Source organism: Nansenia antarctica (genome assembly GCF_963989245.1).
Source record: "Nansenia antarctica genome assembly, chromosome: 4".
Lineage (NCBI taxonomy): Eukaryota > Metazoa > Chordata > Actinopteri > Argentiniformes > Microstomatidae > Nansenia > Nansenia antarctica.
In genome coordinates, this window is record NC_137689.1 from 44,078,008 (window position 1) to 44,222,186 (window position 144,179).

The following is a 144,179-nucleotide window of genomic DNA, read 5'->3' on the forward strand; positions in this document are numbered from 1 at the left end:
AGCCAACCCCCTCGCACCAGGGGTCATAACAGCATACCGACCATGGACTGTCACAGACTGCAAGGCAGCTTGTGAGAGTGTACCACACTTCAGAGAAAACATAGACGACCATTGCGAAGGGTTAAACCAACTCAGAGATTCGTACGGGCTAAATGGACAAGAGATGGTGCAGGCCTGTCAGACTATATATAAATACGAGTGGGCCAGGGTAAGAGGCGACTTTACAGGCAGGGCCATGCGGTCCTAGTAACTCGCAGCGCAGCTTTGAACGCTGCAATGGATGCGTTAATAATCAGGGTTCGTCAAGTATTCGCACCCATAACAGACTACACTAAAATAACATCGTGTCAGCAAAAGGCCGGCGAGTCACTCCAGGAGTACCAAGGCCGCTGTGAACAAGTGTTCAGACGTCACGGGGGACTACCACATAACCCCGCTGACGTTTCACCTTACCAACAACAACTGAAGGCCGCCATTATGGGAGGTTTTTCAGCGGGCATAGCAGACTTCATTAGGAAGCATAATATAAACCACAAGACTGGTGGAGTGACAGAATGCATGAACTATGCAGAACATGCAGTTGAGGATCTCAGACGAAAGAAAGAGAAAAAGAGCAGTCAGCTGATGCTAGAGACAGAGGACGGGACAGAAATATGTTGTTATGTGGGAGGGAACTCAGGGGGAAATAAGAACAATAAAGGGAATCAAAATAAAGGGAATCACAACCAGGGTGGGGGAGGAAACAATCAGTACAAAGGACACAAGGGGCAAAACAGAGAGGGGGGGGGGAATCAAAAAAGAACGGGCTTAAATAAAGATGGGAAATTCCTCTGTTATAATTGTGGACAAGAAGGCCACATGGCCAGAGAGTGCCAAAACCACAGACAAGACAGACGGGGGGGTAACCAAGGGGGATATCAACAACAGAACCAACAGGGGGGCAACCAGGGGGGACAGGGATACAACAACAATGAGGGACATTTTGTCCACCAACAACAACACTGACTAGACGGTCAGGGATCAGACTCAGACTCAGACTGGTCAGACACAGGCTTACAACCTGAAAAGACAGGCGACACACCCCTATTGGACATTTCAGAAGTAATGACAAATTGGTCGCTCTCATATAACAAAATTAAACCAATGAGAAGAATAAAAATAGAAGGTAAAAGCATCGTATTCTTATGTGACACAGGGGCAGACTCCTCTGTGGTTACAGTAGAATTGGCAAATATGTGGCCAGCAATAACAGAACACTGCGTTAAATCAGCAAATGGTCAAATTAGCAGACATCAAGTATCACAACCCTTAGACATAATCGACCCTCTCTCCGGTATAGAGGGTAAATTATCATTCTCACTAATTCCAGACTGTCCAGTAAATCTCCTAGGGAAAGATGGCATATGCCTACTAAAACTTAGACTTATACCTAGGGATGTCCCGATCCCACGTTTTCACTACCGATACCGATACCGATACCTGGGCTTCGGGTATCGGCGATACCGATACCGATCCGATATTTGTATACATTTTTTGACCCCTGAATATTATTATTTTTTTTATTTTGTTTTTCCTAACACCAGGGGAGCCACCCCTCCTAAATTTCGTTGTTTGGTACCTGTACTGTAGCAATGACAATAAAGACCATTCATTCATTCATTCATTCAAATACCTCCCCAGTATATAGTCCACACCAACAACAGTTAAATTAAAGACTGCCAGCCTTTATTAAAGCAACAAAAATAGTACTCTGCAGTACTCAGTGACCAGTACTCAGTAACTGGTTTAAAGTTAAAACTATTTAAACAGCAGCATTCAGCATTGTAGAAAAAATAGTTATGTCTGATAAGTCTTTTTTCAAGTGTAGCCAACTAACAGTAAAAACAAAATGGCTGTAAAACACAAGTTAAATATAACTTCCCAAATAAATATGTAAAGTATTCCAAATAAATAAGAATAACAGCTGCTTTGACAATTGTAAACAAAACAACAACAAAAAACAACAACAACAACAACACGCACACACGTTTCTTATGTGCCGTTTCTTTGTAACAAAGCTCTTGAACATTGTTCACTCAAGCATGAGGGAGAGATTCTTCTTCAGGAAGATTAGCTTTTCAGCATTCTGTGCAGTCAACCTGTTCCTTCTGTCATCAATAATAATTGAGGCTGTGCTAAAGAGCCTCTCACTCTCTACACTTGTACAAGGAGCACAGAGAAATTTAGCTGCTGTGGCTGCCAGGGAGGGCAGTCGAGGTTGGTTGACTTTCCAGAAAAGCAAGGGATTGTCTGACCGTGGAATAGGTGCCTCACTGAGGTAGGTATGCACTTGAACTTGTACGCTTGTGGTTATCCCAGGATCAGGTAGGCCTACTGTGCGTTCCTCCAGGATTTCATCAAAGATGTTGGCAAGGCTGCTGCTGCTGGTACTGGTGCCTGTCGCCTCCAACCGTGGAGTCTTGTCTGCTGGCTCAGAGGCTGTAGTTCCCTCCTCCAACACTTCCTCCATCTTCCCTACCTCTGCCATTAGTGCTGTCTTTGCAAGCCTCACACTGTCTGCATTTGTGAAGTACCTGTATAATAAAATAGCTAATATTAGTCAAATAATTTCCGTAATCAAGTTACTTGTCACACACACACACACACACACACACACACACACAGACACAGACACACAGACACACAGACACACACACACACACACACACACAACGTTGAATCAGATTAGGCTAAATAAAGTTAACAGAAATTCCCTTACCTGTCTTTGTACCGTGGATCAAGCAGGGTTGCAACCGAGTATAACGGTTCAGACTCCAAGTTGTCAAATCGCCTGTTGAGTGCGTCGAGGAGGGTGCTTTTCATCGTTTTAATCCCCTGGTCAGTGTCGTTTTCCCGACTGAGGACACGTCTCAGGACACACACGATGGGGATGACATCAGCTAGTGATGCCGATGAGGCACTCACCTAGGGGTGGGACGATTAGAAAATGTCATGAACAATAGCGCGAGACAAGTTCTGTGAGGATATTCGCGCGCGCTCATGTGAGGAATTGCAATTATATTACAGTAACAGTCGCTAACTTGACTGCAAAAGTAATGTAGACTAGGCTGAAAAAATAGCGCCAGACATTTGTTAAACACAGTTTATTCATAACATACGATTATGACGATTATTCAAATAATTAAAATTCTCCACGATAAAGTTATCGCGGCTGTTTTTATCGCGATTAACGATAAAAACGATAATCGTCCCATCCCTACACTCACCTCTCTTGTCATCTCCTCGAAAGGGGCCAACACCGTGACAGTCCGCTCCAACAGCCCCCACTGGTTTGCTGTTAGCGTCGCTGGCAGGTCATGTTCAGCCACATACGCCGAGAGTGACCGTTTCTGCGCGATGAGGCTTTCAATCATGTAGTGGGTGCTGTTCCACCGAGTCTGAACGTCCTGCTGCAGACGCTTAGGCGGCATATGAAGTTCTAGTTGTATGTCCTGCAGCCGTGAATATGCCAAAGGCGAGTGCTTGAAATAGCCTACCATTTTCCGCCCGTTAGCCAGTGCGTCACTCACGCTGCGCTGCGACAACAGTCCCTCATGCACAATAAGCTGCATAGTGTGCGCAAAGCATCCCAGACTCGCCACTCCAAGTTGGTCCATGCCCTTCTTCATATTTTTAGCATTGTCTCTTAAAACGACATGGACTTTGCTTTTGTTAATTTTCCATTCGAGCAGCATCTCCTCCATGGCTGCCTTAATGGAATCCCCAGTGTGTGAGCCACGGAACTCACGGGCATGCAGCACCGCTTTCTTGAAAGTAAAATCAGAGTCTATCCAGTGTGCTGTGAGACTCAACAACGACATTGGACACACGTCTGAGCTCCAAATGTCCGTTGTGAAGCTAATAGCATCGACATTCTCCAATAGTTTGGCGAGGAACTCACACACTTCATTGTGCATTTTCGGGATGGCATTTTCGGTTATATAATGCCGACTGGGCAAAGTATAACGCGGCTCTAGGTGTTCAATTAAACTCCGAAACCCCACATTCTCTACCACCGAAAGTGGTTGGTCGTCGAGCACAATAAACCGAACCAATTTCTCCGTTATTGCTTTTGCAATTTTGCTGTCTGGGGGGAGTTTCTCTCGCCTCTGCATTGACTGTAGCAATGTCTGCTGTTTCAGGGGCTTTTTCTTTGTAGCAGACGCTTGCAGGTAGGCCTGGTGCTGTTCCACATGGTATTTTTTTAAATGTTTAATTACATTAGTGGTGTTATACCGATTAGCATCGCTGCCGCCCCTCGAAACTGTTATTTTGCAAATCTTGCATTCCGCTGATGGACTTTTTTCGTCTTTAAGACTGAAGTATTCCCACACTGCTGACATGACTCTCACAAAGCTACTAGCCAACTGTCATGCACGTGACCACTGGCGACTACTGTTGTCGTCACTTGAGCGACACGCCGGAACGGGCACGCGGATCGGGCACGCGGATCGAAGCCTTTTTTTTTTCTGGTCCGATCTCCGATCCAGCATTCAGGACCAATATCGGGTCGATATCCGATCTCAGTATCGGATCGGGACATCCCTACTTATACCAGTAGCTGGAGGAGTACGTGCAGTAGGACCAACTGAAAGAGCAGAAGACCAGTTAATGGTGCGACATGGGTTAGGACAACCGCACTATTTCTGGTCCCTCAAACTACCACATCCAGCCCCAACTGAAACGGCCAAAACGTTGATTAGTTATGTATCCCCACGAGAGGGACAGACCAGAATGAAACCAACAGAACTGCATATCACCCTTAGATATGCTAAAAAGCCAGGGCCTGACCCGCCCTATCAAGCCCTATTCGATAGAATGGGGCCACAGAAAACAGTTCTTAGCTACCTCTACCAAGACGAGCTAGGAAACGCAGCAGTTTCAACCTCGCTAACCCCAGAGGCAACGAAACTGCTGGGCTCGACTCAGTATCCCCACCTCTCACTTGCTATTGGTCCAGGTACCGAGTGGAAGCAGCTGGGTAGTTTCACTCGGCAGGTAGCGAGCATATGTCAGGGGTGGGAAGACATGAGTGAGAAACCGGGCTGGCAGCGATACCAAAATATAGAACGAAAAAGCCTAGCATGGGTTACAACAATGACACCACACACGAATTTGGACGAATGACAAATAATACTATTAAGTGCAGAGGCTGAGAATGCACTTAAAGTGATTCCAGATAGCCTCTGGTCCAAAGGAAAGACCGATGTGGGATTAATTTTTAAAGTAAAACCAGTACGGGTCAAAGCCAAATCAACTTATCGACCCAATGTCAGACAATACCCATTAAAAGACGACGCCCGCATAGGTATCAAACCAGTTATACAGGACATGATAAAAGCAGGCATTCTTAGGGAATGCCCCGACGCAGAATGCAATACACCAATATTTCCTGTAAAAAAGGCAGACCAAACGTCATGGAGAATGGTGCAGGATCTCCGAGCTGTAAACCAAGCCACACAGGGCGCGGCTGCAGTCGTAGCAGATCCTCACATTCTACTAAACAGTTTATTTGCAGGACAAACATACTTCTCTGTTATAGACCTTAGCAATGCGTTCTTCTCCATCCCAGTGGATAAAGATTCACAGGGGTGGTTCGCATTTACATACGAACACAAAAAATACACATACACACGCATGCCACAAGGGTGGTCTGAAAGTCCAATGATTTTCCAATGACCTTCCTATTCCAGAGTCCTCACAGATTCTGCAATATGTAGACGACCTGCTGGTGGCCGCCCCCACCAAACAGGAATGTATGGCCGTCACAATCCAGTTGCTACAGCATCTGGAAAAAACAGGAAGTAAAGTATCGAAATCGAAACTGCAAATATGTCAAGAAGCAGTTGTGTTCTTAGGACACACATTAAACAAAGAAGGGCGTCGCATTAACCCAGACAGAAAAACATCAATGACGGCAACACCACAACCACAGACTAAGAAACAAATGATGCAGTTCTTAGGAATGACAAACTACTGCAGGGCTTGGGTGGCGGAATATGCTGCCATCACCCAACTCCTGCTGAATCTGATATACACAGACACATTAAAAATGAGCGATAAACTCGATTGGAACACGGAAGCATTAGACGCATTTAATACACTAAAACAAAGTCTAGTAAGCTCCTCCGTACTCGCATTACCAGACTATGGGAAACCATTTACTCAGATGGTAGATTGCAAACAAGGATTTATGACCTCAGTATTGACTCAAAAACATGGAGAAAAACAGCAACCCATTGGGTTCTACTCTAAACGATTAGACCCAGTATCATTGGCACTTCCACCGTGTGTTCAGGCTGTCTGCGCGGCAGCAATGGCAGTACAGTGCACGGCAGAAATAGTCCTGTTCCACCCGTTGAGGTTATTAGTACCGCACGCTGTCTCCATGTTGCTGAATGAAACAAAAATGGCGTTCCTCTCACCAGCTCGTTTCCTCGCTCTGACAGCCACGCTACTGTCACAACCTCACATCAGCATAGAACGGTGCACAGTGTTAAACCCCGCTACACTGATGCCCACCCCAGATGATGGAAACCCCCATTCGTGTAAAGAGCAAACAGAACAAACTTGCAAACCACGGCGAGACCTAAAAGATACTGCACTAGGGAAAGGAGAAGTGTGGTATGTGGATGGGTCTTGCTCAAAGTCACTGACAGGACAGAACATGACAGGATACGCTGTAGTATCAGACACATCAATCATCAAAGCTGGCAAACTACCACACTCACATTCAGCTCAAGCAGCTGAATTAGTAGCATTAACAAAAGCATGTGTAGCAGCCAAAGGAATAGACATCACATTATACACCGATAGCCAATATGCATATTCAGCGACACACACCTTCGCTGCACAATGGGCTAGGAGAGGAATGAAAACCTCTACAGGAAAATCCATAACACACTCAGAACTGCTGACCAAATTACTGGAAGCAGTTCTGCTACCTCGCTCCCTAGCTATATGCAAATGCGCGGCACACACCAAAGGAACAGACAGAACATCGAAAGGAAATGATTTTGCAGACAGAACAGCAAAAGAAGCGGCTGCGGGTAAATACGGAACTGAGATTCTCGTCAGCACAAAACCACTTCCGCAGCCAATACCATTTGAAGCTATTATAGACATGCAGAACAATGCATCAGACAAAGAAAAAACTAAATGGGCTAGAGACAACGCAGTCCTAGGGACTGACAAAGTTTATAGAATAAATGGGAAAATTGTTTTACCACAGAGTCTCTACAAAACAGCGGCTCATTTGATACATGGGGTTTGCCACGTATCAACAGCAGGGATGGTTAACAGGATTAATGAACATTTTCACACATATAATTACACACAATTTTCAAAAAACTTTTGTAGATCGTGTATGACCTGCTGCAAACATAATTCACAAGGAAATGAAAGACCAAAGAGGGGCAAGTTCCCCTCTGCAGAACATCCATTTCAACACATGCATATGGATTTTATCGAACTCCACAGCTCTGGGCCAAACAAGTACAGATACTGTTTGACCCTCATCTGTCCAATGTCAAAATGGGTTGAAATAGTACCCTCAAAAACGAATGATGCACTTACAGTGGCCAAAGCCATATGTAACCGCATCATTCCAAACCACGGCATCCCAGAAAAAATATATAGTGATAATGGCTCACATTTCGTGAACGAATTGATCAAACACGTGTCCAAACACCTGGACATTGAACTAAAGAATCACTGTTCCTATCACCCTCAAAGTGCAGGATTGATAGAAAGAACAAAAGGCACAATCAAACTAAGACTTAAGAAAGCAATGGAAGAAACGGGGCGAAGGTGGGAAGAGTGTGTTTCTCTAGTGGAAACATACATGAGAATAACACCGACACCTATGGGTCTGTCCCCATTTGAAATAGTAAATGGGAGAAGGTTTAGACTACCCATAGTAGACGACATTAGGGAAGTAGATTTGGCAGAAACGGAAAACACACTGGCCACGTGGATGACCCAGCTATTTAGGAAACAGGAAATAGCCAGAACAAATAATCTGCCAGACCTTTCTGTTTCCCTACAGGATTCAAGACTACAACCTGGTGACCAGATCCTCATCAAAGAAATAAAAAGAAAACATTGGCACAGCCCGCGGTGGGTTGGGCCATTTGAGGTGCTGTTGAGCACCCCAACTGCTGTCAAGATCGCAGAACGAGATACGTGGATACACCAAAGCCATTGTAAGAAAGTGACATTGTTTCCCTCGAACGACGGGTAGTGGTGGAAGCCCGGCTACAAAGGGGTCTGTTCTTATAGTGAGTGGTACGTCTCAAACCCGGTGAAGAATTCTCCAGATCCACTACCTCTTAGAATGAGGGGACCACATCTTTTTTGGACAATGGTGCTCCTGGCCTTAGGCCTCACTCTGTTAGTCATAGGACAGACTCCAGAGCAAGATACTGATATTGATACACGAACACGACGATATCTGGCTGACCTAACACAAGACAAAGACACCAATACACACCCTTTTCTGACTAACACATGGTACAAATATGTTCACAGACAGGCGCAGAATAGGAATATGACTGACTGTTATGTTTGCTCTCATTTGCCTGTCTCAGCCAGCCACCCCACTCTGTGGGTGGTTCCGCTCTCAAGACGACAAACAGAGTGCCTCATAAGCAAAATAACTGGAAATGACAAACCCCCATATTTCTGGAACATTATGCCCCCATGCGCAGAAACGCTCCCCTTGCATCTCCATTTGCCCAAACCACTCTTGACCCCTCTAGTCAGATTCGAACCTGGGGTCGAGCTCTCTAACTGCTTTACTACAAAGAAAGGAACAATTCCTCTAGGGGAACTCCCTAAAATAAGATGCCAAATTACTTGGACAATACCAGAGTACATTACAGGAAAGGGCAGAGCACAGCTCGATCCGTATCCCGATAAGAACTTAAAAGGTTGGTCAAGAATGAACGATTTCCCTAGAAATGGCACTCAGCCAGTACAGGGGATATATTGGGTCTGTGGGAACAAGGCATACACTCATCTCCCAGGTAACTGGGCCGGGGTGTGTGCCCCCGTTGCCCTATCAGAACACACTTACATCATGACCCATGACATCTCCTCCCGACGACCCAAACGAGACGCCCAAGTCCAGGCACACGACCCAGTCTGGGGCAGTGATGTCCCAGATGACAAGAAACTTTGGACTACTAGTCAAAAGATTGTACTTGCATTATTCCCCTGGATAGGGATAGGGAAGCATTCCCTGCGCCTAGAAACCCTGAACTATCAATTAGAGACATTTGTAAATGCATCCCTTACGATAAACGAAGCACAGAACCGTGAAATCGATCAGATCAGACTGATGGTACTCCAGAACCGAATGGCTCTTGACCTATTGACTGCAGTGGCAGGAGGAACATGTGTGATGCTTAACACCACATGCTGCACTTACATCACCGACAACTTACATTTGCCCAATATGACTGACGCTATGAACCGACTCCGTGACTTGCAACACATCCTGACAACATCCCACACTGATCAGAATGCGTGGGGATGGTTGGATTGGCTGAACCTGGGAGGCATGAAACAACTATTAGTAAAAGGACTAATGATTTTCTTTGTTGTAATGATATTTCTGGCTGTGCTCGTTTGTTGTGTCTTCCCCTGCTTCAAAGCTATGACTAACAAACTGATTTCAGGAATATTTGTGCAACAAATGTTGACTCATGAGATTATGATGGAACCGAAGTACCAGCCTCTAACCCAAGTTGAGAAAGATGAATATTCATGTCTGTGATCTGTACGGCGACGTTGAATGACGGTTGAACTAGAAAATGTGAAAGCAAGATAGCTCTACCTGAATAAAGAGACGAATGTTTGTATCGTGATAAAATATGAAAAACAGCAGGGAAATGTTAAGGTTGGACGATGTTTTCATAATGTTAAATGTTAGAGTTGGACGATGTTTTCATAAATGTTATAGATGTTGTAAAGAGAATACTCTTGAGTGTACAGTGTGAACTTTGTACACCCTGTACGCTGGGCTGTGTATAAACTCTTTCTCACCCCCTGTCCACTCCTTATCTTCTGTCCCAGCTGGGCCTCCACTTCCTGTCACTTCCTGACATTGTGTTGTCCGAGGGGCCCAGCAAAGAAACTGCTTATGTTAACTTTCCCATGAAACTGTTTATACTAACGCTGCACTTCCTCATGAAAACTGCCTCCTCCTATCCATTTGTGTTACAATAAAGGCTGACTTAGAGAGTGAAAGATTCAGATCGACTTTGACTGGCCCTTAACACGGTCTCTCTGAATCGCTCTCCTTGCGCAAGAAAACTGAGCTTATTTGACTGTGTGCCTCTTTGTGTCTGAAGTCTACTACGGTCTGTTGAACTAGCGCTGGGTTAGCATTACCTGCCTTACAACCAGGCTAAATCAGAATATAGCATTTAACCCTAGCTAACAATCACACTCTATATGTGCATGGATCAAGGACTTCCTGTCCAACTGCCCCCAGAGGTGCGGGTGGGCTCCCACACCTCCACAGCCCTCAGACTCAGCACTGGGTCCCCCCTGGGCTGCGTGCTAAGCCCCATCCTCTACAACCTCTACACCTACGACTTCACCCCCGTCCACCCCAGCAACTCCATCGTAAAGTTTGCAGACGACACCACCGTGGTGGGCTGCATCTCGGGGGGGGACGAGGCGGCGTACAGGGATGAGGTAGAGCAGCTGAGCAAGCTGTGCAAGGTTAACAACCTGCTGCTGAACCAGTCAAAGACCCAGGAAATCATTGTGGACTTCAGGAGGAAAAAATCTGAGGTCCAGCCCCTGCTCATCGACGGAGAGAGCGTGGAGAGAGTCTCAACCCTCCGATTCCTGGGGGTGCACATACAGGATGACCTGTCCTGGAAGAACAACACAGCAGCCACCATCAAGAAGGCACAACAGCGGCTCTACTTCCTGAGAGTCCTCAGGAAGGAACACAACAAGCAGGAGATACTGGTGGCCTTCTACCGCGGCGCAGTGGAGAGCATCCTCACCTACGGCATCTGCAACTGGTTCTCCAGCTGCACAACCGCGGAGAGAAATGCGCTACAGAGAGTCGTGAGAACAGCCCAGAAGATCACCGGCGCCCCCCTCCCCTCTCTGGAAGAGCTGTACAACACACGCTGCCTCAGGAAGGCCTCCAAGATCTCCAGAGACCCAACCCACCCTGGGTACGAACACTTTGCCCGGCTGCCCTCGAAAAGGCGGTACAGGACCATGGCCGCAAGGACAAACAGACTGAAGCTCAGCTTCTACCCCAGGGCCATCCAGGCCCTGAACACAGCAAAGACCTAGGTTCTGGGCCCTGGACAGTCTGGACGGATTGATGGCAGCTGCTGGATTGAAAAAATCAGGTGTAGTGCTGAGGCACAAATGTGTACATTTCAAGCCTGCAAACTGCGACACTTTAAATGAATGTGCAATAACACTATGTGCAATATGACAACCCTAGTCGTCTTATCTGTACAGTATAGTATAGTGGATAGTGTACATAGCCTTTATTTATGTAAACCAGCTCCTTTCCCTTCTTGTTTTTTTAGTTTTTTTTTCTTTCCTAGCACCAGGGGAGCCACCCCTCCCAAATTTCGTTGTTTGGTACCTGTACTATAGCAATGACAATAAAGACCATTCATTCATTCATTCATTACAAAATCCCATTGCGGTCTCAACCATGTTTCCTGTATACATATTACATTAGGTTTCTTTTGTAAGTCTACAACACATTTTTTAAATTCCTGTCCATTAGCAATGAGACTTCTTGCATTCCACTGTAATATACTTAAGCACATCATGAAGGACCAGCATCACCAGGTGATGAGTGTAGTTGTGCATTTAGTTTTAGAATCTTCTCAACTCCATCACATTCCAGACCCTTTATTCCCAGATATCTCTTCGCTGCTTTCACTATTATTTTTATCTTCTCTGTCTTACTGTTCGCTTGTGAGGAACAATTAATTACATCAACCATAAAGAGTACAAAATCATGTTTCCCCACCACCAATGTATCTTCCTTTACTTTACTACATCCCTCACATGATTTAGTTATGCTGCTCTCCTCTCCTTGTTCTGCCCTGACGATCTTAGCACTAGCAGTGAATCCACCTGACTTCATCACTCTTTTAGCTGCTACAGCATATGTGATCCCATGAGAGACTTTTACACGCTGTACTTCCGCTGCTTTCTTACTGACCTCACAACCCCCGTAAGCAGAGCTATGTTCCCCCCCGCAGTTACAACACTTTAGTTTGGCATCCTCTTCGCATCTCCCATACTCATGGTCACCAGCACACCTTCCACATCTCTGCTTGCCTTTGCACACAGCCGCCACATGCCCAAACTTTTGGCACTTGAAGCACCTCAGTGGCGGGGGAATATAGCCTAACCTCGTAGCACATATATCCAATGAATACTTTAGAAGGTAAGCTTTCCTCGTCAAATATCAGAAGAACTGACAAACTATCACACTTCTCTCCATTGCGAGTGGTTCTCAGGCGCTTTACCTCGCTGATTTTAGCTCCCTTCAAGTTATCCTTAATATGTTCTATGGACACATTTGAAGGAATGGCCGATATCACACCTCGAACCATCTTTTTATCACTGGTCAATGTTGCTAGCACTTTTTTACCCTCAAGCATAGTAAGCTTTGTAGCCTTGCCTCGCTGCAAACCATCTCTGCAAAACACCAGAAGTGATCCATTCCGTAGAATTCTTGCACTACTCACATCACCTATCGCTCTCTAGATGTGGTTACCGTTAGACGAATCGGATTCCATTCACCAAACGAAGCACCTTCATCAAGCAGTTTCAAAATTACTTTACTCTCTTCCTTTCGATCAATTATCTCTTCAACAATTACATCATAATCGGATTCAGTACGCGAACTGTATTCATCATGCTGTTTCTTCTTTTTACGTTTAGCTTTCCTACGGACTCTCAAATTCCCCGCCATCTACAACCATTCCTGCCTCCTCCTCACTTCCTGGTTTGTTCCTACCACCTGTCATCTCACGTCCATTCACAGTCCGGTCCCACCCTCTTCCTCCGCCATTCGCTCGAAAGGCGCTGTCTCCTCTCAAATGAACGTTAATTCATCTAATCGTATTTACGAACACACCCTTGGTGAGAGTGAAAGAAAGACGTCACTTCCCCGCTTCTCTTGGATAAATAGAGGAAACGAGGTTGTGAGTTGGCTAGTCTGAGCGTGGAAGTAGCAGGGACTGTTTTAGGTGGAAGCAGACGGCATACTTGACAGAAATGTAGTTCCATTTATTCATCGGAACGTATTTGTTCACAACAACGACCGGTACCAAGTTTGGATTAAGTCCTCTTGAAATGGACAAGACTGAAACGGTGAGCTTGAGGTTAGCTGGGTAGCTAACGTCTTTGGGTTTTTTGTTATGATAAAATAAATGTTTCGCGGGACTGACAACTGGTACTAGTAGTACAACATGGCTAACTATGCTAGCTATTTCACACAACTTGCAAGCTTTGCTGTCGCCCCACTGGAATGATACGTCTATGCACCTAGTTAGTCGGCTAGCTATCTAATGTCGGATCTAATACAATTTCCTGAATAGCTAGGTAAGTTTCATTTCTCGGTTTGATGCTGTTTTCCCTCCAGACCATGGGGACGTCGTTACACGTGTCTGCATGCTTGCAGGTCGTTAGCCCTACCAGCTAATGAGCTAATAGTAGGGTGTTAGGTCACCTGACAGAATGTCGACGCTAGGAAGAATTCGACAAAAATAACATGAACTACAAATATCAAATGCACTTTTGTGGCAATTATATGACAATATATTGTTACATTTCAACATTAAAATATACCTCTATATGTTTTTTTAAGTGTTGTATTATTTCGTCAACATCCGTTTTAATAATCACAAGTTATGAGATTATGTTTACAGCGACAGACCCGTCGAACGCTCGGTTTCGTGAGATTTCACTTTTTAGTGATCGCCGCAAAACCTAGTGTGGTCAGACATCTTTATTTCGCAAAAAGCAGTAATAAAAACTAGACTGGAGTCAAGTGAGTTTTCCTTGGCAAGACTCATCCCGACCTCCACAAGTGTGTTGTGAAAGCAGACAACGAATATTGACTGAAATACAAGGTAAGTACCATTTCACTTCGATGTTATGACAGGATTTTTTACAGATATGTATTCACAACATAGCTTGTTAGAAACTGCAAGTTCTAAGCTACATTTTGATATACAGGTTGTTAGTGGTTGACCCAGATCCGTTATGCAATCCGGGTTTTCTATGTGATAGCAAGCGCTGAAACAAACGAGCTGTCAGTGGATCAAAGCGGCAGAAGCTAGCGGCCGGCAGAGATAACGTTCGCTTGCTTCAATTTGATGATAATAATACTACTACTACTACTACTAATAATAATAATAATAATAACAACAACTTCTATTTGTAGTCTCTCTCTCTCTCTCTCTCTCTCTCTCTCTCTCTCTCTGTCTCTGTCTCTCCCTTTCTCTCTCTGTCTCTCTCTCTCCCTCTCCCTTTCTCTCTCTCCCTCTCTCTCTCTCTCTCTCTCTCTCTCTCTCTCTCTCTCTCTCTCCCTCTCCCTCTCCCTTTCTCTCCCTCCCTCTCTCTCTCTCTCTCTCCCTCTCTCTCTCCCTCTCCCTTTCTCTCTCTCCCTCCCTCTCCCTTTCTCTCTCTCCCTCTCTCTCCCTCTCCCTCTCCCTTTCTCTCTCTCCCTCCCTCTCCCTTTCTCTCTCTCCCTCCCTCCCTCTCTCTCTCTTTTCCTGCAAACGTTTCAGCTCAAAGTGCTTTAATCATTATATAAATCATCATTGAATTATTTAGTAATTTAAAGAGGGTTTTTTAGTCTTGACTTGAAAATATTTAATGTTTAGTTTAGCTAAACTAATCACTGTCATACAAAGCTGTAGCTAGCTAGATATATTAGTTACTGGAGCTTCTGCAGAGAGAGAGAGAGAGAGAGAGAGAGAGAGAGAGAGAGAGAGAGAGAGAGAGAGAGAGAGAGAGAGAGAGAGAGAGAGAGAGAGAGAGAGAGAGAGAGAGAGAGAGAGAGAGAGAGAGAGAGAGAGAGAGAGAGAGAGAGAGAGAGAGAGAGAGAGAGAGAGAGAGAGAGAGAGAGAGAGAGAGAGAGAGAGAGAGAGAGAGAGAGAGAGAGAGAGAGAGAGAGAGAGAGAGAGAGAGAGAGAGAGAGAGAGAGAGAGAGAGAGAGAGAGAGAGAGAGAGAGAGAGAGAGAGAGAGAGAGAGAGAGAGAGAGAGAGATGTGCTTATTCTCTGCGATTGAGTGAGTGAGAGAGGGAGAGAGCAAGAGAGAGACGCGCTTCTGCTCTGTGAATGAGAGAGAGAGAGAGAGAGAATTGGGCTGTGAGATCTCTGGTATCTAAAATAAATGTAAAAAAACCTGATCTGACTGATTATCCAAGTATAACCTGATGCCACATTAAAGCAGTTTAATGCAATTCTGACTGTTGTTATAGTGGTGGTCAAAATGATTGGCACCCTTGTTAAAGAAAGGTTGTTGTATTAAATCATATGTATCCTCACTACACAATGCATAACAATGATGTTTGATTATTGACCTTAAATTAAAATTCTTACAAAAAATCGAAACAAAAAACTGTATGATCATGAACGTTTCCATGTCTCCTTTTTCCAGATTTGGTGGGGTACAATGGATTGTGCATCCAGTGACGCTGAGGAGTCAGGCAGCCTTACCAATGATACAGTGCTCAGTCTGCGAAATAAACATGGGATGTCAAAAGAACTGTACAATGCAGTGAGACAGCTGATACCTCAAACGGAGGTTAATGATCCTGCCTTATACATGTGTGTGAGCAGGATGCACAAAGCCGTCACTCAGTTGAAGAAAGGGAAAAATAAAGAGGAGGTGACAAGATATCTCCAACAGCCATTTAAAATCCCAGTAGCAAGGAAAGACGATGAGAAAGGCCAAGATAAAAAAAAAACAGACTCACAGTTAAACAAAGCAGGAAAACTAATGAAGAAAAGAATCACAGGGCTAGAACATGAAAACTCCAAACTAAAAGAGGAAAAGGAACATCTGGAGGTTAAGCTGGAGGGCACTGTAGAAAAGGACAAATCAGAACTGGAGAAAGCACAGTCAGTATGCAAGACATTAACAGCAACATTGGACGTGACAAATAAAGTAGCTAGAGTGAGTGCAAAGGTTGCAACAAGCAAGGTGCGCAACCTCAACAAAAAATTAAAGACAAAAGAAGAGCAGGTAAAAACACTAAAAGAAACCATTAAAGGATTATGTCAAAAGTTAAAAGATGCAGAGAAAGAAAAAGAAATTGCAGAGAAGGAACAGACAACATTTGAGGAAAGACAGAGAGAAACAGAGAGAACGCTTGATGAACTCAAACGGAAAATGAAATCCTCTGTTGACAGTTGTCGCAAAAAGAAAAGAAAAATGACAGACAAACAGACCAAGGAAATGCAGGACCAGGAAGACCTGAATAACACATTATTGGAGCTGGAGGAAAAGCAAAAACTAATTGAAAAAGAAAAAAAAGAGTTAGAGCAACTTAAATGCATAGACACAATTATCACCTTTGAAGACGGGAGATACACCAATGAAATCCGGGAGGTCGTAATGGCTCTCTTATCGATGAACGTCTCAATGAGAAAAGTTGATGCAGTGATTAAGACTGTGCTAAACAGGTTGGCTGGGCAAGATATCCAAAAGATCCCAAGCAACTGGCTGAAATCACAGCTTCTGCTTGAAGCTAGAGGTCTGGCAGACATCCAGGTACGAACTCAGAGGAATATATGTTTATGAAAACAAAGATTAGAACAAATGCAAGGATTCAGCCCCAGTGTGGTACACTGCCACTGTGCTCCAGATGACCAAAAAAAGAGCAAACACTCTGAACACATTATATAAAATAAAATATGATGTTGGTGATGAATGGGAATTCCCTCTGCTACAAGATTTACAAATTGGAGACCTTACAATTGAAAAATGAGACATGAGATTAGTAATTAGGTTTGGAGCTCATTATTGCAAGTAACTTATTTATGAAATGCATTCTTTGTTATGAATTTTGTAATGTACAGGTTTTTTTACCTTTGCCTGCTTGCGGCTCTGATATTATTTGATTGATTTGATTTGATACAATGTCTGGAATCTCATTTCTTTCATTTGACATTGGTTTAGTCATAATATTAAAAAGCTAAGCCTATTCATGTTAACCATTGAGTGTTAGCTTGAGGAATGCCTCCTGAGCAACGACTCCAGGCGGATGTGGCAGGGGGTTCAGCAGATGACAAACTTCAGAGCCAACAGGCTCACAGCCGCAGAGGACGACCCCCTGCTGGCGGGAAAGCTGAACACCTTCTACGCCCGGTTCGACGAGGGGCGAACGGAGGTAACCACAACACAAACACCACTCTCTCCAGCTCTCAGCAGCCTCACCCTCACAGAGCATGAAGTGAGACGCGTACTGAAGGCGGTGGACCCCAGGAAAGCCTCGGGGCCGGATGGCGTCCTGGGACGGGTGCTGAGGGACTGCGCCGACCAGCTGGCCGGGGTTTTCACCAACATCTTCAACCAGTCCCTGTCCCAGGCCACCATCCCACCCTGCCTGAAAACCTCAACTATCATCCCCGTCCCGAATAAAAGCACGGTGAGCTGCCTAAACGACTACCGCCCGGTGGCACTCACACCAATCATCATGAAGTGCTTCGAGAAACTAGTCCGGGCCCACATACTCACACGCCTCCCGCCCAACCTGGATCCATACCAGTTCGCCTACAGAGCCCACAGGTCCACAGAGGACGCCATCGCGACGACTCTCCACGCCACTCTATCCCACCTGGAGAGGGGAAACAGCTACGCGAGACTGCTCTTCGTGGACTTCAGCTCCGCCTTCAACACCATCCTTCCAGACAGGCTAGTGACCAAACTACTAGACCTGGGTCTATCACACTCTATATGTGCGTGGATCAAGGACTTCCTGACCGACCGCCCCCAGAGGGTGCGGGTGGGCCCCCACACCTCCACAGCCCTCAGACTCAGCACTGGGTCCCCCCAGGGCTGCGTGCTAAGCCCCATCCTCTACAACCTCTACACCTACGACTTCACCCCCGTCCACCCTAGCAACTCCATCGTTAAGTTTGCAGACGACACCACCGTGGTGGGATGCATCTCGGGGGGGGACGAGGCGGCGTACAGGGATGAGGTAGAGCAACTGAGCAAGCTGTGCAAGGTTAACAACCTGCTGCTCAACAAGTCAAAGACCCAGGAAATCATCGTAGACTTCAGGAGGAAAAAGTCCGAGATCCAGCCCCTGCTCATCGACGGAGAGTGTGGAGAGAGTCTCAACCCTCCGATTCCTGGGGATGCACATGCGGGATGACCTGACCTGGAAGGACAACACAAAAGCCACCATCAAGAGGGCACAACAGCGGCTATACACCCTGAGAGTCCTCGGGAAGGAACACAGCAAGCAGGAGATACTGGTGACCTTCTACCGCGGCGCAGTGGAGAGCATCCTCACCTACGGCATCTGCAACTGGTTCTCCAGCTGCACAACAGCGGAGAGAAATGCGCTACAGAGAGTCGTGAGAACAGCACAGAAGATCACCGGCGCCCCCCTCCCCTCTCTGGAAGAGCTGTACAACACACGCTGTCTCAGGAAGGCCTCCAAGATCCCCAGGGACCCGACCCACCCTGGGTACGAACACTTTACCAGGCTGCCCTCGAAAAGGCGGTTCAGGACCCTGGCCGCAAGGACAAACAGACTGAAGAACAGCTTCTACCACAGGGCCGTCCAGGCCCTGAACACAGCAAAGACCTAAATTCTGGGCCCTGGACAGTCTGGACGGATTGATGGCAGCTGCTGGACTGAAAAAATCAGGTGTAGTGCTGAGGCACAAACATGTACATTTCAAGCCTGCAAACTGCGACACTTTAAATAAATGTGGAATAATACTATTGTGCAATATGACAACCCTAGTCGTCTGTCTGTACAGTATAGTACAGTGGATAGTGTACATAGCTTTTATTTATGTAAACCAGCTCCTTCCCTTCTTGTGATTTCTTTTTTCTTTTTTTCTAAAAGTTTTTTTTTTTTCCTTTCCTAACACCAGGGGAGCCACCCCTCCTTAATTTCGTTGTTTGGTACCTGTACTGTAGCAATGACAATAAAGTCCATTCATCCATTAATTCATTAATTCATTCATTCATTCATAGCTGTCCTTTGATCATATATCATCTTTGATTATAACTCATTGTTTATTAAATAAATAAATAGCCTATATGAAAATGGGCTTTTCATAACTCATGCATGGTCACAATACTGATTCGCCTATTATAGAAATAGTTTTCATAATATGGATTTTAAATCACAATTATTTATGAATTAATCACATATGACTAAAAATCAACACAAAGGGAGCATTGTTAATTATACTATAATAGTATACTATAATAAGTTAACACTTTATTTTAAGTGATTGGGGTGAATGGAGCTGTTAAAACGGTTTTTAATCAAGATTTTCCCACCGATTTGCGTAAATTAACACATACATTTGCATATTATTCATTAAATTAGCATAATATTTTTATATTTATTTGTTGTAAATGTCATGCATAGTAGTTTCTATCATCCCTGAAAATGTCATTACAGTGTGACCAACCTATCTTAAGCTATGAAGTAAAGTATGTAAAATATAGTGATAAAAAGGTCCATTTGGTGCCATTCCGGAAGACAGGTGTCCATTGTTAGGTGCGCGACCTTTTTGACCTGTCTTGGTTCACAAAATGGGTTGTATCTCAGCAACCGTATGTCCTATCATCATAAAACAAAGTGCTCTGTGCTTCTGCTCTAGAACAATGTATATCAATTGTACCAGCAAAAGCAATCTTTAAAATTGGTACCTAACACCTGTCGCCCCACTGGAATGATACGTCTATGCACCTAGTTAGTCGGCTAGCTATCTAATATCGGATCTAATACACTTTCCTGAATAGCTAGGTAAGTTTCATTTCTCGGTTTGATGCTGTTTTCCCTCCAGACCATGGGGACGTCGTTACACGTATCTGCATGCTTGCAGGTCGTTAGCCCTACCAGCTAATGAGCTAATAGCTTCTAAATTAGCTGTACGCTTGCCGACTGTAATAAAAATGAAATAAGTTACTACACAGAGCTGTCAAAATGTATATGACAGTCATAACGCGTTACACAAACGGCGAGGTTCATTTACATACATGTTTACAGGCAACATTGCATCACCAGTCATCAACGTGTTTGTCTGTGTTTGTAGATGTGCCGTTGGTGCTCGTCAGTGGATGATGGAGGTGCTGCAGAGCTGCTCCAGAGTTACTCTGCTGGCTCTCTATCGGCAGAGGAAAAGCAAGCTGTCAACGACGACCTCTTGGAGTGCATGGAGTGTGTGGTGGAGTACCACAGGGTGAGGGAGGAATTCCCTAGACTGCATAAGGTAAAGGAGGAATTGGTGTATCAAAAATGTCATGATCTAAAATGAGACTGCTGCACGATTTGGGGAAAAAATCGAATTGCGATTATTTGGACAGATATCGCGATTGCGATTAATTTGCGATTATTATTTTTTTAAATAGCAAAAAAAAAAAAAAAAAAAGGGTTTTTGTAAAGTGTGGCCATATCTCCGGCTAGGAAGGTCGTATCAACGTGCAGTTTGTTTGTACGTCTTCAGGGGACTTCCTCTAGCACCCCCACAGCCCGAGCTACGAGTGAAAGAACTAAACTTACATTGGGTTGCTTTAAAGTTGGGTTGCTTTAAAATCAAGCTTCAGATTAAAACATGTGATGGAGCATTACTAACCTGACTCAGGTGGTTTGTTTCACACATTCTAGGAAAGCTTAATTGGAAGCTGTTTGGAAAAGGGCAGGTACTTTCAAAAAATACTTGGCAGGTGATTGGATGAATCTATCTATCACCTATTTTCAGAGAGCATTACCACATGATACCATCAAACTATTAACTGCTCTAATTCTAATGCAAGGATGAGAACTTAAAAGATATGAATTGGGACAACATATTTATTTATGTTTTTTTTAAACAGCAACACCATTTTGTTTCTCTCAACAAGTGTCTTTTTTTTTGACGTTCATTGACGTTGACGTTCATTGACGTTGAATCCGACGCGCTGTATGACGTATCCCATACGGGTAGTGGTGTTTCTCAACCCTCTCCTCGGGGCGCCCCAGCCGCTCCACATATTTGATCTGTTCCACCACCAGCACACCTGATTCAACTAATCAAGTCCAAAGCAATTATGATTTGGACTTGATTAGTTGAATCAGGTGTGCTGGTGGTGGAACAGATCAAATATGTGGAGCGGCTGGGGCGCCCCGAGGAGAGGGTTGAGAAACACATTGTGAGTTGGACTTGTGATCGGAAGGTTGTGAGTTCAAATCCCGCCTGAAACCACACCACTACTAGTGTGCCCTTGAGTAAGGCACTTAGCCCTCAGTTACTCCAGGGGGAATGTCCCTGTAATTCGTAATTGTAAATCGCTTTGGATTCAAAAAGCGTCTGCTAAATGGCAAAAAAAAAAAAAAAAAAAATCGCAGGCAAATCGCAGGCTTTGCGATTAGCTAATCGCGTCATTTCAAATCGCGATTTCGATTTAAAATCGATTAATCGTGCAGCCCTAATCATGATGCAGGTGTGTGGGGGAAGAAGCTTATCTTAAGTGTAGTGTCTGAATGCTTTACACCAGGGGTGCCCAACCTTTTTTTTAACCAAGATCTACTTTTCAAGTAATAATAATAATAATAATAATAATAATATCTTAGATTTAGATAGTGCCTTTCTCAAACCCAAGGACGCTTAACAGATTTCATAGACAGACAATCAGACAGACAGAACAGAAAAACAAAGCAAAGAAACAAACTAGACTAGAGGCCAAAAGGCCTTAGAGAACAGGTGGGTTTTGAGGGTAGCCAGTCTGCCAAGATCTACCAGTCCAGCTTCAACATTGCAAACGTGCACACACACACACACACACACACACACACACACACACACACAGTTCCCAGCCTGCATAGTAAACTCACAACACACTTTCTCTCTCTCTGTCACACAGCCACACAGGAGAAGACCATCACAAACCCACCCTCTTTGCTACTCTCGCTCACTCACACACACACACACACACACACACACACACACACACACACACACACACACACACACACACACACACAGTTGCCAGTCTGCATAGGGAGCCATAGCACAAACCCTCTCTTTCTCTCTCTCTCTCTCTCTCTCTCTCTCTCTCTCTCTCTCTCTCTCTCTCTCTCTCTCTCTCTCTCTCGCTCTCTCTCTCTCTCTCTCTCTCTCTCTCTCTCTCTCTCTCTCTCTCTCTCTCTCTCTCTCTCTCACACACACACACACCCACCCACTTTCTCTCACTCACACACAGACAGTTGCCAGTTTGCAGTGCCATAGCCAACTACTGATCCAACTGCACCCAACAAACAGAAAAGTAAACCAGATACAAAACAGGTAGTTCCCTAAGTTTGAAAGGAGGAAATACATGCATTTTATTTTCTATACCTTAATGGTAGACCTGGCACTGGTAGGAGGCAGCTAGTTTCTCGTAGTCAGGGCAATAGGAGCTAGTTGCATGGCATAGGAAGGCTGCAAGGTGGTCATCAGCCACTCTGGATCTGTCATCGAAAAGGCAATCTGCAGCCTCGAGATGGAAACACTTTTTTCACAATTTCCCCGTCCATGAATGACTTATTGTGTTTAACAAGAACCTTACCCTGAAAATTATACGTTTTCCCTCTTTTGCCACATTTCCCTTCTTCGAAATAGCTATCGTAGATTTGCAGATCAGACAAACTCACCCAATATGACATTGTGAGAAAAAAAACTCCCATTCTGGATGGAAGTTGTACGTTTTTGGTTTCTTACTTGGTCCAGCTTCCCCACTCATTTTTATACCCTTTCTTTAGTATATAATATGTAAAGCACCCTGTGCATTCGTGCTGAGAAGGGTGCTGTAAGAGTCTCTAGGCACAGAGGGAGGTCGACACAGAGGAACAGTTGCAGAATAGGTATTTATTGTCTACAGCACGGCTCAGCAACGTCACTGACGTTCTGAGCCCGTTGTTCAAAATAATAAAGAATAAATAATAAGTCCAGCGTGCGGCCGTCACTGCCGTCACGCCCGCTGCGTCCCCTTTCGGGACTTGGTCCGCTGGCCGACTCTCGGCGACACGCCCCCCCTCGGGACCCGTTCGCTCCCCGGCAGAGCCCTCGCTCTCTCTCCGCTGCTCTCCCTTTCGGGACTTGGTCCGCTGGCCGACTCTCGGCGACACGCCCCCCCTCGGGACCCGTTCGCTCCCCGGCAGAGCCCTCGCTCTCTCTCCGCTGCTCTCCCTTTCGGGACCCGCTCCGTCTGCCCGGCTCCCCGCACCTCACCCCCTTTCGGGATCTCGTGCGTCCTCGCCGCGGCTCTCTCTCTCTCTCTCCCAGTGCGTCTCCGTGCGGCAGGTACTTCCTGCCCTTCTCATCTCCCGAGGGAACAAACACACACAGGTTAAAAAGACCAGTGGGATAACGAGTCTGATCACTGACACCTGTCCGTAATCAGCCCATTATTCCCCCTCCAACGGCAGTCTGGCTCCCTCTGCAGGCCAGAACGCGCCATGCTCCCCACACACCCCCACCGCCAGTTCGAGGCCGGGGACACAACCGGCCGATAGCCTACCCCCCCCCCATCACGGGAGAGGAAGTCGGCCACCACCATCTGCGCCCCCGGCCTATGAACCACCGTGAAGTTGAAGGGTTGCAACGCGAGGTACCACCGGGTGATCCTCGCGTTGGTATCCTTCATGCGGTGGAGCCACTGTAGGGGAGCATGGTCGGAGTAGAGGGTGAACGAGCGCCCCAGCAGGTAGTACCGGAGGGCGCCGACCGCCCACCGAATGGCCAGACACTCCTTCTCCACCGTGCTGTACCTGCCCTCCCGCTCCGACAGCTTTCGGCTCAGGTACAGCACCGGACGGTCGAATCCCTCCACCTGCTGGGTCAGCACCGCCCCCAGCCCTCTATCCGACGCGTCTGTCTGCAGAGAAAAAGGAATGTTAAAGTTAGGAGCATACAAGACTGTCTCCCCACAGAGGGCGTTCTTAATCCCATCGAACGCTACTTGGCACAGCTCACTCCATTGGACCGGATCCGGGGCCCCCTTCCGGGTGAGGTCGGTAAGGGGGCTGCCCAGCTCCGAGAACCCCGGCACAAACTGCCGGTAGTAGCTGGCCAGTCCCAGGAACCGCCTCACGTCCTTCCGGGTCCTGGGCCGCGGGGCGGCGGTGATCGCAGTGGTTTTGTCCACCTGCGGTCGCACCTCCCCACCGCCCAGGATGTACCCCAGATACCGGATCTCCCCCCGCCCGATCACGCACTTCGCCGGGTTAGCCGTCAGCCCCGCCTGCCTCAGCGACTGTAGTACCGCAGCCACCCTCTGCATATGCTGCGGCCAGGTGTCCGCATAGATGACAATGTCATCTAAGTACGCCGCAGCATACGCAGAGTGCGACCGCAGAATACGGTCCATCAGCCGCTGAAACGTGGCCGGGGCCCCAAACAACCCGAACGGAAGCGCGGTGAACTGGAATAACCCCCGCGGGGTAGAGAATGCCGTTTTTTCCCGGGATACCGGCGATAATGGTATCTGCCAGTACCCCTTCGTGCAATCCAATGTCGTGTAATATTTTGCCGTGCCAAGCCGGTCCAGGAGCTCGTCGATCCGGGGCATAGGGTAGGCATCGAATTTAGACACCGCGTTCACCCGTCTATAGTCCACACAGAACCGTACAGACCCATCGCGCTTTGTCACCAGCACGATGGGACTGCACCAGTCGCTGTGCGACTCCTCGACCATGCCCAGTTTTAGCATAGAGTCTAATTCCCGGCTCACCACATCTCGTTTGTGAGCCGGCAGCCTGTATGGCCGCGTACGTACCGTAACACCCGGTTGCGTAACTATCTGATGCTCTATGAGGCGAGTACGACCGGGTATAGGGGAGAACACATCTGCGAACCTATGTTGCAATTGATCAACGTCCGCCCGCTGGTTCGCCGAGAGATGGTCGCCTAAGCAGGCCGGGGCGCTAGTACTAGTTTTTGGGACCTCCGGCCCGAACTCATCTTTCTCGGGAAGTAGCGTCACCAGGGAAACAGGGACCACGTCGTTCCATTTTTTAAAGAGATTAATGTGGTATATTTGCGTGCTGTCCCCTCTATCCGAGCGCACTACCTCGTAGTCTACATCCCCAATTCGCCGTGTGACCACGAACGGCCCTTACCACTTGGCGAGTAATTTAGAGCTAGACGTGGGCAGTAATACTATAATAATAATAATAATAATTGCTTTGTACTTGATTAGTTGAATCAGGTGTGCTGGTGGTGGAACAGATCAAATATGTGGAGCGGCTGGGGCGCCCCGAGGAGAGGGTTGAGAAACACTGGTCTAGTCCCTCTGTCGTACAGCCGTTTTTGGCGCTCCTGGGCCTCGAGCAAATGCTCCCGTGACATAACCCCCAGTGCATGGAGCTTTGCTCGTAGGTCCAGGACGTATTGTATTTCATTTTTACTGTCACTAGACCCTTCCTCCCAGCTTTCTTTAATCAGGTCTAGGACGCCCCGTGGCTTGCGCCCGTACAGGAGCTCAAAGGGGGAAAACCCTGTGGAAGCCTGGGGTACTTCCCGCACTGCGAACAACAGAGGGTCTAACCACTTATGCCAATTACGACTATCTTCGTGGATGAACTTACGGATCATTGACTTAAGCGTCCGATTGAACCGCTCACACAGCCCGTCAGTGGCCGGGTGATACACGCTCGTTCGGACCGCCTTAATGTCTAATAATCCGTAGAGTTCCCTAAGTGTTCGTGACATAAAGTTAGTGCCTTGGTCGGTGAGGATCTCTTTCGGGATCCCCACCCGGGAGATGACCTGGAATAACGCCTGTGCTACACTCTTTGCAGAGATAGTACGAAGCGGTATTGCCTCGGGGTATCGAGTCGCGTAGTCTACGAGGACTAGAACGAAGCGGTATTGCCTCGGGGTATCGAGTCGCGTAGTCTATGACAGTGTTTTTCAACCACTGTGCCGTGAGAGATCATCAGATGTGCCGTGGGAAATTATCAAATTCCACTTACCGTATTGACCCGAATATAAGACGGGGTTTTTTCCCCGGAAAAAAGTCTGAAAAAGTTGCATCGTCTTATATTCGCGCCCTAGACTTTTACACGTCAATATTAATTCACAACAACGTATGGCGCCAAAAGACTGTTCCCCACGCGAGCCACCGTGTTTCTGCCTCTCACACACACCCCAGTGACGGGTGCCTGGAGAGATGGAGACACACTCACTCACACACCCGCGGAGAGACACCGCAGAGACACACTCACACACACACCCGCGGAGAGACACCGCAGAGACACACTCACACACACACCCGCAGAGAGACACTCACACACACACCCGCGGAGAGACACCGCAGAGACACCGCAGAGACACACTCACACACACACCCTAGGAGAGACACCGCAGAGACACACTCGGACCAGCTCGAAAAAAGTGGCTCAACTGGTTGGTCAAGTTAACAAACAACAGAGGAGGAGTTACGATGCCAATTTTAAGACCATGGTGGTCAATGAAGCAGAGGCATCAAACAACTGTCGAGCAGCCAAGAAATATGATATTACAGAGTGTAATGTTAGAAGTTGACGAGCCCAAAAAGATCGGCTTAAGAATGGTAACAGTCAGAATGGTAACAGTCAGAGAAAAGCGTATCGCCACCCGCAAAGCGGCCTCTTCCAGGTGATTGACAGGAGGGTGTGTGAATACGTGACTGAAAAACCTAACGATTGTATGCCCATACCCCAAGATGATAAAAATAACCTACATTGTTTCATTCATTCATTAAGACGATTGCCTGACGCATTGATGACATGTCTGCAGACATTGAAAATGTTGTTTTGGAGAAGATACGTGGCAGTGGGCAGTTTGCTTTGCAACTTGAGTCTTGGCTCAACTCTTGGCCAATGCACGCTTTGTGGATGGAGACACAATCACAGAAAATTTCTTTTTTGCAAGACATTGCATAAAAAAAAAAAAAACAGGGGAGGACTTCAGTGGGACAGCTGCGTAAGTGTCTGCACTGATGGAGCAGCAGCTATGTGGCCGAGACTTTACCAGCGGAGATAGCTGTTGTTCGTATGGTAAACTTTGTAAAAACAAGACCTCTGAAAAGCCGCTTATATGCAGCATTATGTGAAGAGATGGGAGCCCAGCATAAGACGTTAATACTCCATACGCCGATGATTGTCCCGCGGAAAAGTGCCGGCCCGCGTGTTTGAGTTACGGGAGGAGCTGAAACCGTTTGAACTGATGAGAAGTGTGATTGATTGATTGAAAGCTTTATTAGAAGATTTGCAGAAGTAGGTACATGAAAGTACATATTACATACAAGGTCAACTAACAGGATAAAAACCCAAGAAAGCCACTGGCTTATTTCAATTGGGGTCCTTGATTCTCAATTCATCGTTACATGTAAGACAGACAAAAAAACTAGTACTATCTACAAGATAATACAGACAAATAACTATTACTATCTACAAGATAAACATACATCCATCATGGGAAGAACAATACAACAAAACATAAGGTATGTACAGCGGGTAGGACAGGTGGGGACATACACCACAGGTGGGGGCGGGGGACAAAACACAAAGTATGTACAGTGGGTAGTTCGGGTCTTTTAATCTGATTTTTGATTTAGAGGGTCCAGTTACGGATTGCAGCCTCCTGTAAATGTTTTTTGAGAGTGGTTTTGAAGGTGGGCAGTGTTTTGCACTCCTTTAAGATTATAGGAAGGGCGTTCCACATTTTTACTGCATAGTTTGCAAACGAGTTTAACCCCTTGTTTGTGGTGCAACGCGGTTGAACGTGGTTCGTGGAGCTTCCTCTGGTGTTGTATGTGTGGACGTTGTTCACTTTTTGGAAGTATGTTGACAGGTACTTGGGTGTCTTTGTGGTGTAGCGTATCTTGAAGACCAGGCCCAGTGCAAGCTGCTGCACTCTGTCAACTACTCGTAGCCAATCAAGGCTCAAAAAATGAGCAGCGGTTAGATGTGTCCTAGGGTTGAGGCCTAGCAGAAGCCTAACCAGTTTATTTTGGGCTGTCTGGAGTCTTGTTTTATGGGCCTTTGTGGTTCTATAGTACCATGATGTTACGGCATAGTCGAAGTGACATTGAATGAGAGCTCCTGATAGGGTCCTCAGTGTGTTTTTACTGACAAGTGAGGATATCCTGTACAAGAATCTAGTTCTATGGTTCACTTTTTTGATTACTTTTGCTGCCATTTTATCTCCGGAAAGATTTGCCTCTAAGATGGAGCCCAGGTATGTAATATCCTCTTTTCTTGTGATATTAATGTTACCCACTTTTATTTTAAAATGTTCAGCCTTTCTGAGTTTAGATGGGGATCCGTATAGGATGGTTTCAGTTTTACCTAGGTGTATTGATAGTTTATTGTCAGCTAGCCAGATGCAGATTCTACTCAGTTCAGTGCTTAGCGCTTTTTCCACCTGCAATATGTCCCTGTCAGAGACCAGCAGAGCCGAGTCATCCGCGAACAGGAACAAATTGCAATCACATGCTGATGACATGTCATTCACATATATTAGGAACAGTAAAGGTCCCAATATGCTTCCTTGTGGAACGCCGCAGGTCACTGGGAGGGGGGGGGACAGTGTTCCGTTCACACTAACCACCTGTTCCCTCCCCTCTAAGTAGGATTGCATCCAGCTCACCGATGTTCTATCGAACCCAATTGCTTTCAGTTTATCTAACAATATGTGGTGATCTACTGTGTCGAAGGCCTTCTGGAGGTCCAGCATGACCATGCCGCAGTACTTGCCCGAGTCCACCTCATGGTTGATGTGGTCGTTCAAATAGAGAAGGCATGTGTCAGTGGAATGGGATGTTCTGAATCCTGATTGAAATTCATACATCAGATTTTTTTCGGTAAGGTACCTATCAACCTGTTCATAAACTATTTTTTCCATAAGTTTCGAGATGGAATTAAGAATAGAAACAGGTCGGTAGTTGCCTGGGTCTAATTTGCTTCCTTTTTTATACAGTGGGGTTACCGTTGCTATTTTAAAGTCAAGGGGGACGTGTCCCTGTTTGATGGAGAGGTTTATTATGTGGGTGATGATTGGGGTAATGGAGGCAGCTGAATCTTTTAGAAATCTGGCTGGAATATTGTCATGGCCCGTGGCCTTTTCTGAGTGTAGAGCGCCCAGCTTTTTAAACACCTCATCGTTTGACACCATGGAGAGTTTAAAATCATCTTTGCGTACACCCAGTTTATTGTAGAACGCACGCATGTGCTCTACACCATAACGCCCTGAGTGGGGTGGTAGATTGTTAACTAATTTAGTGGCTATGGTTGTAAAGAAAGTGTTTAAGCACTTAGCCACATCCAGCTTGTCTGTAAGGAGAGAATCTCCAGATTTTATGCTGATGTTTGTAGACCTGGTTTTGAGTTTTTGACTGCAACCTAGTTGGCTATTAAGTAGCTTCCAAAGGTCACGTGGTTTGTTTAAGTTTTCTTCGATTTTGTTATCGAGGTATTCTTTCTTAGCAGATTTGGTCATGGTAATTACCTGATTGCATAGTTTGTTGCATTGTTTTTTAATTTTCTCAAAGTGGGTTTTGAGATCTTCGTTTAAGTGTTTCACTAATTTTGATTAGCATTTTTGAACTTCAGAGCATTTTAGGTCTCTGACTTTCATAGCATTTAGAATGTCCGAATTCATCCATGGTTCCGATCGGGCTTTAACCCTGGTGGTTCTCATGGGGGCTATACTGTCAATAATATTTAGGAATTTGGTTTTGAAACCTAGCCATGCCTCTTCAACCTGTGTGCATTTTAGTTCATCTAACCAGTCTTGATTCTCCAGTTTATGGTTTAAGGCCTCACTAGAATAGGATTTAAGGGATCTAGTGGTTACAGTTTTATGACCGCCAGCCTTGGGTTTATGTTTTTTACGAGTGCAAAAGATCATGTAATGATCACTTAGCCCACATACAATAACCCCACTCTTGGAGATTTTGGACTCATCCGATGTTAGAATGAGATCTATGGTGGTTTGAGTAGAAATACACACCCTAGTGGGTTTGGTAATTTGTTGACGGAGACCGTGTAATTCAGAAAACCTAGTGAAGGATTTGAAAACGGATGCTTCATTTCTGAGCATGTCCGTGTTCCAATCCCCAATAAGAATCTTTTCCACACAGTCAACGTCATCCAAGCACCCCTCAAGAATATCATAGAAATCATTCTGATCGGGAGGTCTGTAGATAGTACCAACCAGCACCGTGTGATGACGCATGGCCAACATACAGGGCCAGGCTTCGCACTGAGTGAGTATAACGACAAGTTCATATAATGTTACGTATATGATAGGCTACTATGTATTATTTTGTAACATTTGGGATGGCGGTGTGCCGTGGGATTTTTTTCAAGGTAAGAAATGTGCCGTGGCACAAAAAAGGTTGAAAAACACTGGTCTATGAGGACTAACACGAACCGATAGCCCTGTGAGCAACGTTCAAATGGCCCGATTATATCCATCCCAATCCGATCGAATGGTGCCTCTACCAGGGGGAGGGGGCACAACGGTGCCCTGGGCACGGCCGGGGGATTGACTAATTGGCACTCGCGGCAGGATGCGCACCACCGCCGCACCTCTGCCCGAATCCCCAGCCAATAAAATCGAGCCATTATCCGGTTGAGTGTCTTGTCGTATCCTAAGTGGCCTGCCATAGGGTTATGATGCGCCGCCTGGAATATAGCTTCCCGGCGGCTCCTAGGTACCAACAACTGGGTCATTTCCTCGTCCCTGCGAGTGTCACGACTCACTCTATACAGTCTGTCCCTAATCAATACAAAATACGGGTGGGCGCGCACAGCGTCTGGCCGTACCAGCACACCATCAACACTGATCACCTGGTCATAGGCGGAGCGTAGAGTGGCGTCGCGAGACTGCTCGAGGGGGAAGTCGGCTACTGGAGGGAACGCAGGCGGCGGATCTGCGGGTGCCGGACCCACCGCCTCATCCGGCTCCTCGGCAGCGTCGGACGCCCTCGCATCAGCGCAGAGCACTGCGCACGCCTCACATTTCCCTGTCGGTCGTGCACGCACCCCCAGGGTTTCCCCTAATACCTGCGGAAACCCAGCCCAATCTAAACTCAAAATAAGGGGGTGCATGAGGCTCGGACTAACCGCCGCAATGCCCCGGGTCGAACCAGGCGCTGGTGGATCATGGTCTGTTCTTAACCAGAATCCAACAGCGCCTGGTGCGTCTCGCGCTGTACCCTTACTGGGATGTAAAACGCCTGTCCTGGACGCGGGGGAGGGGTCGGACTGCCGACGACGCGGATTACCTGACCCACCTCCCTCTCGGGGCAGTCCCGGCGGAGGTGGCCAGGCTGTCCGCATCGCCAGCATCCCTCCTCTACCGCTCGTGGGGCCGTCTGTGGGGTGGAGGTTGGCCCCCCGTGTGCGTTCCTCCCCCCGGTGGCCCGCCCCGTCCTCGGGGCAGGCGTTGGTGGCTCCCGCCGCAGCTCCACCCCAGGCCGTACCCCAGGCCGCGCACCGCCGGCGCGGAGCCGGGGTCGGGGTAGGGCGCGGGACCGGGGATGGGCCCGGGGCTGGAACCTGCGGTCGGGGCAGGTGGTTGTCGGGGAGGGGGTCGGGAACGGCCTCCGGCTTGTCCCGCACCCCCCTCCTCTGGGCCCGAACCCTCCCCCGGGTGGCTCGGTGCGGTCCAGTACACAAAAAAGGTTGAAAAACACTGGTCTATGAGGACTAGGGGTGCAACGGTTCAGTTGGCCCACGGTTCGGTACGGTTCGGTATTTTGGGTCACGGTTTTCGGTACGGTTCGGTTCAGAAACAAATGCTACTATTTATTTACAAACTGTTACTTTACTTTATTTTGCTTATACATAATATGGAACTTTAACATACACATGTATATGTTATGAATATAATGTATATATAATTGTATATAAACAAAAAACACTTTCAAATGTCCAAAAATAAATAAACACTTTCGAAAGTAAAAGTGCACTTTAGCCTTGACAGCTGGTAGCCCGTATACAAACAGGAGGAAAACAAATTCACACTACAAAAGTAACACTTTCCACATAGCGTTCCAACATGTCATGTGTTGTATTCCAACGAGTTGCGACATCGTGGATTAATTTGTGTTTTGGTAAATCTAACATATCTTGTTTAATTGTCAGAATATGGTGGGCTGTGGTGCTTTTGTGGAAGAAAGTGACTGCATGTCTGATCTTACCCAGGAGGCGGGACACCGGGGTTATTGCCACTGCCTTCTTGGCGGCGAGATTTACGACGTGCGCAAAGCAGCCGATCTGTGGCCCCAGTCCACCAGCTTCATGGATCGCATTTACGATATTTGCTGCGTTGTCTGTTGTTACGGGAATTGTTATGTTTGGCCTCTCCAACTTCCACTCAGTCACTGCATTTGTTAGTTCCTCTGCCAGGTGCGCGCTGGTATGGCTTTCGTATAGTGGACGAGTTTGCAGTACTGCGCTCTTCATCTCCCAATCTGGTGACATGTAGTGGACCGTGACAGTGAGGTAACTCTCCGTTGCCCGGGAGGTCCAACCCTCCGTAGTCAGTGCAAAGCTCTGTGTTTTTGCCAAATCGTCTTCAATGCCTCTGCGCGTTGTTTGGTAAATACCGGGGATTATTTTGGTGCTGAATGATGTACGGGAGGGGACACTGTAACGGGGCTCGAGAGTTTTTATCAGATTTCGAAAACCCAAATCTCCAACCACCGAAAAGGGCTGCAAATCCTTTGCAATGAACATCCCCACTGCATTGGTTATTTTTTTGTGTTTCTCTGAAGTGGTAGTGTACGTCTGTCCGAACGCATCAGAGAGAGACTGCTGTCTGCTCACTGACGCTACCTGACTGGCTTTCCTGCTCCCAGTCAGTGTTATCGTTGAGTGGTAGCGGCGAATATGCTGGTTCATGTTAGAGGTGCAACCATTTGCATATGGCACACGCTTTAAGCAGAGCTTGCAGACAGTAATATTTCTGTCCACTGTTCCCCCCCCCTTATTGTCGTATTCAACGGGAAAAGCGAAATGACCCCACACCGCAGACTTGTAGGAATCCGGGGCTTCCTCAAACTGTTGCGGCGCTCTCAGAGCTAATTTACGAACGCAGCCAAATCGCAGCATAAACCGAAAACCGTCACGGTTCACTAGTGAATTGAGCCGTGGAACGCAAACCGTACCGTCCGTAAAAAAAACGAGAACCGTTGCACCCCTAATGAGGACTAACACGAACCGATAGCCCTGTGAGCAACGTTCAAATGGCCCGATTATATCCATCCCAATCCGATCGAATGGTGCCTCTACCAGGGGGAGGGGGCACAACGGTGCCCTGGGCACGGCTGGGGGATTGACTAATTGGCACTCGCGGCAGGATGCGCACCACCGCCGCACCTCTGCCCGAATCCCCGGCCAATAAAATCGAGCCATTATCCGGTTGAGTGTCTTGTCGTATCCTAAGTGGCCTGCCATAGGGTTATGATGCGCCGCCTGGAATATAGCTTCCCGGCGGCTCCTAGGTACCAACAACTGGGTAATTTCCTCGTCCCTGCGAGTGTCACGACTCACTCTATACAGTCTGTCCCTAATCAATACAAAATACGGGTGGGCGCGCACAGCGTCTGGCCGTACCAGCACACCATCAACACTGATCACCTGGTCATAGGCGGAGCGTAGAGTGGCGTCGCGAGACTGCTCGAGGGGGAAGTCGGCTACTGGAGGGAACGCAGGCGGCGGATCTGCGGGTGCCGGACCCACCGCCTCATCCGGCTCCTCGGCAGCGTCGGACGCCCTCGCATCAGCGCAGAGCACTGCGCACGCCTCACATTTCCCTGTCGGTCGTGCACGCACCCCCGGGGTTTCCCCTAATACCTGCGGAAACCCAGCCCAATCTAAACTCAAAATAAGGGGGTGCATGAGGCTCGGACTAACCGCCGCAATGCCCCGGGTCGAACCAGGCGCTGGTGGATCATGGTCTGTTCTTAACCAGAATCCAACAGCGCCTGGTGCGTCTCGCGCTGTACCCTTACTGGGATGTAAAACGCCTGTCCTGGACGCGGGGGAGGGGTCGGACTGCCGACGACGCGGATTACCTGACCCACCTCCCTCTCGGGGCAGTCCCGGCGGAGGTGGCCAGGCTGTCCGCATCGCCAGTGTCATGGTTTCTTAGGTTTTCATTTTAGAGACATCTAGTGGACATTTTATGACATTACATTTGTTACTGCCTTTATTCAGTTTCGGTTTTGATTAGTCACATGACGAACATTAGTCACATGACGTGAGCACACTGTTCAGACGTGATAGCTCGTGCAACAGCTAGTTGAGAGAAAAAGCTCCGGAGAATCTCTTTGTTTACATTCTTGCCCTGGAAAAGGCTTTGCTTGTAAGTTGCCTTTTCTTTTCTTGTTTAACTACAATGTATAATGTATATGTTTATAAATACATAGCTTATATTATTTAAGTATAACTATTTGTATTGCTATATTGATATTATATGTTGGCTACATACTGTTGATGTTGAAAGTGTAACAGTATAGTTTTGAGCATTACAGTAATTGTACTCTTATGTTTATTTACAGTTTTACAAAATAACCAAACGACCACTCATGTTTCTGAGGGTTGAGTAAAGAACTAAACTTTACTCCAGCGTCTGAAGATTCATTTATGTGTCAGTGTGTGTTCGCTATCTGTGGAAGTTGCGCCCTGGTTACGCGCAGTGGGAACAGAATAGTAAAAAAGCAACCACTCAGCGGGCGGATCGACTCAAGGAGAGAGATCTTCAGCGCAAGCACTGCTCCCCATCATCCTTGCTCACGCCAAGCACACAGCAATATTCATGATGGAAGAGTTGAGCAATGCTGAGACAAGGTCAGTGGCCTCTAGCACATCTAGGTCTTTTAAATCAACAGCCAGTAGGGCAGCTGTCAATGCACGTGTCAAAGTGGAAGTAGCACGCACACGTGCTGGCTATGCGAAAATGGAATCAGAGATTATGATCGAAAAAGCCCAAATGGAAGCAAAATTAAAGAACTTGCTGCATGAGAAAGAAGTGGCAGAAGCCATCGCTGAAGCTAATGTTCTTGAAGCAGCAGCGGAGGAAGAAAACAACGGTATCGAAGCTGTCATTCATGCCACTGTTGACCGCACACGCCAGTACGTAGAACAACAGTCACAGCTACCACTATCTGCCGAAGATGTTAAGGACTCTATAGCCAATCTGGAACCGATAGTCCATAGGCTGAGATCCTCCTCACCACCCAGACAGCGTCTGACTGTTTCATACGAGAGACAGCACTCCTCCACCGTGAACCATGAGCACAGCTCTCCATCACTGCGACCTAGTAGGCCAAAGACATCAGAGCAGCTCACACCCAGCAGGTCCAAGGGTTCACCATACAAACCAACAGGAAGCGGTGACACAACCGACATCAGTGATGTGGCTCGGTACCTAGCACGCAGAGACCTCGTAACCTCCGGTCTCACCAAGTTCGGTGATCACCCAGAAAATTACTGGGCATGGAAGTCGTCCTTCAAGAACGCCATTGACGGACTACTACTCAGTGCTAATGAAGAGATGGACCTCATGATTAAGTGGTTAGGGAGTGAATCTGCAAAGCACGTGAAACGAATAAGAGCAGTACATGTAGGTCATTCATCTCAAGGTCTATGCAAAGCTTGGGAACGCTTAGAAGAGTGCTTCGGGTCTCCAGAGGTAATTGAAAAGTCCCTCTTCGACAGGCTGGAGAACTTCCCAAAGATCAGCAATAAAGATCCTGTGAAGCTGAGAGAGCTAAGTGACCTTCTCCAAGAGTTGGAAGCAGCCATGTTCGAAGGTTACCTGCCTGGTTTGAGCTATCTGGACACTTCACGCGGCATTTTGCCCATCGTAGACAAGTTTCCCTACAACATCCAAGAGAAATGGATATCACAGGGTTCCAGATACAAAGCTGAGCGACAGGTAGTTTTTCCCCCATTCACATTCTTCTGCGAGTTCATCACCAAAGAGGCACGAGCTCGCAATGACCCAAGCTTCAGGCTATCGATGAGTAACACAGCCCAGATGAAGTCAGAGCAGCCATTCAAGAGACAAAGTAAGAGCATGGTCTCTGCACATAAGACAGATGTCTCTCACGAGAAAGACACACGAGACGGTTCAGGCCGAACAGCAGTGGACATAAAAAAACTATGCCCTCTCCATAAGAAGCCACACCCCCTAACACGCTGCAGAGGTTTCAGAAGCAAGCCCCTCGAGGAGCGCAAGGCCTTCCTCAAAGACAACGGTGTCTGCTTCAGATGTTGTTCCACAACTACTCATCTAGCCAAGAACTGCACCACAGCCATCAAGTGCATGGAATGTGAGAGTAACAGCCACACCACGGCTCTTCATCCAGGACCTCCGCCTCCAGCCCCATCTGAGGATGGCGGGGAGGGAGAAGGAGGATCAGACCAATCTGCAGTCACCTCAAATTGCACAGAAGTCTGTGGAGAGGGTCAAAGCGGCAGATCCTGCTCGAAGATTTGCCTGGTGAATATATTCCCAGAAGCACACCCAGAGAGAGCAACCAGAGCATATGTTGTGCTGGATGACCAAAGCAACAGGTCGCTTGCAAGGTCTGAATTCTTTGATATGTTCCACATCAAGGGGTCAGATTCAGCATTCACACTTCGTACATGTGCAGGTACAACTCAGATGACAGGAAGGAGAGCCACAGGCTTTGTGGTGGAATCTGTGGATGGAGCTACAACAGTGACACTACCTACACTAATAGAGTGTAACAACATTCTCACCGAAAGAGCTGAGATACCTACGCCAGAAGCAGCGTTGCATCATTCCCACCTCAAGCCCATAGCATATGGTATACCACCTTTGGATTCTAAAGCACAGATCCTTCTCTTGCTAGGCCGAGACATCCTTAGAGTTCATAAAGTGCGGGAGCAACGGAACGGTCCACATGACGCCCCCTACGCACAACGACTCGACCTGGGATGGGTCATCATAGGAGAAGTCTGCCTAGAGGCAGCCCACAAGCCTTCAGACATCCAAAGCTACCGCACCAATGTGCTTGAGAACCAACGCCCTTCATTCTTCAGCCCATGTCCGAACAGGATCCAGGTGAAGGAGCAATATGTTCCGAAGCCAGCACATCAGATTGCCCCAGCGCAAGGCACCCACAGTATCCGGGAATGCAACTTAGGGAGCACCATCTTCAACACGTCCGAGGATGACAACAAGATTGGACTCTCTATTGAAGACAGACTGTTCTTAAAGGTCATGGACAAAGAAATGTATATGGATGACTGCAACAGCTGGGTGGCACCATTGCCATTCAGAACACCACGTCAGCAACTCCCTCACAGCCGAGGCCAGGCCCTCACACGACTTACCTCTCTTCAAAACACACTGGAGAAAAGGCCCGAGATGAAGAGGCACTTCATCGCGTTCATGCAGAACATCTTCGACCGTGATCATGCTGAGCTGGCTCCTACATTGGAGAACGGACAAGAATGTTGGTACTTACCTATCTTCGGGGTTTATCACCCTCAGAAGCCAGGCCAGATTCGAGTCGTCTTCGATTCCAGTGCAAAATGGAAAGGCGTGTCACTGAACGATGTTCTCCTTTCTGGTCCGGACTTAAATAACAGCCTCTTAGGAGTACTGGTGCGATTCAGACGAGAACCGATCGCTGTCACTGTGGACATAGAACAAATGTTTCACAGCTTCGTTGTGAAAGAAGACCACAGGAACTTTCTCCGCTTTCTGTGGTACGAGGACAACGATCCTAGGAACGGTATGTGAGTACCGCATGAAGGTTCACGTATTCGGGAACAGTCCCTCTCCTGCGGTGGCAATCTATGGTCTCAGACGTGCTGCAGCTCATGGTGAAGAAGAATTTGGGTCTGACGCCAAACAGTTCATCGAAAGAGAGTTCTACGTTGACGACGGACTCCTGTCAAGGCCCACAGCACGTGAAGCCATCGACCTACTGAAGCGGACACAGGAGATGCTTGCTGTGTCGAACCTGCGACTTCACAAAGTTGCTTCCAACAGCCAGGAGGTTATGGAAGCATTCTCTGCTGAGGACCGAGCAAAGGGACTCAAAGACCTAAACTTGGATGTCGATCCCACTCCTATTCAACGGAGCCTTGGAGTGAGTTGGGATCTGAAGAAAGATGTCTTCACGTTTCAAGTAGCAGAATCCACAAAGCCTTTCACACGTAGGGGTGTTCTAGCTACTGTCAACGGCCTCTTCGATCCACTTGGATTCGTTGCACCAGTTACGATACAGGGAAAGATCCTGTTACGAGAGCTCACAAACGAAGCCTCCGACTGGGACTCTCCTCTTCCTCCAGAAAGGGAAGATGAGTGGAACGCTTGGAGAAGCTCTCTTCAAGACCTCAGGCAGTTGGAGATCCCAAGAACCTATTCTGCTTCTACAATCTCAACAGCCATAAGAAAGGAGCTACACGTGTTCTCAGACGCTTCAGTGAAGGCTATTGCAGCAGTCGCCTATCTCCAAGTAATTGATGTTGAGCAAAAATGTCAAGTAGGATTTGTCCTTGGAAAAGCTAAGTTAACTCCACAGTCGGCTCACACTATCCCAAGATTGGAGTTGGGAGCTGCCGTGTTGGGTGTGGAAGTCGCTGAGCTAGTCACAAGCGAGCTAGATATAGCTCTGGATGCTGTCAAGTTCTATACAGATAGCCGAGTTGTCCTAGGATACATTAGCAACCAGACAAGAAGGTTCTATGTATATGTGAGCAACAGAGTGCAGCGTATACGGCGGTCTTCTGAACCAACCCAGTGGCACTACATCTCCACAAGCCATAACCCAGCTGACCTTGGCACACGTTCTGTGCCTGCAGCTATGCTAGGTGAGACAACCTGGCTTAGAGGACCAACGTTTCTGCTACAAGTAGAGGAACCATCATCACCTGAAGTCTTTGACCTCATCAACCCGGACTCAGACATAGAGGTGCGGGCACACATCACCAACCTGCCCAACGACAGAACACACCTTGGATCTCACAGATTCGAGCGTTTTTCCTCATGGAAGCGACTTGTGAGAGCAACAAGTTCACTCATCCACATCGTGGAATCCTGTAAGGCTACCAGCAAAGATCAGGACCAAACTTGCAGTTCATGGCATCACTGCAAGCAGCCTCGCACAGCCGAAGAACTGACAAAAGCTGAACTCATCATCATCAAATGCGTGCAAGGAGAGGCTTACAAGGACGAACTTGCGTGCATAGCAAGTGGAAAGGACATCTCAAGAAGTAGTCCTCTGAAGAAACTCAATCCCTATTGCGACGAAGAAGGCCTCCTGAGAATAGGGGGACGGCTCAGACATTCAGATCTCGCCTACAAGGAAAAACACCCTCTTGTTATTCCGGGACGGAAACACATCGCAAAGCTACTTGTGGAACACCATCATCAAAGGGTGATGCACCAAGGCCGAGTCTTTACCGAAGGCGCTGTCCGCACTGCAGGGTACTGGATCATGGGAGCAAGACGACTGATCAAAGGCATCCTTCACGACTGTGTAACCTGCAAGAAGCTCAGAGGCAGAGTGACGGAACAGATAATGGCCGACCTACCTGTTGATCGCCTGAGTACTGAACCCCCATTCACCTACGTGGGACTGGACGTCTTCGGCCCCTGGCATGTAAGCACAAGACGCACAAGAGGAGGACAGGCAAACAGTAAAAGATGGGCTGTTCTTTTCACATGTCTAAGTACGCGCGCTGTCCACATCGAATTGATTGAGTCAATGGACACATCATGCTTTATCAATGCGCTACGCAGGTTCTTTAGTCTAAGAGGACCTGCCAAACAGATTAGATCAGATTGTGGAACAAATTTCACAGGCGCATGCCGAGAGCTGAACATTCTGCTGACCGACCCCAACATGCCTAGCATTCGAAAGTACCTGGGAGAAGAGGGCTGCTCATGGGTCTTCAACCCACCTCACTCATCCCACATGGGAGGCTCCTGGGAAAGGATGATAGGGATATCAAGGCGCATACTTGACTCCATGCTGCTCAAGGCTTGCCCTTCTCGCCTGACTCATGAAGTTCTCTCCACCCTGATGGCAGAGGTTACAGCCATAATCAACGCCAGACCTCTCACCCCCATCTCAATGGATCCAGACTCTCCTTTTCTTCTAACACCAGCTATGCTTCTTACGCAGAAGATGTGCACTCCACTTCCTCCTCCGGGAAATGTCAGTGATACGGACCTCCACAGACAGCAGTGGAAACAGGTTCAGCACCTTGCAAATACTTTCTGGAGCCGATGGAGACATGAATACCTCACGACACTACAGAGTCGCAGCAAGTGGCAAGAGGAACGTCCGAACCTTAAAGTAGGGGATTTGGTCCTTCTCAAAGATGCTCAAGCTAAGCGCAACGACTGGCCCTTAGGACTAGTCAGCCAGACATTCCCTGACAAGGACGGGAAGATCAGAAGAATCGAAGTGAAGATCACCAAACATGGGACGGCTAAAACGTTCTTGAGACCAATATCTGAGACAGTGCTTCTCATGTCGCCAAAGGACTGAGTATCCCTGAGTTAGTTCATAGTGGTATTTCCTCCATACCAGACGGGGAGTGTCATGGTTTCTTAGGTTTTCATTTTAGAGACATCTAGTGGACATTTTATGACATTACATTTGTTACTGCCTTTATTCAGTTTCGGTTTTGATTAGTCACATGACGAACATTAGTCACATGACGTGAGCACACTGTTCAGACGTGATAGCTCGTGCAACAGCTAGTTGAGAGAAAAAGCTCCGGAGAATCTCTTTGTTTACATTCTTGCCCTGGAAAAGGCTTTGCTTGTAAGTTGCCTTTTCTTTTCTTGTTTAACTACAATGTATAATGTATATGTTTATAAATACATAGCTTATATTATTTAAGTATAACTATTTGTATTGCTATATTGATATTATATGTTGGCTACATACTGTTGATGTTGAAAGTGTAACAGTATAGTTTTGAGCATTACAGTAATTGTACTCTTATGTTTATTTACAGTTTTACAAAATAACCAAACGACCACTCATGTTTCTGAGGGTTGAGTAAAGAACTAAACTTTACTCCAGCGTCTGAAGATTCATTTATGTGTCAGTGTGTGTTCGCTATCTGTGGAAGTTGCGCCCTGGTTACGCGCAGTGGGAACAGAATAGCCAGCATCCCTCCTCTACCGCTCGTGGGGCCGTCTGTGGGGTGGAGGTTGGCCCCCCGTGTGCGTTCCTCCCCCCGGTGGCCCGCCCCGTCCTCGGGGCAGGCGTTGGTGGCTCCCGCCGCGGCTCCACCCCAGGCCGTACCCCAGGCCGCGCACCGCCGGCGCGGAGCCGGGGTCGGGGTAGGGCGCGGGACCGGGGATGGGCCCGGGGCTGGAACCTGCGGTCGGGGCAGGTGGTTGTCGGGGAGGGGGTCGGGAACGGCCTCCGGCTTGTCCCGCACCCCCCTCCTCTGGGCCCGAACCCTCCCCCGGGTGGCTCGGTGCGGTCCAGTAGCTCGCGGAGCATGGCCCGCTGCTCCGCCTGTCCCCGCAACATCTCCGCCGCCATCACCTCCTGCGCCAGCTGCATCCGGGCCAGGTGCGCCACCACCTGGAACGATGAGTCCATGGTCCTCTAGGTGTGTGTGCCGACCCCCTCTCTGTGCCCCACGTTGGGCGCCAGATGTAAGAGTCTCTAGGCACAGAGGGAGGTCGACACAGAGGAACAGTTGCAGAATAGGTATTTATTGTCTACAGCACGGCTCAGCAACGTCACTGACGTTCTGAGCCCGTTGTTCAAAATAATAAAGAATAAATAATAAGTCCAGCGTGCGGCCGTCACTGCCGTCACGCCCGCTGCCGTCACGCCCGCTGCGTCCCCTTTCGGGACTTGGTCCGCTGGCCGACTCTCGGCGACACGCCCCCCCTCGGGACCCGTTCGCTCCCCGGCAGAGCCCTCGCTCTCTCTCCGCTGCTCTCCCTTTCGGGACCCGCTCCGTCTGCCCGGCTCCCCGCACCTCACCCCCTTTCGGGATCTCGTGCGTCCTCGCCGCGGCTCTCTCTCTCTCTCCCAGTGCGTCTCCGTGCGGCAGGTACTTCCTGCCCTTCTCATCTCCCGAGGGAACAAACACACACAGGTTAAAAAGACCAGTGGGATAACGAGTCTGATCACTGACACCTGTCCGTAATCAGCCCATTATTCCCCCTCCAACGGCAGTCTGGCTCCCTCTGCAGGCCAGAACGCGCCATGCTCCCCACAGGTGCTATATAAATAAAGTTTTACTTACTTACTTTACTAGTATTATATAGTAGAAATTGGAAGGCTAACTAGGTAATTCGCTTGCCGGTGTTTTGCAGTTGGCGCGGTGTTAGAAAATATGAGATCTCAGACTTGCTTACCTGTACGTCAATCAAGTGGCAAATGCCATAGTGAGGATGGATTATATGGCTAACATTATTTAATTTAAAAAACATTATATCTTTTTTTTCAATGCCATGCACCCCTGCTTTACACAATGTGTCATTCTTCTGCACTTCTACTCAGCAACTGTCCCTTTTCTCTCTCTCACACACACACACACACTTGAAGAGCCTGTTGGATTTGGAGACATCCCGCCTTCTTGGCCGTTTTTCTCAAGCAACAGAGAAGGAACTGGAGGATGATGACCTCTTTGTAGTGGAGGATGACCAGGAGATCAAAGTATCAAAGATGACTGCTGCAGAGTATGCAAACTGCCTGCGTTTCCCCCTGCTAGAGATCCTCAAATACCCCTACCTGATGGGCCACCCAAGATTAAGTGAGTTTGTCCCTCTACTCTAACTGCTTCTTTGTTTGTTATTAACATGAAAGATGAATAGATTGTTTGATATGCGCATTTTTTTCCCCGCGTGCACGCGCATAAGACGCGCACTGGCGCTCAAAACAAAGACGTAGTTTCACCAAAAACTAGAGGGTGGCAACAATTATAATTTCTTAAATAGCGGTTAAGTCATTAAAGTTGAGCAGGTGATTTTATATAGAAGGTGATCAAATACCAATATATCCTACAGCTGCAGCGGAACATGCGGAACGCGCATTACACACACACACACAGAAAGATCAATACGAAGTAGGCCTACTTGACAGTACACCCACAAAACCGGCTAACGTTACTCATTAACTGTTTACACTAGGGATGTCCCGATCCGATACTGAGATCGGATATCGACCCGATATTGGTCCTGAATGCTGGATCGGAGATCGGACCAGAAAAAAAAAAGGCTCCGATCCGATCCTACTGTCATCCGCAGTCAAACTTATGTGTATAAGCGATGAGAGAATAAAAACAGTGAACAGAAACACGTGTCGCAGAAATCCTTCACGCAAGTCCTATATGCGCTTAAAATGCGCATAGCGCTTCACGCGAGTCCTATATGCGCTTAAAATGCGCATAGCGCTGCGCTGTGTGCTTCCGGTTTCATTACAAAGAGGTTAACCCTATGTGCCTGACGTCTAACAACATTCAAATTACTCTAACTTCATATTTTTTCGGATTTCAATGTATGACACATCATTTGAAAGCTTATGATCCGTAGTTCCAATCCACAACACGTCGCATTTGTTGCTTTAATAAAGGCTGGCAGTCTTTAATTTAACTGTTGTTGGTGTGGACTATATACTGGGGAGGTATTTGAATGAATGAATGAATGAATGGTCTTTATTGTCATTGCTACAGTACAGGTACCAAACAACGAAATTTAGGAGGGGTGGCTCCCCTGGTGTTAGGAAAAAAAAAAAAAATATTCAGGGGTCAAAAAATTTATACAAATATCGGATCGGTATCGGTATCGCCGATACCCGAAGCCCAGGTATCGGTATCGGTATCGGTAGTGAAAAAGTGGGATCGGGACATCCCTAGTTTACACAAGTAAAATCACAGTGTGACAGTCAGATGGAGCATTCGGTAAACAACAACAGCAAGGTAATGCTATCAGTTGAGTTAAAGAAAACCAACTCTTACCTTTGAGGACACCAACATGAGACCTGCTTACCCGTACCTCCGCCGTTCTGTTCGTGGTGATTTTAGAGGCAATAGATTATTTTTGCCCCGCGCATATTGCTATGAATAGTTCGAAGCTAGGTGCTTGCACGTTAGGTGCGAGGTTGCTCGGTTAACCCATTAGCGGGAACATTATTTGTTTCACAAAATAGGCTGATTTAGTTGACCATGAACATCAGAGACTAGACTACATTACAAATGTTCATTTAAAATACTCTATACTGAGCACTGGTATAAGAACATGAACCAGAGAACAGCAGTAAATGCAATAACCCACAGTCGTCGCTGATGATGTTGCATTTTCGATTAGGATACGCTTACAGGATTAAAGGGACCGGCGTGTGTCCCGCTAAATTCGGACCAATCACAAAACTGTTTTGAAAGCGCGTCGCCTCGCGCCGCGCGCCTGTTGAGAACGATTCAGTCTCGATTGCAGTGCGAACACAAACGACGAGGTTAATTGCAACATTGTAACATATTGTAAATAACTACGCCCTAAATCGTAACGAAATGTTGGTCTGGAAGCGGCCTAAATCTAGCTCCAATCTGCTTTTTTTCTGTTCTCCGGTCATAATAACTCGCTGCCTTTCTGCGCAGCCTGAATCAAAGTGGACTGTCTGAATCAATTAGTGGCGGAGGAAATTCATTCGTGGCAGCCCGCCACGAATAAATGCATATAGAGGAAACACTGCAGTGCTCAGTATACGAGTATTTTAAATGAACATTCGTAATGTAGTCTCTGATGTTCATGGTCAACTAAATCAGGCTATTTTGTGAAACAAATAATGTTCCCGCTAATGGGCTAACCGAGCAGCCTCGCACCTAACGCTAGCTTCGAACTACTCATTGCATAAACGTTGGTAAATGTCATAAATGACACAGTATTGGCAGGGGGAAAAGAAGGGGAGTCTAATTTTTATTGACAACGGATTTACATGATGGAAAAACATGCAGCCAAAATTCATGGAACATTTGCACAATAAGAGACACAAGGTGTGGTCGCATAGTCTAATTCTAAGCCAATATGTGCGGGGCAAAAATAATCTAAAATCACCACGAACAGAACGGCGAAGGTACGGGTAAACAGGGCTCATGTCGGTGTCATCAAAGGTAAGAGTTGGTTTTCTTTAACTCAGCTGATAGCATTACCTTGCTGGTTGTTTACCGAATGCTCCATCTGACTGTCACACTGTGATTTGACTTGTGTAAACAGTTAATGAGTAACGTTAGCCCGTTTTGTGCGTGTACTCTCATGTAGGCCTACTTCGTATTGATGAGCTGATGATCTTTCATTGTGTGTGTGTGTGTGTGTGTGTGTGTGTGTATGTATGGTGTGGGTATACTGTATGTATGTATGTATGTATGTATGTGACTGTCAATCACAAGTTTATATTCTACGGATGTTGTGCGTGTATGCGCGTTCCCGGTTCCATGTGTACACTTGTGTACTTCATATTCGATGAGCTGATTATCTCTTGTGTACTTCATATTCGATGAGATCTTTCTGTGTGTGTGTGTGTCAGTGTCTTGGGCGTATCTGTCAGTCACATGTATATTATACGGTAACCTATGTTAAGTGCTGTATGTATGCGTGTTCCGCATGTTCTGCTGCAGCTGTAGCCTCGGGATATCTTGGTATTTGATCACCTTCTATATAAAATCACCTGCTCGGCTTTAATGACTTAACCGCTATTTAAAAGAAAAAAATGTTTTTGCCACCCTCTAGTTTTTGGTGAAATTACGTCTTTGTAATTTCTAAAAAAGTTGTACAACTAAAAAGGTTAGTTGTAAAACTAGAAAATTGCGCGCGCGCTGTGCGTGCGAAAAGTGACCACCCCGCCACTAATGTACGGATCGCCCTCCACGGTACATGTGTACCATGGATCAATTGCAAAATGTTAACAAGTAATAATATTACTTAATATTAGTTAATATCTCTTGTAAATCACAATGTAGAGTTGCCATGAAAAGATAGACGCGACAGTTGCGTGCTTTGTTTTACTGTAAAGCGCAATGATAGGTTGATAATGCGAAAAAATAAGAATCCGTTGTTTACTCACTACACGTGAAGCTGAGAATCCACAACAACAAGGCTGCGTTCGTAAATTCGCTCTGGAATCTGATCAGCATTCAAGGAACGCCTCTTGTCCAATCAAATTACTTGGTCCCATTATGACGTCGGACCCAGTGTGCGCTCCGGCGCTCTCAAAGCGAATTTACGAACGCGGCCCAAGTGTATCATGGCGAGCTCGTTACGTTGTTCGGCGGAGAAGAACTCGAAATGCCTCCCTCGTCATTTAAATCCCATGTATGGGAGCACTTTGGCTTCTCTGTCAATTATGACGGGAGGCACGAAAAAGGCAGCTCGACAACTTCTGATAATGTAGGCATTTTTTTCATACCATGTTCAAAATAAGGGTTCACTTTATTATTTAGTTAAAAGTGGCATAAAACATGTTTATTTGTCTGCTATAAAGAGCCCAGTGATTCACTGCTGCAACCAGGCGCATCATTTCAGTTGAATGTGTATTTCAGTATAATATGTAATGTTTGAGTGTACAGTGTTTCCTCTATATGCATATATTGGTGGCGGGCCGCCACGAATGAATTTCCTCCGCCACTAATTGATTCAGTCCACTAAGTGCACGATTTCTCCCCCCCCAAAAAAACTCTGAACATTTTAGCTGATTAAAATATATCTGATCCTAGATCAGCGCTATAATGGATGTTGACTAAAAGTGCACCTAAATCCACGCCCATCTCTCTCTAACCGCTGATCCAAAAACAGATTAATGACATTAAACATTCAGTTGACGATGTGACACAAGGGCTACTCCTGATTGGTCTAAATGTGAACCATCTAAAACAGGGGTCCCCAAACTACGGCCCGCGGGCCGGACACGGCCCACCCCCACACTTGGACCGGCCCTTTGAACAACGTCGCCCCCACACACTCTCAACAATGCCAGAAACATATTTAGAAAATTAAACTTTAAATATATGTTTTAATCATATCATATCTGTATTTGATATTAAAGGTTGGCTTTCAAATTAAAATTTCCCTTAGTTATAAACTATTTTCATTAATAACATTATTAGTTAGTTTCACCCGCCCACAGAATGCGGATCTATAGCAGATGCACGCGAGCTAGAACGAAAATTCAGAGAGATGAAAAATGGCCAAACGGTTGGTAGAGAGAAAAGTTGATTCAGAATGCAGGGTTTTTAACCAACAGTGCACAAGTGATTATTATTGTTAAATGCAAAGAAGTTTGTCAATAAATGTATGAATGTGATCGCGGAGGAGGTGTGTCCCGCGGCACCAGATGAATTGAAACAATGGGGGATAGATAATGTAGATGCCCAGCTGCAGGAGAAAACAAAATAATGTGTTCATGATCTGTGTCAAGCAGGGTTTTTCCTGCATAGAGAATTACACCTCGTTCCAAATTATTATGCAAATTATATTTTTCTCAGATTTTCCTAAATAGTCGATGCAAATGACAATCAGTATAATTTTCAAGTCATCAACCGTTAGAGTAGAATGCAAAGAATACCTCTGTGTCATTGGCTGCTATAGGCATAAAAGGAGAGAAACTCATGGTGTGGCCCCCATTTTCCCCTGACCTCAACCCTATTGAGAACCTTTGGAGCATCCTCAAGCAAAATATATATGAGGGTGGGAGGCAGTTCACATCAAAACAGCAGCTCTGGGAGGCTATTCTGGCATCCTGCAAAGAAATTCAAGCAGAAACTGTCCAAAAACTCACAAGTTCAATGGATGCAAGAATTGTGAAGGTGATATCAAAGAAGGGGTCCTATGTTAACATGTAACTTGACCTGTTAAGATGTTTTTGTTTGAAATAGCTTTTGATTTCAGTAAATATGACCTCCTAATATGACCTCCTAACCCTAAATTCATCAAATTACCATTTTTAGTTCTTTACAACCTATAAAATGTTTTGAAACTCTGTTGTGCATAATAATTTGGAACAGTGCATTTTGAGTTTTTTATTTAAAAAAAAAATACTGTTATCATTGGGAGGTTTGTTCAATAAAATTTGAATTATACTCTAACGGTTGATGACTTGAAAATTATACTGATTGTCATTTGCATCGACTATTTAGGAAAATCTGAGAAAAATATAATTTGCATAATAATTTGGAACGAGGTGTAATTCTCTATGCAGGAAAAACCCTGCTTGACACAGATCATGAACACATTATTTTGTTTTCTCCTGCAGCTGGGCATCTACATTATCTATCCCCCATTGTTTCAATTCATCTGGTGCCGCGGGACACACCTCCTCCGCGATCACATTCATACATTTATTGACAAACTTCTTTGCATTTAACAATAATAATCACTTGTGCACTGTTGGTTAAAAACCCTGCATTCTGAATCAACTTTTCTCTCTACCAACCGTTTGGCCATATTCATCTCTCTGAATTTTCGTTCTAGCTCGCGTGCACCTGCTATAGATCCGCATGCTGTGGGCGGGTGAAACTAACTAATAATGTTATTAATGAAAATAGTTTATAACTAAGGGAAATTTTAATTTGAAAGCCAACCTTTAATATCAAATACAGATATGATATGATTAAAACATATATTTAAAGTTTAATTTTCAAAATATGTTTCTGGCATTGTTGAGAGTGTGTGGGGGCGACGTTGTTCAAAGGGCAGTAGGGGTGGTCTAGTGCAGAGGTTCCCAAACTTTTTTTAACCAAGGCACCCCTGAAGCTTTCCCCCTTCTCCAAGGCACCCCAACTCTACGAAGATTTAAAAAATGCCTCGGAGCTTAAACTAAAAACAATACACGATGAATTGGTTTGAAAATGTGTGTTTATATATAATACATAAGTATTGCCCCAATGAATTTTAACAAGATAATAAAAGTCATAAATGAACTGTAATGGATGGGCAAGAATGCATAGGTCAGTCAAACTATCGCTAAATTAAATAAAATTGTGGCCCTCAAGGATTGTACAATATGGGAGGAGACTCAGAGGGAATTCTTCACACAAATAAAATATCAAAGGCCTGTATAATCAATCAATGGAACAATGCTTTTTTGGGGGGCTTAAAATAATGCCTTAAAATGTAATTCTCATTTCAATGCTCATTCTGAGATTATTATTTCACATCTGAACCAAACGGGTATAATAATTTAACAATAATAATCATGACAGAATTGTAAAAATTGAGAGAAATACAAAACAAAGAAATATGTTGTGCGCATTAGTGGGACACATGCGCCTGCTTTTGGGAGCAGAGTCTCTTTATGCGGGGAGAGATAGTGGACACCGCGACACGCAGGTCCTGTTCCACTGACAGACGCGTGCGTGTCTTGTTCTTGACGTATGCTAGAGAAGAAAAAGCCAGCTCGCACAAGTAGGAGGTTGGGAAGGGTAAAAGCACCTTGATGGCGCTCTCTGAGAGAGATGGATATTCATGTCCCACAAGCAGTCAAAACCTATCCAAACCTAGCTCACCATGTTTGAGCTTCAGTGTGCGGTCCATAATGAGCTCTGCCAGTTCATCTTGAGCTTTGCTGCTCAAACTAGCGGCTGATGCTGATGAGAGGGGGTTGAACGGATCCCGGAGCCAGTCGAAGTCTTCGTTCATTGGAGGGAAATAGGACTCAAATCTCTCCTCCAGCATACGTAGGTGCGCAGCGATCAGATTCAAGAAAGACGCTGACTTGTGTGCTGCGTCATTGGCCGTCAACGTAAACATTTGTGTTTTTCTTGGCCACCACGTCTTGCCACCGTCTCAATTTGGATCGGAATCCGTTCAGTTTGTCTGTCGCTGTCAGGATATTCTCAGCCTTCCCTTGCATTTTTATGTTGAGGTCATTAAGGTGGCTGAAAATATCTGCCAGATAAGCAAGCTTAATCCACCACGATTCATCTTCCAATTGTTCTTTGTATGGCAAGTCGTGCTCACTGACATCAGTTCATCTTGGAGCTCATAGACACGGGATAACACCTTGCCCCGCGACAGCCAGCGGACCTCTGTGTGTAATAAGAGCCCCTCATGCTCGGACCCCATCTCATTGCACAATGTGCTGAACAGCCGTGACTTCAGCGGGCGTGATTTTACATAATTAACAATTTTCACCGCTTGGTCCAAGACTTCAGTGAGGAGTAGTTAGTTAGTAACTAGTAGGCCTAGTTAGTAAATTAATATCTTTCAAATCTGAGAAATATATATTTTATTTGCTTATGAACTCCATTGCACATGTAATAAACAAACGTTTATTCATGTATTATTATTATAATTTTATATTATATATATATATAAAAAAAAAAAATTACGAGCAGATTTGGCGGCACCCCCGGACAGGTGCCGCGGCACCCACTTTGGGAACCTCTGGTCTAGTGGATAGTGAGTTGGACTTGTGATCGGAAGGTTGTGAGTTCAAATCCCGCCTGAAGCCACACCACTACTAGTGTGCCCTTGGGTAAGGCACTTAGCCCTCAGTTACTCCAGGGGGAATGTCCCTGTAATTCGTAATTGTAAGTCGCTTTGGATAAAGGCGTCTGCTAAATGGCAAAACTAATTAAAAATTAATAAATTAATTAAACTAAATTAATTAAAGGGCCGGTCCAAGTGTGGGGGTGGGCCGTGTTCGGCCCGCGGGCCGTAGTTTGGGGACCCCTGTTTTAGATGGTTCACATTTAGACCAATCAGGAGTAGCCCTTGTGTCACGTCGTCAACTGAATGTTTAATGTCATTAATCTGTTTTTGGATCAGCGGTTAGAGAGAGATGGGCGTGGATTTAGGTGCACTTTTAGTCAACATCCATTATAGCGCTGATCTAGGATCAGATATATTTTAATCAGCTAAAATGTTCAGAGGTGGAATTATTATTTTTTGGGGGGGGGGAGAAATCGTGCACTTAGTGGACTGAATCAATTAGTGGCGGAGGAAATTCATTCGTGGCGGCCCGCCACCAATATATGCATATAGAGGAAACACTGTACACTCAAACATTACATATTATACTGAAATACACATTCAACTGAAATGATGCGCCTGGTTGCAGCAGTGAATCACTGGGCTCTTTATAGCAGACAAATAAACATGTTTTATGCCACTTTTAACTAAATAATAAAGTGAACCCTTATTTTGAACATGGTATGAAAAAAATGCCTACATTATCAGAAGTTGTCGAGCTGCCTTTTTCGTGCCTCCCGTCATAATTGACAGAGAAGCCAAAGTGCTCCCATACATGGGATTTAAATGTCGAGGGAGGCATTTCGAGTTCTTCTCCGCCGAACAACGTAACGAGCTCGCCATGATACACTTGGGCCGCGTTCGTAAATTCGCTTTGAGAGCGCCGGAGCGCACACTGGGTCCGACGTCATAATGGGACCAAGTAATTTGATTGGACAAGAGGCGTTCCTTGAATGCTGATCAGATTCCAGAGCGAATTTACGAACGCAGCCTTGTTGTTGTGGATTCTCAGCTTCACGTGTAGTGAGTAAACAACGGATTCTTATTTTTTCGCATTATCAACCTATCATTGCGCTTTACAGTAAAACAAAGCACGCAACTGTCGCGTCTATCTTTTCATGGCAACTCTACATTGTGATTTACAAGAGATATTAACTAATATTAAGTAATATTATTACTTGTTAACATTTTGCAATTGATCCATGGTACACATGTACCGTGGAGGGCGATCCGTACATTAGTGGCGGGGTGGTCACTTTTCGCACGCACAGCGCGCGCAATTTTCTAGTTTTACAACTAACCTTTTTAGTTTTACAACTTTTTTAGAAATTACAAAGACGTAATTTCACCAAAAACTAGAGGGTGGCAAAAACATTTTTTTCTTTTAAATAGCGGTTAAGTCATTAAAGCCGAGCAGGTGATTTTATATAGAAGGTGATCAAATACCAAGATATCCCGAGGCTACAACTGCAGCAGAACATGCGGAACACGCATACATACAGCACTTAACATAGGTTACCGTATAATATACATGTGACTGACAGATACGCCCAAGACACTGACACACACACACACACACAGAAAGATCTCATCGAATATGAAGTACACAAGAGATAATCAGCTCATCGAATATGAAGTACACAAGTGTACACATGGAACCGGGAACGCGCATACACGCACAACATCCGTAGAATATAAACTTGTGATTGACAGTCACATACATACATACATACATACAGTATACCCACACCATACATACACACACACACACACACACAATGAAAGATCATCAGCTCATCAATACGAAGTAGGCCTACATGAGAGTACACGCACAAAGCGGGCTAACGTTACTCATTAACTGTTTACACAAGTCAAATCACAGTGTGACAGTCTGATGGAGCATTCGGTAAACAACCAGCAAGGTAATGCTATCAGCTGAGTTAAAGAAAACCAACTCTTACCTTTGATGACACCGACATGAGCCCTGTTTACCCGTACCTTCGCCGTTCTGTTCGTGGTGATTTTAGATTATTTTTGCCCCGCACATATTGGCTTATAATTAGACTATGCGACCACACCTTGTGTCTCTTATTGTGCAAATGTTCCATGAATTTTAGCTGCATGTTTTTCCATCATGTAAATCCGTTGTCAATAAAAATTAGACTCCCCTTCTTTTCCCCCTGCCAATACTGTGTCATTTATGACATTTACCAACGTTTATGCAATGAGTAGTTCGAAGCTAGCGTTAGGTGCGAGGCTGCTCGGTTAGCCCATTAGCGGGAACATTATTTGTTTCACAAAATAGCCTGATTTAGTTGACCATGAACATCAGAGACTACATTACTAATGTTCATTTAAAATACTCGTATACTGAGCACTGCAGTGTTTCCTCTATATGCATTTATTCGTGGCGGGCTGCCACGAATGAATTTCCTCCGCCACTAATTGATTCAGACAGTCCACTTTGATTCAGGCTGCGCAGAAAGGCAGCGAGTTATTATGACCGGAGAACAGAAAAAAAGCAGATTGAAGCTAGATTTAGGCCGCTTCCAGACCAACATTTCGTTACGATTTAGGGCGTAGTTATTTACAATATGTTACAATGTTGCAATTAACCTCGTCGTTTGTGTTCGCACTGCAATCGAGACTGAATCGTTCTCAACAGGCGCGCGGCGCGAGGCGACGCGCTTTCAAAACAGTTTTGTGATTGGTCCGAATTTAGCGGGACACACGCCGGTCCCTTTAATCCTGTAAGTGTATCCTAATCGAAAATGCAACATCATCAGCGACGACTGTGGGTTATTGCATTTACTGCTGTTCTCTGGTTCATGTTCTTATACCAGTGCTCAGTATAGAGTATTTTAAATGAACATTTGTAATGTAGTCTAGTCTCTGATGTTCATGGTCAACTAAATCAGCCTATTTTGTGAAACAAATAATGTTCCCGCTAATGGGTTAACCGAGCAGCCTCGCACCTAACGTGCAAGCACCTAGCTTCGAACTATTCATAGCAATATGCGCGGGGCAAAAATAATCTATTGCCTCTAAAATCACCACGAACAGAACGGCGGAGGTACGGGTAAGCAGGTCTCATGTTGGTGTCCTCAAAGGTAAGAGTTGGTTTTCTTTAACTCAACTGATAGCATTACCTTGCTGTTGTTGTTTACCGAATGCTCCATCTGACTGTCACACTGTGATTTTACTTGTGTAAACAGTTAATGAGTAACGTTAGCCGGTTTTGTGCGTGTACTGTCATGTAGGCCTACTTCGCGCGCGAAAGACAACCGCTCCGCCACTAATGTGAAAATTCCTGGAGGAAACACTGGTATAAAAACATGAACCGAATCAGTGCATATAGAGGAAATACTGGCATGAAAGATGAATAGATGGTTTGGTATGAGGTTGTTTGTTATTAGCATGAAAGATGAATAGATGATTTGATATGAGCTTCCTCAATTAACAAGTAACATTTATATCAATGCACTCAAAATTGGTGGATCTTTAACTGTCTTTCAATGCTGATTTACTCCTCCTCCAGGTGAAATGTGTGTTGAGGCCCTCTGTAAGATGGAGAAATCAAACTCCATCCAGGTGTTGGAAAAATATCCAGGGATCTACCTCCTCCTGGTGCACCCTAGTGAGACGGTAATATCTGACTATTTCAGATCTGTTAAAGTGCTAAATGAACTAATGCAACAAGCAATTGTTGTATTAGGCTAATACTAGTGCTGTCAATCGATTAAATTCTTTAGTTAATCACATCAATAATATTCTTTTTTAATGTATTAAATAAAAACTACTTTTACATGTGCACTGATGTTCAAGTGAAACACATTATTTTCCAATGGACTGGCATAGACCTATTTTCACACAATGTCCTGTTTTTCAACAATGACATAAATATCTGTAAATACTAAAGACAAAACCCTCATCATGCAGTTCGAGGAAATCCTCAGCTTTACCTACGCTGTCCATAAACATGCCAATCTCCTCTCTCAAATCGCACTCCCGCTTACATACTGTCCCTTGACTTAACCAGCGAACGTTTGAATGACAAAGTAAGTCACCATGCTCTGCATCAGTGTCCTCTAACAGTTGAATGAATAAATGGTGATTGAGTCCTCTAGCTCTGAGTTACTAGCATAGTTAGCATGCTTACTGGAGAAGTGAAAAAAGGTGTCTATTTGATTGCAGACAGGATCATTCATCTGACACAAAGGACCCAGAAGAGAGTGATTAGCGTCTATACATGTAAACATAAGTGTTCATGAATGTAACCAACAACTGTCATCATTCAACCCAGTATACAAATCCGTCTGTCTTGAAACCCCTCTAGAGTGGGTTTTCCACGCATGTCGTAGAACTTGGTAATATATGATATGATAAATAATCCGTTTTTTTTTTTTTACTGCGTTAAGGTTTCCAAATTAACTGTGATCATTAACGCATTAACATTGATAGCCCTAATTAATACATAATAATATATAATATATGCCATTTAGCTGACACTTTTGTCCAAAGTGACTTACATTGCAGTCAGTGCATACATACATTTTTCACAGTCCCAAGTTGTATTTGACAATTGTTAGTAATTCAGCCTAGATTACAAGGCATGGGCATTAACTCTCCCCCCAATGTGCTCTACGTCATTCCCTCTACCCGCCACCCCCCTTTTCCAGGTTCGGCGGTGGGCTATCAGAGTTGCCAGATCTTTGGGGAATGTGGACAGAGATGACTTTTATGACCTCCAGGACATCTTCTCCTGTATGTTCTTTGTCATTGAGCTTGGAGTCTCCCAGCATTTCCCAGACGATGATCCCTCAACCAAGATGAGGAGGCTGCCATCACACCTCTATGATTCCAGCAACGAGAAAAACTACTGGCTGGGTATGTTTTGAATTGAATACTGTAGTATACAGTAGGATTTGCCTGGCATCCATTGGATGGTTGGATCTTAAATCATTTACTAACAAAACAATCATTCATTAACCCATTAAGGCCTAAAATGAGAATTAGAATAACCCCCTAAAACTTGACGTTTTTCTGATAATTCAACAAAAGTGTCAAAGCCTACTAAAAAATATATTTCTCAGCCTCTGTATTAGATAGAAACGAAATTCATGGGAATTGGAGTTTATTATTTATTAAGGAGTCCAAACCTTCATTAAAAATAATTTAAGCACTATTTTCAATAAAAATAAATAAAAATAAAGTGTGGCAGTGCAGTCACAGAGGGCAGGACAGAGGACAGTCCCCTCACATAATCCATGTCAGCTGCCTGGTTGTCCTGGAGGTGTAGATACCTGAAAATCCAGATTCATGTAAGTTACCTTGGGTGAAAGCAATATAACATACACCATTGGAAGAAATATAAATAGTTCTCATTAGCCTACTATAATAATAATAATAATAATAATAATAATAATAATAATAATAATATTAAATGTTATTTATATTGCACTTTTCAGGGTACTCAAAGACACCTAAAGTAATAGGAGACATAAACATAGTAATTTCTTATTATACTATCATCACAATCAATTAGTATTATTACTGTTATTACCTCCAGAGACAAATCTGTCCCGGGACATGTGCTTTAGGAAATTGGTCTTGAAGAGATCTTTCTTCTGTTACCAGTAGTCTCTCCGAACTGACAGTATAAGAAGCCCCATACTGATGCACAGCCCAATAAAAGTCTTCATCTCCGTCAGACTAACGTCAGCCGACTTTGCTCTGGATGGAGTGGTTCTGGTCTGGGCACTATAAGGGTTTGTTTGGTGACGAGACGCGCCAGAGTTCCTCTGTAAAATGATTTTCAAATACCTGCATCGGTGTTGCGACTGCAGGTATATTGATTTTCACCCCCGGGGTGCGGTTGAAACGCCTCCTAGGATTACGGTGCTAGTTGTCCGTCTTCCATTCCGTTTCAAAGCCTTCTAAATCATCCGAATCAGTTATAACATTGTCATAATAATAATAATAATAATAGTAATAACTTTTATTTGTATAGCGCTTTTCCTGCAAACGTTGCAGCTCATCATCAATATCACTCCCGTCAGAACTAACTTCAGAAACTTCTCCGCTGTTGCCAAGATTTTGAAAAAAAACAAAACAAAGAAAAAGCACGTGTGTAGATACTCCCACGTGTATATGTTGATGCATTTCATTGGTTAAGAGACCAGAAGAATGTGGAAAGAATACAAATACTACAAAATGACGTATCCGCTTTCCCGGCTTGAAAGGTAGAACAACGCAACAACGCCCCTGGTTTAAATGGGTTAACTGAACAATTACTATGAGGTAGTACAGTGAAGTATAGATTCTCATCTTTTATTTTAGGGTGTTTTCACCTGCTTAATGCAATACATCTTTAATATTGTCCATGTGTGTGTCTGTAATAATCTGACTCCAAGTAATGTAATTATCACTGTCACTATCTTCTCTGGTAATGCTCTGCCAGACCTGTACTGCAGCCATCTTCAGTTGTTGCTAGTTTTCAGGAGGTTTTGCTTTAAGTATCTTGTATCCTTTAAATTGACATGGCCAGTCTACAACTTCCCACTTTTTGTGCACTGTATGTATTAGGGGTGCAACGGTTTTCGCTTTTATATTGAACCAAAGCTAGAGAGCCACAAGATCTCCCTGTTTTAACCTCCCACAGAAAAGCACTTGAACTAGTCACAAGCTATAAGTATTCACATTGATCGCCAACTGTCTTTTAAGTCCCATATCTCAAAGCTAATCTCTAAGCTCAACAACCTTGTATCAATGACCTTCTTACCTCTGCTAGATTATGGTGACCTCCTGTACAAGACTTCTGCTCAATATCTGCATTCTTTGGATTCTGTGTATCATTGTGCCTTGAGATTTGTCACTGGTTGTAAACACCTTACTCATCACTGCACATTATATATAAAAGCGGTAATTCAGTATCTGTGCCTGCCCAAACCTGCTTTTAATTTCTTGTTATTTTGTATTATGTCTATCTGTGTATTGAATGTATGCCTGTGTCCTTGTGCTGCCCCTCTTGGCCAGGTCCCTCTTGGAAAAGAGATTCCTTATCTCAATGAGGTCACCTGGTTAAATATATATATAAAAATAAAATAAAAACGTACGGTTCGCCAGCCATGGTTCAATACGCACTAGTGAATTGTGGCATTTTCGATTTATGTTGCGTTCCATTCAAAGTTCGAGGTCAAGTTTGTCTAGAAAGCAGTTGCTTCTGTAACTTGTTCAAATGTTTGTTCATGGCGAGCAGAGTTGAGAGCATGAATGTGGTTGAGAGGCAACAGTTTGAGGAAGCCCCGGATTCCTACAAATCTGCGGTGTGGGGTCATTTCGGTTTTGGCATTGAATACAATGACGAGGGAAACATTGCTTCATGTGTGTCGTATATAATAATAATAATATTAACTTTATTTGTATAGCGCTTTTCATGCAAACGTTGCAGCTCAAATTGCTCCAATCATTATATAATCATAATTTAATTATTTATTAATTTAAAGGCAATGAATAATAAATACTTATGGAGGAAACAGTACACAGATGATAGAATTAGCAAAAGTCAAAATATGAATTACATCAAATGGGAAAATCATCTGCCAAAAACAATTTCTGGATATTAAATAAATAAATCAGCAGCAAGATGCTCTCATAAAAGCCTCTCATACAGTAAATGTCTTAAACATGCATTTCCACCGTCAGTCACAGTAACTTATATTGATAGTAAATAGTTAGGGTTAATAGTTTGGGTTACATCTTGCTATTTAATTGTGTCCAAACTTGTCCGCTATAGATCCGTCAGTCAATTTGAGATGACAAGAGAAATGAAAATAGAATAGTATAGAATAATTCACCTTTGGACCCGAAATACCCAAATGCATAATGCGTATATGGGCTACTGGACCTTGCCAATGCCTTTGGCTCTGTGCCCCACAAACTCCTGTGATCTGCCTTCGACTTCTTCCACATACCGGACACCATCACAGCCCTGGTTAAATCCTACTTCCAAGACATGCAGTTCTGCTTTACCACCTCTGACTTTACCACCTCTTGGCAGTGCCTGGAAGTAGGCATCATGGCGGGATGCACTATTTCACCCCTGGCATTTGTGATGGCAATGGAAGTCATCATCCGAGCCTCAAAATGGGTTGTAGGCGGACAGCGAGTTGACTCTGGTCAGCGTCTCCCTCCACTCAGAGCTTACATGGACGACATAGATGGCGGTGCGCTACTCAGTCGCGCGGCTCGGAGTGGCTTCTACACTGGTGTTTCTTTGTGTTTGTAAGTACATTTGTATGTACACTTTTATCTTAGTACTTATAGGGAACAGTTGTGTAAATAGTACCTACAGCAGGCTCGACTTATTAGAAATCGGCACGCAAAACGACAAGACAGTTACAGCGGAGTTTCTGAAGCAACACAGGATATATAACGAGATAGCCCGTGTACCGGGAGAACCTTGGTTCTCAGTCCCCTCCCTGAGGCGGAAGCGACGGAGGCGAGATCGTAAACAACCCCGAGGCCGCCGGGGAGGCCTGTTAGCAAGGCTAAGGAGAAACCCAAACAAACCAGCTTTACCAAGCATTTTCCTCTCTAACGTCAGATCCCTGACGAACAAGATGGATGAACTGAGACTACAGGTGGCCAAAAACAGCATCGTAGGGGATAGCTGTGTGATTATTCTGACCGAAACCTGGCTAAATGACAACATTGTGGACGCTACCGTTAGCTTAGAGGGCCGAACGCTACATCGCGCCGAACGGAGCGTAGCGGGAAGTCAAGAGGAGGTGGGATCATAATATCGACGAAGGATAGCTGGTGCTTAAACACGAAAACTGTAAGTAGCCACTGCTCCCCAGACCTAGAATACTTGACTGTTAAATGCCGACCCACATACCTGCCTAGGGAGTTTAACGCGGTGCTAATTACATGTGTGTATATAGCGCCTAGCTCAGACAGCAAAGTAGCATTGGCGCGACTATATGACGTCCTTAGTAGCCAACAAAGTACTGATCCACAGGCTATTCACATCATAGCGGGGGACTTTAATCATGTCGACCTGAAGGCAGTACTACCCAAGTTCTACCAGCATGTAAAATGTGCAACGAGAGGAGAAAAAACACTGGATAAGGTATACACCAACATCAAACGTGCTTACAAGGCTAGTCCGCTAGCTCATCTAGGCATGTCTGACCATGTGTCAATCCTCCTGATTCCTGCATACACTACAATGGGGAAAAGTGCTCCCACCACCACTAAGACTGTCAGAACCTGGCCAGAAGGGTCCGCTCCACTGCAGATCTGCCTAAATGACACCCTATGGCAGGAATATGAGCATGAGGACCTGGAACAGTACACGTCGTCGGTTCTGAACCACATAGTGAACTGCACCAACTCAGTCACCGTGGACAAACGGGTCCGGGTCTACCCCAACACGAAGCCATGGATGACTGGGAAGGTCCAAAAACTGATAAATGAGAGGGACAACGCCTTCTTCGCAGGGAAGCGCACACCGCTGTACAGCTCCACCAGGGCCAACCTAAAGCGCGGCATCAAAGCGGCCAAGGCAGGGAACAGAGAGAAGATTGAGGAATGCCTCCTGAGCAACGACTCCAGGCGGATGTGGCAGGGGGTTCAGCAGATGACAAACTTCAGAGCCAACAGGCTCACAGCCGCAGAGGACGACCCCCTGCTGGCGGGAAAGCTGAACACCTTCTACGCCCGGTTCGACGAGGGGCGAACGGAGGTAACCACAACACAAACACCACTCTCTCCAGCTCTCAGCAGCCTCACCCTCACAGAGCATGAGGTGAGACGCGTACTGAAGGCGGTGGACCCCAGGAAAGCCTCGGGCCGGATGGCGTCCTGGGACGGGTGCTGAGAGACTGCGCCGACCAGCTGGCCGGGGTTTTCACCAACATCTTTAACCAGTCCCTGTCCCAGGCCACCGTCCCACCCTGCCTGAAAACCTCAACTATCATCCCAGTCCCGAAGAAAAGCACGGTGAGCTGCCTAAACGACTACCGCCCGGTGGCACTCACACCAATCATCATGAAGTGCTTCGAGAAACTAGTCCGGGCCCACATACTCACACACCTCCCGCCCAACCTGGATCCATACCAGTTCGCCTACAGAGCCCACAGGTCCACAGAGGACGCCATAGCGACGACTCTCCACGCCACTCTATCCCACCTGGAGAGGGGAAACAGCTACGCGAGACTGCTCTACGTGGACTTCAGCTCCGCCTTCAACACCATCCTTCCAGACAGGCTAGTGACCAAACTACTAGACCTGGGTCTATCACACTCTATATGTGCGTGGATCAAGGACTTCCTGACCGACCGCCCCCAGAGGGTGCGGGTGGGCCCCCACACCTCCACAGCCCTCAGCCTCAGCACTGGGTCACCCCAGGGCTGCGTGCTAAGCCCCATCCTCTACAACCTCTACACCCACGACTTCACCCCCGTCCACCCCAGCAACTACATCGTAAAGTTTGCAGACGACACCACCGTGGTTGGATGTATCTCGGGGGGGGACGAGGCGGCGTACAGGGATGAGGTAGAGCAACTGAGCAAGCTGTGCAAGGTTAACAACCTGCTGCTAAACAAGTCAAAGACCCAGGAATTCATCGTAGACTTCAGGAGGAAAAAGTCTGAGATCCAGCCCCTGCTCATCGACGGAGAGAGCGTGGAGAGAGTCTCAACCCTCCGATTCCTGGGACACAACATGCGGGATGACCTGGCCTGGAAGGACAACACTAAAGGCACCATCAAGAGGGCACAACAGCGGCTATACACCCTGAGATGCCTCAGGAAACAACACAACAAGCAGGAGATACTGGTGGCCTTCTACCACGGCGCAGTGGAGAGCATCCTCACCTTCGGCATCTCCAACTGGTTCCACAGCTGCACAACAGCGGAGAGAAACGAGCTACAGAGAGTCGTGAGAACAGCACAGAAGATCACCGGCGCCCCCCTCCCCTCTCTGGAGGAGCTGTACAACACACACTGTCTCAGGAGGGCCTCCAAGATCTCCAGGGACCCGACCCACCCTGGGCACGTACACTTTGTCAAGCTGCCCTCGAACAGGAGGTACAGGACCCCGGCCGCTAAGACAAACAGACTGAAGGACTGCTTCTACCACAGGGCCGTCAAGGCCCTGAACACAGAAAAGGCCTAAAGTTCTGGGCCCAGGACAGTCCGGACGGATTGTATGGCAGCTAGTGCTGAGGCACAAACATGTACATTTTCAAGCCTGCAAACTGTGACACTTTAAAATAATGTGAAAAAATACTCTTTGTGCAATATGACAACCCTAGTTGACTATCTGTGCAGTATAGTACAGTGGATTGTGTACATAGCCTTTATTGATGTAAACCAGCTCCTTACCTTCTTGTGATTTTATGCATCTATGCTTTTTCTAAAATGTGTTTTCTTTTTCCTTTCCTAACACCAGGGGAGCCACCCCTCCTAAATTTCATTGTTTGGTACCTGTACTGTAGCAATGACAAATAAAGTCCATTTCATTCCATTACAATATTGACCACCACCGTCCTATGCACCAGGAGGCTGCTCAGAAAACTGGAAGAGAACATCAGTTGGGCCCGTATGAAGATCAAACCATCCAAGTCACGAAGCATCTCAATTGTGAAGGGAGTGCTCTCTGACCTGAAATTCTTCATCGGCGATGATCCAATCCCAACAGTGTCTGAGCAAACTGTAAAAAGCCTTGGCAGGTGGTATGATGCAAGCCTGAAGGACAAAGACCAGGTGCTACAACTGCGCAAAGATATCAGCAGTGGCCTGCAGTCCATCGACAAAACACAGCTACCTGGAAAGTTAAAGGCTTGGTGCCTGCAGTTTGGACTCCTACCACGGATGCTGTGGCCCCTCGCAGTGTATGAGGTCCCAATCTCAACCGTAGAGAAGTTGGAAAGAGGAGTCACAGGCTACATCAAGAAATGGCTCGGAATTCCACGATGCCTTACCACCATAGGCAGGGATTAAAGTTCTCCGTCGCTACGACGGATTTCCGTCAATTTATTCCAAGTTGCGACGGATTTATTCCAAGTTGTGACGGATTTTACCTGGTGTAATATGATTTGTAGAGGCATACAATCTATTTTGATGTTGGTATTAGGTATATAAATGATATATAATAGCCTATATAGCCTACATATAGGCCTTTATTGGCTACAACTATGCGACAGTAACAGAGCGGGGTGCACTGACGCTGAACCCCTCATAGTGAGAAGTAGGTGGACATGGTGCGTGGTGCTGAAATAGCCGACATGCGGTGTGTGGTTTGAAAAAAGTAACGCCAGCTCAGTAAATCATTCAAACTTAATGTTTACTTATAGGCTATGTGAATGTGACTGCACCACACATGTGAACAGTAACAAAGCAAATGCAGTTTAATTTTATGAAAAACATTGACAACAAAATAGGCGCAAAAAAAAGCTGAATCCGCTTAGCCTATATGCTCCTGAAACGACAGAGCAAACACGCTACATTACTATGGATAATAATTACAATGAGCCATTCATTAAAAATAGCAAAAATAATATTAGGCTATTAAATCTCACTTAATGAGAAAACTGGCATCTCCCATCGGTCACTATTTGTTGGCTATCTGGTGATATGGACGTCTTTGAGTGTCTAGAAAAGCGCTATAAGTCTAATGTATTATTATTATTTATTATTATTATTATGGACGTCACTTTAATCCGGCAGTTCTCAAGGTTTTTATGCACCAATCGATTCCTCTAGTCCGTCTTTATCGCATTCATTGACGAAAAGGACGACTCGCATGTATAGGTGGAAGGGAACATTGTGAGCACGGAAAATGTGAGTCTCACAACGGCTTTGCATTGATGAAACCAGGTAGGATGAACGCATAGTTCGCTGTCCATTCCTGTTTAAATGCCCTGTTTTCACCGTCAACTTTCCTCTTTAGACCTTTGGAGAGTGACATTATGTTTCTCTTGCTAGCTAGCAGGTTTAAATGTTTAGCTAACTTCACCCGACACGCAAACAACCAATCCAATAATAATGTGACCTTGTCTGGGAGGAGGGGGGAATAATTATCAGAATAAAAGTATGTTAAATAATTATTAGAATAAGTTAGGCTGCGCTACATCGTCAGTCCACACATTTATTATTCAAAACTATGGAAAAGGGTGAAACTACGTTTCAACGTTGTTGAGAATCACAACACAAACTCGCTAGTCAAGCCAAAATACTGCAGCGAAATGGATTGGACTGCTACCTAGTTAACTAGAACACTACTTTACATTGTTTAGCATGCTCACAAAACAAGCCGTGTTAGTTGACTAGCGATGTGTCATTGATTTTCTACAACGCGGAAATGTGTTCACATTTTCCGAAAGAAAAGTCAAAGCATTAGAACGGAAAATCGCACTCGCGCTTTGCGCACGGAAAGCCACCGATTTGGCCCGAATTTGTTTTTCCGGCAGGAGATTTTTTTTTGCTTTAATCCCTGACCATAGGTCTCTACGGAGATAGCATCCTCAAGCTGCCCCTCACCAGTCTCACAGAGGAGTTCAAGTGTGCAAAAACAAGACTCCAGATGACACTGAATGAATCCAGAGATTTAGTGGTGAGCAACAACGCACCAACCTTGGCAACCGGGCGCAAATGGACACCAGCCAAAGCGGTGGAGGAAGCAACAGCAGCCCTCAAACATGCTGACATTGTGGGGCATGTTCAGCAGGGAAGAGGAGGCTTCGGGCTAACAGCTGCTCGCCCTGCTTGGAGTAAGGCCACAGCACCAGAACGGAGGAAGATGGTGGTGGAGGAAGTACGCCATCAGGAGGAGGCTGGAAGATGGGCCAAGGCAGTCTCTCTTGCCAAGCAGGGACAGTGGACGCGATGGGACAGTGTGGAGAGGAGGAAGATTAGCTGGAAGGACATGTGGGCCATGGAAGCGAGGCAGTTGAGCTTTATTATCAGAGCTACATACGACGTCCTTCCAACACCAGTTAACCTTGGCCAGTGGTATGGTGAAGACCCGGGGTGTGCCCTTTGTTCCACGCCAGCCACCCTCAGGCACATTCTTTCAGGATGCAAAACTAGTCTCGCCCAAGGACGCTACACGTGGCGTCACAACCAAGTCCTGAAGATCTTTGCATCCACCCTGGAGGACAAACGAGCTGCCACCAACTCCCTACCGCCATCAGCATCCAACCACCAACAGGCAATTACCTTTGTCCGTGAGGGGGCAAAGGTTACCAGGAGCAGCTCGACACCATCTGAGCGAGGCCAGCTACGGTTGGCCCGCGACTGGAAGATGCTGACTGATATTGGACGACAGCTTGTGTTTCCTAAAGAGATCGCCATAACCACCCTGAGACCTGACTTGGTTCTCTGGTCCCCTTCTCTAAAAAAGGTGTACATCATTGAACTAACCGTACCCTGGGAGGACGCAGTGGATGAAGCTTACGAGCGGAAACATCTACGCTATGCTGAGCTCGCCGCCGAAGCACAACACCGCGGCTGGAACACTGAAGTCCGCCCAGTGGAGGTGGGGTGCAGAGGGTTTGTGGCAAGATCTACCACCAGATTGTTTACAGACCTGGGAATCAGAGGCCAAAGCCTGCGTTCAGCCATCAAAGCTGCATCGGAAGCAGCCGAAAGAAGCAGCCAGTGGCTTTTTATGAGAAGGAAAGATCCCTGCTGGGCCCCGAAGTAGCCAACCAGAAGGTATGCGGTCAGCTTAGGCCTGACTCAGGGAAAAGGACGCCCCTGCCTTGCATAGTCTCATGAGACGTCAGCCATTCTCATGACGAATTAGGATTGACGCAAGTTCGGGGCTGATCCCCCTGAGCTGGCCACCTCTGGCGAGGGTGTATAGCGTGATGGCCGAAACACCCCATGACCTGGAGGAACACTACTGATGTTGCGTCCGAAATTAAACCTAACCCCAGCCCCCCCCCCCGCATGAACCACTCACCACCAAGACGACACACACGCACACACACACACTCTCACGTACGTGCCTGCACAAAGGAATTTACATCTTATCCGGTGTTTCATAAATCTACCTCCTGTCACTTTTACTTTTATTTCTTCCTCTCCTATACCAGTAGTCAAAGCGTGTTTTATTTTATTTTTGTATTGTTTTTATATTATACAATATACCACTCATATTCTGGAATTTGTCTGAATGTTAAGGTTCCATAAGTAAAGTAACAGTTTGTAAATAAATAATAGCATTTCTTTTCTACGCACAAAACACGTACCGAAACCGTGACCCAAAAACCAAGGTTCATACTGAACCGTTGTATAGTATGTATTTCCTTACTGTTTAGCACAACTAATAATAATAATAATAAGTTTGTTTTCAAAGTTGATTTGTTCTCTTTCTTCACTGTCAGGTTTATGCATGCTGCTGAGTCAGTTAGACACCCAGGCTATGGACTCCCTCTTCTTAGACCCAGAAAAACATATACTGCAATGCATCCTCAACACTTTGGAGAGAAGCATGGACGGTAAAACACAATCCCATTATGTACCTGGCCAGCAACATTTAATTAGATTTACTTACAATTTACACAATGTATTCATATGTATTTCTTTACCCCCTAGATGAAGAGATGGACAGGAACACAGATCCCTTCTGGCCTGCCTTGCAGTGTTTTATGGTGATCTTGGATCGTTTGGGCTCTAAGGTTTGGGGTCAGATTGAACCAGCCCCTGCCTTCCAGACAATTACAGGGAGCCCTAGTTACACTGCAGAGATCGAGAATATTAGACACGAAACTATGATGTACGTGAGTCACTCTGAAACTTAAATTCTCTGTCTCATTTTGTTCTTTGATCGTAATAGTGAAAATACCACCGCTCATCCGTGATCAGACTTTTTCTGAGGTGCTGGAACTGAAGACTATCAGTAGAGTGCAAAATAACAGCATCCGCACACTCTGTGCAAAAAAACGTAGTTTATTGCGAGCTTTCGGTCGTAGACCTTCGGGCATAAAGCAGACAAGTGAATGCAGTGGTTTTAAGGGTTCAAACAACATCACTTGATTTAGCCAATACACCTGTGTTAGAGGTAACGGAATTCATCTCTTCAAAGGACGTCATCACGATTAAATGCACAGGTCCGGAGGGCAGGTGAATAAAACAAATCAATCCAAATAGTGAAAATACCACTTGTCTGCTTTATGCCTGAAGAAGGTCTATGACCGAAAGCTCGCAATAAACGATGTTTTTTTGCACAGTGTTAGTGTGCGGATGCTGTTCTTTGATCGTAAGACAGAGATGTTTGGAGTTCACTGTAATAATCTTTATACCATTCTCTCTTTTTTGTGATGATCATGTATCTTGCAGTCAGATGGTGTACAACAGCAATGACAAAAAAAGCAAGGTATGTTCTACAATGTTTTGTCAGTTGTTTGAGTGTTCCAAAGTGCTGAATACTTCAGTTTCAGTATGCACTGAAAGCTTTTTTTAAAACAAGATCTCTTCTAGGACTTAATGGTCTTCTCATGAGCAATCCTCCCTCTCCTACAGAACATTACCACGCCTTTCCAATGTGCTCCTCATCAACAGATTATACAAGTCAGAGACAGGGTAGAGATGAACTATTGCATACCCTGATGATTTTATCAAGAATGAAAATCATGAGTCCTGCCACAGAATTAACCGGTTGAATATGGCCAACATTGACATTGGAACATTGACTCCCAGTACCCTCCCTCCATACCTTTCCTGGCTGCACACTCAGTATACATGTTATATACAGTGCCCTTCAAAATTATAGGCACCCTTGGTAAAGATGAGTAAAAAGGTTTATTAAAAAATCACCTTTTGGTTAATTAGCTTAATGTCTTTTTTAATCCTGCCATTTCACCAAACGCCTGGAGTAAGCTAAACGCTACTGGAACTTTGACTGGAACCGTGTTCTAGGGTCAGATGAAACAAAAATTGAGCTTTTTGGCAACAAACACTCAAGGTGGGTGGCTAAATGGGATGGCTAAACCGAAAGGAACCTGCTCCTCACTGTTATGTATGGTGAAGGTTCAGTGATGTTGTCGGGCTGTTTTTCCTCCAAAGGCCCTGGGAACCTTGTTATTAAATCTGACTCTTCCAGCATGACAATGATCCAAAACATGCGCCCAAATAAACACAAAAATGGTTCACTGAACACAAAATCAAGCTTCTGCCATGGCCATCTCTCAGTCCTCTGACCTAAACCTCATTGAAAACCTGTGCAGAAGAGGAGAGTGCACAAGAGAGTACTGTTAGGGAAATATTAACGTATCTAAATATAAAATAGAAAAAGGTAATAATAATAATTCATTACATTTATATAGCGCTTTTCCGAGGCTCAAAGACGCTGACAATATGGGAGAAACGGAAAACACAGAAACAACAAGCAACGGATAACATGGGCACATAGAACATAGAGTTAACGAACGGGGAGGGGGGGGGGGGGGGGGGGGGTAGGGACAGGGGAGATGGTTAGGGGGTTGGGGAGGCTGTATGCATGTCAGGGGGGTTGGCAGGGTAAGGGGAGATGGGTAGGGGAGGTTGTATGCGTGTCCAGGGGGGGGTGGGGGTGGCAGGGTTGGGGGAGATGGCTAGGGGTAGGAGAGGCTGTAAGCATGGGAGAACAGGTAGGTTTTGAGGTGGGATTTAAAGGTGAGGAGTGAGGGTGAGTCTCTGAGTGGTTGAGGGAGAGAGTTCCAGAGGCGGGGTGCAGCTCGTGAAAAGGCACGGTGACCGAAGCCTTTGAGTTTTGAGGGTGGGACAGTGAGGGGAACAATGGAGGAGGATCGGAGGGTACGGGTAGGGCAGTGGGGGAGAAGGAGGTCAGTCAGGTAAGGGGGGGCCAGGCTATGGAGGGCTTTGTATGTGAGGATGAGCACTTTGAATTGGATACGTTCTTTGATGGGGAGCCAGTGGAGAGAGTGGAGGACAGGAGTGATGTGGTCACGGGACCGGGTGTTTGAGAGCAGGCGACCAGCAATAGCCTGGTTTCTTCAAATTGTATAGAAAAGGTATTTAATTATCTTTTGCAAAAGGAGAACAGTTTACAGCACGACAGACATGGTCTGTCAGTCAAAGTCTTCTCAGAAATGTAATGACAGAGGCGAAAACAGGGATATTTATACATAGGTAACAGTCACGCCCTCAGGTAAGGTTCAAGCCAATCACAAGCATTTCCTGTCCGCATCTTTGATGAGCAGGGGCTAGCTGTCATGCAAATTATGGTTTTCATTGTAAACTGGTTTTCATTGTAGAAAAGGCCGGGGTCATCCAAGTATGTTGATTCTGCCCAGACAGTCTGACTTGTGAATTCAGTCTCAAAAGTAATGAATGTCTTATCAATAAATAACATTTCTTATCAGGCATATTATTCTGCCACAGTACCTAGGACCCTGGATGATCTGGAGAGATTCTGTAAAGAGGAATGGTCTCAGATTTGTTGCTCTGTTTTCCTCAACCTTGGGGTGCCAACAATTGTGGATGCCACTGTATATGTAACATACCTAGAGATGTTATCGATACTGGTGCCATTATCGATTCCCTCATCGGTACCTAATCAATTTTGTATGTGGAAAAAAAGTATGCCTACACAGGTTCACTGTCAATGCAGCTGTTCTATTATCTCTTGAGTCTCTGAACACAGTATAGAATGTCTGCCTAATAACATTTGAATATGTTAAAATGAATTACAATGCTCATTTTCTTAAAAGGATATCACTTGGAAAACAAATCTAAAACTCACTGATAAAATAAACAATTCTTCTTTAGAAAAATATGTATGGATAGTAACATCTGAATAAATGACAATACTCCTTTTCTAAAGCGAATAAGCTTCAACCAAATATAACATTTAACTGGCACGTAATCAATACTTCTACAATTTAGGTGATCATGTGAAGACTGATGTCTGTCCTATTTAGAAAAGAGGCTACAGTGCAGCCAGCAGTATCATTATGCTATACATACTGATGATATTAAATTATGCATTTTACTTATTAAAATATATTTTCAGTTCATTTCAGACAAAGAAACGTTAACACGTGGGTAGCAAGTATCAATGGGCGCGTTATTATTCAGTAGCAGTGACATGCAGGTCGTCTACCATTTAGAATCCACGATGTTGCATTTCGCTTGACTGTCTTATTTTAAATAGATAACATACTACGTTATCAGCTTTCTCAAGCAAAGTTTGCGAACTGATACCAGGCATTGTGGAATAGCCTGAGTGCTTGAATACTGTCCACTCTGACACAACACTGCAGAGTTTGATGTCATGACGCATGGCTTTTTGCAACGCGCAACTGTCAGAAAAACATACCGGCATCGATAAAAAGAATCGATAACCTTGGAGTCGTACGATTGCGATGGGTCGGATAATTTGTTACCGGTTCTCGATTCCCTAAACATGCCCCAAGACCTATTGCCCCTGTTTAACTATAGATATATTGATATTCATCTCATGTATATTAACGTATTATATTCACAACATATACTGTTGTACTATGCATTGTCTACAATATCATATCTTTTGCACTATGCCACTATTTGCACATCTGGTTAGATGCCAAATGACATTTTGTTGTCTCAGTACTTGTACTCTGTCATTGCACAAAGTTGAATCTAATCTAAAGAATGTGTTAGTGAGCAGGGTAAAAAACTATAATTGTATATTTTCTGTATGTGACTTTGGTATCCCACTTTACCTTAAGTTGCTATATATCCACTATACCTATGTAATAACTCTGTAATTACACATGCTGTTACATAGTATAATGGTCATGTATTTCTAATTCCATAGTAATGAAGTTGAGAAGTTTTTTTTATTATTATTATACTTACTAAACTACATATACTGTGTTATTAGCTAATGACTCTCTAACAACATGTTAATACAATGTTGTTACTACAGGAAATACAATGTTACTACACAGGTATCAGGGCAAGTTAATGTTAAGTCTTACCCTTTGGCCTAATTCGGTTTAGTATTATAATGGGTTTCTCTTTTTTTCTTTTGAAGGCTATCAGAGGCTCACCTGTTGATGGCAGTGTGGTCTATGAAGAAATGAACTCTTTGGTAAACCTCCTGCAGTCAGATATGGGCCAGGCAATGCGAGTGCACAACAGCACATTTCTATGGTTCATCCCCTTTGTGAAGTCTGTCATGGATCTCAATAACCTCATCTACATCAATGAGGTCATCCACTACCTGTGTGGAGAGATCAACAGAGACCTGCTGAACCGCCGTGTCTGCACTTGTGACAAGGTCACAGAGTTCTTCACCTTCATTCTTGTTTATATTATTGATTTGCACCTCAAAAGTGGCCGCATGAACATGCTCTATTACTGTGCTCCGAAGTGGGCTGAGGTGGTGGTGAAATGTGCCACCCTTCCCAGAGAGGCTTTCATTCACCACTCAGATGGGCCTCCATCCTCCTCAGTGTCCTCTACATCTTCGTCAAGGCTCAGTGCGCCAAGCAAGGCAACTGTGAGCAGTGCTGTGCCACAGGCATGTATGTCCCTCCTCCGGTCACTGCTCAGGAAAGGGAGTAGGCTGACCTCTGACAAAATGTGTGTCCACTTCCTGAACCTTCTAAAAAAGCAGCTCAGGGAAGGTCCTCAGAGGCAATGGAGCCTGATAGGGTCGGAGATAAAGCATTTACAGACCTGTCTGAGACGGCTTGTCAAAATGATGGACAGGCCAGCCACAACACCATCACCTGAACCCCTGGACATGATTCTAGTGCCACAATCATCGGCACTTCAACTCAACAGTAACACAGCTGAGCCTAGCGGTTTAGGACAAGCCCACCGTCCTATTAAGGAGGAAGTGTTGTGCGATAATGGTGAAAATAGTACCTCTGTCGACAAGAATTCAAGTGGAATTCAAACAGGTCATTCATTTCTGACAAAGGAGCCTGGAAACCCGGAAGAGGACTCTATAGAGAATAGTTCAAGACCAGCCCTTGAGTTGACTTCTTTGAGGCTAGGAGAAAAGAAAAGAAAAGCGCCTGTGAGGAAAGCCCCTCAAATCACCACACTCTCACCTGAAAAAAGAAAATCAAAGGCATCCTCAAGTGGTGCAGAAATGGAGGCTAATCCCTCCACCTCATCCATCTCACCTCCCACTCCAACCATAGTTCCTCACAAAAAGGTACGCACGCCTACAGAACCCCTGTCCACAGTAGAGAAACTGGGCTTGAAGAAGAAGGAGCGCAAGGCCTTTGATCTCTCTGAGCGATCTCTTGTTTGTGTTGATCAACTGCGGCGCTATGGCCAAGGAGTTCACATTGAGCAGAAGAAGATCCTGATCTCTGATCTCTGTAAGGAAAATCAGAGCCTTAATCATTGCTTGCAAGAAAGTTCTGATGGGAACAAATCAGCATCATCCACCGTAGTAAGCAAAGAACCAGCATTATCTACCGTAGTGAGCATAGAGCGAGCATCATCAAACATGGTGAGCAATGCGTCCAGTATCAGGGACCAGCCGCTATCTACATACTTTCTAAGTAATGTTGATGATATTTCTACTGGCACCTCTGATGAAGTTGTCAGAGGGAACCAGGAGGAAGATGACGCAAACTGGATGTATCTCACCCAGATGGAGCCGACAGATATGGAGATGTGCTCACAGATGGAAGAAGAGGAAGATATGTTCTCCACCCCCATCCGACACATTTTGAAATGGACCTATGATATGTTCTGCTCCTACAAACAGTTTGGTCCCCCCTCTGATCTATGTGCATTACCACTGGGACCAGTTGGCACCAGTTTCAGCAGCTTTGATGAGTACTACAGGACCATTTACCCCCTGCTTCTCACCAATACTTTTGAAGAGGTGGGTACTTAACCTGTATGATGTGGTAGCTGATTTAGGTGTGCAATTGAATGAATGTTTTCAGTAGTCATAGTTCCTACAAAGGGTAATGAAGATGGCAGTGACATTTTGGGCATATTTGAATGTTGTGAGTAGTTTCCTACATTTGTCCATGCTTTATCCATGCAAGATGCTATGAAACACTTTTTGAAATGTCTCCTAAAACTGATAATTTGGTTTAAGTGGGATAAATTCTCCTTTCTCTATTCAAAGCTTGTAAGTGAATGGGTGAAGAACACAGATTCAAGAAGGCTGATATCTAAGAATTTAAGAGTTGATGGAAATGATTACAGCAATGGTGTGTGGAATGCCCGTTTTTCAGGTAAGCTTTCTGCAATAACTGTTTATAATGACTCTAATCTCAAGCGATGGCTAAAATAAATAAAAATGAATGACCTATCAACATTTCAGTTACAATATTGTTTTGATGTGTTTTGGGTATGTGTAGAAACCTTTAATAGTCAGTTAGAAAGCTCAGTCCTAGTCTTGGACCCCAGTAAACGTTGGTTAATGATTGTGTGTTTATTTGTGTGCAATGCTGGTCCACACTAACATAAACGTCTTCTTTAGCAAACATCATTGCTCATGAGGAGTCCCGTCAACTTTACCCTAAGGAGGATGACCTGGTCATTCTGTGGCTGCCCCAGAATACTGGGGCATACTCCAGTGATGAACAGGAGTACCTGGAGCCCAAGGCCCATTTGGGCTGTGTGCACAGATCCAATCTCATTAATGGAGGTGTGAGTCAGTGAATGTTTTGTAATGAGTAGGGAAGGTTGGTGGGTTGGGGTGGGGAGGGGGGATGCGTTAAAAATGAGCTGAGCAATTCAACGTGATAGCCACCGGACACCAAAGCTGGCGATTTTGTCATGTTTTTTTGTCTATTAAAGAGGAAAGTTACCCGAAATCCATGTTCATATGTACTTCTGGTCAATCCAAAATGCATACCGTCTCAAACGGTCATCATTTTGTGTACAGCTGCACACGCTAGCTCTTGGGCTGTTCAAGTGAAGGAGGGAGGGAGAGTGGAATCTTGGGAGTTGTAGGAATACAGGACTGATCAGGGCATTCAAAGCGAGAGATCTTGGAAGTTTTAAAATCAAAGTTTTTTTGTGAATGCGTCTTCACTAATGAAAACAACAAACCCACTGGATTATGGGGTAAAATTCTGCTTCAAACTCTCCATCTGTCCTCACTGTTGTGCATTTGTTTATCTCTGCCCCTACAGATAAGTGTCTAACCTTGAACCTGGTGATTAAGACCCATGGGAATGTGACATCTGTGAATGAGCAGCCAGTGCGCTGCGAAGTAGTTGGTTCTCTTATCAGCACCCTCAGGGAATACAGGGCACTGACCAATCTCAAAAGCAGCCCCATGCTTAAGCCTCTCCTGTTTCCCCAAGTCTCCTACTTCCAACCCAGTCAGATCTCCTGCTTCCAACCCAACTTCAACTTGCCTGTGAGAAACCACATTTTAAAAAATACAGATTTGCAGATTTGTTTTCTTAAACTTCCCTTTGACAACCATCTTGCAGAGTTTGTGTGTGAATGCATTTTTCTTTTACTAGAAATGTTGACTTAACTTCAACTTGGCTTGAACTTGAACTTGAATTGTTTCTTGTTTGGCAAATGTGACATGGCCATTAAAACTTGTATGGAAATGTTGTGTATGATGTCTTCCATAGCAGTTGCATTTGTATTAAATCCACATCTGTGATTGTCCACAGAGCTATAATTCAGACCAGGTGAATGCAGTTAGAAATGGCATATCTGCCATCAAGAACCAGCAGGGGACCCCAAAAGTCTGCCTGATACATGGACCCCCGGGAACAGGAAAGAGCACAACTATTGTGTGCTTGTTGGAAAGGCTTTTCTCTGAGGTATTTAGGTGTTAATTTAATGAATACACTCCACCACTCCACTTCTGTCTTGTTCTGGCTAACATTGTCAAAGTTTGATATGACCTCACCTTTGTTCATGTGTTTGTGCTCGTAACCACCAACAGGGCCACCAGAGTGTGGCTCCTTCCCCAGGGAACAGGCAGGCGAAAGCCCCCCGCATGAAAGTACTCCTGTGTGCTCCATCCAACGCTGCCATCGACAACCTGATGAAGAAGGTCATCACGGTCTTTAAGGATAAGTGGGATAAGTGCAGGGTCCCAAAAGGTACGATATCAAACACACTCAATATGCCTCAAACTTTTTGAGTTTTTGAATGACAAATAAATTCAATCAAAGTTGACATTCTCCTGAATGGCTGTGTTTGCAGGCAACTGCGGGGACATAAATCTGGTGCGAGTTGGGCAGGACAGAACCATTTTAGAAAGTCTGAAGCTATTTAGCCTGGATAGTCAGACAAAAAAGAGAACACGTGAGTCTTGAACACACACACACACACACACACACACACACTCATACACACACAGACAGACCCTTGCAGGCTCAGCCAGAAGCAATACCTTAACAAACCTCATGCACACTCAAAGCCAATTTTAAGTATGAAATGTGGAACAGTCACATCATGTTACATAAATGGTTATAATTATTGAGAGGGAAAACTGCTGATCTTTGCTGTTTTGTGTCAATCCCTGACCGCTTTAGAGAAAGCTCAGTCACTCGAGCCAGATGTCCGACGCAAAGTGCAACTGGACGAGAGTATTGATAGAATCTCCACAAACTTCATCTTGATGAACAAGGACTCTAAAGAGGTATACACAGTCCTTCTCCAGCAGGGGGCGCCAGAGAGCTGACCCTCGTTGGTACATTCACTAAAACTATGCAACGTTATTTTTATACACCCTGCTGTGTCCCCTATTCATGCTGGTTGGAGACATAATGATTGTAATTGTCAATATTTGCTTTTCTTATACTGTTTTATCGCTTTGTTTGCACCCAGTATCACGATCTAATGGAGCAGTATAGAAGACTGCTCAGAGAAAGGCAGATGCTTAGTTCTCAGTTCAAACAGGTGAGGCACCAAATGTCATATGTTTATTGTATATTAGTAACTTTGAGAGCCCATGAGATTAGTAAAAAAGAAATCTCTGTTCTCAGAAATGAGTTACCATTTTGCTTTCCATGTCGTTTTCGCCCTCTCACCCCCTCCCTCCCTCCCAGACTCGCAGTCAGACGCAGGACACCCAGTTCAAGGTGCTGCAGGATGCTCATATTATCTGCTGCACCCTGAGCACCAGCGGGAGCATTGTCCTGGAGTCAGCCTTCCGTCGCATGGGACATGAGCCCTTCTGCTGCGTCATCGTGGATGAGGTCAGAACCCTGACTGCTCTTACCCAGTAATCTAAAGACAAGTTTGTACTTCCTTGTCCTGGAGGTCCTACAAGGTGTTCCAGATCACCACTAACACACCTAATTCAACTGGTAATCAAGGTCTAGAGCAAAAGCCTGCACACCATCTGGGACCATCTGGCATCTGCACACCAACGACTGAAGTACACTAATGTGAAGTGATTTCTAGGGATGCACTGAATTAAACATTCTTAGCCAAAGCTGAATTTAAGGAAACATTTGGCCGAATACCGAATGCGTACCGGCAGTTTTTAATTTATTTTTGTACCATTGCATAAATTAAATACATTTTCCTTTTTATTCATGCTTTTTAAAACAAAAACTAAAATGGTGAAAACCTTTATTGATCACTTCAGCAAACATTATGCTATACCAACAAAGCACAATAACTGAAAATAAATAAACAAGAACAGCATTGCACTGTTTGATCACGATAATCAACTTTAATTCGTTAGTAAAGCTCCCGCAGTCTCGATCAATCTCCTCTCCACTTACGTTACATCTGCATCCAAGATATGGCATGCACACGTTATTATATACTGTATATACACCGTATTTTCCGGACTATAAGTCGCTCCGGAGTATAAGTCACATTTATTTAGAAATGTATTTCACAAAATCCAAGACCAAGAACAGACATTTAGGCAAGTTATTCAACTACCCAATAGCACACAGAACAACAGGCTGAATAGGTGTCCGGTATGTTAACGTAACACATTAACAGTTATTCAGCTACACAATAGCATAAAGAACATACCTGGGAGGCTGAATAGGCTAAATTAACATAACAAGCCAGCGAGTCCAACAAGCAAGTTACCGGTAAGCAAGTTCACCGAGCTCTAGTTCATTTCTTCAGTGGTACCGGAGAGCCATAGAGTTGTCACAAGCCCAGAGCGCCCTCTCGCGGTTGTAGACGGTAATGTTTACTCCTTGGTTCAGTCAGTACGAAATTATATATATTTTGATATATAAGTCCTGACTATAAGTCGCAGGACCAGCCAAACCATGAAAAAAAGTGTGACTTATAGTCCGGAATTTACGGTATATAGAATTTGTTCCATAGTTCGTTTTCAGCTGACACACGCTTATTCATATCAGATTGCGCTAATAATTTCCCTGCTTCTCTGCGCATAGGAATATTATGCATTTTTAGAGGGAGTGATGTTGTAATTTTTCTCTTCTTGTGTGACATCGCCATCCAGCAATCTTTGTGCGTCAGTACACACTGCGCCATTGTGAAGAGTGGGGCAGACCTCATCGCGCGAAAAGTAGGTGAAACAGTGTCGCGCTCGAACGAAGACCAACACTTACACTCCCTTTGTTTGTCCTGTTCCCTATGCTCTGTGCAGGCAGGGCAGGCCACAGAGACGGAAACGCTCATCCCCATGCTGTACTGCTCCAATGCACTGATACTGGTGGGAGACCCAGACCAGCTGCCCCCTACTGTCATTTCACAGGTAATGCACCCTTCTAAGGTGCATGGTGGACTTACACACAGTGTGTCTAACTTCTGTCATGTGTTGAAGGTGAGAAGAAGACTACGGCTAGGTTGTATCAACATGGTTTAACTTTTAAACTGGATTAAATCAAGGTTTATCTACTAATCCTATTGCACCAAACTTCAAACAGGGCTTGACATTAAGCTTTTTCAGGCACTTGTCCCTCGGACAAGTGAACTTATCTTTTACTTGTCCGAGAGCTCAAGTTACTTAGTCCAAATATGACGATGTGTGTGTGTGTGTGTCTGTGTGTCCGTGTGTCTGTGTGTCTGTCTGTCTGTCTACTAACACACTACAAGCCAGTAATACATTACATTACATTCTGATTCCAACAATTACTGTGGATCTACGTGCACGCCAGAGAACGTTCGATTTTAAAGTTTATGTGGTCATACCACTTAATTAATGTGTGCTCTGCCAAAACATTAATGTTTAACGGTCATTAAAATATGAAGATATAATCAATATAAAATGTGCCCAAGACTTCCTTTTTTCATTTGGTATGACATTTATACCAGTTTGATGTTTTGTGCCCAGTAAATGTTAGATAGCGTGTGACAACATACCCCGCGCTCCCCTCCTCAGCGGACATAGATTTTTTTTGACACGGCAGCATACATTGGAAGAACACCGGCAATGGTGCTGGTGTTTCGTCTGATAACATTTTGCGTTTCCCCACTTTTTCTGTCACCTGGACAGTTTTAGGTGCTTGAAGGAACATCTTGCTTGCTGGCTTGAGTAACGGTTTCTTTCACTACGGACTTAACATTTCCACAAGCCAACTTCGCAGTCAAGAAGGTTGGCACTTTCACAGGCAGTGGGGTTAATAACCGTCACGCGCACGCAATATCATTCGAATTTCTGATACAAGCTACGCCGCGCCTCATAAGCAGCAAGAATGCCTTTTACCATTAATATCTAAGTGAAAAGAAGCAAACCTAACGTCTTAATGGTACAAAGTTAAACATGACTCATTTCATTACATTTTAAACAAGATACATTTTTTACGTTTTACAGTTTCAAAATATTAAAACAAGGAAAAAGGCCTTGTGCAAAAGTTTGGGAACCCTGTCAGCTAGTACTTTTAACTCCTCCTCAGCAAGCTAAGAGTCTTTCAATTCTTGTTTTGGGAATTTTCCCCCATTCTTCCTGGCAGAACACCTCTAGCTCAAATATTCTTTGGCCTTCTTGCATGCACGGCATGTTTGAGATCTCTCCACAGATTTTCAATAATATTTAAGACTGGGGACTGTGATGGCCATTCCAAAACCTTCATCCGTCTTTCCTGGAGGAACTTCATGGTTGATTTTGAGGTGTGCTTTGGGTCTTGCTGCAATACCCAACCTCTCTTCAACTTAAATTTCTCGACTGACCTTCGAACATTAGCCTCTAGAATGTCTTGATATTTGGTGGAATCTATTCTTCCTTTTGGGAATTTGGTGGAATCAATTCTTGTTTTGGGAATTTTCCCCCATTCTTCCTGGCAGAACACCTAGCTCAGAAATATTATTCGGCCTTCTTACATGCACGGCATGTTTGAGATCTCTCCACATATTTTCAATAATATTTAAGTCTGGGGACTGTGATGGCCTTTCCAAAACCTTCATCCGTCTTTCCTGGAGGAACTTCATGGTTGATTTTGAGGTGTGCTTTGGGTCTTGCTGCAATACCCAACCTCTCTTCAACTTCAATTTCTCGACTGACCTTCGAACATTAGCCTCTAGAATGTCTTGATATTTGGTGGAATCTATTCTTCCTTCCACCCGCACAATATTGCCTGTGCCCCCAGCTGCTACGCAACCCCAAAACATAATGGATCCACCTCAATGCTTAACAGTTGGCAAGGTGTTCTTCTCTACAAATGCTTCACCCTTTTTTCTCCAAACATACTTTCTTTGGTTGTGACCAAAAAGTTCAATTTTGGTTTTGTCAATCCAAAGCACATTGTTCAAATAGGCTTCAGGTTTGTCAAGGTTTTCTTTTGCATAATTCAGACGGTTAATTTTGTGTTGAGGTCGTAGAAAAGGCTTCTTTCTGGCAACTCTGCCATGTAAATCTTTGTTGTTTAAGGTACACTGTATTGTTGTCCTGTGAACAACTAGACCGGTGTCTACTACTCTTTTTTGCAGCTCTTTTGCAGTGATGTGTGGGTTCTTCTGAGCATTTCTCACCAGATCTCGGGCCATTCTATCTGAAAATGTTCTTGGTCTTCCAGATCTTGCCTTGACTTAAATTGTCCAATTTATTTTCCATTTTCTAATGGTGTTTCTGACAGTGGAAATGGGTAGTTTGAAACATTGTGAGTTTTTTGTAGCCTTCTCCTTGATGGTGGAAGTGAACTATCTTGATTCTGACATCCTTGGACAACTGTTTAGAGGAACCCATGATTTTTAACACCAGACACAACAGCCACCGCAGTCGGATACTTTAGAAGGCATGAAGTTACTTCAGAATATATAATTCAACCCTGGAATTATTCACCTCATTGAAGCCCTAACGAGTAAATCACAGTGGTCTGGGCCTTAGTAATCATCTTCTCAAAAGGTAACAAAGAATAATCTAAAAGGGTTCCCACTGTTTTGCACAGGGCCCTTTTCCTTTTTTAGCAATTAAAAACTCAGATAATTGAAAATAAAAATAAACCTTGTTTTAAAATGTGCAGAAAGGTGTCATGTTTAACTTTGTACATTTAGGGCCGGTTTCAGAGACAAGGCTTAAGCCTAGTCCTGGACTAAATCACACTTTCAATGTAAAATCTCCATTGAAGATGTTTTTTAGTCTAGGATTAGGCTTAAGCCTTGTCTGAAACCGGCCCTTAGTGTTCAGGTTTGCCTTGTCACTTTGAGATTAATTGTAACAGACAGTTGTAACAAATGTAACAAACCAGGGGTGCCCAAATATTTGCACCCCACTGTATCTTCGCTGGATGGGAATAGAGGAAAGAGTTTCTTGCAGGAAAATTCACAACAGATTATGCCCAATTTAATTTTATTGAATTTTAATTACATTTTATTTAATAATTTTATTGTGATATAACCATTTTATGGTGATATGATTTTATAGTGATAATAAGTGAATAGTTAAATAGTGAGTTTTCCCAAAGGTATAGCTTTACAACATACTTTTTGGTGTTCACAAGTCCAGTCTGCAGAATTGTCAGCAGGGTGTCAAAGGTATATAGTAATACAGTATATCATGCCATCTACCGCATCGCACATCTACATTTAGCGCAAGCTACCACTCGTCAAAAAATCTGTTACCACCCGTCAATCAAAAACTACGAAACGTGGCCTGGGCTAAGCCCCCGGTGTTTCAAGATCCAAACAACGGCTCTGTGTCAAAGTATATAATAATTTTTAAAAAAACAGACGGGAGGATAGGGTTAGGGTCAGGAGGGACAGCTAAGGTGCAGCCCGAAGAGATGCACGACCGCTGCAAGCCCGCAGCGGCGGTGCTGCCAGTCGGCCAGCAGAGGTGGAGGAGTGGAGTGAACGGGCAGGTGTATGGAGGCTGATCATTGCCCGTATGTAGGAAAGGACAGTTCCCTTTGCTGCTGGGTAGGGGAGCACAAGGGTCTTAACCTAGTGCGAGCTACGATCGGGAGCCGGTGAAGGGCGCAGAGGAGAGGGAAGAATTTGGGGAGGTTGAACACCGGGTGGCCGGTAGTATTCTGGATGAGCTGCCGAGGTCTTTTGAAACATTGGATAAGTAAGTAAGCTAGCTAGCTAGCTATCGTAGGAAACCAATTAGTATACAGTTATGGAATTTATCACTACTTTGGCTCATGTGATGTGGCTTTTGTTGGAATAAAATCAGATCCGGTTCTTTTGTCGACTGCCCCAAGAAAGAGGAGAGAAGTTCTCTGTTGCACACTTGGTATTTATTGAAAATGACACGTAGAGTACAGAGATGCATCAGCTGGACCCAACTCCTGAGGCAGTCTCAGGAGGAAGGTTGTTCTCTTCAGATTTTACATGATGTTATATACGTTTAGTCCTTCCCCTTTTGGTCACTGATGTAATCGCTGAATGGCCTTGATTATAATGGTCTAAAACTATGAATTGAGTGTTGTCTTGTGTTCGACGTGAGAGCTGAGTAAGGAGTATCCTGCTGCACCTGGCTTGAAGGCCAAACAGACAGTCCCAGACAGACAGTAACTCGCTAATACCTTATAATTGGTCTTGTGTAGGGCAGTGTTTTTCAACCTTTTTTGTGCCACGGCACATTTCTTACCTTGAAAAAATCCCACGGCACACCGCCATCCCAAATGTTACAAAATTATACATAGTAGCCTATCATATACGTAACATTATATGAACTTGTCGTTATACTCACTCAGTGCGAAGCCTGGCCCCGTATGTTGGCCATGTATGCGAGCCTTGCGCACAATTTGTCACTTGCAAGCAACTTTGCGTCATCACACTTCTCATCAGTTTAAACGGTTTTCAGCTCCTCCCGTAACTCAAACACGCGGGCCGGCACCTTTCCGCGGGACAATCATCGGTGTATGGAGCAATAACGTCTTATGCTGGGCTCCCATCTCTTCACATAATGCTGCATATAAGCGGCTTTTCAGAGGTCTTGTTTTTACAAAGTTTACCATACGAACAACGGCTATCTCCGCTGGTAAAGTCTCGGCAACATAGCTGCTGCTCCATCAGTGCAGACACTTACGCAGCTGTAACACTGAAGTCCTCCCCTGTTGTTTTTTTTATGCAATGTCTTGCAAAAAAGAAATTTTCTGTGATTGTGTCTCCATCCACAAAGCGTGCATTGGCCAAGAGTTGAGCCAAGACTCAAGTTGCAAAGCAAACTGCCCACTGCCACGTATCTTCTCCAAAACAACATTTTCGATGTCTGCAGACATGTCATCAATGCGTCTGGCAATCGTCTTAATGAATGAATGAAACAATGTAGGTTATTTTTATCATCTTGGGGTATGGGCATACAATCGTTAGGTTTTTCAGTCACGTATTCACACACCCTCCTGTCAATCACCTGGAAGAGGCCGCTTTGCGGGCGGTGATACGCTTTTCTCTGACTGTTACCATTCTTAAGCCTTTTTGGGCTCGTCAACTTCTAACATTACACTCTGTAATATCATATTTCTTGGCTCCTCTACAGTTGTTTGATGCCTCTGCTTCATTGACCACCATGGTCTTAAAATTGGCATCGTAACTCCTCCTCTGTTGTTTGTTAACTTGACCAACCACTTGAGCAACTTTTTTCGAGCTGGTCCGAGTGTGTCTCTGCGGTGTCTCTCCGCGGGTGTGTGTGTGAGTGTATCTCTGCGGTGTCTCTCCGCGGGTGTGTGTGTGAGTGTGTCTCCATCTCTCCAGGCACCTGTCACTGGGGTGTGTGTGAGAGGGAGAAACACTTGGTCTTTTGGCGCCATACGTTGTTGTGAATTAATATTGACGTGTAAAAGTCTAGGGCGCGAATATAAGACGATGCAACTTTTTCAGACTTTTTTCCGAGGAAAAAAACCCGTCTTATATTCGGGTCAATACGGTAAGTGGAATTTGATAATTTCCCACGGCACATCTGATGATCTCTCACGGCACACTAGTGTGCCGCGGCACAGTGGTTGAAAAACACTGGTGTAGGGTACCATACTGATAACGTGCCTATTAAAACAGAAAAACTGATAAGATATCTAACTAACTGGTGCTAAAAGAATGAACAATAAAATATTTGAAAGAAAGATATATCCTAACACTTTGTTTGGCTAGATAACTAGCCAACTTGGTTACATTAGCGTAGTGAATTACTTGTTGTTGTTTTAATATAAAATGCCAAGATAAAAGCTATAGCTGGCTGGTGAGCCCACATCAACCGTAATGCTGTTCAAGTGTGAGACGCTATCTATAATTTATTTAGGACCATATTTATTTAGCCTACATCGTGAATTTGAAGACATTTCGTTGGAATCCAAGATAGTGGACACTGAAAATAGATGAATCCTACTTTAATTAATTAATTAATCTTTGTTTAAATTGGTTTAACTAATCCAGGATTAAAATTAAGATGTGCAACACGTCTCTGATTATTTTTAAACCTTGATTAAGCCTAAACCAGTTTCTCTCTTTCTTTTTTGTTTGTTTTTGTTTTATTTTTTTTCCCTACATTTTTTTGGGGTGGGGGGGTTATATTCTCTTTCTAGATTCTATTTCCTTAGGTATTACTTTTTTTCTTATTATTTTATTTACAAATGTATTCTCTTGCCAAGTTCCACTCCACCCAAGAGGACATCTCCAACTCCACTCAGTCAATTGTTGTGCTAATTATTTAAGGATTTTAACATCTAGTCCTATTAAGAATCCTGATGTCTGGTGTCAAAACCAGTGACCGCTGCGAAAGGGCAGCTGACAACCTGGGAAAGACCTGGTGACGGCTTGAAGAGACAGCTGACAGGAGGGAACAGACCCCAACGGGGCTGGCATGGGTTAGCTACCCGTGTTGGCAGGAGCCTTTCACTACACAGTGACTTGGTTCCACCCAACTATGGCTACGAAAAGTTCAAAAGGAAAAACACCTCTAGAGTCTGCGAGAGCGGGGGCGGAAGATGACTCAACGGCGGATCACACGGTAACAGACCCTGGAACGGAAATGACAACGAATCAAATGATCAGCACGGTAGTTGACGGAGTAACAACACTGGCAGGACACAAGCTACAAAGCTGCATCTGTGGCTGGAAAAAGATAACATCAGAGAAGGGTCTCAAGATCCACCAGGGCAGGAAAAAGTGCCTAAGAGAGCTTAGCGAGGTGCCTCGCATTGACCACTACTTCCTCAGAGGTAGGGCAAATCAGTCGAGTGAAGCCCAGTGGCAGGATATTCACCACAGTCCACAGGGTATCAGAACCCCAGACGAAGCTCAACCAAGCACAGATCCATCAACGGACATGAGTCCAGAGCCTATCCAGCCACAGACAGCAGTAGAGAGGAAGATGAATGGACGGAAGCCTCAAATCTTGTGGCCTAAAGCCTGCCAGAAAAAGGAGTGGGAAAACACTGACACAGACCTTGTCCATCTTCTAGAAGGTCTGAAAGGGGGCGTGGAAAGAAAGCTGGACAAGATTGGAGAGATCATTTACAGCTATGGAGCAGAGAGATTTGGGGTGAAAAGTAAGAACCATGGGACACAGAAGGAACCATCAGCCCATCTCAAGTCCAGGAGACAACAAGAGATTGAAAGACTTGTGAAAGAAAGAAGGTGCCTGAGAAAACAGTGGAAGAAGGCCACAGAAGTGGAAAGGAAAGGACTTGAGGCACTACAGGCCGACATCAAGCAGCGTCTTGCAACACTGCGAAGAGCAGAATGCTTGAGAAAGCAACACAAGAAGAAAGAGCGAACGAGGACTGCCTTCTACAGAGATCCCTACAAGTTCGTCAAAGACCTCTTTGTCAAGGAGAAAACGGGTACCCTCAAAGTACCCATAAGGGAACTAGAGGAGCACCTGAGGAAGACCTACTCCGACAACCAGAGGCATGTGCCAGCCAGCATTCCGGATGACATGCCACCAATCCAACCACCTGAGCACCAGATGGAAACAAGGCCCCCTACATGGAGCGAAGTTGAGAGCACAGTAAAACGGGCAAGAACAGCCTCAGCCCCTGGGCCCAACGGCGTTCCATACAGGCTATATAAGAACAGTCCAGGCGTCTTGAAATACCTCTGGAAGCTAATGAAAGTGGCATGGGAAAAGGGAATCATACCAAAGGCATGGCGAAGGGCAGGAGGGATCCTGATCCCCAAAGAGAAGAATTCCTCAACCATCGACCAGTTCCGCCAGATCAGTCTACTGAATGTGGAAGGAAATATTTTCTTCAGTGTTGTGGCCCAGAGGCTCTCAGTATTCTTGCAGAAGAACAACTTTGTCGACACCTCAGTGCAGAAGGCAGGGATAAGTGGATTCTCAGGATGCCTGGAACACACAAATGTTATCTGGCACCAGGTACAAACGGCCAAGAAGGAGAAAAAAGACCTGCATGTGGTTTTCTTAGATCTTGCCAATGCCTTCGGGTCAGTGCCTCATGAGATTTTGTGGACAGCGTTCAACTTCTTCCAAGTCCCAGAGGGCATCACAAGGCTGGTCAAAGCCTACTTCCAGGACCTCCAGTTTTGTGTTACAGCACAAGCCAGTACAACTGCATGGCAGCACCTCGAGATAGGCATAATGGCGGGCTGCACCATCTCTCCACTGGCGTTTACCATGGCAATGGAGCTCATTATTCGAGCATCCCGATGGGTCGTTGGAGGGGAATGGTTGAAGAGCGGGCTGCGTCTTCCTCCAATCAGGGCGTACATGGATGACATGACGACAATAACAACAACAAACGCATGCACCAAACGCCTGCTGGATAAACTCCAGGGAAACATCAAATGGGCACGAATGGAGATTAAACCCAGCAAGTCCCGCAGTATCTCCATTGTCAAAGGCAAGCTCGCCAATGAGAGGTTCCACGTCAACAACGAGCCAATACCAACAGTTCTGGAGAAGCCTATCAAAAGCCTTGGCCGCTGGTATAGCGCAGAACTCAAAGACTCGAAGCAGGTGGAACAACTCAGGCAGGATACAATCAGTGGCCTCAAGCAGATCAACAACACTGCTCTCCCTGGGAAGCTGAAGCTGTGGTGCTTTCAGTTTGGGCTGCTGCCCCGTCTCATGTGGCCAATTTCCATCTACGAGGTCACACTATCCCATGCCAACCGGCTGGAGAGACTGGTGAATGCACAAGTGAGGAAGTGGCTTGGACTGCCGAGAGGCCTTAGCAGCATAGGCCTGTATGGCAACGGAGCCCTCTCCCTACCAATCTCAAGCCTGGTGGAGGAGTACAAATGTGCCAAATCAAGGCTGGAAATGACTCTCACAGAATCCCGGGATCCATTCGTCAGAGGTGCTGCTCCGATCCTAGCAACGGGGAGGAAATGGAAGCCATCTGCAGCAGTTGCGGTGGCAAAGACCGCCCTCAGACACCGGGATATAGTGGGGCATGTCCAACATGGCAGAGGGGGCCTTGGTTTGGAAACAACAACACCCACATGGCAAAAGGCTACTCCAACCGAACGGCGGAAGATGGTGGTTGAGGAGGTGCGCCACCAGGAGGAAGCAGCCAGGTGCGCCAAGGCAGTCTCCCAAGCCCAGCAAGGCCGCTGGATGAAGTGGGAGAGCGTGGAGAGGAGGAAAATCACATGGAACGAGCTGTGGAGCATGGAGTCTAATAGGCTAAGTTTCATCATCAGAGCCACATATGATGTCCTGCCCTCTCCTACCAACCTACATCTCTGGTATGGAGAGGACCCAGCCTGTCTCCAGTGTGCAGCCCCAGCAAGCCTCAAACACATCTTGGTGGGTTGCAAGACCAGTCTAACTCAAGGAAGATACACCTGGCGCCACAACCAAGTGCTAAAGTGCTTGGCTGCCGAACTTGAGCACAAGAGGGTAACCACCAACGCCATGCCTCTAAATGCCCAGACTACCTTTCCACGGAAAACAATCTTCATCCGGGAAGGGGAGAAACAGCGGACCAAGCCATCACCTCCAGACTCAGGCCCACTGAACGCAGCCCGGGATTGGGAAATGCGGGTAGACCTCAGCCAGAGGCTCACCTTCCCACCCGAAATTGCAGCGTCCAACCTGCGCCCAGACCTAGTCCTCTGGTCCAAGTCCTGCCGGCGTGTCTTCATCGTAGAACTGACGGTCCCATGGGAGGAGGCCATCGATGAGGCATTCGAACGGAAGAGGCTGCGGTATGCCAACTTAGCAGTCGAAGCAGAGGGGCGGGGCTGGAACGTGAAGGTGTGGCCAGTGGAGGTGGGCTGCAGAGGCTTTGTAGCCAGCTCCACCACAAGGCTCCTGAGGGCAGTAGGGATCAGAGGACAGGCCCAACGGAAGGCAATTAAAGAACTGTCCACTGCAGCAGAACGAAGCAGTCACTGGCTGTGGCTGAAACGTAGGGACCCAACATGGGCTCCCAAATGACCACGTGGTGCCACCGTGCGACACACACCCAGGCCTGATCAGCCTGTGGTGGGCCAACCTCGGCAGAGGGTGTCTTGTGATAAATGGCCGAAACACCCAATGAGGTCGGGGACCACAACTGAAGATGTGTCGTACTGGTGGCACCACGTGATCATTGCCAAATTCCACTCCACCCAAGAGGACATCTCCAACTCCACTCAGTCAATTGTTGTGCTAATTATTTAGGGATTTTAACATCTAGTCCTATTAAGAATCCTTAGGTATTACTTTTTTTCTTATTATTTTATTTACAAATGTATTCTCTTTACTTTACAGCATTTCTTTATTGATCTCTTTAGTTTGTTCTGTCATTTTAATATTTTTCTTTGATTTATTAATTAACTTTAATCACGTTCTTTGATCAAGGGAGACGCTCCATAAGCCCATCTGGGTTTCTTGTCTTCCTTGCACCTACTCTCTCTGATGTATTATGGTTATTGTGTGTATGAATAGTTTGTTTACTGTGTGCTAAATAATAATAAAAATAAAACAGGATAAATGTAATCCATGTTGGGGCAACCCAGCCTAAGACATGATTTCCTATATATTTTCTCTCTTTTTACCCCCTCTAACTTAAATAGCATCATCACTGGTCAGCAACTTTGTTTGTTTTTGTGTATTGCTGTCATTATGTGTTAACTTCATCCATGTTGTTCACCTTGTGTATTCTCAGAAAGCGAAGGAGCTCAATTATGGCCAGTCCCTGATGGCTCGGCTGTGTAAGAACCTACACCACACCTGTAAGGACGGAAACCTGGCCAGTCCAGTCGTCTTCCTCAGTTTGCAGTACCGCATGCACCCCGACATCTGTGAATTCCCCTCCAAGTACATCTACAACAACGCTCTCAAAACCGACGTGTATGTTCACATCTTCTTCATTTTCATTTCTGAACTAGACTGAGGTGTCATGTTAATGTACATGCAATGTTTTCTCCATGTTTAGGATATACAGTTGGGAAAATAAGTAACACGTCAACAAGATATTTCGATTGCAGCTATTCACATGAAATTTAGACCAGACATTGGTATTAACTCAATAAACTACACAGTTAAAGAAATTGTAACACTCCAAACCATAATAATAATAATAATAATAATAATAATAATAATAATAATAATTATAATAACTATAATAACTTTGATTTCTATAGCGCCTTTCATAAAACCCAAGGACGCTTTACAATTCTAAAGGGAATGGTCAGACAGACAAAACAGAAAACAAACAAAGCAAAACAGAAACAGTGACTAGGGGCCAAAGGCCTTGGTGAACAGATGGGTTTTAAAGGGCTGATTTGAAGAGTCCAGGGTGGGGACGTTGCGGATCACTATGGGGAGTGAGTTCCAGAGGGTAGGTGCAGCCACGCCGAAGGCTCCGTCCCCAAAGGTCCGTGGTGCGCGGGGTGGACAGCAGGCCCATGTCTGCGGACCGCAGGTTCAGGGGAGGGGTATGTTGGGAGAGGAGGTCAGATAGGTACTGGAGGGCAAAGGCGTGGAGGGATTTGTAGGTGAGGAGGAGGATTTTGTATGTGATGCAGGACTTGACCGGGAGCCAGTGGAGGTGAATGAGAGTGGGGGTGATGTGATGCCAGGGCTTGGTGTGGGTGAGGACCCTGGCAGCTGAGTTCTGCACATACTGGAGCCTGTCCAGGGCTTTGTTGGGAACCCCGAACAGGACTCCATTGCAATAATCCAGACGGGAGGTAACGAATGCGTGGATGAGGGTTTCAGCAACGCTAAACATTATATTATTATTATTGTCAAGTGTTTCTAATTTCAACACCAACACCACGATGTGTGTGTTCAGGGATGCATGAAGCTGGTGGCGGGAGGAGAACAATATGAAACCATGAAGGTTGGGGTAGCAGCCTATAGTTCCTGTAAGAAACTCAAACCACTTTCACCCCTGGGGGGGGGGGGGGGGGGGGGGTAACCATGCCACGGTCCATGCCACCCCCCCAAGGCAGCAAACCTAGGGGAAACACTGAGTTCCAATGCGATATGTGGTCTGTGGTCAATGCACATTGCCTTGTAGGCTCTCCGCCATTAACCTACCTGCCTCCATATAGCCTGCCTCTGCCCTGATGCTTAGCAACCGGAGACGCTGTGAGTCACAATATGCGATTTCGTAATGGACGGATACCTCCTCCAATCATAACAGAGAACTGAAGGTCCTGTCATTGTTACGTCCAATAATGTTCGAGGGCAGCTTGACAAAGTGTTCGTGCCCAGGGTGGGTCGGGTCCTTGGAGATCTTGGAGGCCCTCCTGAGACAACGTGTTTTGTACAGCTCCTCCAGAGAGGGGAGGGGGGCGCCGGTGATCTTCTGTGCTGTTCTCACGACTCTCTGTAGCTCGTTTCTCTCCGCTGTTGTGCAGCTGTGGAACCAGTTGGAGATGCCGAAGGTGAGGATGCTCTCCACTGCGCCGTGGTAGAAGGCCACTAGTATCTCCTGCTTGTTGTGTTGTTTCCTGAGGCATCTCAGGGTGTATAGCCGCTGTTGTGCCCTCTTGATGGTGCCTTTAGTGTTGTCCTTCCAGGCCAGGTCATCCCGCATGTTGTGTCCCAGGAATCGGAGGGTTGAGACTCTCTCCACGCTCTCTCCGTCGATGAGCAGGGGCTAGATCTCTGACTTTTTCCTCCTGAAGTCTACGATGAATTCCTGGGTCTTTGACTTGTTTAGCAGCAGGTTGTTAACCTTGCACAGCTTGCTCAGTTGCTCTACCTCATCCCTGTACGCCGCCTCGTCCCCCCCCGAGATACATCCCACCACGGTGGTGTCGTCTGCAAACTTTACGATGTAGTTGCTGGGGTGGACGGGGGTGAAGTCGTGGGTGTAGATGTTGTAGAGGATGGGGCTTAGCACGCAGCCCTGGGGTGACCCAGGGCTGAGGCTGAGGGCTGTGGAGGTGTGGGGGCCCACCCGCACCCTCTGGGGGCGGTCGGTCAGGAAGTCCTTGATCCACGCACATATAGAGTGTGATAGACCCAGGTCTAGTAGTTTGGTCACTAGCCTGTCTGGAAGGATGGTGTTGAAGGCGGAGCTGAAGTCCACGAAGAGCAGTCTCGCAGGCAGTTGATAAGGGACTGGGGGGGGAGCGGAGAGGATGGGGTGGGGTGGAGCTGAGATAGATTTGGGAACCATAGGAAAATAAGTATTGTACACGCTAACTGAAAATGATTTAATACTTGGTGGAGAAGCCTTTGTTTCTTCAGCTTCAAGACACTTCGTGTGCGAACAAAACTATTCTCACAGTGATCAGGTGGGATTTTGGCCCATTCTTCAACACAGATGAAGACTCCGGGGGGCCCACTGGTTAATCTTGATCTTCAGTTACTTCCACAAATGTTCTATTGGATTTCAGTTTGGCTATTGACTAGGCCAGTCCAACACCTTTTTTCCTTCTTCTTGAACCAGTTGAGTCTCCTTTACAGTATGTTTTGGATCATTGTTCTGCTGGAACATCCTGGAACATCCTCATCATCTTTGTTGCAGAAAAGTCTGACCAGACTACATTCTCCCAGTAATCTAGACGCTTCTCCAAATGTTCTGTTGCAAACTTTAAACTTCCACATGGCTTTTCTTCAGTAATGTAGCCTTCCGAGGTTACTCTGTGGGAGTCCATCAAGGAAGGCCTGAGAGGAAAGCCAAATACTAAGTATCTTTAATTGATTTGAATATTTTTGGACTACTCTGAGTGCATTTGCGCCACCTACATCTCGTATTGCCCACACACACTCTATCTGTCTACCGACTAATATGTGCTTTCTCCCCATTCCTGTTATTTTGTCCCTCAGGAGGACACAAAAGCACTACTCCTCCCATCGCAAACCTTCCACTCTATCCACCATGCTCAAATAACCACAACCTCATTGTCGGGGGAGTTGAGGGACTTTGGAACTGCCAGTCAGCAGTTCAGAAAGCAGAGGCTAGCTCAGCTTATGCCACGTTCATGTGCCTCCACTTTCTTGCCCTCACAGAGACATGAATCACACCGGAACACAGCTACTCCGGCAGCCCTCTCTGATGCCTACTCGTTTTCTCTTTCCCCTAGACTCTGGTCAAGGGGGAGGCACAGGACTCCTCATCTTGCCTATATGGTCACATAATGGCCTTCCACTGTCACACCTATCCATATCCACCTTCCGATTCCAAGCTGTTTCTGTCTCCTCCCCTGTCAAATTTCACATTGTTGTCATCTATCGGCCCCCAGGTCAGCTCGGTCACTTCCTAGAAGAGATGGATGTCCTTCTCAGCTCCTTCCCTGACGATGGCACACACCTCACATTACTGGGTTACTTCAACATCCAGTCAGAGAAGCTTCCTTCATCTGGACTACTTGACCTCCTCCTCTCCTTCGATCTTACCCTGTCCCACTCTCTTCAGACTCATAAGGCAGGCAATCAGCTCGACCTTGTCTTCACCAGATCCTCCCATACCTCCATCCTTACTGTTACCCCTCTTCCAGTTTCTGATCATCATTTAGTATCCTTCTCCCTTCCCCTCAAATCCACTCCCTCCCTGTCAGTCGCTACCCACACTGTATCTCCTCGTCGCAACCTACGTACCCTCTCCCCAACCGCTCTCTCTTTCTCTGTCTTATCCTCCCTACCCTCTGTCTTCTCCCTTCTATCCACTGATTCAGCATCCTCCACCTTCCTGTCCACTTTCCGCATCTTTCGACTCTGTCTATTGACATTGAGGCTAGCACGATCCTCTCCATGCCCTCCTTGGCTCTCTGAAACCCTGCAAGCTTGTAGAATAGGACTCCGGGCAGCTGAGAGGAAATGGTGAAAAACTGTTGATGACCTCTCTAATGACCTAAATCCGTATCGCTCTCTCCTCAACTACACCTTCTCTGCATCAGCTACTAAAGCTTCCTACTACCATTCCAAAATCCAATCCTCTGCCTCTAACCCAAGGAAATGGTTCTCCACATTTTCCACACTCCTCAACCAACCCCCCCCTCCTCTCTCCTCCTTCTCTGCGACTGACCCTCTCGCATACTTTGAAAAGAAGGATGATTACATTAGCAGTTCCTTCTCTCCACCTCTTGCTAACTCTGCTACCACCCCTCCCAAATCCACTGCATTACACTCAGTCTCTGGCTTAATAGCTCTTTCCCCCCACTCCCCTGATGATATTCTAAAACTGATCACATCGAAGTGCCATCCACTTGCCCTCTCAATCCTATCCCCTCCCCCCTTTTCCAATCCATTTCCAAAGACCTCCTTCCTTTCATTACAACCATAATCAACTCTTCTCTATCCGCAGGATCTGTCCCGGTTGTCTTTTACGACGGCCAGAGTCAAGCCTCTTCTTAAGAAACCAACTCTTGACCCGTCTGTTGTCTACAACTACAGACGACACTGAACTCTCCATGTCTTTCCCCCCATCTGACTCACAGGTGGTAACACGTGAGTGCATGTCTTGCTGACATTTCTGCTTGGATGTCATCACACCACCTCAAGCTCAAATCTAGTGTTCAACCTCTACAAATACTCCCATGCACCCTTCACTGGCTCCCAGTAGCAGGTTGCATCAGATTCAAAACCCTGGTGCTCGCCTACCGGGCAGCAAAGGGAACTGCCCCCTCCTACATGCAAGCAACGGTCAGCCCCCGAACACCTGCTCATTCACTCCACTCTTCCACCTCTGCTGGCCGCCTGGCACCACCGCCTCTACAGGGATGCAGCAGTCACGCTACCCGGTCACAACTTTTCACCGGCCTGGCACCGCTGGTAGAACGAGCTTCCCACTGCTGTCAGGACTGCAGTGTCACTCCCTATCTTCTGCTGTAGACTGAAGTCTTCCATCTCTTCAGGCTACACCTTAACTGTCCCTCCTGAAACCTCTCCGTCCCCTCTACCCCCCCCGCGGAGAGTTTCTCTACTGGAAGTGTAAAAAGAAAGCATATTTTTACCATTCTGTATTTTTTACTGCCAATGGCCTCTGGCCCGAGCATAGATTACTTCTTCTTGTGAAGACTGATGAATAGATGATTCACTTACTTAGACAAATATATATGTTGTAAGCCGCTTTGGATAAAGGCGTCTGCAAAAATATAAATGTAATGTAAATTATCAGAAATGGAGACTGTGACAGTGGAGTGCATTGCCTATTATTTCCTTTGTGACAACTGTACCCTCTGCTTCCAGGTCTTTCTGGAGCTCTGGCCGAGTGGGCCTTGGCTCTTGGGCTACTCTTCTGACTAACTTTATAACTGCCCGGTCAGAAATATTGCAAGGAGCTCCTGTGCGTGGCCAGTTGATGGTCGAGTGATGTTCCTTCCACTTGCGGATAATGGCCCCAATAGTGCTTATAGGAATATTTAGGAGTTGAAGAATCCTGTCAATGTTGTTGTGAAGGTCTTGGGAGACCTCTTTGCCTCTACCCATCATGAGATGTTTCATGCAGGAAAGCTTGGTGACAAATGATTTGTTTACTTGCATTCAGAGGTGGGAAACCCTTTATCAAAGAGTGGAAGTACTTACCCACCCAGTTGATTCTAATTAGCACAGGTAGGAGAACTCATTAGTGGCATAAGCTGGTTAAGTGCTTTTTCTTACTGTGTGCAATACTTTCTTGTGTCATTCCACTTAATTGCACATAGCTTTTTGTTATGGATTAGGCTGCTGCAATTTCTTAAGCAGTGTAGTTTTATTGAGTTAATACTAGGAATGTGCATAACAATTTTTTTTCATATTCGAATAATCGGTTGGTGCTATGAACGAATAATCGATTATTCTATGTGTGCCGACATTCACAAATGTGCGCACGCATTAGAGCAGTGCGCGCATGTATAGCTGTCCAGCCATTTCCAAATGCAATGTTTACCAGTGGTCTAGCTATAGCCTACCTGAAATCAAAACGGCCAAATACACCCCAAAAAATTATAAAGATTAAATGGAATTTAATTCATCCGTGGTAAATAGCTACTTGGGCCTGTTTTGGCTAAAGCATTGCGAATGGGCTCGGCGCATTCACCATGTATCTTTGAGACGCGAGGTGATAGTTTTTCTAACTGGAACCGTGTACTCTGTCTCTATGTATGCCATTCATTCTCTAAACCCTCTGAATACTTAAATTAGGCTAACATAACAATATTGCAGAAAAGAAATGCATGATGAATGGACTTTATTGTCATTGCTACAGTACAGGTACCAAACAACGACATTTAGGAGGGGTGGCTCCCCTGGTGTTAGGAAAGGGGGAAAAAACACTTTTAGAAAAAAAAATCACAAGAAGGGAAGGAGCTGGTTTACATAAATAAAGGCTATGTACACTATCCACTGTACTATACTGTACAGACAGACGACTAGGGTTGTCATATTGCACAATAGTATTATTCCACATTTATTTAAAGTGCCGCTAGTACCGATGCTTGCATTAGAGCGATGCACCCATTTTGTACTATAGCTGTCCAGCCTCAGACTCTCGGAAAACAGGGACCAATTAAATGTTTTTACTCACATCGAAATCTGAGGAACACTGCCGGCCAGTGTTAGATCCCATTCACCTTTCTGCAACTTAACGTTTTGACGCCTCTTTAATAGCCATATCTGCCTCCAATCTCTTCAGCTTCAACTGATACTCTCACTCTCTTTCTCTTTTCGCACCTTCAGCATGCGATCTACCATAGAGCCAGGAGATGTAAACACTGCTATTTTTACAAAGAGACCAACAAAACACGCATATTCCTACACTAGCAACATAGCCCTCACAAGGCTAGGCTAGGCTAAAAACACTAGCAAGGTAGCCCTCACAAGGCAAGGCTAGGCTAAAAACAAGTAGCCCAACTGTAAACATAATACATAAAGTTGAATGATGCGCGCAGTTGAATGACGTCAGACTCCGTTCCACACTATAGTAATAATAATTACTGAACTATATTAATATTATGCTTGTGTATTGTGTATATTGTTTTTCTGTGGTTAATGGTTAATGCAAAAACAACAACAAATAGTGCTACAGAACCGACATTAGTTCTGTCCGTTAATTCGTTATAATGTTAACGGTCCTAATGTAAAAAATCGACCTTGACCCACGGAAACAATTATTTAAATAATCTATTATTCTCTCCCATCCCTAGTTAATACCAATGTCTGGTCTAAATTTCGTGGGAAATAGCTGCAATGGAAATATGTTGAACAAAAACGTTGTTGATTTGAATATTGAGTACTTATTTCCCCCACTATACATAGCGTTGTGCAGTTGAGTGTTGATGTTATGGTGTGGTTGTTCGTCTACAGTGAGACTGCAGAGAAGAGGTGCATCCCCAGCTGGCCCTTCCAGCCCTACAGACTGTTTGATGTGAGGGACGGATGCGAGGTCAAAGAACGACAGTAAGATGGCTCCCTGTGATAGTCCTATGAGTTCACCTACTGTATTAGGTTTGCTGTGCTAGGACACTATGTGGAATTCTAATCCAGATCCCCCCTGTACTTAGAGGCCAACTACTGACAAATGCATCAATGGAAATTGATAATGATATGAATACAATTGGACTGATTGTTGATTTTATAGTTCGTTCAGTAACGAGAAGGAAGTGAAGCTGGTGGTGTTTCTGCTGAAGCTGATAGCTGAGAGGGTACCGGTGCCGAAGCTGAAGGGTGTGAGGGTGCGGGTGGGGGTCATCACCCCCTACAACGCCCAGAAGGACAGGATCCTCAGAGAGATGAACAGAGAGAACTACCAACAACTGCTGTGAGTTAACAACACACACACACACACACACACACATAGTTAGATAGTTGTGTAATTTCTTCTGCAGCAACACAGTCGTTTTTAGGTTTGCAATGAGATGAAATAAGTAGATGGGAAGGTCGACGTCTTTTGGAGAATATACTTTATTCCATGTTACAAAGAAATTATGTTTCGGGCTAGCATGTTCCCGCTCTCTCTCTGCTAGTCTCATCTCCCACTGAAATATATAGACTTGCGATGGAATTTGGCCTTGGGAGGGCTACAGGTCCCTAGCTACAGGTCCCTAGCATCTGATATTATGTCTCTGCATTGTGTACTGTTTTCAACTTCAACTTCAAATTCCAACAACACACACACACTATTTTAATTCAAGCAGGACTCAATGCAGGGATATGGACCTATCTTGACATTGGACTGCTTTTGAGCTCTGAAAATATAAGAAAGTTAGAATTGTCTCTTAATGACATTCCTCCTGTCCTGCTTTGTGTTCCAGGGTCGAGGTGGACACTGTGGATGGGTTTCAGGGAAGAGAGATGGACTGCATCATTGTGTCCTGCGTCAGAGCAAGTAACGAAGGAGGAATTGGGTGAGTAGAGGGAAGGCAGGGGGGGTGTGTAGCAGGCAGGGGGGGTGTGTAGCAGGCAGGAATTTGCAAACAAAAAACAACAACTTAAAAAAAAAATCTTAATCTAAACCTCCATACATGCTACCCTTGATCACATGTACTGGCTATGCCCTCGCCTATACAATTTCAGGAGGTAGGTCTTTTATATTCTATCCAACATCTTAAAGCAGAATCTAGATCCGGATCCCTTTGTAGCTCTGTTTGGCATTACTGGTGAAGATGATCCTCATCTGACATCTGCAGAGCACTCTATGGTAGCCATTGCCTCACTCTTGGCCAGGCATGCAATTCTGCTGCGCTTCTCACTCAGTGGCTCTGAGACAATGTCCTGCCTTAATCTAGAGATGCTGCACTTCTCAGTCAGTGGCTCTGAGAGGAGCAGAAAGACCTGGGGACCCTTTTTGACATACTTTCATAACACCCAAACAATATAACATATTTTATGTACGGTAATAGGTTATGCATTCCTGCTCCGCCCTTAATATAGAAAACAACACCTGGAAATAGCGTAATTAAAAATAAAAAAAATCTAGATCAGTGGTTCAACCTTTTTTGGGCCAGCACCACCCTGTCCATTATCCAGGTCTCTTACCGCCCCCCCATCAAAAAAACGTAGGCTTATTTTCTTCCCTGAATATTAATGTTGATTTAACTGGGCAGTTGGAATATCATTATCATCAGTCTACCAGAGAGCAGAAAAGCCATGTGAATGTGAATAAAAATGCTGTTTCTGAGTGTTAAACAAACTCAGACAAGAGCAGAGAATACAAACAGACTGCTACGGAACAGCAGCAATTTCACACATGTCCGGTGCAGAACAAACAGTAGTCTACACAACTGTACATTACAACTAACACAAGTTTTTTAAGTGTGCTGGTGTTGCATTTTGCCAAAATGCTGTTTTATGATGCTAATATTTATTCATTTTTGATTGGACTTTGGGCGGGGGGGTGGTGTCACAATATGGCGGCAAATGCTAGGGGGCTATTATTTAAATATTTTATTTAGTATTCTATGGTATTATTTTCATAAACTGACCACTTAATTCGAATTTCTCATATCAAAACATTCCAAAGTTCAGAGCTCTGCGCTCTGGGAGCGCTCAGAGATGGGTGCTCTGACTGAAAACACGGTTTTGCCCGAGCGAACTGACCGTTCGTGCATTTATGAACGTACCCATAATAACACTGCTGACAGCTGATCAATCGCAAGCAGAGTAGTGGTTTCCTATAGCAACAAAAGACGCTGACAGCTGTTCGGAGTGCTTATGTGTTCGTTTCCAGGACATCACAAGAGGAGCAACATATCACAAAAAAGCGATCGTATATTTTAGTTTGTAAATGTTAAGACGAACACATCGCAATGCTAACCTCAGAATGGCACTAGGGATAACATCCACAACACTTAACAGTAATACATTTATGTAATATACTGTGATAAACCTGCGAGGGGAGGGGACATTCGTAGCTGATTTCTCTAGGTTCGATTATTGGTAAGCTTTATTAATTTATTTATTAAGATTATTTATTAAGATTATTGAGAGCTTTCCGGACTGGTTTATTACAATACGATCGCTTTTTTGAGATAGGTTGTTCCTGCTGTGATGTTCTGGTATGGTGGTATGGTATTAGCACTCATTTTAACTAAATTAAATAAGCTGTATTGAAAGGAAGCGAACGAAGCGAACGCATAAGCGCAGAGGGTAGTGTGTATACGCGGGGAGTGAGTATTTGGCACGACAGGCTTACGTCACTGGCGGGGATATGGACTGAGTATCAAAACTAAAATAAGAAATGTTTCGCTTATAGCCAACAATTACAATGAGCCCACAAACTGAAACATATGTCACTCAAGCATAGCCTACAAGGAAAACACTCATAGAAGTTGGGCATTGAAAGTTGGCTTTTGCTAGCATTAGCTATGGTGCATCCATGGTCAACATGACGTTACAGATGGGATGAACCGGGGTTCTTTCTATCGTAGCCTAGCATAGTATTGCAATTTCTGCACTGTACATGAACTGTCAAGATTCTTCTACAATGCAGCTTACCCAGACACATTGGAAACTATCAAAAGCTTTGCCTTTGCTAGCTGAGTTTTCAGCTTCTCCATCTTCTTGATGACACTCACTTTTATTTTTTTGGGGCGCTGTGCTACATGTGTCTGCGTCACAGAGCCCGGCCACGTTCAGAGCGCTCAGAGATGGGTGCTCTGACTGAAAAGACGGTTTGTCCGAGCGAACTGACCGTTCGTGCATTTACGAACGTACCCGTAATAACACTGCTGACAGCTGTTTTTTTTAATGAGAAAAATACTTTATGCGTGAACGCCCCCCAAGAACACCTCAACGCCCCCCTTTAAAAAATATTTACTCCAGCGCCCCCCGATGTTGTCTAAACGCCCCCATTGAGAACGATGATCTAGATCTATCTTTCTTTTATTTTATGTACCGTATTATCCGGACTATAAGTCGCTCCGGAGTATAAGTCGCATCAGTCAAAAAATGCGCCATTAAGAGGGAAAAAATATATATAAGTCGCACTGGACTATAAGTCGCATTTATTTCTAAATGTATTTCACAAAATCCAAGACCAAGAACAGACATTTAATCTGGTAAGGCAAGTTTATTCAACTACACAATAGCACACAGAACAACAGGTTGAATAGAAGTCCGGTATGTTGACGTAACACATTAACAGTTATTCAGCAACACAATAGCATAAAGAACATACCTGGGAGGCTGAATAGGCTAAATTAACAAGCCAGCGAGTCCAACAAGCAAGTTACCAGTAAGCAAGTTCACCAAGCTACCGTTTGCTTAGCTTCAACAAGCTAATGTTTTAGTTCATTTCTTCAGTGGTATAGGAGCAGCATATAGTTGTCACAAGCCCAGAGCGGCCCAGAGCGCCCTCTGTCGGCTGTAGACGGTAATGTTTACTCCTTGGTTCATGTCAGTCAGTATGAAATTCTCTACAGCCCGTTCCAAATTATTATGCAAATGATATTTTTCTCAGATTTTCCTAAATAGTCGATGCAAATGACAATCAGTATAATTTTCAAGTCATCAACCGTTAATTCAGTATAATTCAAAATGTTATTGAACAAACCTCCCAATGATAACAGTATTTTTTTTTTTAATAAAAAACTCAAAATCCACTGTTCCAAATTATTATGCACAACAGAGTTTCAAAACATTTTATAGGTTGTAAAGAACTAAAAATGGTAATTTGATGAATTTAGGGTTAGGGGGTCATATTAGGAGGTCATATTTACTGAAATCAAAAGCTATTTCAAACAAAAACATCTTAACAGGTCAAGTTACATGTTAACATAGGACCCCTTCTTTGATATCACCTTCACAATTCTTGCATCCATTGAACTTGTGAGTTTTTGGACAGTTTCTGCTTGAATTTCTTTGCAGGATGCCAGAATAGCCTCCCAGAGCTGCTGTTTTGATGTGAACTGCCTCCCACCCTCATATATATTTTGCTTGAGGATGCTCCAAAGGTTCTCAATAGGGTTGAGGTCAAGGGAAGATGGGGGCCACACCATGAGTTTCTCTCCTTTTATGCCTATAGCAGCCAATGACACAGAGGTATTCTTTGCAGCATGACAGTGGGCTCAGAAATACATGAAGACTAATTTCCAAACAGTCTTGTTTACTGATGAGTGCCGTGCAACCCTGGATGGTCCAGATGGATGGAGTAGTGGATGGTTGGTGGATGGCCACCATGTCCCAACAAGGCTGCAACGTCAGCAAGGAGGTGGCGGAGTCATGTTTTGGGCCGGAATCATGGGGAGAGAGCTGGTAGGCCCTTTTAAGGTCCCTGAAGGTGTGAAAATGACCTCGGCAAAGTATGTAGAGTTTCTGACTGACCACTTTCTTCCGTGGTACAAAAAGTAGAACCGTGCCTTCCGTAGCAAAATCATCTTCATGCATGACAATGCACGATGTCATGCTGCAAAGAATACCTCTGTGTCATTGGCTGCTATAGGCATAAAAGGAGAGAAACTCATGGTGTGGCCCCCATCTTCCCCTGACCTCAACCCTATTGAGAACCTTTGGAGCATCCTCAAGCAAAATATCTATGAGGGTGGGAGGCAGTTCACATCAAAACAGCAGCTCTGGGAGGCTATTCTGGCATCCTGCAAAGAAATTCAAGCAGAAACTGTCCAAAAACTCACAAGTTCAATGGATGCAAGAATTGTGAAGGTGATATCAAAGAAGGGGTCCTATGTTAACATGTAACTTGACCTGTTAAGATGTTTTTGTTTGAAATAGCTTTTGATTTCAGTAAATATGACCTCCTAACCCTAAATTCATCAAATTACCATTTGTAGTTCTTTACAACCTATAAAATGTTTTGAAACTCTGTTGTGCATAATAATTTGGAACAGTGGATTTTGACTTTTTTATTAAAAAAAAAAATACTGTTATCATTGGGAGGTTTGTTCAATAAAATTTGAATTATACTCTAACGGTTGATGACTTGAAAATTATACTGATTGTCATTTGCATCGACTATTTAGGAAAATCTGAGAAAAATATCATTTGCATAATAATTTGGAACGGGCTGTATATATTGATATATAAGTCGCACCTGACTATAAGTCGCAGGACCAGCCAAACTATGAAAAAAAGTGTGACTTATAGTCCGGAAAATACGGTATTTACTTCTAGACACTGTGATAATCATGGGGATGGGGAGGTGAGGGTGGTGGGGGAGGTCTTATTTTACAGTCTTACTGTTACCATTGTCATTGTTCTTGTTCTTTTTATATATACATATTGGTGTGTACTTTGTAACAATGTGTGGAATATATTTGATAAAAAAAGTTTATATAAAAAGTATTTTGGAAAGAATATGGGCCAGCATCAGTTAAGCGGTTATGCTAAACGATTCACAACGTACCCGCAAAAGTTTTTTGTTCAGAAAGAAGCAAGAACAGAGACATCAGGAGCAGGAGGCACTAGCAGTGAAGCTAACTTTTGTGTTAGTAGAGAAGCTAATGTTTGCACTAGCACTATTGTCTGCTCAACCGATTACAGCTCAAGCAGATGCATCAGCTTTTGTGAGCCAAGGTGGGAACCAGGTGCCGGAGAGTGGAGGCAACAGCAAGGTTAACGGGGACGACAAGGTCGATGGAAATATCACACGTACGCCGGACGATCGGCGGCAGCCACCGGTGGATTTTAAGGATACGCATAACTAAATGTTTTCATAATCGAATGATCGGTGGGTGCTATGAATGAATAATCGATTTTTTGATGTGTGCCAACATTCACAAAGGCAGCCAAGGATCATTGGCAAGAAAGCACTTAATATCTTAAATGCAAAAAAATACCATCTTTAACAGTGAAAAATTAAGTGTATTCTGGTATTAATCCTCATGAATTTCTCCTTCTGAATACTTAAATTAGGCTAACATAACAATAATGCAGAACCAAAAAAAGGCATGCCGCTAATACCCTGCGCTCGCATTAGAGCGGTGCACGCATTTTGTATAGTTGTCCAGCCTCTCGGAAAAAACAGGGACCAATTCAATGTTCTTACTCACATCAAAACCTGAGGAACAATGCCCGCCAGTGTTAGATCCCATCGCTATTTCACTTTTCTGCAACTTCACATTTGACGCCTCTTAATAGCCATGTCTGCCTCCAATCTCTTCAGCTTCAACTGAAACTGTCACTCTCTTTCTCCCTCTTAAGCCTCCAGCTGAAGACGAGCTGAACGCACTATCAGCATGCGATCTACCATAGAGCCAGGAGATGTAAACACTGCCATTTTTACAAAGAGACCAACAAAACACGCATATTCCTACACTAGCAACGTAGCCCTCGCTAGGCTAAGCTAAAAATAAGTAGTAGCCCAACTGTAAACACTTACACCTCGTTCCAAATTATTATGCAAATTATATTTTTCGCAGATTTTCCTAAATAGTCGATGCAAATGACAATCAGTATAATTTTCAAGTCATCAAGTCATCAAGTCATCGTTAGAGTATAATTCAAATTTTATTGAACAAACCTCCCAATGATAACAGTATTTTTTTTTAAAATAAAAAACTCAAAATGCACTGTTCCAAATTATGAATGAATGAATGAATGGACTTTATTGTCATTGCTACAGTACAGGTACCAAACAACGAAATTTAGGAGGGGTGGCGCTGTCATGCCAAAACCTGCCGCTGCCAAAAGCTGCCGGCCTAACGCGTCACGACCAGCTGGCACGCGCACGCGTCACGACCAGCTGGCGACTGTGACGCGTCAGTCTAGTGTTTTTGAAACCTCCGTTTTGACAGCGATTAGCGAAAAGCTGTAATTTGCCTCTACAAGTGTTAATATGTCATTTTATGAAGTTTTAATATGTTTTCAGGCGAGAAAGTAACCATATATATTCACAAAATGTATCCGGTTTATCAAAATAACCCGTTTATATAAAGAAAGAAACGGAGGTCTGATCAGCAGATAATTTCTCATAAAGTTGCAAACGCAACTTGAGCCCTGGACTAAGCATCCTAAAACAATGCACAGCAATTCAACTTAATTTTAAAAAATGCGCGTTTCGTTCAAGATCCATTAGAGTAGGACATGTACAGTTATGATAAGTACAGTCATATGTAACTTAGTAGTTGATATTGTAATAAAACGTGCCAATGTCAGACGATGAACAAACACACCACGAGTCCACACTGATTCAGAAAACGGAATAAACTTTATATATATATCAGTGGTGTGCCGTCAGGGCCAGCAAGGCCTTCTCTGCTGGCCTAAACATCATCAGAATATACATTTTATTTTAATATATTTTTTCCACAAATATGTATTAATGATTCCCCATAGTCTATTCTCTTCATTTCATAGCTTTCCTCTTGGTTGCGCTGCTTCCAGTCTCCGATTGAGATTTGGAGGGCTGGCCTTTATGTTAGAGCTTTTATCCAATCAAAATGTGTTGCTAGGGGGCTCCAAAATCTGCCCGCCTGCACATTAAACGGTGCCGCGAATTCGACCTGTAACTTAACGTTGGAACGAGAAAACCTGTGGCGTACCTAGTAAACCTACGTAGATGCGAGCAAAAGCAACAACGGCGCCTGCTGTAAGGCTCAATGATGTCAGCACCCAGCACGTCTTTTGATTGGATACGCACTATTGATACGCACTATTGATATTCACTATTGAGATGCGTAACTATGCCGGTAGATGTGAAACTTTTGAAAGTGCGCAGAGAAACGGAGCTCCACAACGAAAGCTTTCGTTGACTGATCGATAATACTGATCGATTGTGTCCTGTTTTTGGGTAAACAATAACTTTCATTTAGGGGACACGAACAGAGGAAACTACGTTGAGCTTCTTACTTTTCTGGCTGAAAACAACCCAGATTTACATTACCACCTGTCCACAAACAAAGTGTTTACTGGGACGTCAGGCAAAATACAAAACGACCTGATTTTTGCTATTGCTGATGTGATGGGAGAAGAGATCAAAATGGAGATTAAAAAGGCACCCTTTGTCGCTATTATGGTGGACGAGACGACAGACGTGGGTAATGTAGCGATCTTAAAGATGTTAGTTTAACACTCTTCATTGTAAATGCGGATTTATTGATTAAAAATGCTTCGGAAATATTAATATAACTCTGTTGTACTTGTCTGACTATGTTAAGGTGATGCAACGCCCGGTTATACTGTGTTTCTGTCTAGTTTCTAGAGCCATGGCGTCATAACGATGGTATTAAGAGGTAGAATAATTCAGGTAGGAATGTGTCGGACATCACTGAAGGCCTAGGTGTGAAATGCACCGCCCGCCACTGATATATATACACAACACTTTGAAAATTCATAGGGGGGAATTCATCAGGGGAATAACGTTTGCAAAAGAACTGTACAGGTTACAATCAGGTATATAATAATAGTTAGGGAGTAACATATTAATTTTAATTTTAAATTTTGCCATTTAGCAGACGCTTTTATCCAAAGCGACTTACAATTACGAATTACAGGGACATTCCCCCTGGAGTAACTGAGGGCTAAGTGCCTTACCCAAGGGCACACTAGTAGTGGTGTGGCTTCAGGCGGGATTTGAACTCACAACCTTCCGATCCCAAGTCCAACTCACTATCCACTAGACCACCACTACCCCCACCACTACTACTCATTCACAAATTCAACAATAATAGAACCAGTACATACGTATGTTACACAGTCAACTGTTAAGTGGGACAATGACAAGCTGGTCTGTGTCCAGAGGGGAGAGAAGAAGAACAAAGGATGGAAGCATTGGATTGAAGGAGGAGAATTATACTTGGTGAGCTAAACAGCTAAACAACTAGACAACTAGAACCAAAGGTTCTCAATAGGGTTGAGGTCAGGGGAAGATGGGGGCCACACCATGAGTTTCTCTCCTTTTATGCCTATAGCAGCCAATGACACAGAGGTATTCTTTGCAGCATTCTGACTGATCTTCCCCTGACCTCAACCCTATTGAGAACCTTTGGAGCATCCTCAAGCAAAATATATATGAGGGTGGGAGGCAGTTCACATCAAAACAGCAGCTCTGGGAGGCTATTCTGGCATCCTGCAAAGAAATTCAAGCAGAAACTGTCCAAAAACTCACAAGTTCAATGGATGCAAGAATTGTTAAGGTGATATCAAAGAAGGGGTCCTATGTTAACATGTAACTTGACCTGTTAAGATGTTTTTGTTTGAAATAGCTTTTGATTTCAGTAAATATGACCTCCTAATATGACCTCCTAACCCTAAATTCATCAAATTACCATTTTTAGTTCTTTACAACCTATAAAATGTTTTGAAACTCTGTTGTGCATAATAATTTGGAACAGTGCATTTTGAGTTTTTTATTAAAAAAAAAAATACTGTTATCATTGGGAGGTTTGTTCAATAAAATTTGAATTATACTCTAACGGTTGATGACTTGAAAATTATACTGATTGTCATTTGCATCGACTATTTAGGAAAATCTGAGAAAAATATAATTTGGAACGAGGTGTACACTGGCTGAATGACACGTGCAGTTGAATGACCTCAGACTCTTGTCCCGTTCCACACTCAATAGTAGGGATGCAACGGTTCTCGGTTTTATATTGAACAGTTCGGTTCGCCTTCCACGCTTCAATACACTAGTGAACCATGGCGGTTTTCGGTTTATGCTGCGTTTCATTCAAAGTCAGAGGTCGCTTCTTGTTCAAATGTTTGTTCATGGCGAGCGGAGTTGAGAACATGGCAACATTTTGAGGAAGCCCTGGATTGCTACAAATCTGTGTTGTGGGGTCATTAATTCTGGTTTTGGTATTGAATACAGCGATGAGGGAACAAAAACAGTGAACAGAAACGTGTGTCGCAGAAATGCTTCACGCTTGTCGTATATGCGCATAATGGGGAAAAGGGCTTCAGCTGGTACAGCTGTCATGGCTAAAGTGCATTTTTACTTTCAGTTCTTCCTCTCCTACTGTATATACTAGTCGTCAAGCCTAAGAGGCACTTTTTTTGTGACTGCAGCTGGTGAAACCGTAAACCACTCGCGTGAAACAGCTATATGTATACTTTGTGGAATGGATTCATTGTTATTGTTTTCATTTTAAGACGTGTTCAAAAGCAAGGACTGTGATCATCTAATTATGTGTAGTTATGTGTTTTTAACATGTTGATGTTCTATCAGCATGTTGTGATGTTATTAAAATACAATTTAGACCTTTGTAGCGATGTGCTTTGTGAGCCGCTAGCTGTTAGCAGCGTTTGTTTCCGGTTTGATTACAGCCAGTTTAACCCAATATGTGCCTGAGGTCTAACAACATTCAAATGAGTAACTTCGTCATCTTTTTTCTGATTTCAATGTATGACACATCATTTGAAAGCGTACAATCTGTAGTTTCAGTACAAGTCAAACATTTGAAAGTGTTTATTTATTTCAATTTTACAAGTGTTTTTTGTTTATATATATTTATATTATACAATATGCCAGTCATATTCTGGAATGTGTCTAAATGTTAAAGTTCCATAAGTATAAGCAAAATAAAGTAAAGTAACAGTTAAAAAAAAAAAAAAAACGTAGCCTACCGAAACCGTGACCCAAAAACCGAGGTTCATACCAAACCGTGGACCAACTGAACCGTTGCACCCCTACTCAATAGTAATAATAAGTAATAATAATTACTGAACTACATTAATATTATGCTTGTGTATTGTGTATATTGTTTTTCAGTGCGTGATTAATGCAAAAACAACAACAAATAGTGCTACAGAACCGACATTAGGTATGTCCGTTAATTTGCGTTTATTTGAAAGGATTTCTTTTTTTAACAGTCCTAATGTTAAAAATCGACTTTGACCCTTGGGAACGATTATTCGACTAATCGATTATTCTGTCCCATCCCTAGTGGAATTTACCATCTGAACAGATCCTGAATTATAGGGAGCCATCACGGAGCACGTCAGGGAAGTGGCTATTTCTCAGGGTCCTGCAGCCTTCCAGAATAGAGCGTCCAAATACCCAGCATCTGTGCGGGACATTATTATACACAGTATTGGAGGTAAAACGTGGTCACTTACCAATGACTTATTTTATTGTTGTCTCCCAAACAACAACGTAGTGCTTTATTTACTCACCATCAGCAGATATGTATGGTATACTGCTTTGCCTGTAAACTGCTATTCTCACAACATAATGCTTTTACGTCTGGGTTCTCTGACTGGAAACATCCTGAGCGAATTTCGGACCACAAGAAGAGTGCAAACCATAGACACAGCATGCTGCCTTTACTGCCCAGATCACGGAATGTGGGCACAGTGGATGCTTCGTTCAGGCGGCAGAGGGATGTTGAGGAGAAATATTGGAAGGTCTTGAGGCGCATTGTGGCTGTAATCAAATTCTTAAGTGAGAGAGGCCTAGCATTCAGGGGCGATGATTCACTTTTGGGCTCATCAAGTAATGGCAATTACCTCAGATTGCTAGAACTTAATGCACAGTTTGATACATTTGAGAACACAGAGTAGTATGGTCAAAAGGGAAAAGGGACAAAATCATACCTGTCATCTACTGTGTGTGAGGAGTTCATTTGCTAATGAAAAAGTCCCCAAGTAGGGCAGGGTCACTTTTCAGTTGTTTCCAGATTATGAAAGTACAGATTCTAAGCTTTCAAATGATGTCATACATTGCAAATAGTTGAAGAAGATATTCTTATTTGAATGTTGGTACACCTCAAACCAAATGCCGGAGACAATCACTCTGAATCAAAACAGAGGTGTTTGCTACCATTGCGTTGGTAGCTAGCTAGCAGCTAAGAAAGAACATCGCTATGAACATCTAACTGCATTTTTAGCACATCACAACATGCTGAAAACACATACACATGGTTATGAACACAGTCCTTGCTTTTGAACACGTCCTAAAACGTAAGCTTGTTTACAAGCCATGCAGGGATTTTCCTGCATAGAGAATTTTGAGGCGGCCGTCTCCGTCATAATAATAATAATAATAATAATAATACATTAGACGTATATAGTGCTTTTCTAGACACTCAAAGAAGCTTTACAAACTGAAAAGATAGAGTAGTAAAATAAAAATAAACAAAAAAAATAATTTCTAATTAATCATATTTCTTGCCGGCTCCAGCTGTCGTATACTAGTATGTTCTATAAGCCTTGCACTCCATGGTCTTAAGGTCTAAAAAGGTCTTAAATTCGACTTGTTGAAACTTGTAGGAACCCTGTAAATAGCCCAGGAACAACAGGCCTCCTACCTCAACAGTATATCATTTATTTATTTTTTAACGTTATGATAATTGTTGAAGTGCCTCTCGCTAAGATGTTTCTAAGACGATAAATAATATCACAGCACTGGTTTATCAAGTGTAGGCACAAGACTTGCGCTGACTGGTTGGGGGGCACGCAATGCGCACATACATCAATCAATCAAACTTTATTTATGGATGTTACGTGCCTAATGCCTACACCTTTGATGCGCACACTTGTTACTTGCCGCTTTCATAATTTTATTTAGCCTCCAGCAAAAGTAATGCGTTGAATGTAACCTCAAGTGCTGAACAGTAAGTATACATGCAATCGCCGACCACGTGAAACGATACGGAAACACCCTCCCAGCGTTATCGTCTCGTCACCGTCTCAGCTCACGAATTCGGCGGAGTCGTTCAGCCGTGACGTGCAAACGATATCAGATCATCGCCGTTTCAGTCAAATCCGCTGCCGTGTAGCCTATAAACCACCGATCCATGATCTTGCCTGTAGGCTCGTTAATAGATTAGGCTACTGTAAAATTATCACAATTTACTCGCGGACCACTAGGGGGCACTGGCGGACCACACTTTGAGAAAGGCTGCTATAGATCACAAACAACATGCAGTTGGGGTAATCATTCAAGCTTTTGACACAATCAACCATGATATATTAATCAATAAACTGGAAAGATATGGTATCAGGGGACTAGTATTACATTGGGTTAAAAGTTATTTAACAACAGTTTGTGAAGATGAGTAACTTCTGCTCAACATGTTTGGACCCCCAGGGGTCAGTGTTGGGCCCAAAACTGTTCATTTTGTATATCAATGTCATGTGCAAAGTATCAAAGCTACTGAAGATGGCATTATTTGCAGATGATACAAATCATTTTCTGTTCTCAGGATAATTTATTGGTAAATAAAAAATATGGTTTGATAAACAAATTATCATTAAACTTGAGTAAGACAAAAATAATGATAATTGGTAATTGCAAAATGAATAGACATGTACAACTACAAATAGATGGAGTGTAAATTGAAAGCGTTTATGAAAATAAATTTCTTGGAGTAATAGATGGAGTAATAGATGGCAGAATCAGCTGGAAATCACACATTAAGCATGTACAAATGAAACTGTCAAAAAGCATTTCAGAAATAAAGCAACGCAGGTTCTGGATCAGAAATCACTCCACATTCTTTACTGTTCACTAGTTTTACTCTAAATTACTGTGTGGGGGTTTGGGGCAATAACTACAAAGTTCAATATATTCACTATCTATTCTCCAAAAAAGAGCAATACGGATAATTCACAATGTCGGATATCTGGAACACACTAACCCATTATTCTTAGTCAAAATTACCAAAATGTCGAGATATTGTTACATACCAAACAGCACAATTAATGTTTAAAGCTAAAAAAAATAACCTACTACCAGGAAATATTCGAAAATTGATCAGTGATCGAGAGGGGGGTTATAATGTAAGGGCAAATTTTTTATCTCAAAACACACAGTATTTGTACCGCCAGGAAAGGATTTTGTATATCAATCTGTGGAGTGAAGCTATGGAACAGTTTGAATGTGGAGTTAAAGCAATGTCCAAACATAATCCAGTTTAAAATCAGGTCTAACAACATGTCTTCATAATGTACAGGGATGATGGGGGGGGGGGGGTTGATCATCACACGGTGTTTACAGGGGTTGTTTATTTATTATCATTTATCATCTGGGTTCCTAAATATTTATTCTTTGTTTTCTTGCGCAGATTTTCTAGCCTTTACGGCACTGGTTTAGCGGCGCTACTCAGCCAATGGAATTTGTGCATTCTGATAAGCATAGTTGGCTCGAGACAGTGAGATGAGATACACACACAGGGGATGACGAGAGACTACTCTGAGAAATAAGTTAGAGAAAAGTCATGGCGTGCTCCAAAAAAAGAAAGATAGAAAACAGAGCTTTTAATGAAGAATAGACAGTCTCTTACATTCATTCTTCCCTCGGGCAGTTCAAACCCTGTATGTCTGATATGTTCGGAGACCGTGGCAATTATTCAAAGCGATGTGAAGCGCCACTACAAGACTAAACACACATCTTTTGAGCAAACATATCCACTCAAATCTGAACTGATACAGAAAATACATGATCTAAGAGACCAATATATATCCAGCAGAATCCTAACACATTCAGTCACTGCCCAACAACGTGCTAATGAATCCATTAAATTGCTTGGATTTTGGGTCAACATAAAAAACTGACGGAGGGTTTTGTAAAAAAAAATCTAATGTACATTTTTCAAAAGCTCTCTGTTAGCCTATGCATTTAAATGCAGCCCTTATTTTACTTGAAATGAAAAAACATGATTATTATTATTATTATTATTAGAGTACTTATTATGTATAATTCCTCCAGTTCAATGTGAAAATGTACAATAAATATTGTTGAAATATTACTGAACTAATAATTAATTTAATAATAAATTGTACTTTATTTGACAGTCAGTTGTTGACTACATACAGACGTTGATACAACTACTAGGCTACGTATGTATATGGCACTGAATCATAACACAATCTAGACGTTATGATGTTCCGGACCTTTGCTTGAGAAATGTTCTCTAACTGGACCTTGTTGAATTCTTTTTTTTAAAGTTATTTTTTCTGAGTGGGGCAGTCCCACTCATATTATTATTTGTATTGCGATAGAGACAGTAGAGATTTGACAGGAAGGATGGGTGAGAGAGAGAGAAGGGATGACATGCAGGATATGTCCGCGGTCGGAATCGAACCGGGAACCCTGCGGTTACGTGGTCAACGCTTAGTCCGCTACGCCACCTAAGCGCCCCTGGACCTTGTTGGTGTTTTTGGTTTGGTTCTTACATTTTTCTGTAGTATGTGTGGTGAGCCTGTACTTAAGCTATAAGTTCATGTAAATCTATGGTATTTTGGGCCATAGTAAATGTGATGTGAAGTGGGAGGAGGGGGAGCACCACACTGTGTTAATTTGGGCCTGGGGGGAGGGGGGGTAGAATTATTTTATCCACTACCAATGAGTAGCACCTGGGTCAGGATATGGTCCGATTAATATTTGTTTTCACTTCCACAGATTCCTAGGTTATCGACAGAGATTGAATGTGACCATCACACGGGCCAAATTCAGTCTGTTCATTTTGGGGCACCTACGGACACTCAGGGTAAACTCCCCCTGTATTAAAGGCCTTGTATGTTTGTGTGTCTGTGCTCCGATTTGTTCATATGTGTATTAACAGTTTGCAATCGGTTCCAGAAATTACAGCGTAGAAATTAATGGTGAATTATTTGATTTGAATGAATGATTGATTGTTAATTATAATCAAATCAATGGAACCCAGTGTGCATTTTTAAAGTTGATTTTGATGTGCTCTATTTCCCTGCGGTACACACATACAGACAGACAAGGACTGGGGTGCACTGATAGACGACGCTGGTAAAAGAGACACCATCATAAAGACGGAGGAGAGCAGCTTCAAGAAGGACAGCAAGATGATCGTCAAGCCAGAGCAAGGCCTCAGCCGGAGCCTGTCCTTCCCCCCCAGCGATCCTGTTCTCCAGGCCAGATCATACTGCACTGCCACGGTGGCTAGAAGGTGGCCCACCGCCCCCGGCCCCGCCCCCTCCTCCATCCAGGGAAGACGCTGCCCACCCCAGGGTGCAGAGAGGCCCAGGGACCCCCTCCTGGCTGCCCAACCTGTTCAGCACCAACCTGTTCAGCAAAAAAGAGCATCTGACCCCCGATATATTCCACCCACCCTCTCCAAGAGAGGAAAGAGATGAGAACTCTGTCTTTTGGTTTGTTTTTATCAATTTTTCTTAGAGAGAAGTGTTTGTTCAGAGAAAATGAGAGATATCTAGGTATTGGTCAGAAGTGCAGATCTACCACCATTTGCGTGCATGGTATGGTATTACTGAACTATTTCTTGCTTGGAGTTAGCCTATTGGATTGCAACACAAAAAATGTTTATTTTGCTTTGACGTCTTATCCTTGTTAGCACAGTGGTAAAAGGGTTAAAAAGAATTCTCCTGTGCTCAGTGACTGTTTTACTGGATATTTTACACAGACCACATCCACTGCTGGAAAACATGGAGCGAAGATATGTTTTATTTATTCATGAGGTGTGATGTTTAACACTTCAAAGCTATTTTTTTGTTGAACACTTCATAGTTTTTTTTCTACTACTAGTTCATTAAAAGAAAGAAAGAAAAACGGTTTTCTGTGTTTCTGGTCTAATGACATGAGCATAATATCGTTTTTACATGGAGATTATGCATTTGTTTGTACTGATGCACTTTAATTGCATTGTGTTCCTTTGGATGGTTGATGCAGGCCCTCACAGTGACTGATCTGATACACAACATAGTCTTGGTTTGTCCTCTCAATAATGCTTCTTTAGGGAAATAACATTCAATGCACTTACCACCACAATAACATGTGTACTTACCACCACAAGGATTTGGACCATCTGCCCATGTGTTTGGGCACAAAGTGACAGCTTCTGGTGTCTCAGCAAGGATAAATCTAGCATTCCGTATTTCAGAAATTTCACCTGCGGTTTTTACATTGTGTTTTTGATTTTCTGTATTTGGTTTGGCAACGTTGAAAGTGCCAACGCATTTCTATGTAAAGCACCTGTACATTGTAATGTAGTGCTGGTCTTGAACTTAATATGTACATATTATTTTAGAATTTGCAGTTTTTATATCTGTAATTGTTATTGAAATAAAAAAAAAAAAATATTGTCACTGTCTTGTTCTTCTGTGCATTACTTACCAAACAGCGGATTCCAAGCCTTAGTTATCAAGGATCTTCCAGTTTTATTCTTACAATTTAAAGACTGTAATGCTCAATATTGTATGATGAGGCCCTGTTTTCTTAACTACATACTGAAGGACGGAAATGCATTTTGTCTGGTGTCTCATGTCTTCCTCCCTCCAATCCTAAGTCGAATAAAAAAAAAACAAAAAAACATTAACATTTTTATCATAACAGACGCTCTTATCGAAAGCGACTTACAATTAGAGATAGGGACAGTCTCCCTGGGGTAACTTAAGGCTAAGTGCCTTACTCAAGGGCACACTAGTGGTGGTGTTCCCAGGTGGGATTTGAACTCATGACCTTCTGATCACCAGTCCAACTCTCTGTCCAAGCCATATTAATTCCTGTCGTATTCATTGTGTTCATTACACACTGATAACACGGCGGATAACGGATGGGGATAACCTACTCCCTACAGGGTCACATCCATGAACGATACTCCCCCCAAATGTCTCACTTCACTCATTTACACGCAACCCCTCATATTAACATAACATACTTTTTCTGAGATGGGGTACAGATGCCTTACAGACAGAATAGCTAATAATTCTAGAAGCACTCAAATAAATCACTCTTCCCCCTCACTTCTCACAGAAGTGTGGCCTTTGTCTGGATCTGCTTCTTTATAAAGTGATGCAGTATCTCTGTGTCTCTCTCCCCTCTGATTAACATAGCTGTGTACTGTACTTTAAACCTAGCTGAATCAGCAAAGATGGGAACTTTCTCACAGAAGTGTTTTATTTTTTTTTCAATCAAGCGTCCATGTGAAGGATGCCACAGTGCCATGGGCATCATCATCAGTATGATCTTTTAAGCCCAGGGTTTCCGTGGTGATATGTGAGTGGAGCAGCGTGAGAGAAGACTTTAGAAGGGTTAAGAGGTTTCAGGAGCAGTCATTCTGATTCTTCAGAACCTTCTGGGTCATAACATGTTTATTGTTTGTACATTGTTATGGGGAGATCTCCTTTGTCTACTGAAGAGTTGACATTCTCTGTTATGAACTACTGTATTCTGTGTCATATAATACATTAATCTTTGTGATTTGACAGATGCAGTTAAGAGGTTTATAATTCCCCAACTGTTCAGTCTCAAGCTGAAAGGGTGTACCAGTGTTTCAGTTACTACATTCCGTTTTTTTTTGTTTTTTTTTGTCTGTCTTACATGTAACGATGAATTGAGAATCAAGGACCCCAATTGAAATAAGCCAGTGGCTTTCTTGGGTTTTTATCCTGTTAGTTGACCTTGTATGTAATATGTACTTTCATGTACCTACTTCTGCAAATCTTCTAATAAAGTTTTCAATCAATCAATCAAAACATCAGCTCAATACAGTATGTACCTCATCCTCATTCTCCCATTCATGTTCAACATAGCTGGACTGAATTAAATCAAATACCATGAATGGTGTTCTTTTTTCAACTTTTCAGAGATATTCCACTTGAGGCAACAGATGTTTTCTTTTGGTTGTGACAACAATTTGTTCTCTTTGAGCAATTAATTGAATCAATAACATACAAGCAAAGGCAAATAACAGTCACATTTACTGTAAAGTTTACAGTGTAATAAAATGTTCATCTGTAATAGTTCATTTATTATAACTCCAAACAAAAATAATCTCTACAAAAAATATTCAAATAATGTCATATAATATTGATACTTTGTTGATATCATTTCTCTCTTTTAGATTTTTGATAAGTTAAATTCTGTTTCCTGAATACTGTGTGAAGATAAATCTGGCTAAGTGTGGCAACACTCACTCACTCCTATAACGACCATAATAGTGACTAAAATCTTAATATTCATAACCCTCTGGATATTAGAATTATATGTATAATCTCAGCATCTGTTAGTGGGCACATAAGATACAATGACAGAAGATTAAAAAAAAAATGCAGCAGAAAAAGGAAATGCAAAAACAAGTCTCATTTTTAAGTAGAAATGAAATCTTGTTTATATTCTAAATAGGCCTCAGCAGCAGACCACCCCCCCCCCCCACACACACACACACAGACACACACACACACACACACACACACACACACATTTCCCAGCAAATCTACCCAAACACACTGGACAGTATCTCCAGAGAGGGGCCTGTAACTCAATCAACAAAGAAAAAGGAACCATCCTTATATTACCATTGCCTCCCTTTGTAGTGAACAGTAGTGATTAAAGTGTTCTGTTAGGTTTGTTTATGGGCTTTTTTGGTATGAGTTTCCCTCCAGCTCTGGTATAAAGGGAGACAGTGGTTGGTTGTCGGATTTTCTCCACTCCCTCTTGTCGTCCACTAATACTCTCTCACACCTGGGAGTTTCCCCAGTCCCGAAACAATCCTGTGAGGCATGTGAGTGTGTGTGTGTGTGTGTGTGTGTGTGTGTGTGTGTGTGCGTGTGTGTGTTTAAGTGTGTCTGTCTGTAGGGTCCATGGCCAGCGAGCAGGCTCGTCCCTCTCTGGGTTGACCACACACTCCCTGGTTGAGGGGGGGGGGGGCTCAGTGTGCAGTTAATCTGGCCAGAAGGTGGCGTAGCAGGACACAGAGCAGCAGGGCAGCGTGGGAGAGGTGGGGGGCACAGGCGGCGTTACACTCCTTGCCTCCCTCGCAGCGGGACTGTTGGCACAGCACCCCCTTAAACTCCGGAGGACAGATGCACTTCTGGTTCTGGTAACACGTTCCACCGTTCTGGCATAGCTGCAGCTCCTCATCACAAATGTTCGCTATGGAAGAGAGAGACCCAGGTAGAAATAGATAGGCAAAAGAGAGAGGTAGAATCAAAGAGAGGGAGGGGGAGGGAGGTAGAGGAGGAAAGGGAGGGAAGGGAGAAGGTGGAATGAGAGAGAGAGAGGGTGGTGAGACATGGTGACAGGGTGTCATGAGAGACAAATGGAAATTGGGGAAGGAAAAAGAGCAAAGAGTAAAAAGTAAGGTTTATGGTGAGGAAGGGTAGAGGAAGGGGGGGTGAAGGAAACAACACGGTGGGAAAAGGAGATGAAGAGAGAACCGAGCGATTGAAAGTAAAGAACAGGAAAAGAGAGAAGGGAGTGAAAGTGAAAAAAGGAAAAGATAAGTTCTCCAAGCCTCACCTCGGGGAAACACAGCAAGTAACACCTGCCTTATCTTTCCTCTTTGGATTTTTTATCCTGCATATTTTCCTGTACATTTTCTCTGGGTCAAATAATTTCCACTATTTTCAATCCAGGTGTAAAAAAAAACATAATTAAAAAGCTATAAAACGGGTTAGGGAAAACAGGTAAGTTTATACTGCACAAGATATTTGACCTAAAAAGTTGGTGTGTGATGTGTGTGTATTTGCATGCGTGCAGGCATGTAATGTAGGCCTAGGTATGTATGAGAGAGAAAGAGAGGTTTTGCTGTGGACAGAACACATTGTTGTTTCATGCATCTACGATGCGTCCATTGCTTGTTTCTTAACACAAATAAGGATTAATCTTTCCAATCTTTTTACAGTTCTCTTCCACACTAACATTCCTTCTGACTGACCCCAATGGATAACAACACTAGGTTAAATAAGGGATTCCTTCCTCTAAATGCAGCCTCTGATTGGATAAGGCACAGATGGATGGGGGGGGGGGGTCTATTTGAGATGCAGCCCCCTGACTGGATGGTAGATGTTGGGGGGTAAGGTGGGTCCCTAACGGGGTTGTGGTGCGACAGGGTCATCCATTAGAGGGGGAGGTGGTACCAGTAATGAGCTACATGACCCAGTACAGTAGAGCCCAGGCTCTAGGCCTGGAATAAGCTACTTTGACATATTCCCCCAGGTAGCTAACACACACACACACACACACAGGCAAGTGCAGTGTAGTCTTCCCCCCCTGTGTACTCACGGTAGCACCCTTGTTTCCAGTAGTATCCAGAGGAGCAGTCTTCACACTTGGGCCCAGCAGCGCCATCTTTACACTGGCAGAACCCTGTTCCGTTACAGCGGTCGTGGACAGAGCCCATCTCGTTACAGTTACACTCTGGAGAGAGGGACAGAGAGAGAGAGAGAGAGAGAGAGAGAGAGAGAAGATGGGGGGGAGGGGGGGTGTGGGGATTAAAGGCATAGTAAAACATGGAAACGTGTTAGAAGGTCAGTTCTTTCATAGAGGCTTTATGAGTGTGGTTGAGGATTGAGGATGTATTATTCTATGAGGCTGGGGATGGAGCGTATGTGCGTGTGTGTGAGCGTATGTGCGCTCGTGTGTCTAAGCTGTATTGGTCAGCAGGTCAACTAACGGTCCTGGTTTGTGTCGACTCCTCGGCCTAACCGTGTGTGTGTGTCTTAGCCGTGTGTGTGTGTGTGTGTGTGTGTGTGTGTCCTAGCCCTGTGTGTGTGTCTATGTGTGTGTGTGTGTCCTAGCCCTGTATGTGTGTGTCCTAGCTAGTGTGTGTGTATCCTAGCTAGTGTGTGTATGTGTGTGTGTCCTAGCTAGTGTGTGTGTGTGTGTGTCCTAGCTAGTGTGTGTGTGTGTGTGTCCTAGCTAGTGTGTGTGTGTGTGTCCTAGATAGTGTGTGTGTGTGTGTGTGTCCTAGCTAGTGTGTGTGTGTGTGTGTCCTCCCACCGTGGCCAGGGGCCTCATTTATAAAGCTTGCGTACGCACACAATTTTGGGATTTATAAAAACTGTGCGCACCTCTAGGCTACGCACACTGTGATCCATGCGTACACATAGAAACTCAAGAAATGTCAACTGCGACTCAGAAGGATGAAACAGGAGAAACGCTTTGAAATGGATACAATTTCCACCAACATAAATCGAAATATTACCTCACATATTATGTGAGTGCACACAAAGAATATACGTGCACACTGCACATATCTTATTCTCCCTTGTCCTGTACCCATCACAATGTAGCCTACATATATATGTGTTCGTATATATATAGATATTCATGCAAATATATTAACTTTTTATATTCATATTCATTGCACATAGCGCGAGGCTGGACACGTTGAGCACCGTTCCTGATTCACTGTTCCCGAGTGCTCAGTGGGTAACGTCCCGATAAGTCCAATGATCGCAATATCCATACATTGAAGAACATGAACAAGCCCACTGTAGACAATTGACTATCATCCCCAAGCACACCCCATCTATACGGACTACGAACATTTTAAGCACACAGACACTTTATTACTGAGCTATCTATTATTACTAATTGCACCACCAGTGTATCTTGTCTTACTACTAATAATCTGTCATTATTAAACAATACTTGGATGTTATGTATTATCATGAATAGTAAGGTGAACAATAGGACGAATCATGTTTAAACTGACTCCGTTGTTGAAGCAGTCTGGAACCTAGATATTATATAGACGAGAGAAGAGAGTTTCGTCGTACGCAAAGTAAGAACATTTGGATTCTGATTTATAAAAGGCGCACCGCAAGCGCACCGCACGCAAGTGGAATTTGCGGGCCACTCTTCCCACACCTGCTTCCCTTTATCCCAATCAACCCTAGGCCCAATCCCAATTCACCCCTAGCCCTTCGTTTTCACCCCTATGGCTCAATTTGCGCGTTCACGTTTAGGGCGAGGGCTGTCTCAATTCATATTTCGTCGAGGGCTAGGGGTAAGGGGGAGGGCTAACTATTACTTCGTTTCGAGGGATTTCAGGACCAGACTAGCTTCGAAGGGCTAACGGTACGCTACCCCTTGATACCAGGATGCATTGCGAATCATCTACAGAAATCTTATGTCGCTCTATTCAATGCGGAAATGTCATTTTACTTTCTCTGTAATTACTTATTAATAAAGATTTGAAAAATTATGATAACCATCGTATTGTCTTAGTTTAATGTCATTACAATGCATTATAGACCTTTTATTTATAACACGCATAACCCAAAAATCGCTTTTATGTCGGTGCTGTGTCTAACGTTACAGTAACGCAACGCTGCATGACAGTCGAGCATTTCAGTGATGTACAATCATAAATCAATTATTACCTGTGGCGTTTGACAGTGGATGATGGTACATATGTAAAGTTATCTATCAAACGTTCGGCTGACTTGTACATGATGCGCATTTTGACCTATTTCCACCCGCAATCTAATCTGAGCAGTTGTTATTATGTAATATTATTAATGGGTTGTATCATTCATTTCAATGCATTATAGACCTTTTCTTTATAACAAGCACAACAACAACAAAACGTTATCATGCCGATATAAGTGTGTCTAACGTTACAAGCTGATTTGTGCATGACAGTCGCGCATTGACATATTTCCATGTCTGATGGCATATGACATGCGAAATGTAACAGTTAAGGATACGCGTAAAGGATGATGATCTATCACCGTTCGACTCTACTGAGAAATGTTTCCGCTTATTTGTCATCTCTCCTTCACGGGCAAATGTGGCCGTGTCCCCAAGAGATCCTCTTTCTACGTTTTTGACCACCACTATGATGGATTGATTTTTGGATTCTAGACGACGAATTGTTCTGAGAAAGGCGCTTGGTAACGTGATTTTTGGACAACGCTTTATGACTACTGATGGACTCGTGTGTATGTGGTGGCTGAGGATTGAGTCACGGGTATCTTTGGAGGAACATTGTGCGCTGACAGATGGTTAATACTCTGTGTTTTGGTTGGAGTCATTCATTGTCATTATTGCGATGTCCACAAAAAATACATCGCTGACGGAAGAGACTAAAAAAGGAACGTCTAACTACAGTGTGTTGATAACAAACGGAAAAATATCCTTATAGCACACGCAACAGAAATAAACACAGCTGAAGAAGGCATTGCGAGATGTGAGAATTCGCCGGCAACACAACGCGTCACCCGTACCGCGTCAAACCACTGTTGATGACGTAGGCGCCGTGAAGGGCTGTCCCAATTCAAAGGGCTGAGATTTGAAGGGGTAGGGCTTGTGACGTATTCGAAGGCAAGGCCTTCGAATCGAGTGACACTCGAAAACGAGCCATAGGGGTAGAAAAGGGAATTGGGATTGGCCACAAATGTTGCGCACGGGAACGAGCGTCTCGCCCCACCCTTTTTAACACCCATGCTTTGCCTCTTATTGGTCAGTGAAATGCCCGACAGAAGGCGAAACAAATTTCACCCACTCAATTTCTGCGCAGTAGTTCCGCTTAACGAACACATAACAATATGAAACTCTCGTATAATATCTATGTTCCAGACTGTATCGACAACATGTTGACCTTATTATTTATGGTAATACATTTCATAACATTCAAGTATTGTTTAATTCAATTACAGATTCAATTAAATATGATTCCCGATTAAACTGTACAACATATCTCCCTTTGTATTTATTATGTTAAATCATGTTTTTTCTTTTAGATTAGATTAAATCTTATTGTCATTGACAAGTACCAAGGTTGTCACAAGGAAATGCAGTTCATCATCTAACCTGCATTGTAGAAAAGCTAAGCATGTTTCAAGTTTATTGTTACGTTACATTAAGAGAGTAAAATTCGTAGGCTTCGGTTCCTGACATGGCAGCACAAGACATAACCCAGCAAGCACCGACGGACCTGGACGAATTCGGACCAGCCCAATAACGGCCAGATCACGTAATATCACAACTAGTTAGTATCTGGCCCAGAATATCACCCTATTTCAACTATATAATTTTTTTACAGAAAAAGACTTTGCCACTGAAATAACTAAATGGTTGTAATCGAGCTTAAAATAACTATTTTTCCGACCAGCACTTATTGTGTAACATCAGAAACATAATTGGCACTGATTTACAAGCTGTGTGTTAACAAAACTCATTTTGATAATTTCTTCAGCTTGAAAGAGAGCAGCATGGACAGACCCTGATAGTGGCCAGATCAAGTTATATCATGACTAGTCCGATCTGACCCAGAATATCACCCTATTTCAACTAAGAAAAATCTTAGGAAAAAATACTTTACCATCGAGTGTCACAAAACTCATTTTGATAATTTGTTCACCTTGAGAGAGATCAGCACAGACGAATTCAGGCCATCCCAATAACGGCCAGATCAAGTCATATCACAACTAGTTAGTATCTGGCCCAGAATATCACCCTATTTCAACTAAAATTAATTTTACAGAAAAAGACATTGCCACTGAAATAACTAAATGGTTGTAATCAAGGTTAAAATAAAAACATTTCCGACCAGCACTTATTGTGTAACATCAGAAACATAATTTGTTACAAGCTGTTTGAAAATGTGTTAACAAAAATCATTTAGATAATTTCTTCAGCTTGAAAAAAAAGCAGCATGGATGGACCCCAAAAGCAGCCAGATCAGCCAGCAGTCAGCAGTCAGATCTGGCCCAGAATGTCACCCTATTTCAACAAGAAAAATTCATAGTGAAAAACACTTTGCCTGAAAGACTTTCTCACTAACGTTTTCACTAAGAATTTTTTTCATTGAAATAGGGTGATATTCTGGGCCAGATACTAACTAGTCGTGATATGACTTGATCTGGCCGCATTAATGGCAGATTTTTCCAATCAGCACTTACTGTGTAATATTGATAACATAATTTGTGCTGATTTACAAGCTGTTTGAAAAAACTAATTTTGATAATTTGTTCAGCTTGAAAGAGAGCAGCACAGACAGACCCTGCTGAGAGCAGCCAGATCAAGTCATATCACGACTACTATCTGGCCCAGAATGTCACCCTATTTAAAATATATATATATAATTCTGATGAGACACATCAATCGAAAATCGTGTAGAACACAAGTCTTTTTCAAGTGTTTTTCTGTCAAATGTATGTTAGTTGAAATAGGGTGATATTCTGGGCCAGATACTAACTAGTCGTGATATGACTTGAGCTGGCCGTTATTGGGCTGGCCCGAATTCGTCCATTCTGATCTCTCTCAAGCTGAACAAATTATCAACATTTGTTTTGAGACACTCAATGGCAAGTCTTTTTCCCTAAGATTTTTTCTTAGTTGAAATAGGGTGACATTCTGGGCCAGATCGGACTAGTCATGATATAACTTGATCTGGTCGCTATCACGGTCCCTCTGTGCTGCTCTCTTTCAAGCTGAACAAATTATCAAAATTAGTTTTGTTAATGTTATCAACATTACAAGTTCAAGTATGAGTCAGGTTGTGTAAAAATGCTGTGCAGGTTATATCACTTCTACACTGTAAAAAGTGTAACAAGTCGTTCATCCAATACAATAATTGTTATTTAAAACAGTAGACAACTATTGATTTGATTATGAAAATGCTTTTTATTTATTTTTATTTGTAGACAACAGTTAGATATCGAAAAAAACTATTGATTTGACTATTGTAGAGCATTCTACATGCTATTTGAATCATAGCAGCCACCGTACGTGCTACTGCGCATGTCAGATCAGATTCACATCTCAGTATAGTGTTGATGAGCCGTTGTTGTTACAATACTGGTCACTTCATAAAGTATTCCCTCCGTATCGTCATTCAACATGGTGTCAGAAGTAAACGCGGACATAACAAACTAATTTTCAAGTTTAAAGTTTTGAAAACGGACAAGGAAAACCAATCACCGATTGAGTGAGGACAGCTAGCTAACAAAGCTAACTTTGTAACTTCCGACCGTCTACTCTACAGAGAAATGGCGAGTGTTTGAACAGCAGTAGGACATGTTCATTGTGTTTGAACAGCAGTATGACATGTTCATTGTGTTTGAACAGCAGTAGGACATGTTCATTGTGTTTGAACAGCAGTAGGACATGTTCATTGTGTTTGAACAGCAGTATGACATGTTCATTGCAGTGGCACATCTCGACAAGCCAGCCCGCACACAGGCGTATATTCTCCTCAATCTAGCAGGATCGAAGCTTGAACGCGAGGGATCATTCGTATACTCTCTGTGTTAACTGTGTGTGTTAACAGTTAAAGCTTTTGAAGTGTTTACGTTTTGTAAATAAAAAGTTCTGTTGACAAAAGGTATAAATGTGTAGTTGTATATTTAATAGTAAAGTTTGTGTTCATGATTAGATAATTGTTTCAGTTTTTGTAATTGAAAGTTATTGTTGATAATGAAGACATTCCCAGCAAGCACAAATACGTTATAAAGACGTCATGATGACGCCTTTCAGTATAATAACTAGGCCATATCACATGTTGTTTAGGGGATTTTTATGACGTCTTAACCAGGACGTTATCTCAACAACTTCTTAATGACCTGAATACAACCGGCTGTTTTAGGTGACCAAAAAGACGTTATAAGTACGTCGTGTTGACGCCTTTCTGAAGACGTCCAGAACTAGGCCAGATCACATGTCGTTTAGGGGATTTTTTTTCCAGGACGTCATTTCAACGACTTTTTGGTGACCAGAATACAACCGGCTCTTTTAGGTCACCAAAAAGTCGTTGAACTGACGTCCTGAAAAGACGTCAAAAAATCCCCTAAACGACATGTGATCTGGCCTAGTCCTGAACGTCTCTGAAAGACGTCAACATGACGTCTTTATAACGTCTTTGTGCTTGCTGGGAAGGCAATAGGCATAATACAAGATAAAGGTGACAATATTACAGCTAAGAGAGGATACACTAGTGATGCAACTAGTAATAATAGATAGTTCAGTAATCTGTGCGCTTAAAGTTTTCGTAGTCCGTATACATGGGGATGGGGTGTACTTGGGGATGATAGTCAATTGTCTACAGTGGGCCTGTTCATGTTCTTCACTGTATTGCATGAATATCAATATGATATGTACAGTAAAGATATATGTATATAGTGTGATGCGTACAGGACAAGGACGAATAAGATATGTGCAGTGTGCACGTATCCTTTGTGTGCACTCCTTCATAATACGTGAGAGGCAATATTTCTTATGGAAATGGTATCCATTTCAAAGCGTTTCTCTTTCATCCTTCTGCCAGCGGAGTCGCAGTTGCTCATTTCTCCAGTTACTATGCGTACGCATGGGTCCCAGTGTGCTTAGAGGTGTGCACAGTTTCACGCCAAGTTCCTTTTTTATAAATCCCAAATTTGCGGGAAAATTTACGTACGCAAGTCACAATCAGATGGGCAAGACCAAAAAGGTCCATCATGGGCAAGACCAAAAAGTTGTATAAGGACTTCAGGGACAAGATTGTAGACCTGCACAAGGCTGGAATGGGCTACAAGACCATCAGCAAGCAGCTTGTTGAGAAGGAGACAACTGCTGTGCGATTATTTGAAAATGACAGAAAGACAAAATAACCATAAATCGCCCTCGGTCTGGGGCGATGATCATAAAATGCATCTGCGTTTCCTTGTCTTAGTACTTCTCAATGACAATAAGGTTGAATCTAATCTAATCTAAAAGATAAATGATTTAGTATAATAACTACAAAGCAAGGTATCTGTTTTTGCAAAACAACCTCTCAAATGTTGTAGTTTAATCAGGAATCATATTTAATTGGATCTGTAATTATTATACATATTATACCAATACTTGGATGTTATGACATTATCATATATCACGTTTAAACTGATTCCGTTGTCGATGCAGTCTGGAACATGTTATGGTCTGGCGAGAACGTTCGTTGCGCGGAAATTGACTGATTGGGTGAAAAAAAAAGAATTCTGGCGTTCTGTCGGGCGTTTGACTAACCATTTATATGCAACGTTTGCAGGAAAACTATGGGCGTCAAAAAGGGTGGGACAAGACGCTCGTTCACGTGTGCAACAGAGTTGATTGGAAGCAGGCGTGGAACTTGCAAATTCCACCGGCGTGCGCACCGTTTTATAAATCCGAATGTTGGTGCCGTAAATGTTCTTGCTTTGCAAAGGTGCGTAGGTACGCAAAGCTTTATAAATGAGGCCCCATCTCCCTCCAGCCAGGCTAGGACTTGTGTGGCCCTAAACAAGGTTTTTTAACGTGGCCCCACACCTTTCATCGACGGGGACGGGGGACAGGGGGGTGAGGAAGGAGGGGTGGTAGCAGAGAGGGTGGTAGTGGAATTGTTGACAAAATGTCTAGCGGTTGTGGCCCTAAACAACCACATAGAGTGTTTATGCCAGCGGCCAGCCCTGCCCCCAGCCACCCAGAGCTCACCTATAGATGGACTCACCTCCACAGAGCTCACCTATAGATGGACTCACCTCCACAGAGCTCACCTACAGATGGACTCACCTCCACAGAGCTCACCTATAGATGGACTCACCTCCACAGAGCTCACCTACAAATGGACTCACCTCCACAGCAAATGCATAAGGAGTATCTCAAGAGAAGTTCCGGATGAATGTACAGTGCATCCGGAAAGTATTCTACAGACAATTCCTTTGACTTCATGGCTTGGTTTGTGCTCTGACATGCACTGTCAACTGTGGGACCTTATATAGACAGATGTGTGCCTTTCCAAATCATGTCCAATCAATTAAATGTACCACAGGTGGACTCCAATCAAGTTGTAGAAACATTTGAAGGATGATCAGTGGAAACAGGATGCACCTGAGCTGAGTGTCTTAGCACTAGGGTGTGAATACTTATGTACATGTGATATTTGAGTGTTTCATTTGTAATACATTTGCAAAGGTTTTTTTTAAAAAAAGTACGTTTTTGGGGTATTGCGTGTAGAATTTTGAGAGAGAAAAATGTTTTTTGGGAATAAGGCTGTAACATAACAAAATGTGGAAAGAGTGAAGGGGTGTGAATACTTTCCTGATGCACTGTATCTGATTATAAAGCTTATACAACATGGGGGGGGGAGGGTTAGGGTTAGGGTGGTGGGGGGGTCAAAACTTGGTTTGTTGTTCAGTACAAGACACAAGTATCCTCTAACAGAGGGTGGGCTTGAGCCTCCTCAGACTGACCGATACAGATGCCCTCAGACTGACCAATACAGATGCCCTCAGACTGACCGATACAGATGCCCTCGTCGTCCAGTTCGGCAGAGGCGTTCCGGAAGTACCCCAGCCTGCAGTGCTGGCAGTTCTGCCCCCTGGTGTTGTGCTTGCAGCTGACGCACGTCACGATGTTCAGGTAGTCGATGTAGCTGCAGCGGTTGGCGTGTCCGTAGCACTCACAGTCTGAGAGGAAGAGAGAAGAGAAGCCCAGCAGACACTGTTACATTATTGACTCATGTGATTTCATGATCTATCTATAGAAAAAAATAATGTGTTTGAAATCGCTCGCCTCCATTTGAAGCCCCTCCTCCTCTGCTCTGAGACGCTCCGCCTCCCATCAGCTTTTGGACGGGCGCGCCGTCAGACTCTCTGATAATAACTAACTGATAACTCCCAACTCCTTCATAACCTCCCCCAAGAGAGCTGACTATGCTTTACTGTGCTTTACTGATGTAATGTGTGTGTGTGTGTGTGTGTGTGTGTGTGTGTGTGTGTGTGTGTGTGTGTGTGTGTGTGTGTGTGTGTGTGTGTGTGTGTGTGTGTGTGTGTGTGTGTGTGTGTGTGTGTGTGTGTGTGTTGTGGGAGAGGATTTGAGTTGATTTCAATGCAAGTGAGATTAAAGAGGCTTGTTTGAGGGTAGATGAAAGTATCTTTGTCTTGGTGTTACAAGGTCCTGACAGCCCTGTTATTGACCTGATCTTATCTAGAGAATCCTCTCACATCCGTAACTTTCACTCTGTCCACTCATTGGAACGGTGAGTCATCATTCACTCATCGGAAAGGTGATTTCCCTCAAGGTCTCCAACGTTGCCATGGTTAGTAAACTTGGGAGACTTTCAGTGAGATCACAGATCAGATGAATGGACGCAGAGCGAAAGTTCCGGGTGTGAAGTGGCCAATATCAATGTCCATATTGCATATTGCAAAGTATCAGATTTAAATCCTACTCCTACTCAAAACCATGAAGGTTCTTATAATTGTTTTAATCTACAATGCATGTGATTATGCTTACATTGTATGACTATGTTTAGAGACCAAATCTAAGTGTAGTGAGTCTCTGACCAAGGTTTGAATGTAAAGAGTGAATGTGCAGAAGCGTTCCACTCCTCCCACACAGAGAAATCTCAGTAATATCTTTGCAATTTCGAGTTCTGCACTGTGTGGAGGGGTGGGGGGCGGGGGTGGGGGGCGGTTTGCTCCACATTTCTCAGATTATCTTGGCTGAGGTCGGTACCTAATTAAGGTTTTATTAAGCTTTAGAAGTCGACTGCGTTAGTGTGCTGCAAGGCATCGCTGTCCTCTAAAGAGGCGTTTACCAGGCATGTTTATGCAAATACACATTTAAATGCACATTAAAAAGTCGGAGTTTAGCTGTTTAATCAGCCGTCACATTATTATTTTATTATTGTTTGGTTGATGATGCCAGCTGAAATATTTATGTTCTGGTTTTAAGGAAGCCAGTTAAGGGTGGAAGCATAAAGTGCTTCTCTCAGCATAGAAGCCGGGTTACAGAGAAACCGGCTAATTAAATATAAATGCCCAATTACTCCACAGATGGGAGGGAGAATGGGACATTGTTTCACAAATTAACACAACGTGAAGATGCAACTTTATGGAGGGCTGTAAATTGCTAACAAGGAGAGACCCTTATTTTTGAAGTATAGAGGACAGCTGTTAAATCTGTGGACAAACGAATACCACACACACAGATCATATCATGTTGGACAGTGAGAGAATGGACCTCTTTTCACAATGAACAACGATTGCCTCTGATAAGTGTTTAAAAAAAATCATCCATTACACTTACCTTAATAATGAATGAGTCATATAAAATCAACACATGATGAGGGAGGATGGAGGTAGAAAGAGAAAACAATTGTTGAATAGTCAAACAATAAAAAAGAAAACATGCAGTTTCAAAGGAATTTTTCCACAGTTTTTTGTAGGCACTTATCTACTGCCCACTCAGGTATTGACAACGTCTATAATGTACTCCTAATTTACAATCACAAAGAGTTTCATGAAGCCTCTGCCTTCTGTATGTATCAGTGGAGGCTGGCAGAGGTAGAAATCAGAGGATGGGCTCCTTGGATCCATGCATTGCAATGGTATGTATGCATCCCCAGACACTCCTATGCCTGCTGGTGTTGATCTCTTACCTTTGAAATCATCGTATATGATCCCAAACAGCTGTCTGGCCTGGGGCTCTCCTGAGAGCAAGAGCTTCAGGAGCCCTTAGGAGACGAAGGAGTCTTTGTTTTAGATGGGTTCTCTGGACCAGCAAACACCGCCACCACCCCCACCCCCCCAACACTCAACACTCAGAACAGCTAGTAGCACTCAACACTCAGAACAGCTAGTAGCACTCAACACTCAGAACAGCTAGTAGCACTCAACACTCAGAACAGCTAGTAGCACTCAACACTCAGAACAGCTAGTACTGCAGCAAATATGTGACAGCCTGCTGGTGAAAGGGGTAACAAGTCGGCAGCCGATTTAATGTTCAGACTTTTATTTTGGAAAAAGTAAATACATTTCAGCATTGTTGAAAATTAATGACACATCGCTAGTCAACTAACACAGCGTGTTTTATGAGCCTGCTAACAATGTAAAGTAGTGTTCTAGTTAAGTAGGTAGCAGTTTTGATTGCTCACCCAATCCATTGCATTGCAATATTTTGGCTTGACTAGCGAGTGTGTATTGTGATTTTCAACAACGTTGAAATGTATTTCCGTTTTTCTAAATAAAATTCGGAACATTTCGATTGGTTGCCGACTTGTTCCCCCCTTTCACCAGCCACTGTCACATATCCTATGGGCTAAGGTATCTGCATGTTATAGAGAGGAGGGTTATTATCACCAACCAGCTATGGGAAGGATGCTCACAAGGCTCTGGGGATCTAGCGGATTCTACACTTGAGGTGATATACCCTACACCTACACACTAGAGATTATACCATGCTACAGTAGCTTTACCTTTCCTCTTCTCCTTCTCTCTCTCCTCTTTCTCCTCACTCTCTTCTTCACTCTCTTCCTTCTTCTCCTCTGACTCCTCTTCTCTCTCAGAGGGTTTTGTGGCCACCTGACTGCGGGTTTCCGTCTCACGTTTCAGTGAAACTGGGATGACCACAAAAGGATGAATGAGAGCTTTGCCAGGAGATCTAGATCTCTACAGTTCAGGTTGACTAGTGCTATCTGACTGCTACCGTCTCTCGCTCCAGCTCAGATCAATGGCTCTCTACATATCGACTAGTGCTGTCTGAAAAAGCAACTTCTTTTTTATGTCTTTACTTTTGCCTCCACCTCTACTCAGTTCCAGTCAGTTAGAGGTCTTCAGAGATCCACCTGAACCCCCCCCTCACACACTCATTACTGCAAACTAGCTGCATAGGCCTACATGCACTTCTACCACTAATCTACAACAGATACCTTTTCCTTCAGTCTTTCTCTCTCTGTCCTCCTTCCTCTCCTCCTCCTTCTCTTCCACGTCCACAGAGGGTTGTATAGTCTCCTCTGTGTCACCACTCTCAGTCTTTCTCTCTCTGTCCTCCTTCCTCTCCTCCTCCTTCTCTCCCACGTCCACAGAGGGTTGTATAGTCTCCTCTGTGTCACCAGTCTCAGTCACTTCTCCCTCAGGCTCTGAGAGGACTGTGACCACTAAAGGATCACACATGTTCAGTTAGAGGAACATTAAGGAAGACATTTTGAAGGTAAATTAAAATACAGCTGATATACAGTGGGGGAAACACCTCAACCATTGTTTAATTCAACTTCCTTCCTTTTCCTTCACATGAAGTTTAGACCAGACATTGGTATTAACTCAATACATCTACATTGTAGTTTGTTGTAACATTCCAATCCTTAAATCCATAAACACTATGTGCAATAAAGTGGAACAACACAGGACCTCAAGTATTGAACGTCTACTTGAAAAACCACTAAACCAGCTAATGCCGTACTAATGAGTTCTCCTACCTGTGCTAATTAGACTCAGCTGAGTTACTGCATGTTGGTGTACTTCCAATCTTTGAAAAAAGGTTTCCCACCTCTGAATGAAAGTAAACAAATCATTTGTCATCAAGCTTTCCTGCAAAACACATCTCATGATGGATAGAGGCAAAAAGCTCTCACAAGACAGCTCAGTTTGTCACTACTGAGACTCCGTACTCCACCTCCGTACCCTACCTACACAGAGACGCTGGTTTGGGATTATTTTTGTTCAAGTTTGGACTAATGATACATTTTTCTTTGATGTTTTGCTCTGTCTGCTTTCTGACGGAATACAACAGACTGATTTATGGACTTGATTAACGCCTGACTTTTACATCTTCCAGCGAACTCTATTTTCCACTTTGTCGCGACTTCGTCGCTAATTGTTAGCCCTATAAACAACAAGGGATACCTTGTGTGAGACGAGGACTGTGGAAGTTACCAGCGAGGTCTTTTTTATATTTCTGCTAGCTCCCTGCTACCTGCTAGCTCCTGCTAGTAAGTAAGTAAAGTTTTATTTATATAGCGCCTTGTACATGAAATGCAACTCAAAGCGCATTTGAAAGTGCACTGAAAGAGGCAATCTCAAATCTGTTTGGACTGCCCACAAGTAGGGTTGCCACCCGTACCTTGAAATACGGAATCGTTCCTTATTTGACAGTTAAAAGATGCATTCCGTTTTGAACCAATACGGAACGCTGTTTGTTCCGTATTTTCAATCCACCCGCATTGCGTGATTCCTCCAATATATCTTACTGCAGCGCTGGGCAATGTCAGTGTTTCCTCTATATGCATTGATTCGTGGCGGCCCGCACTGCAATCAAGACTGAATCGCTCTCAACAGGCGCGCGGCGCGAGGCGACGCGCTTGCAAAACAGTTTTGTGATTGGTCCGAATTTCGCGGGACATTTGAATTTCTGGAAATCGCCCGTCGCCGGTGCCTTTAATCCCGTATCCTAATCGAAAATGCAACATCATCAGCGATTACTGTGGGTTATTGCATTTACTGCTGTTCTCTGGTTCATGTTCTTATACCAGTGCTCACTATAGAGTATTTTAAAATGGAGTGACTGCAGGAACAGGTGCTCTGTCGAGCTCATGAGGAGTGAGCTGCTGTCCTGTTCAGAGTTTTACTCCATTGTTTTGAAAGACAAACAGCTGCTCAGTGCTGCAAGGAGTGATCAGAAGTACACTTGGAAAAAGAAATACACACAGTGAGGAAGAGAGAGGTGTTAACTGTTTTCACAGGAAAAATAAGTAACACAATGAGGAGAAGAGAGAGAGCTCAACTGCTAAACCCTGTCTACTGCTGCACAGGATTGAATGATGACTGTTGAATGTTTTGTAGTTTTATAGTTTCATAAATTATTATTTGCACAACCATTGTTGCACTATATTTGAAAGTGGCAAAGCTTTGTTTAATTGTAAGTTATTGAGTTAAGTTATGGCGCATATACTGTATGCTAATGCTTTTTGTTTAATACATTTTGTATTAAGATACGTTCAGTCAGTGTTAATAAAGCACTTGAAACTTTAAGTATGAATCTAAATGCTTTATTGAAACAATGTTTAACTTATGATTTACTAGCACTGGGGCCCCCACCCCGCCCTTGGGCCCGTGGTGGTCGTGGTCCCGAGGAGCGGGGCCCCTACTGCGAGGGGTGTCCCTTATTTCTCTGACTGAAAGGTGGCAACCCTACCCACAAGCCACGTCTATGAAGCTGTTCAAAAGAGTCTTTCTTTTGCAATTCATCTGACATCCGTCGAACATCGTCCTTAAGGTAGACGATTTTATTGTTTGCTTTCCGGAGTAGTACATAGTCCTACATACTTGGAGTAGTTGGCAGTGTAAGTTCCAACTTAAAACATATACAACCATGGAATAAGAAGAAGAAGAAAAAAAAAGTAGAAGTAAAAAGGGGGGGGGGGGGGCGGGGAAACAATTTAACACGAGACACAACAGCAGGGGAGGGGGAAGGGAGGAGGGGTTACATCACCCTCTGTAGGAAAGAAAACACCTGTGTGCTGTTCTTAACATCTGCTATTCTAATCGCAGCGCACTGTGCTGCCACGGTGGGGGGTGTTCAGAGATGGGGGGGGGGGGGGGGGCTAGCTCCCTACTACCTTGACTGAGATAGAGGAAGTGAGGGGGTTCAGAGATGACGGCGGAGGAAAGCAGTCTGAACCAGATGAACAACAGAAACAGCACTTTCAACCGAGTGGAACATACACTGCCAACTACTCCAAGTATGTAGGACTATGTACTACTCCGGAAAGTAAACAATAAAATTGTCTACCTTAAGGACGATGTTCGACGGATGTCAGATGAATTGCAAAAGAAAGACTCTTTTGAACAGCTTCATAGACGTGGCTTGTGGGCAGTCCAAACAGATTGCCTCTTTCAGTGCAGCCAGCCAAGACACAGTTCTCTGGGACCCCTCCATTTGACCACAGCTTTCCTCCTGCTCAACACCTAACCATCAGTCTTCCTGGGCCATGGTGGTGGTTCGTGATCACAAAGGAACGCCGGTTGGTCGGGGCTGCCTCACCAGCTGGCTTATGCCTCTCCAACCGCTACGCGACCTTGTCCACCGACACTCCTGTCCACCCAGCTGATGCTCCTGCAGCTCTGTCCTCCTAACCAGACCAGGACCTTCCCAACACGGCGCCTGCTGACACTGCAACTTCCTCCCCTTCCTCTCATAAGGCTAAAGTGATCTCAAGAACAAATGGTATACTTTAACCTGTGTCCTTCTTAGTTTATGTAGGAGCTAAAGAAGTATAAATGTATACTGTATTCTGTGATAGCAATTAGAGAATGAAAATAACAGTAATCGGTTTGAAGAAAAAAACTGTCTGAAAGCAAGACATTAGCAAGACATAATCAATACAAATGTCATCAGACTCGAGTCCTTGGAGATGACTCTGTGATTCTCTGCTTTCTGAAGTACTGAAAGTTTAAACAGCGCCACAAAACCAACCAGTGGTCTAAGATATAATACATTATAGTATGGTAGTATGGTACTACCATGACAATGAATGGGAAAAAGTTAATGGAGTTTCAGAGTAACTTTTCCTGACTCCGGAGGTCCCCGGTTCGAGACCGGGCAGGGACAACGTTTTTTCCCTTTTACCTTTGAGGTGGAGCAGTTGCTGACAATAGGGCTTGATTCAACCAACTAGAATTCAGGCGAGAACAGTCGGGTGCAGTGTATCTGTGCAGTCTGAGGTTTGGCAGTTAAGTGCAATTCTGACTGCATAGCTTTTTTACTCAGCAATTAAGAGATTCTAATCTTATTCACAAATCATCAAAACTAAGAGATATAAAAAATAAAAAAATAAAAAAGAGTTATAATGAGGTAAAACAAAACAAACCAGTTTGTCATGTATTTCTTAATTCCAACACCACACATGTTTTTGTCGTTTTATTCCCCCCCCCAAAATACAATTAAATACTACTATTTTAAACTTGTGATTTTAAACTTGTGATTATTATTGTGATTAACTTGATTTAAAAAAATTATTGATTGACAGCACTAGTTAATGTCTACCTAAATCTATACCTAAATTTCATGTGAATAACTGCAATGAAAATAAAATAAACATGTTGAATTTAAAAATGATTGATGGGTTATGTGGTTGATGTGGTTAATACTTATATACACTGTACACTGTCCAGACCAGATAAACAGCTCTGATTACTCTGAGAGCATTGCATATACAGTTGTCAGTAGGCTCTATCATATCAACTCACACACTCATTACTGCAAACTAGCTGCATAGACCTACATGCACTTCTGCCACTAATCTACAACAGATACCTTTGCCTTCAGTCTTTCTCTCTCTGTCCTCCTTCCTCTCCTCCTCCTTCTCTCCCACGTCCACAGAGGGTTGTATAGTCTCCTCTGTGTCACCACTCTCAGTCACTTCTCCCTCAGGTTGTGAGAGGACTGTGACCACTGAAGGATCACACATGTTCAGTTAGAGGAACATTAAGGAAGACATTTTGAATGTAATAAATAGGATGCATTCCCATTACATAGATAACAAGCTTGCAGCTACCGTTACATTTGTTTAGACATGTCTAACTCTTCTAACAGATATCCAGCTCTACGCTAGACCGTTACAGCTAAACAATACCTTCCGCCTCAATCTCTTTCTCTTCCTCCACCACTTCCACTTTCTCTGCCTCTCTCTCAGGAGGCTTTTCTCTTTCCTCAGGGGCCTCTGCCTTAGGTTCGGGGGGAACTGTGACTATCAGAAAGGGTCACATCAGAATTATTTTACTTAGGGTGTGAAAAAGTAACATCTCCTTCCTTTTATCTGAAGGTCATGACAGTTTGGATTCTCCAAGGCTTCACTTGTTCCCCATGTATGCCAGGTCACTCGACAGCTGCTCACACTACAGAAGTGAATGCTGCCACAATTGAAACATGTTGCTCATTCAAATGTACAGTTACAGGAGGATTCACTGTGTAAGTGTGATTGCTTTATACTTATTACTCACACACATACTGTACCTTAATAAGTCAGTCCATTTATTTAGTAAGAGAACAACGCAGCTATTGTATAACCTGGGTTTCTTTCTCTTTTTTTCTCTTTCTTTTGTTTCCTCTTTCTTGTTTAGTTTCCCACTCCCAGAGGGCTTTTTGCCATTCCCAGAATCCTTTGCTTCAGGTTTTTGGAGCAACTGTGAGCACCACTGAGATAGTGTTACTCTTTGATAACGACAGTACAGTGATGGCATCAGGTTTGTGAAATGAACACTGAGAGATCTATTCCATCACATTCTCTTACACAGAGGACAACTAGCTACAGTCCAAATATGGACAACATCCCCTGCACAAACACACTAAGGCACCAGATGAGCCTTCTTCAGTTTCTCTCCCTCACTCTTCTTCTTGAATCTCGTCTTCTTTTCCCTCTTTTTCTGAGGATTTCTCGCTCTTCTCATCATCTTAATTTGTTGTCACTATTTTCTAGCATTGTCTGTATAAAGAGACATGAGGTGGGTTTGGGAATCAGGTATTTTCTTTAACGGGTAGATCATTTAGTTGTTTGAAGGGAGTTGGGGTATTTTGAAGACTATACTGCCCTACAAAGGCAAAAGGCAGTAACTTCACAGAGTGCAGAACTGAGAAAAAATACTTTAAAGTTTGTTTGTTGTCCAGACAAAATAGTTCCAGGCAGATCACTGGATATGTGGCAGTTTTATGGCTTTATATTAGGTTATACTTTGTAGATATTAATCCTGGGCTCTGATTTGGTCTTTGACCCTTATTTGGAAGTTACTGTATTCTGCCTTTGCATGGCTTGCCAAAAGATATAGTCATGCCAAGGCAAAAGGCAGTAACTTCAATTTCATCTTGTCACTTTAGTTTTGATCACAATAAAAAACCAGTATAATGAGAAATATGATAACAATCCTTATTTTGATATGGATATAGAGTGACATTATTATATTATGGTGTTCTTGTGTTGTTCCAAGTATCTTATAAGATAAAAATTATTGCAATTATTTTTGGATAATAATCTAATTTGGCATATGGGGCCTGCATACAATTACATGTTTAAATAACTCCAAGCATTATGTTTGTAACTTCAAAATACAGTCATTCCTCCTAGATGAAGTTCTGGCAATAGCCAATTGGCTGCAAAACTATTTTGTTTCAGTAGCTGAATGCAGTAACACGATTGGATGGAGTATTTTTCATCCACGTTGACTGATTGGTGACACATGACATCGATCAGGTATATCAGCTATGCAAAACAAAACATTTGATATGTTTTGCATACCAATCAGGAATTGTATTTGGATTTATTTTTTAATTCATTTAACTTGCAAAAGAGTGTGCGACGGGCGTCTGCTTATCCAAATAATTGGAATGGATTTACCGCGATTCGGTTATAGAAAAAGGTAGGCGTTTGCCTATTAATTACGGCTGTGCTTTTTGCTTATCGTTTGGTCTGTGGATGTGCCTGTCTGCCAGGGGGCAAGGCAGCGCTGTGTGTTAGTGTGGGACGCTACGTTAGCTTGTCTGTCAGAGAGACGTGCTGGGCTGTCAGTGTCACAGTGTCAGGATTTGCCATCATGATTTCAGATCATTGGGTGCCCAACTATGGCTATTATTTGCCTTTGTTAATTGTTTTACAATTCTGAACGCGCCTGGAAGCAGTTCTGCTGTCAAGATTGTTGTTTGTAATCAGTTGCTTGTAAGCTAACTAGCTAGCTACAGCTAAGTATAACCTCACTTTTTAAGTGTTCCAAACCAAAGGCAGAGTACAGTAACTCCGCAGTGCAGTAGCCTCCTACAGTAACTCAGTTACAGTAGTACAGTTCAGTGCAGCGAGACAAAGTCAGAATACCGCAACTCAAGTTGCTGTGGTTTGCCTTGGTTTCTCTAGGCTTTTTTGAAGTTACTGTAAATACAACCCCTATTTTCTAAAAAATACAACACAGTAGAGACAGGATATTTGGCCACATGATAAAGAATGTCTTTAATGTCACAAATATGATTTTAACTCATTTTTGACCAAAATTGAAGTTACTGCCTTTTGCCTTTGTACGGCAGTATACCAGACCAAATACTGTACGCATCTATTCAGCAGTGCCCCCTCTACTGGTTACTAGGTGTTAGGGCAGATCCAGGTGTACTTGTAGAGGGTCATTTTGGCTAACATGCTCCCTGAGGAGTACCCCTCAGGCAGTTCCCGCCTACTAATCCTGGTACAGCCGTCCTGAGGGCTCCAGAGGGGCTGGCACGCTGCCTGACAGCTGCTCCCTAAGCTCCCTGTCCCGTTTCACACAGCTGGCGTCCCGCCATAATACCACATCATCCTGACCCCCACTCGCGCCTGACTCCAGCCCTTTCCCCATTCTCCACAACACCCCCTCAAACATACCGACTTCCTCCCTGTGGGTAGGGCTCTCAGGGAAACCAATGTTTCACAGGCTTGTGTAGCACAACAGAGAAGCATAAATGCATTTAATCTCAGTTACCGACGCTGCCTTGGGGGAGAGACCGTTTCACAGTGCTACTGGCATTAATCTCAATCAGCTTGTCAGCTCAACTCTACTGTCTGACATCAGACCCAGGGAGCAGGGGTTGTGCAGCTCCATTCAAGCTGGGGGAGGTGTGTTTGTATGTGTGTATGTGTGTGCTTGTATGTATGTGTGTGTGTGCGTGTGCGTTTGTGTTTGTGTGTGTGTGTGTGTGCATGTGCGTGTGCGTGTGTGTATGTGTGTGTGTGTGCATGTGTGTGTGTGTGTCTGTGTGTGTGGAGGGCTTAGCAAAGCACTACAGTGATGGAGCTCTCAGATCATCTGCTCCGGTCGCTGGAGCAGTGTGATGGAGGGCCAACAGCACCACGGTGTGGACCTGCAGAGGACCTCCAGAGGACCCAGACTTGAGCCTCAACGCTGGACCAACCCCTGCAGGGTCTCCATCTTTAGACTGCCTCTGATTCTGGTCAATAACACTCATCGACATAACCATGCAAGTCAAGTGGAGGCACTCATAAGAATGTGAGGCGAAACATTTGACATGTTGAGAGCGACTCAAGATCAAGCAGGACCACCCATACCATCAGCAACCTCTGCCCCCCCAACCCCTTACGGACTAATGTACACACTCCCTGGGGTTGTGATGTAAATGGAAAGTTCTAGTTTTGGCCTCCTGATTCTGGCCTCTCTCTCTCTCTCTCTCTCTCTCTCTCTCTCTCTCTCTCTCTCTCTCTCTCTCTCTCTCTCTCTCTCTTTCCCTCTCTTTTTCTCTTTCTCTCTCTTTCTCTTTCTCTCTCTCTCACACTCTGTCTCTATCTCCCTGTTCCTCTGCCAGTGTCTCCACAGGGGGCTAGTGTTTCTGAACCGTGCAGAAATCACACTTAGTGAACCAGGACCTTTATTACTAATGCCAATGTTCTCCCTCCCCCAGTTTCTCTCTCTCTCTCTCTCTCTCTCTCTCTCTCTCTCTCTCTCTCTCTCTCTCTCAATGTCTCTCACACACGCTAACCCACATTAACTAGGTTCCAGTGTCATTATCTAAATTGAATGAGCAGCGACATCCGATATGATATCATGGTGTAATATAATAGACTGTAATATGTTCAAGGACCAGGACAAAGTCTTCCACTTCTGTCCGCTCAGAACTCCAAAACGTCCTGTTTTGTATGAAGAGATTTAGACACACCACACAAATCATACAAATGATCATACAAAATCATACAACTATTAGAATCAAGACTGTCATTTCGATTCTGCATTTGATCTACGCTATAGATGTCTAATCTAAATCTATTGATGACCAGACTTATAGGTATGGCTTACCTTCGCTCTCAATAGCCACTGGCTCAGGAAATTCTTTTGTGGATGAGGTTAGAACTGAGCTCTCCGTTAGGGCTGCTGGTGCAGACTCCTCTATGATTGGTGGAGGGGATGTGGACTCCTCTATGATTGGTGGAGGGGATGTGGACTCCTCTATGATTGGTGGAGGGGATGTGGACTCCTCTATGATTGGTGGAGGGGATGTGGACTCCTCTATGATTGGTGGATAAGACATGGACTCCTCTGTAATAGGCTGAGGTGGTATGAACTCCTCTGTGATAGGTTGAGGTGGTGTCGTCTCCTCTGTGAGAGGCTGAGGGTTTGTGGAGTCTTCTGTGATAGGTTGAGGTGGTACGAGCTCCTCTGTGATAGGCTGAGGGGTTGTGCTAGGGGGCGGGGCCTCTGCAGTGACGGAGGCAGATTCCTCCATAGGCGGCAGAGGGGTGTCGGGGGTCTTAATGATGGTGGTGGTGGGGGGCATGTTGTCAGTGGGGGGGGCCTCAGTGTCTGTAGCTGGGGGCTCCGTTGGGGGAGTGTTGGCGGTGGTGGTGTCGTCGGTTGGGGGGAGGGGCTCTTGAGGAGAGAGTGTGAAAGCGATGAGGGATGAGCGGGGCGAGGCATTAGCATAAGGGATGCTGCCTCAGATTGTTTATCCAAAGAAAGCCTTACTTTCCTTTTTTCTTCAATACTAACACACGTACGCACCACATACACACACACACACACACACACACACATGCGCGCACACAGAACTGAAGACACAAAATGGAAGTGAGACTTCACACTGCTGAGATAGACTAAAAGCCAAAAGAACAGAACATCTTGCAGCATTTGACACATTTTACTACAGGCTTCTGCAGGCTGATACGTGTGTGTGTGTGTGTGTGTATGTATGTGTGTGTGTGTGTGTGTGTGTGTGTGTGTGTGTGTGTGTGTGTGTGTGTGTGTGTGTGTGTGTGTGTGTGTGTGTGTGAGAGAGTGTCTGCAGTAATTTCTGGTTATATGAGATTATGGATTATTACATTTGTTTGTACATTTTATTATACTCCAAATGCACAGATAAATGCATCATCTCAATGGTTCATCTGGATCCTTAAACACAGACTGGTACATAGTCTAACACTAGCTCTGGCTAATACACACATGTACCACTACCAACTACTCTTTGATCTATTTACTAGTCTAGCTAATGACTAGACTAGCAGTCCTCTATACACTAGTGACTACTAGTCTAACAGTCTATACACTAGTAACTACTAGTCTAACAGTCTATATGTTACGGTACATGTGGGAATACGGTACATGTGGTAAAACTAGGGTTAGGTGTTAGGGTGACTTGGTACATGCTGGCATGTCTAACCCTAACCCTAACCTTAACCCTAACCCTAACCCTAACCATAGCACCCTAGCACCTAACCCTAACCCTAGTTTTCCCACATGTACCGTATTCCCACATGTACCGTAACATATACACTAGTAACTAGTCTAACAGTCTATACACTAGTGACTAGTTTAACAGTCTATACACTAGTGACTAGTCTAACAGTCTATACACTAGTGACTAGTCTAACAGTCCCCACCTGGAGTCTGATCGGGAGGTTCAGAGGGCAGTGATCTGAGCTCTGGGTCTCCAGGGCCCGGCGTGGAGCTGGGTGTGAGGCTGGTAGACTCTACAGAGAGAGGGGACAGAGGCTTATAGAACCATCCACAGCCACACCACACAGACATCTCACTGCCACCCCGTGAACTCTGCTCCCAATAACCACATCTGATGATCTGATAATCTGATGACATGCGCCTCGCCACGCAGACGGACTCGCTAACATAGATCCGACAACACACACTTATGCACAGACACACTCACACATTCAAATACACTCACCACCATGTCCCGTTTTTTTTACGTCTTTTATACGAACACATTCGCATATATTGGGATAATTTGCCACTTAGGTTAATGTAGGCAAAATAAATGATCGCCATAACATTTAATGTCACCTGTCACTCTTAGTCTCCTTGTCATTTGTTAGTGCAGCGCTGGACGATGGAGCACTTTGCTGCACACTAACGATGTTATTGTGATTCAGGGGGGGATTATGTTCGCTAGAACACCTAATGACACCCAGCGGAGTGACGGGATGGTTATGTTTCTCATTGCATCTCCTACGGTCTTCATTGTTTGGGTTGTGATTGGGGCTGGTTTGATGCCTTGTTTATGCAACGCGTGCCATGGATCTCAAAGGCCTTTCATAGAGCAGAGAAGGACGTTAGTAGAGGGCTCGGGTCTATTTGTATATAGCATCACCTTCTTAAAATAATCCTTTAAGTAGCTTTTGAGGAAAAGTATGTTTTTGCCTAAATATCATAATAATAATAATAATAAAATAAAATAAATAAAAAATATGTTTATTTTATTTGTATAGCGCTTTTCCTGCAAACGTTGCAGCTCAAAGTGCTCCAATCATTATATAATCATAATTTAATAATTTAGTCATTTAAAGGCAATATTAAAAAGATGGGTTTTTAGTCTTGACTTGAACATATTTGCTGAGGTTGCATCCCTAATGTAAACTGGCAGTGCATTCCACAATTTGGGTGCATAAAATGAGAATGCAGAATAATATTCTATATATATTCTATATTATTCTACAAATGACAACGATTTCCAACGAATTTTCTTTTATGTTTTATTATTTTGATTCAGTTTATTCAGTTGTTCTCAACCCTAACCATAACCCTAACCCTTAAATATAAAATATGACTTAAAATAAAATATAATATATAAAATATGACTTAAGCCATTATTTTAAGAAGGTGACGATATACTTATGTAGGAAGTCTTACAGTGTGTGTGTGTGTGTGTGTGTGTGTGTGTGTGTGTGTGTGTGTGTGTGTGTGTGTGTGTGTGTGTGTGTGTGTGTGTGTGTGTGTGCTCATATGTACAAAAGTAAAACGTTTTTTTTTTTTTTACCTCTGCTGGTTTTGGGGAGAGTTGGGGTGTTAGGGAAGTGGGTGGGATAGGATTTGACCACCCCTCCCCCCACACCCCCCCGACCACCCCTCCCACCTGACCACCCCTCCCCGCTCACCCCCTGACCACCTCTCCCCCCACACCCACCTGACCACCCCTCCCCCCACACCCACCTGACCACCCCTCCCCCCACACCCACCTGACCACCCCTCCCCCCTCCCACCTGACCACCCCTCCCCCCACACCCACCTGACCACCCCTCCCCCCACACCCACCTGACCACCCCTCCCACCTGACCACCCCTCCCCCCACACCCACCTGACCACCGACTCCCACCTGACCACCCCTCCCCCCTCCCCCCACACCCACCTGACCACCCCCTTCCTCCCACCTGACCAATCAGATGAGGACACTGTGGATCAGGCTAATCCTGGCCTGGGCTCAGAGAGGCTGGGGGGAGGGGCACCTACTGTAATCTCACTACCTGTACACAGGTGATGGAGAGGTTGGATGCTGGGAGAAGGGTGGAGGGGAGGTGTGTGTATGGGTGTGTGTGTGTGTGTGTGTGTGCGTGTGTGCTTGTGTGTGTGTGTTTGTGTTTGTGTTTGTGTGTGTGTGTGTGTGTGTGTACTTGTGTGTGCTTGTGTGTGTGTGTTTGTGTACTTGCGTGTGTGCTTGTCTGTGTGTGTGTGTGTGTGCGTGTGTGTGTACTTGTGTGTGTATGTATGTGTGTGTGTGTGTGTGTACTTGTGTGTGTGTGTGTGTTTGTGTGTGTGTGTTGGTGTGTGTGTGTGTGCTTGTGTGTGTGTGTTTGTGTACTTGCGTGTGTGTGCTTGTCTGTGTGTCTGTGTGTGTGTTTGTGTGTACTTGTGTGTGTGTGTGTGTACTTGTGTGTGTGTGTGTGTGTGTACTTGTGTATGTGTGTGTGTGTGTACTTGTGTGTGTGTGTGTGTGTGTGTGTGTGTTCAGCAGCAGGGCAGCTCCTCCCTTATCAGACCTCAGGCCTCGGATCCCCAGGAGGAAGAGGGGAGGATGAGGATGATTTATGAGATTCGCTGTGCCGCACCATATGCCAACCCTACACACACACACACACACACACACACACACACACACACACACACACACACACACACTGGTAACAAGACACTTCTCACATCGGGGTCAGGTCCAAGCCATATAAAACACCCTAAACATAAGATAAAGGAGGACAGCTATGCATCCTTCACTGTAAGCTGTAGGTTTACTGGGAGTGTGCTGTTACCGTGGTGAAACGTGGTCCCATTCACACTCACACTGTCTCTGCTGTCGTCCTGCTGAATGTACACAACGCGTGAGAAACCTGAATTTTTGGGGGGGTCTGTAGCCCAAAATGTGGACAACGAGAGGGTCATAAAAAGGACGTTGTGTGTCTTAAAGCTTCTGTCAGCTCCTCTTAAAACCAAAGCTTATCACTTCTTAGAGCTCCTGACATCGACCGAAAAAAGGCAAAAGTGCTGAGCTGTCCTTAACTTAAAAGCACTTAAAGGATTTTCCTAAAACATTCAGACGACGTAACAGCGTTCCTGGCATTCCTGCTCCTCCCAGAATTCTAAGTGCTTTCCCCCCCCCCCCCCCTCATGACGGCAGGTTTAAATGCAGCGTGGGACTGACCGTCGGAAGGCTTTAAGGACCACTTTACATTCACGGCCTGACAGAGTGTGTTAATGTCTGTTCTTGCCTCCTCAAACCCACCCAGTCAGAACAAATACAATCAAACTATCCAAAGCGCAATGCCCACTGACATTGCAGTGTAATGTACACTCACTGAACAACACTTTATTAGGAACACTATACTAATGATGGGTAAGGACCTCCCTTTGCTCTCAAAACAGCCTCAAATCTTCACGGCTTTGACTCCCACAAGATGTTGGAAAGATTCCGTTTCGATTTTTCTGGATTTTTTTCAGGATTCTGATCCGGTCACTGAAGAACACTGAACTCATTGTCATGTTCATGAAAGCGTCTCATTGTCATGTTCATGAGAGACGACTTTTGCTTGACATGGTGCATTATCATGCTGGAAGTAGCCATTAGAAGACGGGTATATTGTGGCCATGAAGGGATGCACATGGTCAGCAACAACACTCAAATAGGCTGTGGCATTCAAGTGATGATTGATTGGTATTAATCCAAAGTGTGCCAAGAAAACATTCCCCACATCATTACACCACCTCCACCATTACACCACCTCCACCATTACACCACCTCCACCAGCTTGGACTGTTGACAGGTGTACAGGTGTTCCTAATAGAGTGTATACAAGTATGCAGTGGATGGCTATGATTAGCATGGCACAGTGATATTGTCGACCTGAGACCTACTGTCGCAGTAGTGTCCTGGGTTTTGGTAGGTTAATGCTTATGATTACACGTCTATGTTGTGATCATGTGACATGGTGTCGAATCCAGCCTTTGGCACATGGATCACACATGTTACATAGGTGTATAACAGAGAATGTAATTACACATACACACACATACACACACACACACACACACACACACACACCGTCTTCAAGTGCCCACCTTCCTGAGTGGTTGAAGAGAGCCCTTGAGTAGCTGCTGTGGCTGAGCCTGGCTCTGGGGTAGGACTGGGGCTTGGTTCAGTTATGGTTGAGGTGATGGTGGCGTCTAAAGTTGTGGATGTAGTCACTGTGGTGAATGGCAT

At 44.3% G+C, this 144,179-nt stretch overlaps 2 protein-coding genes across 2 annotated transcripts in view; one reads left to right on the forward strand and one right to left on the reverse strand.

Moving 5' to 3' along the window:
* Positions 1–42,935: 42,935 nt before the first annotated feature.
* On the forward strand, positions 42,936–112,360 carry LOC308156003 (putative helicase senataxin; the record flags this gene model as incomplete). Its single annotated transcript, XM_080529365.1, has 22 exons — positions 42,936–43,050; positions 54,294–54,400; positions 55,435–55,642; positions 66,153–66,266; positions 66,364–66,548; positions 70,787–71,254; positions 71,834–72,089; positions 72,315–72,608; positions 73,214–73,381; positions 73,872–74,101; positions 74,370–74,522; positions 74,657–74,807; positions 74,911–75,012; positions 75,243–75,349; positions 75,759–75,908; positions 77,297–77,404; positions 88,146–88,330; positions 95,723–95,815; positions 95,997–96,176; positions 96,670–96,762; positions 111,654–111,741; positions 111,977–112,360. The coding sequence occupies exons 1-22, from the start codon at positions 42,963–42,965 to the stop codon at positions 112,358–112,360; spliced, it is 3,912 nt and encodes a 1,303-aa protein (XP_080385491.1). The 5' UTR covers positions 42,936–42,962.
* A 3,530-nt stretch (positions 112,361–115,890) lies between these two features.
* Positions 115,891–144,179, reverse strand: part of ntng2b (netrin g2b) — a gene marked incomplete at both ends in the record, with an annotated part of 70,724 nt that continues 42,435 nt past the window's right edge. Inside the window, 3 exons of the mRNA XM_080528014.1 lie at positions 115,891–116,114; positions 117,246–117,380; positions 126,203–126,370. Coding sequence (XP_080384140.1) covers positions 115,891–116,114; positions 117,246–117,380; positions 126,203–126,370 — 527 coding nt within the window. The remainder of the gene's footprint in view (positions 116,115–117,245; positions 117,381–126,202; positions 126,371–144,179) is intronic.